Source organism: Ciconia boyciana, chromosome 9 (assembly GCF_034638445.1).
Source record: "Ciconia boyciana chromosome 9, ASM3463844v1, whole genome shotgun sequence".
Lineage (NCBI taxonomy): Eukaryota > Metazoa > Chordata > Aves > Ciconiiformes > Ciconiidae > Ciconia > Ciconia boyciana.
In genome coordinates this window covers 735,445-876,658 of record NC_132942.1, presented here as the reverse complement: position 1 = coordinate 876,658, position 141,214 = coordinate 735,445, and the positions used below count along the sequence as shown (strand labels likewise).

Genomic DNA, 141,214 nt, shown 5'->3' with positions numbered 1-141,214 from the left:
GTGGCACCGGGGCTTCTCACAAGGCAACATCTGGGGGAAAAAAGGAAAGGGTTAGCGCTAAGGATGGGAGCCTGAATTCTGCAAAATAGACAAAACAATCTCTTGGGAAGTGCTGCCATCCCTTGAGGAACTGAATTCCTCCCACTTTTCATAACACGGATGCAAATTAAAAACAACTAAATGTGGGGAAAGAATTTGATTTATCAAGGGCCTAGGAAGAGGGGAATAACAGTGGATCAGAGACACTGTAAGTCAGCTGTCGCAAACTTGGCTCAAACCATCTATGAGAAATTCAATTCCAGTTTGCTAATGCCGTTATTAAGTAGTTTGGCAACATGATGTTACAGGGATCGAAAACGCGTTGTGTAATTGATGATTTTACACCGACAATACATCAAAGCAGCAGGGATGGGGAATGCTTCGCAGCAGGGTTCGCCCCTTCACTTTGCAAATGCGCAGGGATCCACGCCAGCAACGAGCGCCAACGATAGCGCTGTGAGGCATCGTCTTAAAACTGTTGGATCAAAAGGAAGTAGTACAACTTTTATACAAATACAATTGCAGTGATAAGAAACCAAAAGCACATCCAACCTGACGGCTTCATTAAACTGAAAGGTCCTGTATCTATTCCCTACTGATACAGCTGCCCGTAAGAAAGTCTTAAATTTTACTGGTGTTTCATTGCATACATCCCATTACGGGCTACATTTTGTGTCTATTCAATTACACACCTAGCTGAAAGGAGAGGGCTTGGGATTTTCTAATTTTATTTCGGCAGAGGATCTAACTGTAGCGCTTTGTATCTCCATTTTGTGCTTTCTGTCACACACATGAATCATTTCCCAGGAATGCAATCTCTTTCAGCAATATCCATGGACAAAGTCACATCGAGATAACAATCCGGGATAGCGAATGCCTTTTGAGTGCTCCAGTGTTTTGTTTGAGCCACACAGGCTTTGCTATTCCAGCATAACCAGCAGAGCGGGTGATATCATTTCGATATCAAATGGTCTGTCAGCAAGGAAAGAAAGGTTGCTGGGTCTCTGTGAAAAATGCCTTGTATTCTCAGCATCTCTAAGCCCTGGCATAAGCAAAAGCTATCCTGTACCACGGGTGGGGACTAGGATATTTTTCCATTCTTTTCAAAATTTTTCCTCTTGTGTAGCGAGATTAGGACTCGCTAATTCAGTTCAGAAGGATTTTTCACGTGTGGGCAGAGGTCAGTTATTCCTTGAGGACGGACCCGTGCCTTGGACACACTTCTTAACCAGGGCCATCAAGCCAAGTACCAGTGATGAAACAGAACCGGCTTTCAATGCAATGAGGAAAACGTTGTTATTGACCAAGGCCTGGTCCGGGTCGCTCACACAGGACTTTCCCACGGCACGCGCTGCCAGCGCCTGCCCTCTCTGCAGGGACCCCAGGGCCTTTCTGCCCGGCCAGGGCACGATGGAAGCCTGCGCCCAGGAAAGCCCAGGTCCCTCTGAGCGTCACAGGGGACAAACTGGAGCAGCTCTGCTCATCATGGTGCCATTTGCCCTGGGCTTTCTGCAACAGTATATTTCCAGTTTAAAAGATTAAGAAGAATTGTGCTGTGAGGAGATCTGCCTAAAGGGCTTTTTTCTGGGACTCGCTCATTCCGTTTCCTGACAAGATCACTAAAGGCTGGGAGATGTCAAATCTGAAGAATTCAAAACACTATTGAAAATGGCTCAAAACTGGGGATAGTGGAAGTATGAGTATGGGCAGGAATTCTGCAATTTCAACATGTTGATATTTAACTAAAATTACTCACGGATAATTTTAGAAGCCAAAATGTTACCCTGGCACCGTGGTTCCACATTTTCATTCTCTCCCAAAGACACAGAGAGAAAGAGAAAATGCACATCATGGCGGGGAGTTTTGCAGCACAAACCACCCACTGGTGCTTTCGACAGTCCGTTAGGGGCGAGCCTTGCTGAACGGTGTCAGCAGCTCATGCACAATGTTAATAACTATATGAAAAACCACGCTGCCAGTTGTATGTTCTACACTCAAACTGTTGGCCCATATTAACAGTTTCGGAATCTGATTAAATGTCTACACATAGAAAATGAATACAGATTTAACGTCACATTGTAAAGTCACTTGCAATGTTTTCTGTTAAACAAGTGTGTGCTTTCAAAATCCTTATTTGGACTGTTTTCAAGCTTTAGTATATACTAAGTTCAAGAGACTTCTGTCATAAAATTCACTGCAACTAATTTGACATAATTTTCTGTATGCTGCAGTCCTTAAGAGATGCAACATCTTTCGTTTAGAAAACCATTAAATGCTATTGTGCATGATTACAGGCTAACACGCACGGTGACCAGTTGCCTATCAACATCTTGCAGTTATGTATAACATGTAAACAGGAATATGCTTAAATTAAACTCAAAATTATGATTACATTATTATGGCATAGAAGGAATGCAGATGATATCACGCTGCATTAAGCAGTTAAGGTCATACTAATGGCAACAGTTTCTTTCACAGGAGTCACGGAATACTTGACACGAAACAGAATGATCCAGCGAGAGAAGAAATTGTGCCTTATGGATGTGGGAAATTGCATGCTCCATCTATTTTTTTTCTTTATTTGTTCTCTTTTATGGGAGGATTTTGCAGACTACCGTTCACTTGACTGACAAGTATATATGCACAGTTAACCTCCTTATTAGTTAAACATCTCCTTGGGGAAGTCTAAAATCCTTCAGTAATGACCACTATGTATACTTTCTAATGCAGTTGATGGGTTTTGCCTTAAGAAAGGCTCAGGGCTAGAATGAGCTCTAGTAGTATATTACTCAGAAATCCTCCTTTGCTTTACAAGCACAGGTTTAAAAGAAGGTTTTAGTGAGCTCAGACTTAACCCTCTCATTGCTAACAATGGGCACATTCACAGTGATGTCCTCAATGGCAAACAGGTGACTATTGCATATTAAAAATACCCATACATAGGTATTTATGTAGGCGTCTAAATTTGTACTCTGAGCTAATTTGGCTTCCTAAGTCCCAAATGTACCATTAAGTGAAAGCTGTTTGATAACATATGTTTCAAATACATTCAGGATACAGTTTCCAGATCTCCTTTTTCAAACAAATGAAGAAAACACGAGGCGGTGAGGTTTGAAGACTTCACGCATCTTGAATTGCAATGGGGAATAAGGCCATTCTGCCAGAGAGCTGCAAGATGACTCGCGTGAAAACTTCAAAATACAGTTTATTTAGAAAATGGGCTCTAGCATACATCTTTTATATTTGGTTTTCATTGCTTTTCATTATAATTATTACTTTGACTGAAAACAGAGGAGCAGACTTGAGCCTTGGGATTTAGCATCAAGAAATAGGTGTATGATGTGTTATTTAACACATTTAAGTATCTGCGAGAGCCAAGTGAAGACAAAATATGTTTACGAAAGATATAGAAACTGGTCCTGGTTTAGATCTAAACTGGAAGGTTGTTACATGAGAGGTGAAGGTAGGTTTTAATTTTGGGTTTTTTTGGAAATCCGTTCACACTATTTCAGACAAAAAAGGATGAAATTTTTATCTGTGAAGTGAGAATCGCTGTAGTTAGTGGCTGTGGAAAGCAAAGTGATACCACAAGCAAAGGGACTGTTTCAGATAAGGAACCAGCACAAGACAGTTTCAGAAAAAAAAAAAGTCTACATTTGATAAATCACTGATACAAGGTCAAGACTTTATAGCACTTGCCCTCAGTATAAACAGGGAGTTGTTTTCCCTGGTTGGCACAAGCAGTAATTCCCTCGCTTGATCTTAAATTGTACATACTGAAATTTAAGGGTTCTGTTTAATCTGAGGATTGTTTACCTGCATCACATACAAAAGAATAAAAGCTAGTTATATCTAGAAGGAAACAGGAAGATGACAGATAGTTCAGGTGATTTCCAACTTTGCCATATAGCATTGGGAATAGAAGACAGACGAATCGGTGACAGATCTGTATACCATGGGAACAAAGGGTTTCTTCCAGTCTGACTACCTAAGATACATCGGGGGTTTGTGCATGTTGCAGAATATACGACAGAAGGAAAAAAATTGGAGGTTACACAATTAGGGTCAAGCACACAAGAAACTATTTTAATTTTGCTATCTCTTATGTAGATCAATTCAAGGTCCAAGATACGGTAGGAAGGTGACACTACCAAATATTGTGCCTAATATAATCAAAAGAACTCACCCTCCATCCTTTTAAGAGGCCATAAGAATTGGTTTCCTTCACAATTAATTGCACTGGGCTGTGCTTATATTTACAACCCAGTCGGGAGGAAAAATGTTGAGAATAATGAAGGCGTCTTTGACCTTCATCTTCGCAGAAGGACGGAGATGGCATAGCTGTCTATTTCCTGTTCCATCCTGATTTCCATGGCACTGCACTGCTCATTTGGGAAACATGAAAAATATGGTTGAGTCAGTCCCTCTGAGTTATTCTAGAGGAGTCAGGCTCCTGGTAAGATGGAAGGTGATTGAAATTCTATGGCTCCACTTTTTAAGTTCTTGAAAACAGAAACCTGTCAGCCACGTAGTATTGAAAACAGTACAGTATCTTGGCAGAATATATTAGACACCATTGTTTTGCTGCTATTATTTATTGCACATTTTTAACCCTTCATATTCATGCAGGAGATGGTTCCACAGTCGGAGCTTACGTGAGCACACACGCACAAACCCATCCCTGCAGAGCCATCCCACCCCTCCTACAGCACCGACCTCATGACATTTCACTTCACCCTGCTGTTCCTCAAAATCAAAACTACAGAGGGGAAACTAGGAAAGTTTGGGGCATTCAGGCCCTACAGATGTTATCGTACTTGCCAAGCTGCCTTGGCAACCCCTCACAGAAACAGTCCGACGTGATTTCAGATTATTTCACATCCTACACAGCTCATACCTAGGAGGAAAAGCCGGCAAGGGGAAGGGTTCAGAGCTCCATGTTTGGAAAAAGGTTTCAAAACACCCAAATCCTGGAGGGTGGTAACAAGAGAGAAGACAGCAGTCCAGGCTGAGATCAGAGGACTGGGATGGGTCCACCATGCAGGCTAGTCTCTGGGTGACATTATTACACCTGAACGTCACCTCACCCAAGGACACTCAGGTTCCTGCTTTCACACTCCCACTCCAGCTCACCATCCCTGCACGGGATGAGGCGTTCGGTGCCTCAGCTTGTTCAAGCCTGCCATGTCAGGGATCGAGGCTTTTGGCCATGAAACACACCAGAGGAAGCCAGCCCAGCTCCAGCGAAACCAAGCTCAGACCCGCGTGGGCACACATGCACGTATCCGGCCCCGTGGAGAGAGCACCAGCGCCCGGGACCTTTCCCTGCATTGCTGAGCAATTGCACCATGTCTGGTGCCGTGCCTCGTCCTCTTCGGTATTGATTCACTTTCGGGAATCAAAATAACACCCTGATTATTTCCAGAGCTCTGAGTCATCCGAGGTCGGCTTATTCATTATACACGAGGGCTATAAAATCCTGACAGGTACTGTCATCCATCTCCACTCACTGCCCCTCTTATTACCCTCAAAGCTCCACTCCCTGCCTGCTCCAAGCCATACATCATTAATAACTAAGAGCCAACACTATAAAACTTCAGTTACAGGATTTTGTTTTCCTATGAACTACTTCTGTTCTTACAGCCAGGATTGCAAACCTCAATTTGTAGTTTTGCATGTAGTTAAAAAGGCTCCATTGTTTATTAACTTCATTTTAATACACTTTCAGTACGAACCTTGCCTTGTTCCTGAGGACTAATCAGAGACCCTGAGCTGCTACAGCTGAAAGCATGTAAGCGAAATTAGTTTATTACAGCTGCAGCATGGATTTGTGTTCCTCCAACTAATTTCAATCAGGAAATTAGTAGTCATGATGTAGTGAAAAAAAAATTTTATAACACGAAGTCCAAAAGAGACTATGGTAAAACATCAACCCAGGGTCTGGGAAAGCTGTGGTCGAGTTTTAGCTCTCCCACAGTCTTTCATAAGCCTGTGCAAGTCACTTTGCCTCTCCATGCCTCAGGTTTCCATCCATAAGATGGAGATAACAGATCCACCCTCCTTGGGCATGTTGTGGGAGCCTCCAGGAAGGCCAAAGCAAGGAGCTACAGAAACAGCAAATTAAATTAAAAACAGCTAGAGCTTTCATTTGCTATGTTATTTAGATTAAAAGTGGTTTACAAGTTTTCATCTGAGAGATGAAAAGGAGTCGATCAGCAGCAATTTGACTACTATATTGAATTTCACCTCATGTTCCATTTCTGTGGCTCTTCTTTCTCTCCCTCCAAGACTGGCAGTACACTCAAAATATTAATCCATACTAGATGAAGTATTTACAGTTATCCAGTCAACTATAACAGAACAAAATTATCTGTCAGAAAGTAGAGGTGGCAGCAATATATTTTGTCAAGTTTCCAAGCTATCTGAAGTTCACAGAGATTTAAAACATGTGGTATTTGTTCTCCTTAAATGAATATGAACATGGAGACCTGATCCGGCCTCTGATCGCGACTCACGTTGAGTCATTTCAGGACTGGGGCCCCGCTGCTCCTGAAGGCAAAGAGCAGCTCTGGTGATGGGGACCCCACTTCATACGGGAAGATGTTTTGCAAGCTGCCCACACAGAGAAAGCAAGATTTCACTATTGGAAATAACTCAAGTTCCATCTATCACACTCTTCCTTTCGGGCTGACGGGTGGGAGACAGACTCCTCGTCGTCTTCCCTCAAGCTAGGCAGTCAATCAGCTTCCAGCGAGCTGGCCAAGTAGCCGAACAGCTGGAAAAATAAAATGATGTTGTCAGATATATGAACTCTCATACACCTTTTAAATACCCACTGCCAATTATGACTAATACGAAAAGCTCTTCCCCGGCGCCTGGGAAAGCCTCGATGCGCCGCAGCCTCAGAGCTCTGCGGGACGAGATCTCGCCCCGCGTTCACCACCAAGACCCCTCTGGTGCAGGAGGAGACCGGGAGAACCAAAGGTCCTGCTACAGCTATACGTACCAGCACGTTTTGAAATGATCAACTGTTTTTAGGGGTACATTCACTTACATTTGCAGTCTGGGTTGAGCTCAGTCTACCAGCCCAGCTTGTCCAAGCCAGCTTCCCGCTCTGTCCCAATTACTGAGCCAGGACCAAAACTGCCCATTTTGTGCTTCCCGTCTCTTAACTCCGGTACGGCATCCTGTGCTGTGATGGTTGGAACCCACCTAGAAACTGCTCTGAGTAACTTGGCCTTCTCTGGCTTTGACTTTGGTTTTGGGAAGACCCTGCGCAGGAGGGAAGGGACAGGACCACTAAGACAGGAATGAGAAACGTGGGGAATGGTGTTGGAGCTCTGGCGTCCAAAGCCTTCGGTGCCACAGCAACTTTAAAACACTGCAGGAATTAGCTGGAAAACAGGGACAGATTTGATCCATCCCCAAGTTCAGCAAAGTGTCACGCAGAACTCACAGAAGACGACTTGGTGCTGATAAATTCAAACCCACCCCAGATTTATAATTAAATGTTGTCAAGGCAAATCACCCACAACACAGGTTTCATTAATTTCCCTGTATTTAATGGAAGCTGATTGTCCTGTCCATGACGCCAGTGAGCAGATAAAACAGAGAGATGCATTTACATAAAAAAGCACACTGACCGAAAGAGACAAATCAATTAATTATATCTTGGAATTAAGACAAGCTTTTTAACATATTTTTCATAAGCAAAAAACCCAGCTCTGAAGTAATCCTCCCAAAACACACAGGCATACAACTACTGCAACCCATTTTAGCAACCAGCTTTGAGATATTCACATTATACCGTGCGCATTCTCTGTAGCTCTCCTATTCCCCACGCAGGCACTTACTGTTTGTTCAAGTAAAAACCTGAATCTGACCTTGAAAACTGCAGGCAAAAGTGAAACGTTATGTAACTAGTGACAGCTAAAATTAAACAAATATTACAGAAGAAGTAGTAAGACATGCATCACAGAAAGAAAGGAAAGGTCTTCCACTAAACACGAATTTGAAGCGGCAGCACTCCCCAGGTAAGGCCTACTGTTGACTGTACATATTTGCAATTACAAATACCAATGATATTAACAGTGACGGAATTAAAAAAACTATTTACTCAATTATTGGGCTACCCAAACCTCATTCAGACAAACACAAGTTAATGTTAAAACACCAGGAACCAAACTTAGGCAGACAGGATAATTAAAATTGCTAGATTGTGATGAGCACATTTGTTTGGATCCGATTTTGCAAGGCCTGAACTATGCCATGATTTATCATCCGTAACCGCATAAAGACAACAATGTGAAAATAAACGTATTAGCGATGCTTTTTTGGGGAGGTGGAGGTGTTGCATTTTGTAAGTCAGCAGTTTTCTCAGAGACTGTAAGATCCTGTTTACTACCACTCTGCTTCGACAGCACTCGCCTCACTGGTCTGACTCATAAATAATGATGAAGCCTTGGGAATACCAACTTTTGTTGCAGCCAGCTGGTTTTATTTATGAGCAATTCAGGCACCAGTCGCTGTGCGCACACTGAAACGAGCTTATCACTCCGAGGGGGCAGCGGGGTCCCTGGGAAAGCGGAGGGACGATGTGTTACACCACCCAGGCACTGGTCCTTACCAGCTCACCTGGCATATGTTTTACCCTTGCCACCAGAAAGGCTCACGGCACTCTGCATCCCCGTGGCATTTTGCGATGACATCTTTCAGTACGTCTGTTTGCAGACACGCGCGCACCCCGGGGGTGGTGGGGGAAGGAGGAAGCTCTCTGCAGGGGAGGCCAGCTGCACTGCTGGGCTGGCATCAAACAGCATCGCTCTCCGTCACGTCCCATGCCGTGAATCACAGCACGGATGAGTAAGAGGGGGAAAGGAGGGGAAAGCAACAGCGAAAAAAGCAGCTGCTGGTGAGGAGTAGCAGCCCCTGTGCAAAGCATCATGCTGCAAACGAGGCAGGCTTTCTGAAATTGCCGTAAGACAGGTTCGTAGATGAAGCAGAGCTTGTTAATAAAAGAAATGACTTTTTATCGTTTGGAAACATTCGCATGCAGTTTGGGTTTGGTTTTTTGTTGGTTGGTTCGTTTTTAAATACTTAAGGTTTCTGCTCTATGAGGAGAAGCAGACCTGGGTTGCACAGCCTCGTCCACCCACGTCCAAACGCCTCCAGACCAGGGCTGCGATCCAGTTCACGTACCTGCGCACACCTACATTAAGTCCTGAAAATGAAACCCCCATGTGGGTTTAAGTGACCCACACATCACATCCTGGGACTCATCTCCTGAAAAAGCATTTACAAGGTAGGAGAAAAAGCCACCCAGAGTAACCAGCTCTTTGTTTCCAGGCATGAAGCAGTCCACAGGCTGAGATCTCAAGACCATGGCCAGGGACGGTGACTGGGTGGTGCCGTCCAAGAGGGACTGGGAACCACGGGCCGGGCAACTGGGGCACGGGGAAGCTCTCAAACCAACGCTGCTCCAGCATTGATGCCACCCCCCCAGGGCCAGGGGCCTCGCACGAGCTTGGCGACGGAGAAATCTCTCCTGCCCCAGTCCACCTCTAAAACTCCCAGCTATGATAGCAACCATCTGAAGAATTAGTCACACGAATAAAAGATGCACACGATCTTTAACCAATCATTTGTCTTTTTTAAGGTTGTAACTCTCCTGAACCAATGCCTGCAAACCAGCCCGTTCACCCAGAAGAGAAATGCGCAGACGCTTACACGCTTAAGAGTAAGGTGCCAAAAACTGAGCATTGCAGCCAAAGTGGCCTGCTTTTCTGTTGCAAGGTCTCAAATTTGTCTGGGCTTTACCTTCCCTCTAATAACCAACATTTGATATTCACAGAGCTTTTGCTAGGTCTCTGAAGTGTGATTATATACCACAAAGTGCATTGAGATTCTTGTTTAACTTGGTTAATTTGCCATTTCAGACCTTACAGGGGAGGCTGCACGGAGACAGACAGTGAATAGCCAGCGATAAGGAACTAATTACACCAAAAAGAAAAACTGTACCCTAGGGAAGCTCTACCGACCATTAGGGGAAATAGCCATGCAGCTGAACGGGCTTCCTTTTCTCTTTTTTAAACCTGGAAGAGACACGCATACATCACACTGATAAATTTTCCACCTTTGCACACCCATCTCTGTTGAAATATGGATGGGCCCAAGGAAGGGCTTTCATTTTAATAGCTATATCTAGCTTTCCTGCTTTCAGAAGGCTGTATATAAAGAGAGATCATTGTACACTGAAGTACAAAATGAAGAGCCTGTTGCTGCAACAGAGAGGCCAGATTCATTTGTTCCCTCGCTGCCAAGCATGCAGAAGTGCGTAAGGGCACCGCGGCGCTCTGCAGTCTTGGCAGCACACGAAGCGCGTAATGGAACGTAACGGTGTGCAATTACCCAAACGGAAATACACCACAAGCAGCACAGGTGCAGAAGATGCGTGGGTTTTCTGCGGTTCTTTGACAAGCCAATACCATCATTGCAGTCTCTTGGGTGAGCACATCCCTTTCCAACGGCACTGGGTGGTAAGGGTTGCTGGCTTCACATTAATGTTGTTCCTAGAATCCTTCAAAAACACCATGCTATAAGGAGCTGTAGTACCTTAGGACTGCTTGTCTTCGCTTCCTAATGACTGGTTTGGGGCCTCTAGCACTATTCATTAATGGATTTAGGAGCTTTCAGCCTTCTGAGCACACAGTTTGATTCCCTTCAAAATCTTAGTCTTCAGTGGCTTCCAGTTTACAATTCCATTAGCGTCCAAGGGAAGAAACCTTCCAGCTCGTCCATACACGGCCTGATAGTCCACTTCCAACACGTGCTGAGCACATGCGGCCCTGAATGGATGCTAGCCATCTCCAGCAGCGGAGGATGCAGCACTCACAGCCAAGGGCTGGGTCCTGCGGTCCTGGACAGGGGGGTACATCCAGTGGCGGACCACCTGGATTTCACCACGTGCATCTCACTTGTAGCTTACCTGTGTGACCGGGTCTACATTGCCACTTTCCAAAAAAGCCCAAAAGCGGTAAGGACGTGTATAAGAAAGCAGCCTTATTCCAGAGTCTGCAAACCCTGAGGTCCACACCACAGGGTTTTTTTTCCTCTGGAAGTCACTACATTGCCCGTCCCTATACAGCCACAGCACAATGTTCTGCCTAGGAAAGTTACATTATCCTCAGCAAAACTTTGGGCAGTTCTCTTTCTCACAGCCCGTGCACTGCTGCCTCTAGAACGGCTCTCTTCCCTCCTAGTGACGCTGTACGGCTTTCTGCTGCGCACATCGCAGCCACCGCTGTCACCTCGTTCCGTTCTGACCTGCTTTGTGGACAAAGCTAGATGGGAATGAATCTTCCTGTCCTACACCTGAGGGCTTCAACCTGCATCCACAATATCCCAGCTGATTCCCATTAATGCCACGCTATTTACGCCCAGAGTTTCCAGGCTGCTTTTTGCATCTGTCCTCTTGCTGAGGCCAGCAAGTAGCCTACCTTACCTTGCCAGAGAAAAGCTAGTACTAAAGGGCAATCATACCGCAAAGCAGAAAACATGCTCTTGAATGAAGTTATGATCACTCTTTCAGTTTAACTGCTTTGTCTGAAGGCAGAGCATTATCCTGATATTTCAAAACGACAAAAAAAATGTCCAGACATTCACAAACCCAGACAAATTCATCCAAAATGAAAGAACAGAAACTGCAGCTCTTAAGTCAAAAGGGGTATTTTTCAGAATACTCTGAAGAGTGGCATACATTTATGGTAGATGAAATAACAGACTCCAACAGAAGTTGTTTTATACCTCTGGTTTGTGGATGATGGCATAAATATTCATGAAGCATTCAACGAACTGTACAATGTACCATGAACATCAGCAGAACTAATTGTGTCAGTAATTAAAGGTGTTTTATTGCACCTGCATCAGAGAAACTTCACTGCCGCCGATCATGCTGTGATGGACACCGCTGCCCACAGAAGATGCAGCAACCACACTGCAGCAAGAAGCACCACAGAGTTTTATATTCATCATCGTGGCTGCACATTAAAGTTGTCAGGCCCAATACTATTAAAATTAGTAAAGCTCTAAAAGATACTCTGGAAATGTCCGTGCTGCCACATTCATTTGAAAATCACCTAAATTGGATATTGCATTTCAGAACATAAAATAGACCTGAAATCCTTCAAGCACATTACTAGGTATCCACGTTTTCTGTCCAGCAAGAAAGGCCATCCACGGGGAAGCATTATTTTACACCTACTCAGACATGTAATTTACTTCAAGCCAGGCAACTGGGTGATCGGTAAGCCTTATACCAGGAGCTGCCTTAATAATATTAGTGTTCAAATTCCCAGGGAAGAGAAATGCTTCCAAGAAAAATGCTAGTAGGATCTTGTGACCCACCAGCTACTCAAAAATTAAAGAGATTTTACAAGTGCAGCTACTTGAAAAATAATTTTTAGAAAGAATCAGTTCTCTTAAGTCCTTTGCATTCTTTCACTCAAGAACAAAAAGCCCAAAACTGTCCCTGGGTCATGACACTTGCAGAAGACCACCAAGCAGAGCAAACCCACAAGTTTAAACCTTACTTGATGCACGCAGTTCTGATTTCAGATGCAACTGACTGTTGCTCAGCTTCAGCTGCTGCAAGCAAACCAGCAGCTTGCAGAAAGACCAGGGAAGTCAGTTCAGAAATATCTCGGGTCACCCAACCAAACTGAACAGCCCCTTCTGGAACGGAGTAGCTGATCCAAGGGGCCACCAGGAGCTCACGAGCACGGTGTCAGGGCTCTATCCTATTAAAAGAGCTCAGTTCACAACAGAATAATCAACTGATAGCCACAAAGCATAACCAGCTTTATACATAAGAAAAGAAAAAAGTGCGTATGTAGCAGAAGCAATTTAAAGAAACTCAGATAAGCAATAGTTTTTAGGGCCTTTCCTACAGGCTAAGATATTCTCTCAATGCTTGTTTAAATATTGCGAGTACTCTTGTACTATAACTGCGCTGGTTCGTGTTTAGCAATAACTGGTTCATACTCAAAACGCAACGCTTACTCAATGAATGCAGCCCCCATGACTTCCAGTTTGTTGCACCCAGGAGATCTGAGGAAACCCATATCTGTACCAGGTTCTGAAGACGGGAAGAAACGCACATCTAAAACAGTAAACAGCAGCAAAAGGAACCAAGATTGGCTTCCAGGGAGGAAATGAGCCTGATTTCTACGGGGAAAACGGTAACGTGCAGGCTGCTTAATTGAAATGAAGAGATACCCTCCTGATTTTCTCCATCTAAACCACCGGCATTTTGCCTCAAAAGCACATATTCTGGAAAGCTGCTGACATATTCTTAGAGGCATATCAATTTGTGCAGTGCGGATGGCATTCAGAGATGAGGCTTTTCTGTAAGCAACATACCAAAGACACCAACAGAGCAAAGCTCACATGAAAACTATTTGGAAAACACAGCTTGTACTACACATTGCAAGGGGAACGATGATAACGCCGAAGTCTGTGGCAGTGGTGTACGCCATATACACAACGGCTGCGCTGTACACCATATAGGAAAATGTAACCTCCGGTTTCTTGATTTCAGTGAAAAGCAAAAGAATGCCCACACAGATATGGCAGGTTTCCACATTATAATTCAAGAGACATTGTTTACTTGTCTCCACCAGGTCCCATCGCGTGAAAAACGGGAGCAAGAATAAAGCAGAGCGCAGGAAGGTGGGAGCAGAGCCAGCATCGGAGCCGGTCCCGCTGCCCAGCCTCGTGCTCCAGGAGGCTCTGCTGCCTCTTCACCAGCACATCGTTCGCTCGTAGAGACCGAGTCAAACTAAACCCACTGTCATGTGCTGTTGCTTTTAAAAGACACACACAAGCCTGGACGTACGCTGCCAAGAGACGAGGTGATGGGCTCTGAGGCGGGATAAAAGTCCCACCCTGCAAAGAGTTTTGTTTCTAAATCTACATTATAAGGAAGCTCCATTAAAAAAAATCACAGAATGCACGAGGCCAAAAGTAGCATCTTGACCACCTGCAGCTCCCCAGTGATTATGACTATTTGCAAACAAAGATCCCTCCTCTCTCACCATATGGATCCCGGGCACGGCTCCTTCCCCCGCGTTCCCAAACCGTAGCCCCACGCCTTGGCAAGAGACGCGGTGCCAGAGAGACGCTGCACGCCAGCAGTGCTGTTGTGTTTGCAGCCCAGCGCCCGCCTGGCACCAACGGGCAGGAGGTCAGCACTCGACAAACACCAACTCGGCGGCGGGATGGAGTTTGTACTGAGCTGCCCACCAAGGAAACGCCTGGCTTGCCTGAGCAGTCTTCCCTCCCTGCTCAGAGGAGCTACGTACCACGGCACACCAAGAGACTATGAACTCAGCTAAAGCCTGTGCGTGCCCTAATCTGTGCATAAGAAAGTCAAAATCATGCTACTCCCATTTGCATACTACAGGATAAAACAACCAGCCCGTGCCCCACTTCTAAAGTGCCTGGTATGGACCACAGGGAAAAATAAACAAAAAATAAAATTTAAAAAAAGCCCCACACCACAACAACCATGTTCCTGTATGTGTTCCTGTGTGAACACTAGTACTTAAAAAAAAAAAGGATGAATTCATACTGTCAACAGCTGGGCTTGGTGGTTTGGGTTTTTTTGGCTGCTGTTTCTGAATAAAGTTCTAGAGGGATCTGAAGAGACGCAGACAGGGATGACAAGCACGAGCGCAGCAGCAGCAGAGATTCAGCGAGAGCTTAATGAAGCCCAGGGTCCCCTGGCTTAACGGGAACTGCAGACGGACAGGAATGATGCAGCTACATCAAATCACGAGTGTCAGAGGAAGTAAACAGGGAATTCATTGATTGCTGTTTCTTATTATACAATAAGGAGGCATGAAATGAAGTGATATGTAGGAAGTTAAACTAGCAGATGGAGATCCTTTTAACACTGCGCGTAGATAAACTGCACAGAAGTGATAAAATACATTTATGGAAACAATGGCCGTCAAAGGCTAATCAACACAACAACTCAGACGGAAGTTCCAGCTCAGGAGCTCCCGAAGCCGCAGATTTCCCACCCCAGAAGGCGATAGTGAAAGCGTCACTCTGCCCCCGCCTTGCCCAGCCATCCCTGAGACATCGCCTGCGGCACGGCAGGACGGCGGCTCCAGCGCCATGGACCAGCCGGCGAGAGCCCTCCGCGGCTGGCGCAGAAGCCCCCGCTCCGCCTCGTCCGCTCCGCCCTGGTCCACCCCAAGGGCCGGGAGCGAGACTTCATGTCAGCGGCGTGGCACTTGCGGTATGCCACAAATATTAGGATCAGAGCAGAAAACCAAGATTTTAAAAATCAAGTTATTCTTGAATTCCTTATTCTTGCATTATAAGAAAGAGCAATCAATGAATTCCCTATTTGCTGACCCCGTGGCAGGAGATACGGATGGAGGTTTATTCATTTCTAGAAGGGCAGGAGACAGTCTGGAGACAGGACCGAAGCAGGAAGAAGCTGCCCAAGGACAGGAGAGTCCCTCGGAAATAGGGGCGGGAGGAGCAAAGGGACAGACCAGATCGCAGAAGCAGACAGCCAAAGAAGAAAACCTGATTTCACTTTATAGATGTATTCTAATTAGCACTGTGTGTTCACTTCATGGGCTTAAAAGAAGTCACCGACTGGTTTTGTTTCATCTCCACAGGAAACAAACGTTCCCTCTTTTCCCAGGCAGGGCTGATGCGGACACGGCTGCCGGGATCCCCGGCACCCCCAGCATCCCCGGGATCCCCAGCATCCCCGCGCCCGTGCGGGAAAAGACACTCCCTGCCCACGTGCCAGCCTGGCTCGGGAAAACATTTACAGGAAGTTTACACCAAACCTGTTTTCCACTGGAAAACGTTACTGTATTAAAACCACGTTTAACTAACCAATTGACAACATTTCATTAAACACTGTCAAGAGTGTCAAAACAAGGCATTTTAGTATTAGTTTTCAATTTCCCCGTTTGTTGTTATTTTTAATGCATGACACAGATTCAGCACAGAAAGAAAACATTTTGATTGATCTTAGATTTTCAAAATTTCACTTAAATTCAGCATTTAAATTTAATGCCAAAACAGCAGGTTTCCGACTGTGCTTGAGACCCTTTTTGGAAGCGCACATGAGCTACAAGTAGCCCGAAACAGGACTTGCAACAGCACCGTCCCCCCTTCCCTGCCCGGTACCACCTGTCCCTGCCGCGACCTGCCCCACGCAGCAAGGCCTTGCCTCATGCAGCGTCCAGACTGCCTTTAGACTGCCTAGAGACCATTTTACAGCAGCTGAGACGTGAAGGCAGGCATTATTCCCATTTTTAAAACAAACCTGGACCTGTAAGGTTGGATTTTGAACAGCCATAAAACCAAGAATATAAAAAAAAACCCACCCCACGCTATACTGCCAACAGCTATCCTGATCCTGCTCCCTGAGCTACGCAGGTAGACCACTTTGGTCACAGGGAGCCCATGCAGATTTAATTCAAGCTTATTCTGTAATGAAGATTAATGGCTTCTTTAGTTATAGCTCAGCATTTAAAGAAAAAAAAAAATCAAAGTCTCACTTTGAGAATGACCTCAAGAATTGTGCTCTTCCAGCCTGCTCTAAATTAAAGGGTCTTTTTCAAGAGACTACTTGCACGAATTAAAAGATCATGTGAAATATAAACCTTTCTTCCACATCACAAAAGCAAGGCAAAAAAAATCATATTCTGTTCTTTCCCGGTAATTGCACAAGGGCTCAATATTAACCTGGTCAATGAAATTCAATCAGCTGATCGTCACAGGTATCGCTGAACAGACCCGGCCGTTCTTTCTCGGGGACATTCTCCTGCAAGTGAAACAAAGGAGCATTTATCCCGTACGCATTCCTTGCTCCCGCACTTCGCGCTCTCTCTGAAATCACATGCTTAATGGGATTTTGAACGATCACCCGCTACTGCTGGAAATAACCCCCAGCTCACAGCCTTGCTTTTACAAAGCCTGTTCTTATAGGGTAAGCTGTGATCACCGGTCATTAACGAGGGATTTTATGGAGGGAAAATGGAAAACTGAAGAGAGAAGAATTGCTATTTAATTCATGATCTTCCGGGCCCTCAGTTACAGTGATATGAAGAAGCAGAATAATCTTCCAATAAAGAAAAAAGTAATAATTTCAAAGTGATGGGAATTCTTCCTAAAAGAACAAAATAAAGAGTTCATTACAGTCTAAAGCAGCAACAAGTGCAGAAGAATCATAAGATGAAATAGCAAAAAAAAAGTCCTACTCGGAATGGCAGAATTTTCTCCCACCTCTGAGATAAAAGTTTGTGAATCACAGAAGACGCGCCCTGCGTGGCACGGCTCGCCGCCGGCACGGCACCCTCCCCGCAGAGCGGGCATCGCCCGGAACCGGCTCCGCTCGACGTGCGGGAGCAAGCAGGGGTGCCGGCGTGGTGCAAAGGTGCTTCTCCAAGCAAGAGCGCAGGATGACCGCACCGGGGGAAATCCTCTAATTGTAACCTGCCTTCAGCCGTAATGTCCTGTCACCTGTCTCCGTTACCTCCGTTTGTCTCCTGTACTTGTATCTGCCTGCATCCAGGAGAAAAGGGGAAGGACCTGCTCTCGGTGACAACGTCTGTTTAAGCGGAGGCCTGCCGCCTTCTCAATACAGCTCACGCTGCAGGCAGCATCGTACCAACAGGTACCAACGAAGTAGACGATCCCCACCGCAGGGACCAAAAATAACTATTCCAATTATACAGCTGAGGAACCAAGTGCAAAGGAGGTGGTTTTCACTGGGGTCTCAATTTGTCTGTCATCGTTCACATACACAAAGAGCAGAAAAGCTGCTCTGGTCTGCAAATCCTGCACCGTGGCACGGCGACACGTTGGGATGCTCTGCGCAAAGCTGGAGGCAGAGCATGGAGGGGGTTGGGGGGAGAACCCAAAAAAAGAAGTCAACATGAAGCTCATTGACCCAGGCCATGCAACGATAGGACTAGAAGTGAAAAGATGATTCAGAAGCGACAATTACTCCCATTACAGTCAACAACAAGAAAAACCAACAGAGGTGCTTTGCGTTAGCTCCAGTTTGTGGGGTCTTACGATTACGTGAGATTCACAGACACTGGGTTGCTTCCTCTTGCAGAATAAGGCTTGAAAACACGTGCTAGACGTAACCCTTCGGCTCACACAATTCAGAGGCTCCCACGCTATTGATACCCGCACACAAAACGGGGTTTAAGGAGGCAGATTCATGGCATTTGAGCAGGCAGTGCTAGCGGCGCATCTTCTCTGGTGCAGGAGGCCCCGCGAGGAGCGGGGCTGCCGGCCGGGAGCTCGGCAGCATCGCCTGGACGGCAAAAGGCAGACCGAGCTGGTCCTCACCGCACGGCACGCAGGCACCGCTCGTGTCTTCCAGTGCTGTTTTGACTTTTATTCTGATCAGAAAACACAGCAGTCCCCAATAGCTTTTTAAGAAATCTGCATATTTTATTTTTTTAACCAAAGGAAAGTATCCACTTGCTAAGGAAACAGCTGCATTTTCCTTCTTCTCACTAGCGGTACGAAATACCAACAATTTGTGTTTATGTGAGCGCCGTACAAAAAATGAATGGATTTACTCACACTGCATGAGAGGTTTGTTGTTGTTTTCGGGTTGGGGGGCAGGTTTAAGAATAAGCTATTTTGTCCTGGCTTGCTTTTAAGGTGCAGTTCACCACCAACTTAACAGCTTAGAGACTTGCTCTCGGAAAGATAATTATGGCTGTAGGTTTCATATTTACCGGTTCGCCAGCTGGGTGTTAGATGCCGTGCTGGGAGGCAACAAAAGGTAAAGCTGGGTTTGGCCTTTTTCAAATCCTTCCTTTGTTCACCCTTCGTTTATCTACAGTTCCAGCAAAACTGAAATCCCAACCACCACCACAAAAGTGATGTTTTGGTGACATCTGAAAAAGGCATTTCAAATCATCCAGCAAATCCCGCAGCCTTCTCCAGCTAACGAAGGCGATAGCCCCCACGCAGCCGGGGAGCTGCCATCAATAACATCGGAGACCTTGCCCTGCTCACGCTCTTGATTTCTCGAGTGAAAAACATGATGCACAAGTGCTCTCCATTGCCATCAAATCAAGACTTAGCCCTATCTCCAAGCAACTAATGTCGTTGGGTTTGGCCTCATTTCATTAAGCAAGAAGTGCTCCTTCTTCCTAGCAATGTGATCGGAAGAGGAAGTTCTCAAACCTCTTCTCTGAAGAAAAAAAAAAAGGCACTAAACAGCAACTGCTGTATTTATAGCACTGTCACAGTGTTAACTCATTATTTCTCACAGCAAACTGAGAAGGGGGTAAATAATCATCTGTTGTACAACTGGAAGAAACCGATGCTAAGAGACTCACCCCACACCAAACCGGTTGTACCAAGTGGTACAGCCAAGCCCAGCACGGGCTCGCCTTTACCCACAACCCTTGTTTCTGCTCGTTTTTCCAGACTACAGCCCCCATCGCTGAGTCCTCAGCCCAGGACGGCTATCCCCCTTCCCGAGGTCAATCCAGCATTTGCCCATCCTTGCTCAAGAAGAAAGAGGGTGGCTTTAAGCAACCTTTTTTCCTCCTTCTTCTTTCCCTGACCACTCCTGTAACTTGCTTTGCTTCTGCGTTGGGTCGGACGGATCCCCCAGCTCAGCATCCCACAGCGGAGGCAGCCCCTGCCCCAGCGCCGAGCAGCCAGCAGATACAAATGCTTGCTCCACCAAGACGTCTGGATCGTCTCCCATTAAAAATCACCAACAAGACTCCCACATCTCAGTATCAGCAGTATCAGACTACTCTGAGATTGAATTTAAAGCTCTTCAGTGCTCGACATCACGCACGGCTTTTCTGTGAAGTCATTTTTGACCCAGAAGGCGCTGCTTTATTTTGCACAGCTTAGAGGGTACGATCCACACACAGTCCTGCAAGAGCCAGTTTGGAAGCAAGGTGTCAGCACCTCGGGGATCAGCCGTGAGCCACCTGCCCGAGTTAGCGACAGTTCCTTCTGCCTTAGCGTTAAATTTCATAAAACAAAACGTGGGTCGCCATCTTACTGATATTTATATACTGAAAATATCAACCACACAACTTTATATCCCCACGGGTATCTGTCAGAATGGAATATCAGTTTAGCATCCGATGCGTTACCCCCGAGCTGCAGATTTACATCCTTCCCGCGGGGTGAACCGGACACCGCTCTCCGCTGCTTGTTGAGACCTTGCCCTGCTTTCTGCAGCCGGAGAGCTGCAGCCCCGCGGCACATGAAGGGATCCCTCCGCTTCAACCACCACCATAAGTGAAGCACAATTTCATTACCAGGCAACTACATTCTACTTTTTTGTTTGGGGCGTTTTAAACTCCAAGAGGAGAATCTCACTGCAGTAATACAATAAAAATGATAAACCCTCTTTTGATCTTTCAGGACATCACCATATCACTGCTGCACTGGCGCCAGCACGAGCTATATGACCATAGCTTTCTCCAGGGTCAGAAGGCACCAGGACACATGAAATACTACTGCTTTAATTAACGTGATATTTTCCTTATGCTTTTTATAGTTAGGAAGTTAATGAACCTTGGATGATGAATGAAACACTGATGAGAATCGGGAGGTGCAACAGCCTGCAGTTACAGTAGATACCTGCCTGGCAAAGCCTTTACCTGACCCGTACTTCCTTCACCATATGTAACATATGTGACCAATACATAACATATAACAGCGATCTTGCAGGCGAGACCTAGGGCTTTGCTTTTTCCTTCTTGCAGTCTTAGCTTAGAAGGGCATACAGCCCCGGCTTCCACAGTGCCAGCCAGCAACGTGCAGCTGAAGCGTCGGTCCCGCACAGGAGCGAGCCGAGCCGACCCCGAGTGCTCGCGAGAGCGGCACCCCCCGAGCTCTGCAGCCCCTCGCCCAGAGACCCCCGGCAGTTCTGACTCGGGTAAGACGGTGAAACCCACTTCAGGAGATGGAAGAGCGTTCCTTCTTACAGTCCGCAAGGCAAAAGCCTCACCCAGGAGGTTAACTCCCAAGAAAGCACCGGTAGGACAGACCCTGCAAGACGAACCAGGCGGGGGTCCCGGGAGGGTGCCGGTGCCGGGGGGGGTGTCCCCTGCAGAGCCGGTGCTGCAAGCATGCGCTGAATGGGTGGGGGGTTGTTCCAGCTCCAGCAGCAAAGCACGCCTACGGTTTTACCGCTACGTCAATCTGGTACAACCATCAGCATGCTCTCTGTGGCAACCAGCTGTCAGCCCATACATAAAACCAGAAGTGAACCACCAAATTCTTTTCCTTCAGCCACTTAGGTGGTGTCAGATGAAGCTTGCGGGGATGGGCCGTGCGTGCTCTCTTGTGAGGAGAGGGAGACACGGCAGCAAGCCAAAGCCACCAACACCCGTAATCTCTCCACAAGGGATGGCTCAAACTCCAGATTTAATGTTGGAACAGAAAGGAGGCAGCCAGCCGCTGCGCTTGCAAGAAGCATTTCTCCCACGCGCGTGGGATTACGAGGGCTTTTAGGTCACGCCCAGCCCCAGGTACCCCCTCCACCGACGGCCGAACTGCCGTCCCGGCTGCGGAACAGCACAAGGGCTCCGGGCACTCTCAAAGCAGCTGCAGGAAGCGAGCGGTGCCTCACCCCCTCCCCGGCTGCGGACATCGCCCGCGCCCTGCACGTCCGTCCCGAGACGGAGACTGCGGCTCTTGCGCCCGTGCCAGGCAGTGCGTTACCTGGATCCGTAACCTGAAAGCGGCAAAGCCGTAGAAGCTGCATCCACTGATGCTATCGAGGGGGTAGAGCTACTGAACCTCATGGAAATACATTATTGATTTTTTCTTCCTCCAGATGGTGCAATTCAGAAAAATTGTTTTTAAATTATGCCTTGCAGAAACACTGAGAAGTGCAGCTAATAACAGGCGTATTTCAGGTGAACGCTGACCTCCTTTTCTTCCCCATCAAGCTAAAGCATCCAAAGCACTGCAAGCACTTTGTATAAATTACCGGCAGCCTGTGAACTTGAACAGAAGGCACTCTAATTGGAACTGCAGCACCGCAACCTCTTGCCTACCGCTCCTGTAGGTTTCCAGCAGGATTCAAAGATGGCTACAGAAAACAACTCAGATTAATTGCAATGTTCAGTATAATTCTTTTCCTTCCTTTTAAAGCCAAATAACAAAGTGCACCTAGGAAAAATTAATTTGACTGATGAGCCCAACTTATTTCTACTCTAAAACGGACAGAGAGACTTCAGCAAACAATGGGGGAAACCAGCCAGGGGCCGAAGCCGGCTCCGGACGCTGCCCTCCGGGGCGGGCAGCCAGCGCACAGCGGAACCCCGGGGCCCTGCTGCAGCGTCCTTCCAGCACCGAGGTGCCAAACGATGATTTTAATGAGCCATTAATTACGAGTTCGGACTTTTGTTACCAGAAGTTGGTTTAAAACCAACAGGTGGAAAACCTGGTAAGGCTCCATGGAGCCCGGGCTGCTGTGGTCTGTGGGGTGCAGGGGAGGGTCGGTCTCTGCCAGAATTGGAAATTTAAGGAAAAAAAAAACTGTATCAGCGTTTCCTGTGAAGCACTGGAGCATCTCCTCTGGCCGTTCCCACCAAAACCAATGGAAAGATCCCAACTCCTCCAGCAGAAGCTGGAATACGATTTTCCACCGCAAAACGAAGACAGCAGTGAAAATGCACAAACTTCTTTCCCCTGGCCGTCTGTTGCCCGCTTGTGAATTAACATCAGACCAAGCGGCGTAACCAGGCCCGTGTTTCGCTACTAAAAGCCACTGGCAGGACACCTGACTCCCTGAGGATAGTGAAGCAGATCCTAACAGAGTTGGTGCTCAGTTTGCTTCTAATGTTTTATGTACCAGGAAGAAATCTTCATTTTTAGGCAACTGAAATTTTTCTGAAGTGCATCACTTCTATCAAAAATGTTGACCTTCAGCCAGAAAATAAAGACTCAAACCCTCCTTTTTTATCTTTATAACTGAAGTTTTCCCAGAAGAAAAGTGCTGCCGGGGATACAGAAAACCTCAGCATCCCAGCGAGTCTGAGAAAGTTACAAGCAGACAGTGGCAGCTGGGCACAGAGAGGGGAAAAAATAAATACATTTTATTTAAAAAAAAGTATATATATATATATATATATATATAAAGGAGACCTCATCTTCATTAAAGTAGGTCCCACGTTTCAAGAGTGCCCATCTGAGATCACAGAGAAGTCCATCTCTGTTCAGGCTCACACTCTCATGACCTCCACAGTCGAGGCCATTGCAGGTAAAACAGGTCTGAGCTTTTCCCCGAAAAGTTTTGCTTGTGAGAAGCCGGAGGTGCCCGCGCTGCCTTTTCCCCAGCGCTCTCTGCCAGACCTACCCATAATCACGCAACAGACTCTGCAGCTGCAGCGACGGTCCGCTACGCAAACGTATTCCTTCCAGCGGTGCCCAGAGCCGATCTTACAGAGGGAAGCAAGTGGGTGTCGTGTGTGCGCCGGGGTATTTGTCAGCCAATTTCAAACCCAGGATTCTTGACGTATGAAAGTCTGTCCCTGTAAACCCACCTCCTCTCAGAAAAACTGACCAAATATTCTTGTATCCAGCTCTCAGTAAGTCTGGGCTGGACCAGTTCAGGAAGGAGGGATGAATTTTAAAATTGCAGCTCCTTACCCAAAACATCCTCCCCAAGCGTCTCCGCTGCACCACGCCACCACGAGCCAGCACGGGGCTGAATGCACCTGGGGAAGCAACGCTTCGCCCGCAAACTCACCACCCGCTTTTCTTGTCAAGGCAGACAGAAGCTAACGGGGCAGCCTCGGGAAAATTAAGACTTAACTTTTTGGCAGTTTTCCCAGTACTTTAAAAAAAATGCTGTAAAGTAGGTCACTGTACAATATGGAATTTCCCAGGTATTTGCACCCTCTAGTAGAAAGCTAAACACTGGAAGGGATGAATTTACGCTGTAGGTGGAAAGCGGGCTCAGGGCTGTCCTAAAACATGAAATGCAGCTTCTGGCTGCCGGCGTGCTCGGGGATCCCTTCCCGGTCCCGGGGCATCCCACCGCAGCCCACACACCACGTCCGGGGAGGCTTAACCCCCCATAACGCTCCCGGACATAACCTCCCCTTTCCATCTGACAAGAGGCAGCACTTGTCGATCGTTTGGCCGACGAGCTGGTACCTCACTGTCCCAGCAGAGCCGGCGGGCGCGCGGCTCGCCCCAGCAAACCAAGGGGCAGGAACCCGCTATCGGCCCCGGGCTGCTGCTCTGCACGGCTCTTCCGCAGCAGCGCGCGCCCGGGAACCCCTGCGCGGGACGAAGGGGCCGCGCTCACGGCTGTACGCCCACCCGCCCAGCCAGGGCTGCGGTCTGCGGGTGTACCGACGGTGGGCACTGCCCGCAGCACCCAGAGACGTTAAAACCACGTAAAGACAGCTTGATCCTTCCCACAACGGGCTGACCCCTCCAGCCGCACGGCAGGACACCGCGTGCCAGCAAAACGACCGAGCTGGTGCCCAGCAAGCCAGTTGCCTGGCTTCGGTATCGGCAGCTTTCCTCTGGTGTTGGGGCACGTCTGCCGGGAAGGAGGGTGGCAACGCAGGGAATCAACGCAAGCCATTGAACGACGACTCTCACGTCCGGCTCTGCCCCGGTGAGCGCCCTCACCCTGAGCCACCCTGCCCTCCCCGGCCCCTCGGAGAAGACTCCCTGCCCCGATCCGAGCGCAGAGGCGAGAGGTGGCAACGCCAGCCCTGCTGCTAAAGGAACGGTCACGCGCTGGGTGCCACCACCCCGGGGCGCAGGAGGGGGCTGCCCGCCCTGGCAGCCCGAGAGCCCAGGCAGGGACACGGGGAAGGTCTTTGGGCAGCAGAGGACGGGGCTGGAGGGCCAAGCGCTGCTCCGGGGACTTGGTGCGGTGCGGGCACCAGCAGCAGGTGGTGGTTATCGCCTTGAATAATCCCCCACCAAACATCCCCAACCTTCTTTCCAGAGAGCTCGTAATGGCTGTATTTATGACCCTGCTGCCTTTGCTTTATAAAATAAGAGAAACTGCTAGCAGGGGTTTTTTGTAACATAATAAAGACAAAAATACTACATTAAATCAAAGACTAAAGGAAAAAATTAAATAAAATCCACAATTTTTTTTTTAAATAGCAATTGTTAGTAATTTGCTGCTGTGCTTCTGAATACAATTGCGGTACTCTCTCCCGGTGGTTCAAACTCCATTGATGTAGTAGGAAGAACTCAGCTGTATTTAAACGCACTTTTCTGCCTGGCAGAAGAGGTTTAGTCATGCTGGGTTATTATTAGTTACTACTCTGGTTTACTTTACATTTCCTCATAGCAAAGGGCAACTTGTGAGCCTCTGCATTGCCTGCAGAGAAAAGTGGCTGTAGCCTCACTCTCGACAGGTAGAGGGGAATTTATGGGGCTTTCAGGTTAAAATACATTATGTTTACTTGTTAACGACACTTATTCTAGTATCTTGTTTTATTTATAGTGTACTGACTCAGAGCCTTGACAGCCTTTATGCAACAGTTTTTATCTGACCAGTTTTAAATATTTAAAAAGTCTTTTCAAAAGTGTTAGGAAGACAAAAACTAAATGGGGAGAAAGAAAGCAAAGTTTGCTTATAAACCTCATATAGAAAGTTGGTTTAAATCAATGTTATTTTAAAGAGGAATTAGGCTATTCCGGTTTTCCCTCATCTCCAGAGTAACACTTTCCTTTACAATATGTATTAGTGAGTACATGATGGGGGCACACATATATTTTTGCTGAAGTCAGTCATGATATGATTCATAATAGCTATAAATTGCCCCCCTGAGTAAAGGGCAATTTGGGTTTGAGTCCAACTCAATAAAGTTTGAGTCCAGCTCACTCCTGGTTTGGAGAGCTGGCAGCTGTCCTCGCAGGCCGGTGGGGAATACAATCCTTCTCTCAGGACTGTAACAGCATTTACCAGGGTCAGAGCCGTAACGCCACTTCTTCCTTCCACCCCTTTCCCCTTCCCCAGGACAGGGAGGGGGCACAGCCCTGCGGTGACGTGCGAGCAGGGGGGCTGCACGGGGGGGGACAGCACGGGCAAGACCACGGGAAGCCCCCGCACGAGTACATGACCACCACGTCCATAATGCCCTCACACTCTGGTGAAGACCTGTCCCAAGCACAGCCCACCACCAAATTTGGCCACCCCCTTCACTACGAAAAGCCTGAAAGCAGAGACTCCTACCTGGGATGGCAACGGGAGCCCCGGAGAGGATGGGCAAGCAGAGCCCCACCAACAGCAGCCTCCTGCCAGGGCAGGATCGGGCCCCAGGAGGGGCACAGGGCAGCCACTCCCCATTAGCCAGCAGCAGCCCACCCCTTAATTAGAGGATTAAATAAAATCGGGGGCGGGCACAGGGCTGATGCTCCCAGGTGCCTCCATTGCAGCCATCAGCATCACCCCAAGCACCCCCAGCACCAAGCGCTTCCCCGGGAGCCCGCGGGCTGCGTACGGGGGAATGGCCCAACAACCTCTCCCCGCACCTCTGGGCAAGCGTGCCGGTGGTAACCAACCCCGAAATCAACTCTGTCTGTGATAAACAGCTGCCCCTTCTTGAACCAGCTGCAGGAGCTACCACCACACAAATACATATAATTCTTTTGTAAATGAGATTCATTACTGTTTGATCGATTTTCTGTGCATAAATATTTGCAGAATCTCTATCTTCTTTCTCAGAGCTGCATCTTTCTCCCCAAATGCTCAGACAGCCTGCTTTTTTTTTCGTATTAAGCATGAAGAAAATGCTGTAGGCTTAAAAAATAAAAAACAACGAAGTGTAACAAGGTGAGCAGCGTTATTAGCACAGCACGCGCACCTGGCAATGCCTCATTACGGGCACTCTGTGCTCTACCAGGCTAGGAAGGAAAAGTGTCGCATGAGGTACCACGTAACAGCTCCATTTGGCCCAAGGAAATAAGCAGTCGGGTCATTAAACCATTCATTTGTGTCAGGGCTTGGGCTCACAGCAAACATAAGACTTCAAAGCCGGACACACAGCCCCATTGCTGGGAATTACCTTGGGAATAGGCAGGATTTCTGGAGGAGTGCCATTTTCGAGGGCAGAAAACCAAGGAATATGTAGGCTTTTCCCCTCCAGCTGCTCTGATACTCTGCTGGCCTAAGGACGAAGCGGAGCTGTTACCGAAAAGCTGCACCAGCACCACCCACGCGTTAGAGGTGTTCGGGGTGTCCGAGGCTGGAGCAGGGCTGGCCGCCGAGCTCCCGACTGCCTGTCCCCAACCTCAAAACCCTTTTCTGTTGGCAAACAGCAAGAAAAGAGTTAGCTTTTGGTCAGACCATCAAGATTGGCTTTTTGCCCTGTGCCGTACAAGGATAGCAGGGAGTTGATTGCGTGCTGTAGAGTAATATAAGGATAATGTCACTTTTAGCCATGAAAGAGCTTAATGCCATGCGTCTGCAAGGGACGCTCCTGGCCGCAGCCGAAGCAGCCCCAGGGCAGGACCCCGGCGGCGCAGCTGGAGCCCCGCGCCCCGGCACAGCAGCACCCGCAGGCATCCTGCCCGTCACACTCGGGACAGATAGCGGAAGGAGCCCAAATAAAAAAAAAACAATGTTACATAAAGATACAAATCAGGAGGAGTATTTGTTCAGCTTTTAAAGAGAAATAACAATGTGGAAAAAAACCTTTTCTATAAAAGTACATTTTGTTCAACGCTCTGTTTTTGTAAGACTATGCCACAATAGAACTGAGTCATCTCATGGCATTATACCACCATTTGATCTAATTTTCCTAATATTCCCCCCATCTGTTCCGTTCCTGCAGGTCAATTTTCCACCCTGAGAGTGAAGGACAGGAAGAAACGCAATAGGTACAGATTATTATAATTTAAACTTAAAGTTCATCTTGTTACTTAAATGCAGCAGCCAGCAAGAGGACGCAATCGTACGATGGCTGAGCTCGGGGAGGAATCGGCAGCAGTTCTGCAGCCGTGGAAGCCCGGTTGGTGAGGAACCCGCAGGGCAGCCCCGGGCAGGGCCAGCAGACGCGCGGGGAGCTCGGCCGTCCCCAGCGTGGGGGTCCTGCCACGGGACCCGGCTCCACCGCAGCCGCGGCCGCTCCGGTTCAGTCCTGTCCCTGGAGAAAACCGGGCAGCGGGATTGCTCCGGGGCACTTTTGCAGCTGGAGGTGACCCGCTGCTGCGTTACTGACTGTTGACGTGCTGGTTCGGCGCCGAGGGGGGACGTGGGCTGGGTGGCTGCGGTCCCTGCGGGGACGCGTCCCCAGGCAGGCTGCTGTCGGCACGCCGGGGAGGGCTGCAGCCCGGGGAGAGCTCGGGGCAGGCTGGCAGGGGTCGGTTCGGAAAGAGTTGGAAAAGACTGCCTGTACTCAAGGCCATCGACCTGTTTAACTATCGGAACAGGCTAAAAAAATGCCTTGGCCATAATCTGTAAGCGCCGACAGACCACATCTGACGACGAGGAGCCCTCCAGGCCGTGTACGAAGGTCTGACAGGCACAGAGATCTGAAAGTGAAGGTGAAATGCTTGCAGCAGTGAGGGGACTCGGTGCCGGAGCAGCTGGGTGAGCGGGGTGCTTTCCTCATCTCCAGACGCTTTAAATCACACGTTTTTTTCCAAACCATACTCTGCAGCCCAGCCTGACCTTGCAGCAGGAACTCGCCCAGGGAGGTGCCCAGCCCGCGGTACCAGGGCATCCGACCCGATGCCCCGCACGCTCTGCGCCCTCGGTCGTGGCGGCTGCAAAGCCCAGAGCTGGGGACAAGTGAAATGCACTTTTCAGGACTTTGAAAATGAGATCTTTGGCTCCCCCCCCGCCGATATATATCTCTCTCTCTCTCAGGGGCCTGGCAACCGTCACGCCTTTGCACTCGCACTGCTCTGGCTACTCTACCTTCAACACACCGGTTTGGTTTTTCTCCTGCTAAGGAAGCCGGGGCTCCCCGGATCCCCAGGTCCCTCCTCAGCCCCTGCCATCGGTGACGCTGCGGCCGTGCGGTGCAGGGAGCTGCCGAGGCGGACGGACGGATGGACGGATGGACGGACGGTGTGACGCTGCGCTGGGGGTACCAGCCCGGATCGATTCACTTTGCTCACGCCTACGGTGATATTTACTCCTGTGTCCCTGGGAATCTGTTTGTTTTTCACCTTGTCGTGGAGCACAACCAGCACCATCCTTCCAGCTGCCCGCGCTCCTGGAAACCCATTGATGAAGCCAGGACACGTGGGTTAAGCATCCCTGCCGCTGAAGCAGGGGAATAGATTTGTCCTTTCTATTCTCTTTAATTTCTGAAGCAAACAATTTGTCCCCGCTGCCGTGCCAGTCACCTCGGGCTGTCTATTAAATTTCCCAGTAACCTGAGGGAAGGCTGCGAAGGCGGCAGCAGGGTTTTCTGCAGCCCACGGCATTAGTCAGCTCCACATGTCACACGCTCAGCCGAACGGACAAGGATTACCCTCCGCCTCGGGAGGTTAAAAGCTTTTCCATTAGCAACTTCGTTGGATGCATTTTGTAAAAAGATAAAGCACTATGAGAAAATAAAGCCTTGTCATTTACCTCTGCAAATAATTCAGGGCTGATAATGAGAACGAATCAATCAAGGCAGAGCAATTGGATTGCAAGGTCTTCCCGAGCGGTAGCAATGGGAAAGGCATATAAAACCCTGGCACTTTAACGGCCTCTGCATCGTTTGCAAAAGACCAAGACTGCCAAAGCGAGTCCGGTCTCCTCCTCTGGCTGGAGACTCGCCGATGTTTAAAACAAATGAGAACTGAAGCAAAAGTAAGTGCAAAATAGGTGTGAGGGAATTCTACAGAGAAATCGGAGAATACGCCACCGAAATAGAAAGTTGGTGCTCGGGGACCGAGTCCGTGGGTGACAGGCACACGGCCTCCTAACGAGCGCGAGAACTGCTGCCCGCTCCGACCCGAGCGAGAGGGACGCGGGCAGAAACTGTCAACAAGGGCTAACCCAGAAGCTGAGCAAGCTTTTGTGGGGATGGGAGCCTGAAAGCCGGAGGGCAGCTTCGCTGCGTCGCGTGGGTGGCGAGGGGCGAGGGCTGCCGCGGCTGCGCGTCCTCCAGCCCCGGCAGCGGGTAAAGCGCCGGGCCCGGCCCCGGAGCCGGCAAGAGCACGGGCCAGGGGTGGCCAGTTCGCCTGCCGGGGCGACGGGGAGTGACGCCGAGCCCTCCCGTCCCGGGCTTGGTTGGTGACGGAACCCCAAACGTAACCCCACGTGCCGCCCTCCCGCGCTGAGCGCCAGCCCACGGTCCTAGAAATCCCGCCGTAGCCTTCGGGTCCGTAAACACTCGTTCAAACCTGTCTCCAAACCACGCAGCAGCAGCACATGGGCAGATACCGAAGCCCGGGGAAGGCGACTCCTCCTGCCTCCCGGCGCAGGTCACCCCGCAGCACCCCGGCTCGAGGCAGCGGGCGTGCGGGGCCGACCCTCGGTGCCAGCCGGCAGCTCCGTGCCTGGAAACGTGCCTGTGCCTTTGGAGAACAAAGCATTTGATTCCTGCACAAAGCAGAGCAGGTTCCTGACATTTGGAACAATTTATATTTCACACGACTGGCGTCTGGCAGTTAACAAAAAAAATCAGTGGAAATGTACTGTCTCTTCCCCCAAAGACAGTGTTAGTGACCTAAGATTACAGTGATGTCCCCTCAAATGTCAGAAATATTTACACCACTTTCTGTTTACAAGGCAACAGCAAATGTGACAGTTTTTTCAATGCTCTGCTCTGAACCGCGTCCTGCCTCCCAACAGCAACGTCCCTTTTCACAAGCCTTTCCTAATTGATCGTGGGAGCAAATGAAATTATTTTCCCTTTGAAAGGATCCAATCATGGGTATTCTTTATTTCCTTTGAAAATAAAATGGGACTTTTTTTTCAGAAGGAAAATACTGTCCACCACGTATTCAGCACTTTTAAAACTTGATTTCTAAAGAGTACAAAAGATCAGTGCGAGTCCGCCAAGCCCGTTTATCTGGGCACTTTGTTTCTTCAGCTAATGCAAAACTGAAGCGTAATGGCATCAGATGGATTTCGAGTGTTCTGCGTTCAGTTGGCCTCTTGTCTGCACTGGCTCTTCGCCTGCCAGCGTCGGCTGGTTTAGGCTCTCGGCCAAACCAGGTTTCCAGCCGGTAGCTAAGGTGAGGGGTTTACTCACTGAAAAAAAAACGACAAAGCTTCAGTCAAACTCAGCGAAAAGATTTTGACTGCATAAATGACGACGAGGCAAGATACTGAGAAACAGCAAATGAGCATAAAGGGCTTTTTAAAAAAACCCAGGAGCGTGCCCGCAGGTGACCGCCCGCCCGCCCGCGCAGCTGCCCCGGAGCAGATGGACGGAGCGGAGCGGCCGGGAGACGCACCGGGCGCCCGCGGCCCCGTGCTCAGGGCACGGGAGGGTCTGACCCAAACCAGCAGCTCCGGGGCGTCCCGCTGCCCTCCTGAGCACCTTCTGCTTCGTGCAGAACGTGGACGGCGGCACCGCGGGCGAGCGCACCATGCCACGCCGTGCCGTGCCTCCTCCTCTGCCCCTTCCCTGCCGCCCCGCTCCTGGGCGACACCGCCGCCGCCGCAGCCCGGCTCCTCCACCCCCGCGCCACGCTCCCCTTACCAAATTCGCCTTTTGGTTTTCTCACACATTTTGCCTCTTCTCCTAGGCAGGATTCCCAGAAGAGCTTTACTGACCTGCTGCCTCCAGCACCGTTCCGTGGTTTACGGCGCCGTTCAGCTGCAGAGCAGGAGAGCGGTCCATCTTCAGCTCGCCCCGAGAGCTTGCCCAAGAAGACATCCCTCGCGCGCAGACCTCCCGCTGCGCCGTCCCCGGCGTGAGCAGAGCAGGGCCTGCAGCAGACATCAGGGCTCCTCCATCTCTGCCCTGAAGGGACGGCGAGCGGTGCCGAAAGGGCGAACGCACGCTGCCGGCCTGGGCTCTGCCCGTCCCCGCGCCCGGGGACGCCCACCGCCAGCGTCCCAACGGGGTGCGCAAAGCGCGGCGGGGGAGGCTGCCGGCTTACGCTGGGCTCCTTTCCCCGGAGGGCGAGCGCGCTTCCAGCTGCAAAGGTAACCAGAAATGCGGTTTTCCCCGCGGCCCCGTTATCACTCCAAATAAGGCAACTGATTAATATTAAAGCAGATAAGTGCTCTAAATCTTGCCACTCTTACTGAAATGTTGGTCCCATTAGTGAGACAAACATGAAGCAGCATCCACAAAACAAGAAATAAACAAAGCAAAAAATAATGCAGGCCTGAAAGCTGGGAACAAAGGGGTTTAAAACAACGGGTTTGGATGACAGCAGAACTATCATGAATTTAATCAATTTGTGTACTCCGAGCTGTCAGCTCGTCAGGATGGGAAGGAGCGACAGGTCTGGGGAGGGCAGGCGTCCAGACGCGTGGTAAGCAGAACCGCTCAGCGCTGGCGCGGCAGGGCCCCAGCCGCACACCCAGCCCACAGACACCACGTTTCGTTACCACCGCGTCGAACAGCGCCGCGGCCACACCGATTCCTTATCCCCGTGCTGGTTCCTCCCTCCTGGTCCAGGTTAACTCCCCACTCCTCTGCTACTCGGTCCGACGCGTGATCCCACCTCATTTTGTGTAAAGCTTCGCTTTCGCCCCTTCAGACCCTCTCTGCTCCCGGTTGCGGAGCCCCCCCCCCGCTGCCGCCGCCGGGCTCGGCCTCGGGCGGTGGGAAGCTGCGGGGTGACCAGCCCCACGGCATCACTGCACGCAACTCCCTTCAGCGCACATCTGCGACGCGCACGCTGGGCTCCAGTTTTAAGAACAAACCAAAGCGGCCCACTAAGTTCTGACACTGGTTTTGCTGCAGTTAAGTATCTACAGCAGAAACCTGCTCCTAGTGAAATTATTTTCCTCAGAGCCAACTGTTCCAGTTCCTGCTGTACTAAAACACGTGCCACGGTTCCGGGTGAGCAGAGCTGTGCGTACGTCACAGCAAGAGGGGTCTGGAAACTCCCAGGCTTTTTTGCATTTATGCCGATTCTCCCGAACCTCAGCCAGGAGCCGGGGTGGGATGTTTAAGACACCTGTGTGTATTTACAGCAAATAGACGAGAATCAACAACCCATCCGCCACCGCAGAAGGGAAGCAGGCAGCCGACAGAAAACGCAGCACGGCGCGAAGAGCAGCTTTGGACGCGGGACAGGCAGCCCCGAGAACGCGCCCCGGCGCCTCGAGCAGAGGGGACTCGAAGGGGACTTCGAGGTTGCTCGCGTGCCGCTGCGTCCGGAGCGCGGGCACCGTCTCAGCTCAGCCCCGCCGCTCCTGGGAGCTTGTTCCTTCCACGTTATCTCCTCAGACGCCCTCCTGCCTTCTAAACCAGCGCCAGGGCCTCGGTCCCCCTCCTCGCCCTCCCGCTCCCGCTCGCTGGCCTTCGGGGCTTTGCCGGTGGCTGTGGCGGGTGCAGCCGTGCCCAGCGCCCCAGGGTGGCCAAGCCCCCGCGCCCCCTCTCAGCACCTCCCCAGCCGCGGAGGCTGGCCCCAGGCGCCCGGGACTCGGCCGTCCAGGCACGGGCAGCCTCTCTCCAGGGGGCCGAGGCTTGGGGAAAGGCAGCCGGGTTCAGGCTCCCAGGCACTCGAGAGGCTTCCAAAACTCTGCTCCATCCGACTGACCGCAGCGGGCAAAACCTGAAAAGGCAACTGTCAATAAATGCAGCACATGAAGATGAATTAACTTCCTGCGTATAACAAAGCGTTTTCATAAGCTTTTTCTAACAGAGCCACAGCAGTTCAGCACCGGGGCAGAACGAAACCCAGCAAGATGACGAACGGCTCGAGACCAAGGGGATGGGCACGCTGACTGTTTTTATACGTATCCTATAAACAGGGAAATTAATTCTGGCTGACACCTGGCAGACAACATTCTTCTATCGAGATAAGTTAGACACTAGACACAGAAGATGACCCTTTAATGGAAACGTCCATAGATGAGCTTTAATGGGACACTACAATACAACAATTAAAAGAATGAAATACTGATTTTCTTCATTTTTAAATTTAACTTTTCTACAATTAACCAAGTGAGTGTTAACTAGTTTCATAAAACAATCTGAAAAACAGTATCTCCTTTTCGTTCACCACCCTGTGATTTAGAAACAGAGGCTGGCAGGACTGCTGGGAACACTGATTTCTGAAGGCCAACGCTGTCAAAGCCCCCGCTGTCCAGGTCCCAGGAAGAATACCATGAGGAAGTCAAATCATCATTTAAACCACGATTGCAGTCGGTGAAAGTTTTAAACATTTGAACAATTATGTAAAACTTATAAGCAGGGAGCTTTCTCATTTTTTTGAGCAATTAGGGGATTTTCTTTGTGCCTAGAGATCAGTCTAAGAAGACACACTGTCTTACAGATGGTCCGAGAGGGGACATCAGATCTGGTCGGTTTATTTTCTGTATCTGAAGATGTTTATCTTCACCTTGGTATGACAATATGCATCGGGAAGAAACAGACAGACACGCAGAGAAGAAAAAAAAAAAGGCAAGTTATTTCTGAAAAAAATTAGATGGGTGGAGTTAATTGCCCACTGGGATGGACCTGTATGTTCGATACCGTGACACTGCACACGCTGCCCGGGGAACGTGCCCATCACATCCCCGTGTCCCAGCGACTCGCTTCCCGGCGTCCTGAGGGACTCCCTCCGCCCAGACCTCCCTGTGGCCCGCGACTGCTCCCAGGGGAAACGCAGGGACACCTTTTAGCAGCGGGATGACCTAAGCTCCAAGAGGGGACACAGCACTTGAAGATCTCCAAAACAAAAGCTCCTTGCAGCTGCTGTTTGCAGTTGGGAGCAGGGTCGCTCCCCTGCCCCGCGGGGCTGTTTGCAGCAGGCCAGGGGCAGACCGGAGCCCCGGGGGATGAGCAGAGACGGTCCGGCCACCTCCGGCGAGGTCCAGGCGATTCCACCGCCCTGCAATGTGGGGCCTTTTAGGCCTCACAAAAAGCACCTTGCTCCCAGGAGAAGTCTTACCCTTCTGTTTCTGGCACCTAGCAGTAAGCAGATGGGCAACTCGGCCTTTGAAGAAGAGACTGGATTTTACTGGACTTTCATTATTCAAAGACTACTTCTACTTTGGGGTGGGGGAGGACGCAAATGTTTCCCATCCTAATTCCGAAATCCAGAGTGATGCAAAAAGGAAAATGTTCGTCCTAAAATTGTACACAGCAGTTCAAATAGAAGTAATTTGATAATTTCCTCAGGCACACAAAGCAGCAACTCAATAAAAATAAACATGCTAATGAATGTATTTAGTCGTGGCCATTACATTTCATAAATATTTACTGTTCAGTATTCAGAGTCCAAATTCACAAGAATCAGTTAACAACCAAAATAAGAAAGATGAAGGAAAGGATTTTGTTCCGCTGCACCAATACAAAATACGGTCATTTCCTAAGGACCGTGTCATGGCTCTTTCATCACGAAGTATGGGCGAGCATTTCCCACAGCGTAAACCTATAGCACCAGCCACGGAAGCAAAGGTTCGTGGATTTACACTACTGGGGAGCTGGCGCGTGGCCACAGCCTGGGGCTGGGCTGTTTAGTAGTACGCTCATTTAGCTTCAGAATAGGATAGCTGAGACCATTAAATGCTGAAATAAGCAGGACCACAGCACTCAGGCATAGCATAAGGAAGAGTCCACCGAGAGTTTACATCACATTTGAGAAAATAAAACACAACCCACCCTGAAAAATGCAAAGCCAATCATTTTGCTTTAGGGAAATCAAATAACTGGTTCAAATCTCACAAACACAGACTTTACATGGGGCTATTTGTAAAGTGTGGTATTACCCTAACTCAGTACAGGGTATCAAAGACCCTTTGTGCTTATCTGAATTTTAAATGAAAAGTTTAAAATAAAACTATCCTGATGCGGTGTGTGGAACAAAAGGAGGAGAAGCATATGAGACACTCTGTCAGGAACTATACTTGCTCTTGATCAATTCCCCTCCAGGTTTCTTCCTCTTCTATTCAGAAGCAATATGAGAGATATACTTCCTGAAAGAATTCAAATATATGCAAAAATTGTATTGAGGCATGTCTTTACAGCTGAAAATAATCATGCTGGCAGGGGTATAATAACCAAGTATTTCCAACGCAGCAATCAGAACTGAAGTAATGAGTGACTCAAGCAGGGAACAGTAACCCTACTCAGCTGCTACAGCTGAGCTTTATTTCTGTAGAATGAAGCCTCCACCCCACAGAATTAAGCTGTGAAATAAACAGCGCACGGGGTGTGCTCGCACCTCCCTTGATAAGACACAAAGCAACTGGCTGACTAGGCAAGGGTGTCTTCATAGCAACAAGGGCTATTTTTGTTTGGTTGCTCTGTGTTCCCTTACTGAATTCTCAGTCTCTAGAGATTATAGTGCTAATTCACAGGAAGATGCTGTTTCCAAGCTTACACTTGTTCCTCTGTGATTTTCATGATCAACATTCCCTTAAGTAGTACAATTCCTTAATCTTTTGTAAATGATTTGCAGTTTGTGGTCGTCTTTTCTTCCAGCTGTGCTTATTAAACACTCTTTCCTCAGTAAAATGGTGCCAGTAAAGTTCAGACAACAGCCATGGAATTCTGATGGCAATGAAGATATGCGGTTCCAAGGAAACTACGCAAATACATTTTCTCCTGCAAAAGCAGAGAAAATAGGTTTTAGAAGAAATTTGTTAGGAGGTAATCAATAGCCATTTGCTCTTGTTCTGAAGCTAATTTAAGAGTTGACCAAATCTTCCCTCCACAGATAACCCCTGAAGCTACTACTTTTCAGTAAAAATCCTTAGATAGAACCAACATCTTATTTTACTAGGACTATTGCACTCGTGATGTATTAACAGAGAGGAGAGGATGAAATACAGGACACAGAAGTCATCTTCATCAACATGCTATCCAGAAACTCTAGAATAGTATTGAGCCTAACGTTGCAGTAGATCATGATTTTTCTTCAAAATTCCTCAAAAGTTGCATGCTATTTATAATGGACAAAACCCCCCACATTTATTTGTAGAACTACAAGGAGCAAAATGTGCAATAGGTATCACAAACTCTGAACAATTTTTCTTATCTGTAGATGGATGTTGCACTTACAGCCGCTCATTAAGAGCACGATCACCCACACTGCTCCTGAAGAAGTGTCTCCATTATTTTAATACCCTGGGAAGAAAAGCACAAATAAATGCCAGTATTACACACAACTTAAGTATTTCATACATTAAAGAGCACCCCACAACATAAAGCCTTAAAAAAAAAAAAAAAATAGCATTTTATGGTCCCACACTAACTCAGTGCAGTTCTCCCCGCTGCCCGGGAGGCACAAGGAGCGCTTACGGCCCAGGCTGCTCAGCGGGAACCTGGAGAGGACAAAGGACCCTTCGCAGCTTGCAAGCTCTTCCAAATCAAGGCTGCATGAAGCCAGGGCCCTTGATCAGGTCACGCATTTTATTCCAGTTCTGCCACTGCTTTGCTTGGACCGAGCCACTTCTCATCCCTGCACCTTGGTATACCCCTCTTTAAAATGGAAATACCATCACTCGTGTTCTTCGCAAGCAACTGGGTGTGCAAGGATGAAAACTCCCCATAAAAGCCCCTATGATTATTTCTATAATGAAGGAAAGTAATACTGAAATGAAGTAAAAAATGCCATCAGAGGGCCACGAGGGTGAATGTTTCTTCTCCGGGACTGCCCTGTGAAGGAAGGAGGAACTACCAAACAATGAACTATTAATTAAAGCGACATGTAGGTTGAATCTAGGGGGTTGGTTTGCCTGGGGGGGTTCACTGCGGATGAGCCCACTGAACTACCCACCACAGGGCAGCCCTCTGGAAAATGGGGGGAAGCTTTCGACCAAGTGCTCTTCCCACAGCAGGGCTACAGACTGCTCCACAGCCAGATGCTTCGCTGTTTTGAAATTAATTTAAGTTCAAGGTTCAGTACAAAGTGAGAGAGAAGAAGCTTCCTATTTGATGAAAAGCAAAACCCACTCACTTTAGGTAAGAAAATCCACAACATCCCTCCCTCTCCCACTTTTTGGCTCTGTGTACTGAAACTGTAGTATTTGCCAACCCCGCCTCTAGTGTTTGGCCAGATCTTGTGACTGAAGCAAGCTTAGAGCTTAGGTATAACCTGTGTGGGGCTAAGGCTTACCCTAGTACGCTCTCTGTTTGTCAAGATAAAAGAAAAAGGATTTCTGAGTTTGAGTCACTGTGAGAGGAGGTAAAAAGACAATTAACTTTAACAAATAGGTCAAGAGAACTTCTTTTCACATCTCTACAAAAAAATTGGACAAGGTATTTTATATCTACGAAAAACAGTTCATCTTCCATGCCTATTCTTTGTAGAAGGCAATAAGCTGACTACCTTAGTCTATCAGTCTAAATTGGACATGCCACTGTTTACAGAATGAAGCACTAATTGACATAAGTGAAGACTCAGAGGTTTGCCTAGGGAATTTAAAAATGTTACTTATTGAATCAATTATGTTCACAGCGTGACAACTGCTTTTTCTTTTATTTCTCCTCATGGCACTGCAGACTTTTAGGCAAAAAGGTGTTGAGGAAGAAAAGGGGAATGAGAGGGACTCCATTAAATGAATAAAATACAAAAGGGCAGGTACAAGTCATTACCCACTATCTTTTCAGCAAGGAACGACTAAATCAAAGCCTAATCAATACATTCCTTTCAACTAAAGTTCAAACACTTAAATCTCAGCCCCAGGAGATCAGGCTTAAAGGAGCTAAATTTACACTGCTTAGAGTGCAATGATGCACTTGAAATGCAGAACAAACATTGCCTACCCATTAAACTCTGCACCTCTACAGCTGCAGCTTAAAAGCTTCTCTGATGGACAAGCCATAGAATAGTTTTATTTTTCAAAGGTGGAGGTACTCTGCTACTGTAAGAAGCTATCCTGCCGTAAGTGTCTACATACAGCCCTTATCGGCGTAATACCCCAAAGCACTCCAAGGGACGGGAGCCCAGAAGATTCCCAGTTCAGGAACGGCTACAGGTGACTCCTCCAGCAAGTGCCACTTTGTCACCGCAGCCGGTAGACTGAAACCACAGAGGGCACGCTGACCCAGCAGCGGGGCGGCAGGATAAGGAGGGAAACACCGAACGGCAGTCTAAGGAGTTTCCAGCACCACAGACTTGTTGAGCAGCCTATGTTTGTATCTGGAATGTCTGCCAGACCGGACTCCCAGCTGATAGGGACAGGCAGAATATATCACGTCTGTACTGTCTTCCACATCTTTACCGAACAGTCCAAGTTTTAAATAAGAGGTCAAGTGACGTACAGGAAAAGTATAAATGGCCTGTCTGAACGTGATGAAGGCAATGCATATTACAGTGCATACCTCATTTCCATTGCCAGTACAAAAGCACGGTAACATTTTAACAGACTAGCAGAAAATTTTATGCGGTCTCTGAAAAGAGCACTTAATACAGCTTTCATTCTTTTTGTAGCCTTGACAAAACATTTTTCAGTTAAATATTTGTTACTTGAGCTCAGCTCCATCATTTAACAAACACTACATCATGACCTTTAATTTCCGTCTCCTTATATATTCAAGTCAAGCAAAAGGAATCTAAAAAAGAAACCAAGAAGTGAAAATGACAGAAATGTTGCAACATTTCAGAGGCAACGGTTAAAACATCTACCAACATTACAAAAGTTTCTTGCTACAAACGCTCCTTTATTGTGCGGCCTTAAAATTGCTCATAACTTTGTCATCTGTACTGCTTCACACTGGCAGGGATGATCTAACTTAGACACGTACAAACTAATTGGGCCACTTTTTAAACGCATTTTAAAAACTCACAAACAAAGGCTGACTTAGGAGCCACCACTACCCCTCCTGGGCTGGAGACCTCTCCCAGACTTCGCTTGCACACTACGGAGCATCCTTTCCCCTCTCCGAAGGAAGCCAGGCTCTCAGCAACAGACCCAAAATGGGCTGTGCTGGTAGTGGGGATTTACTGGCATATCTGCTCAGACTTTTGAATTATTCAGGGGGAAAGCTTTATTGGCAATAATGTGGGTGCACATCATTCATTAATACCTTTTCTGAACAGGTAAGAAAAAAAAATCATAAATGCTGTAATTTCCACCCAAATGCACTATGACTTCTACAAAAGCAGGGCAGGAGAACTTTCTCCCCTATGTTTTTATTCAGAGTTGGGATAAAATAAGAGAAATGTGACAAATATGAGGAGCCATAAAATGTCACTGTTGTTCTGTTAGGCATTAAAAAAAACCCCTACTCACAGAATAGGGTCATATCTCAGTTACAAAAATAATGATTAAAAAGATCAGTGCCTTTGGCGTCCATGAATAGTTTCATGAATAGTAACTTCTCCCTCTCTTTCTATAAAATAGAGATATTTAATGTTGACTGTGTGAATACATGAGCTTCATTGTAGTCATTCACAAAATTTAATATTCATACAGTATTTTCTCCTGCTCTTCACGTAGCTCATCCCCTGCTCCATTTCCTCTGACCCCTCACATTGCTGCCTCCCACTGCTTCCTTACTCCCTTATCTCATCTGAGCCTCTCCAAACAGATGGATGGAGAAGTGCACTGCTGTCAGGACCGAGAAGATAAAGCAGGAATCATGGGTTGGCTTTGAAAGTAACATCCTCACGTATTCCAACCAATTATACCAGGTGCAAGAAAAGCAATGCCCTTTTGGTCAGGCCATTAGGAAGGATGCAGATCAGGTACTGGAAGATAAGAAGTAAATGGAAGCTTGGAGGACATTTATCAAGCGTTGTCATTCATTCAACATGTATTTTAAAACTTTAAATATCATCTTTGTATTGCCATTTATTACATTTGGGTAAAATGTGCCTCAAAACTACTCTATGGCCAAGCCACAAAAGGAACCCTATCTTACAGCTGAGAAGAAATGAAATGCATAGATACAGCTGCTGCCTTAGGGAGACGGATGTTTCGGAGGCGGGGGGAAAAACCAGGCAAGACTGTACATTTATACCAGATCTGGTGCGCTTGTATTTTTCTTTTTCACAGATCTGCAGACGTAGCCAAAATTGCTAAAGGATTTCTAATGCAGCATTGTAGAGATACTGTGAGCTAGTTTGTTTTATCCGCTAGCTCTGCGCTGTCATAAGCAGTCAAGACGTGTTTCATTGCTCACGGTCATTGCTTACACTAGCATAGCTGTCTACTTCTTTCTTCCCCTCTTAAAGCCACAACAAAAAGATCTTATAGTTATCAAGAACAAGCAAATGAATAAATGGCCGTGCCATTTGAAATACATTTCCGTCTACAGCTCTTGGGGCACAGATTCCAAAATCAGCTTCTGAAGCACCAAGGAGAGGTTGCGGCTGTCGGCCCCTGTGGCACCGGAGAGGAGAGGAGAGTGTCCGAAGGGACTGTGGGTGCTGCCCAGGCTCCACGCTCCAAGACCCACTGACTTCAGTGGGAAAAAAGACAGGACATTGCTAAGGCCATTTAAAAACAAAACCAAACCAAAACAAGAAAACCCAAAACAAAAAAACCCTTCAACAGTATTAACCACTTGTTCCCCATGAATAATTAAAGAATGGCATAAGGCATGGTCTGAACTGTGGACATCTAAGTTCATCTGAAAAACAAATTCCTCCGTTAGATAACTAAAAAATTATAAATAATGGTAAATATAGGTTCATTAGTCTTGCAGTACATAAGATTCATGAGCCCAGCCATGAAAATGCCATGTTTTCAGGCACATATGTATGCTTTCATTCATCTGAAACAAGATACAAACTGGAGGGGGGAAAAAGGCAAAGGGGGGGGGGGGGCAGGACGGGGACGATGACAAAAAAACCCTCTTACTTTCTCATTAAAAAGGTTTAATTAAACATTCCTTCCTTCTCGTTCTTGCTCCTTTTTCAGCAGGTGTAAAGTTTAAACAGTCTGCACAGCACAGCCTGAACCCCCAAGTCTCTTCAAGGCACAAACTTCCAGAGAACAGGACTTCCACGAAACTTCATTTCCCAATGAACGCTTCAGGAGACATTGCTGTTAAGCCTAGTTTATCAATATGACATGACTCCCAGAAACGAAAGGCCTTTGAACACTAACTCCCTCGGGATGCTCTGCTGGATAGCCGGATAGCTTTTATCCTCTTTCATAATTCTTACTGAAAGACAGAACTATTGAAGTATACAGAACTGCTACAGGGAGATTGACTGTGGCTATTGTAAATACATCAAGCTGCCAAAAAAAATCTAACATTACTGGAGAAAAATGCGTGACGTGATATAAATTCATGTTGACTACTTTTGACTATTTCAGTGGAAAGGTGCTATAGAACTGCAAATTACTATTACAGTATTAGCTAGTACAATAAGCATTAGGAAGAAGAACTGTTTCAATGCCTGGGGGAAATCAGGAATAAGAATGAATTACAGAAACTGATACAGTCATACATGCCATGTTTTAAAATGTATTTGAAATAAAACTATTACCATAATAAAACTAAATCCATTTTTGTTCTGCTTATTCTCTGTAGACAAAAGAAAAGGTCAAATATTTTTTCAACAATTAAAAGATGTAAAGAATCCAGACTTAAAACATCAATTCAATTTTGAGCCCAGATGACTTGATGATTTGAAAAAAATTAGAATATAATTTGGGGAAGAAATTCAAGCAATAAATAACTTACCTTCTTCACACCTTGTTTTAAAAACGATTGAGCAAAAGCTTCCAACACATAGTTGAGCAAACCTGCCCCCGTAACTGATATTCTGCCTTTTTGTGTGAAGTCTGTCCTAAGAAACAAGAACATAACACCCTTTTATTTTTCTGTCTGCTTAGTAAACAGTAAGCGTAAACTCTACTCAGAAAGTTAGTGTTTGATACCGAGTAAGAGATTCACCGCTTACACTCACACGCTTGTATGACAATCTCAAAGGCCAACGTAACAAGATACAGGAACATCAGCGTAACGAGAGGTTTGTAACGACCATGTCCTGTGGTCAGCGCTGCGGAAGGCCCTGCTGGACTCTGCTTCAGGAAAGACATGCGCTTACTGGAGAAGCCCGAAGGGCAGCAACACAGATAGAGGTCTGGAGAGGACACAACAGCCATCTCCGGAATCACGAAAGCCAACTGCAGACCCAGTGAAATACGCTTGCACGATTTTATAGAGTCCTCAGGACATCATCCCACCCAAGCTAGACAGAGGCAGCGGCAACAGTGAGGAGCGGAGCCCCCACTCCTATCCCCGCAGCACACACGCAAACCCAGCACCACCGACACCCTTGCCGGGCCACGACCATTTATTATTTCCGTCAATGCAAATCGGTAAGACGACAAATGCGTGAAGTTCAAGCGAAGGAGCTGGAGAACGTGAGAAGCTCCCTCCAACCCCAGGATGGATGTCAGCAGTAAAAATCCACCATTGAACTCAGCTGCTCTGGTTGGGATTTATTTATTCATTTTGCAGTTTCACCATTGTAGGGGACAAAAAAGGGAGGCTCAAGGAAAATATTGATCTCTGATTGATTTCCGTAGCAGGCAGCTGGCAATGCCGCATCCTTACAACAGAGTCAGAGGGAGAAGTCTATTAATGAGATCCAACTACTAAATTATTGACTAGTTAAGTACGGCAAATTTGGTCTAATTGTTTTCATGATGGGAGCTTAATTAAAGTGTCTTTACTATAAAAAGTCTAGCAATATTCTTGTTCAGATAGTGTCAGGGAGAGTTTCCAAAGCCTGCATGGCTTTCAAAACTAAATTAAAAGTTAGATCCAGTGCGAGGCTCTTCAAAAGAGGGAGCTTTTGTACGGGAGATCTTTTTAATTCCCATCTCCAGCTGACAAGCACTGCTCGTGCATCACGTGCATCTCTCCACATCAGGGAGACATCTTCTCACCCTGTGCCCACCGGGCTGCGAGAGACTTCAGCTCCCTCGAGCTGAATGAGGGAAAGGGCTGGGTAATAAAAGGAATCTGATGGCAATTGAGGGACACTAAATGAAAAAGCAAAGAAATGCTCCTGGCGGGGAGGGGGAAAGCAGTCAAACCAAAACACAGAGGGACAGCAAATGACACCAGAGACAAAATTCAAGCTACATAGGGATTCTCCACTGCGGAAAGACAGGTGTAACCTGCTCAGACACATGGAAATTTGCCAGTACACAACTTCAACATAAATCCAGGCAGTTACAGGGGAGTTTTGCCACCGACTTTCCCCTTCGGTTTGGCACTGTGCACAGACAACTCTTCCCAGAGCCCTCCCCACCAACACGGACGCTGCGCACCTCAGCTGGGTGGAAAGCAAGCTCAAACCTCATGTACATAACGCACACTTCCAGGGTAAGAGCCAGTGAATCACTCTAGAAATTGTCACTAACCCAAACACGTACACATGCAAGTGGAGGAGAGTGGCTGACAAGATTCACACTGGTTTGATATACCAGCAGTGAAAGCTCCAAGCACCAGAGCCCTCCAGAGCCGCATCCCGCGGCAGTGCCAGTGAACACCAGGGCAGTGCCAGCAAGCCGCCCCAGACCTTCTGCAGGCAAACGCCGCTCGGGTCCAGACCCACCCTGCCTGCAGCTCTGCCTGCAGCCAGGCCTTGCCTGCGGGGACTAACTGGCTTTCTTTGGACTTTAGACATCGTGATGAGATGCTTGTCTATAACAGCAATTAAATCATGGAAACCACATAAAAACTGTCATGAAGGAGTTCAGCCAAGAGGATAACACGGTGCTTTCTGGCCTCTGAATATACAGATACGCCTCATCATGCCTTTTTCAATGGTTTAGAATTTATTTATGGTAATGTTTGTTTGCTACTAGATCTTTTCAGACATTTATATGCTCTGCTTGGAAGCACCCACAATAATTCACTTTGCAAGAATATGCAGCAGTTGGCATCTCTGCATTCACATTTATTTAGGACAAAATAACCACCTGACATTAAGAGGAAGAACTACGCTGTGGTTAAATTGACTGTTTGGGAGTAAGCAAGCACCACTTCAATTGCCCCAGTTCCATTAGGGACATCAGGAAGGTCGCAGTCTCCCTTCCCTGACTTGCGGTTCTCTAGCTGAAAATAATAAAGGGTGTAACTGCCAATCTCAAACTGGGTAAACTAGTCCATATCCTACGGATGAGGTTCTGCTAAACGTCTAAGCCTGGCAACCAGTCCCTGCAGGGACTGGATTCGTGGTTTGATTTTCTACAGCACACTGGTCTACAGAGTAGCTGGGCTGAAGTCAGCACAGACAGTTATAACTTCATCTGACAGGGTTAGAAATATTCTGGATTCCCATCAGCATCATCCCACCACGCATACCTGGGACCAGGCTGCAGCTCTCCAAAGCAGCAGCTCTGTCACTAACCCCACCGGCAAGAGATCTCCTTGCAGGGGCACAGAGCAGGGCTGCGGGTGCCACGGCTGTAACGCACCCCGGGGAATGCCTGCAGGGCCGCCTGCAGCCACCACCCCAACACCTCCCCGGCCTGCAGCTCCCTGCTGGGCTGGGAGCGAGCAGTGCCTGGCGCAGAGCCCACCACACACCTGGGAGGTGCGAGGAGAGGCGAAGGCAGTCGACCTGCTCGGGCAGCTGATCAAGATGCAAGCCAGCAAAGCTGCGCTCTGCTTTCATTTATCAGCATCCTTAACAATGTCATGTTAAAGCTGATTAAACAAACAAACAGCCTGCTACAACACGTGGATGGTGCCTGACTGAGGTGCAGAATTTTCTCATTCTCTTGATGCTTTTAGTGCCCTGAAGAGTTTCAGGAAGTTGCTATTGAAATCTGCCCAGCAGTGCTTAGTAGGGGAGAAAGACAAGTTTCTCTCTGTACTCAGGTTACCATCACTCTCGTAAAGTTGTTCTCTCTTTAGGGGCATAATGTACAATTTTCCCACTAATCACGATCACTTGAGTCTCCTCATTGTGTGTTTTCTTATTTCTCTCCAGTGCAATAGTATGCTGCTAATGTTACGCCCTTTGCATAATTCCTTCATCTATTCAAATGCAGATGTCACCGTACATATACTACATGCAGCTGAAATTTCACACCTGTTTTGCCAGCCAGCATTTGTTAGATCCGATTACCTCCATAAGACTCCCAAAGAGGTGACAGTGGTGTGCACAGGCACACCCAGGTATCCTTGAACCTACCTGGCCAGGGCAGCACGGCTGAGGTCCACGGGCTCCTGCAGCTCCGTATTGCAGTTGCTGACCTGCATCAGCACCCGTGGTACCTCCAGAGGCACCGCTGCGCCGGCAGGCATTGAAAGCCTGTGTAAGTGAACCTGCTGAGGCTGCAATCACACTCTGGCAGCCCAGCTACGTCTCTGCCTTCCCGATTGCCACAGTATGCTTTAAGGTAAGAGTGAGCAGTAGTGACACCGAGCTCAGACAACTCTCCTGCACAAGCCTGCAGGAGCAGAAGCAGCATGCTGAGGACAGTGTCTTTCCTAAACTGGAACCGAAAAGCCTTGAAAACAGGGCGTGAGTGAGTGACCAGTTGCAGTCATTAGCATTTCTGCACCAACAGGACCGACATCTACAGTTGCAATGCAACTCTGATGCGGAGGAAGCCTCAGTAAGGACAAAGGGTCCCAGCAAACTTGTGAAAGAAAATAGTTTAAAAAGCCAGAGGAACATGTCCTCAAACAGCAACATCCCAGCATAGGGCTTTCAAAAACACCTGAGCCACAAGGAATTTAATTTCATCTGAAGTTCGTGGGTTTTTTCTTAAACATGCTTAGAGCTTTCCAAAGTCACATGGACCTCGCTGGACAACCCTGCCACGCTTCCCAAGGAACATCACAAGGCAAAAGTAACAACTAATTACAAGAGACACCAGAACAAAGTAAGAATTAATGGGGTTGACATCAGCTGGAAATAAATCTTTTTGTTAAAGATAGTCACATGTATCACATACCTGCTCATTTCAATGCTACAGGAATTAGGAATTCCACTCTGATCCTGCCGTAAATGTGCCTAAAGACATTTCTAGGCTCCACTCTGCACAAACACAAGTGCGTGTTCTCCCAAAGTCCCACAGCAGCTTACATCTTTGGGGCACAGAGGGCCAGACACCAGAGAAAGAAAATTGTTTGGGAACAAGTATGCTCCATGCCAATGGCTGGCAAGCAGGAGGGAGCTGGTAATTTTTAAACTGCTGTCCAAGCATCTGTTGGTAGACACAAGAGCAAAATGAACACTCTGGCTACACTGCTGTGCAGGAACAGTGGGGCAGCCTTCTATGACTGCAGAGCAGCGCACAGAAAATTGATTTCCAGCAATTATTTGTGCTCTGGCCAGAGAACCTAATCTCGCGTCTGAACAAACCAGAAGAAAGCTACAGGACATCTACAGCTGCTGCTTCAAATGCATCCAAGACATACCAACAAGATTATTATTCAGACCCCTCTCATTCCAAGCATTCAAATGGCAACAGAAAATCCTTGTTCAGGGCCATGGGCCCTGCAGTAGCAGCCCTGAGCCAGCACAGGGATGCTGCTACACCCAGAGGCCAGCACCCACCAGTTTGGATTCTCCAAGCTCTCTCTGAAGACAGACTCCTCACTCAGAGACGCATACTGTGTCCAGGTAAGACAATGAGTTTTCATAGCCATGTTTCTTTTCTGCATATTAAGCCAAGATTCCTCTTCCAAGTAGATGTTGGGCACTTTTAAGACACTGACCTGGGAAACAGAAGAATTATAGCTTTAAAAAAAAAAGGGGGGGGGGGGGGAGAATCACTTCTCAGTATTTTGAAAGTATTACTAGCCTCAGAGGATAAGACTGAGGATTCAGGAGGACAGCACATCAGCTGTGGTTAGCCCTGATGAGAACAATCAACTTCCTCAGCAGCTACCGAAGGCCATGCAAACACTCCAAGATTTAGGGAAGCTGCTCGGTCCCCAGCCGGACTTCCAAGACCACTACAGGCCAACTTACCTGCATCACCTCACGCTTTCTCACTTGCTGCTGACAGCTAATTTACAACAACGAAGGATAACAGAAGCCACTTCCAAACAGTTACATGCAAGGCAGCCAAACCCACCAGCTAAACCACGAGAGCAGGAGAAAGGCTGCACCTCTGCAGGCTCCTGCTGCCAGGCGCAGCGGCTGACGCCCTGCTCCAGCTCCTCTCTCCCAGGAGGCCTCCTCCTCTGCGAGCCCACTTGTCAACCTGAGTGACCTTGATCTAGCAAGCGTGGGCCAAAGAAGGGATGAAAATCTCACCATCGGTTTATTTACATTCTGCATGTACAGGGCAATGATATGTTCTCCTTGGCAGGTAAGGCTTGGGAGAGACAAACACATGTTTAGAGGCAAAAACACAGAGAGTCATCAGCACCAGGAAAAGAGTACATGCATACTTTTAAGCATGCAGGCTGTGAAATAGTACAGTTATTTAACCATGCATGAATGTAAAGTACTTTTCTGTATACAGACTATCTGCTGCAAGATACTCTGCAAAAAAACAAATAATAAATTAAGGCTAATTCTTCTCCCACAGCAAACTGTGAAGAAAGGACTGTCACTAGAAGAGACACAAGAGAGAGACACTAAGGAATTGCACAACCCAGGCCCTTACGTTTACTACAGCCTTTAAGGAATCACGTTTTACCTTCTTTATAGGGACCCTAGATGTCATATTTAACTTGCAACATGCTATAGGCACATTAAGTATTATTTTAATTCCCTCTGAGTTCACTTACAGAATGGTTTTGTGAGTGATTACAACCCAATGTGTTCAGGAGCCATGGATCAGACATCCAAAATACATGAGCTCAGCTTAGAAATAATTACCCAGTGTTTATTACTAGCTGTTGCCTTCTTGCTGAGTTCCACAAGGCTGGGCTTTTATAAAAATACCATCTACCACACAAAAATTGTGAGCATTGACAGCAATAAGTTTATTATATTGGGGTAGGGGGAATGGCTGTACTTTCACTGTGGCCCAGATAACATTTTAAAACAGCTTTACTTTTTCCAGGTACAAAAGTTAAAAGCCCATCACTGCCTGTAAAAGAACCACCACCACCAGTTACATCTTAGCGTGCTCAAGGCTACGATTTTGTCCATTCAAGTTAAATATAAAATCAGTTCCTAGAGAATTTTCTTCTCTTAACTTCTCTTTAAAAGTAACTTTTCTAATTTAAAAAAAAATCATTAGGAAATGTGATCCTTTTAAACAAGATAAACCACCGTGAAGCATTAAGGTTTTACAAGTTGACTAAATTTCTCTAAAAGTAGTTACCTTTCTTAAAATTTCAGGAATAACATTCTGGCATGTTGCAATTCTCCTCCGGTAAATAATCCCCGTAGACAAATCTGATGATAAAAGAAAATGAGAAGGGAAGAGTTACGGCAGCAAATATTACCATTCTTTTAATAAAAACAAAGTAGTTGGAAGACTTCACAGCACAGCAAATATGCAAGGAGAAATGCTGACAAATTAACAGAGCATTGGGGGGGGGCGGTTTTGGTTTGTTTTTTTTGTTTTTTGGGTTTTTTTTTAAGTATAACCCAGTATTTCTGCTGCTTTGCCAGACAGAAGGCTGTAAACAAGACTGCTACGGGCATTTTGTGCTCTGCCTCTGGAGGAGGGCATCTGCACCCACCACTGTGATCCAGACCCCCCCTTATCCAGCATGTGGTACAAGCATTTTACTGGCATTTATAGTGGTGCTCCTGGGTAGCAAAGCACTGCAGGCAGTGCCGGTGCCAGTGCCGGGCTGCATGGGTGCACCCAGAACTCCATCCCACAGCCCACGCAGGGTCTGGCAGGACCCACTAGAGAACCCTGCTCCTGGTGGCACCGGATGGACGACGATCGGGGCGAGAGAAAAGCTCGGTCGACTGAGCTACCAGATCAACATACAGACCTAAGTTTTCATTTACTTCTATGCCCACCCCAATTTATATTCTCAGGCTCATTCTCTGGGCAAACACACTACGTACAGATTTACAGAACAGTCCTGTCTCATCACACATTTATTTTTGTATTGAGTTGGACCCAGTGACAAGGACAAAACTATCTATTAGGAAACAAATTACAGTTATTTAGTATCTCCAAAAAACGGTTGGCTTTTAGAATCACTTTGCCTTTTAATATTTAATGACCCAGATCAAGAACAGAATGCTACCGAACGAGAAGCCAGCTGGCAGGCAGCCCAGGTTAAAGACTTCTCCGCGATAAAAGAGTACCTTCTCGAACAGTTGCATTTGGTGGGATTCGTGCAATGAAAACTTCATGGGGTTCCGTTTCCAGAACTCTAACAAACACATCACATTAATAATATGGAGCATCTATCTCTGTGCAACATAGAGGGGAAAAGCATTCTGCAGGAAGAGTGATTTACTGCATTTGATGAGAACGGCAATGGCAGCGCTAATGCTCAGCTTTCTTGAATCTCAGGGCAACCTCACTAACCTTGCTTAGAAAGAGAGCATAAACCTGGAATTAAGAGCCACCATTAAACCTGAGCTGCAAGAGAGAAGACACCTCCAAATGCATGATAAAGAGCATCCACAAGCATTTGGGAATAAAACTTTAAAGTCACAAGTTCTTATCTCATCCCAAATGAGTAGTTGATCACAGTTCCCATATTGGGAAGAAAGGTGGTTATTTCCACGCAAAGTCCTATGGTACTTGTTTCATATCTGGTGTCATAACTGTTCAATAGATCCTCTGCACAGGCATGTTACCTTAAGTGCCTAATTGCAAACATTTCCTGCGAACTCTGCAACTGGAAAACAAATATCCACATGTATCAGCGGACCTCATTGACAACTGCGCTCTGACCCAACCAGATTTATTTTCCCATCAATATGGCTGGGGAATGGTAATATCTGATTTTTGGTATTTCAGGAATTCTGACTGATATAGCAAGACACTGAGGATCTGTGATCGCTTTCTGACTGTCAGCTTCCTACAAGGCCATCGCGCAAGTCTCCGATTCCTGGAACTACCTCCTCATCTGGGAAGTGAAACAGCAAGGGATCCCTCCGCAGGCAGGGATCATGACAGCCAAGCAGCACGATGCCTGTGGAGCGCCCGAGGCTCGATCCACACAGCTCACTGTGCTTCCTTCCAGGGGCCTTACATCTGATCTGTAGAGCACTGCATATGGAAATCATCACAGAAACGCCACAGAATCGTACAACAAAAGAACATACTATAGAGAAACCAGGCATAATGTGTCTAATGGCCTCAGAATAAGCTGAAGATTCAAATACTTAATGCAGTTAAAACACATGGGGGGGAGGGGGGTGTGGTAATATTTTCGTGGTCTGGCTTACACAATGTCCAGCACGCAGGAATCCCAGGCATGTCTGCAGTGCCCAGTTTCTATTGAAATACAACTATTACATAATTAATTTTAAAGGTTATGAAAAATTTTAATTAGCTCTGTAAGAAAAGTCAGGCAGCTTACCTGTTTTCTCTTCCACTGTTTCTACAGCCGTGACATGTTTCTCCATGGGACTGGGATACTGGGATAAAAATGCATAGGGTAAAGATTACCACTTCTCACATGGGTAAAAGAAAATTGCTAGCTGTCACTCGTCAAGTCAAAAGCAGTTTCATAGCTTCTCTCAACAGGTATGAGCTGCCTGATATTAACAACCTGCAGTCTCCATTCAAGTTAGCAGAAAGGAAGAATTTAGTATGATTAGCTTAGTAAGAAAGATTAGAAAACAAACAGAAAGCCCACAATACTGCTATGAGAAAAATCGCTTGAAGGGGAGATGCTATCTTCCACACACCCTCCATACCACAGAAAGGAAGATGCGAGCTCTTGACTCACATCACGTTTTTCAAATGAGGGCTAAGCAGACCTTTCAGCAGCATGGCAGCTCCAGGGGCCAAAGCCCCCCACGCTGCACTCTGCAGAGAACAACAGCGTCCCCAGTTTCTGCAGCACGCAAGCTCCTTGTCACTGCCACTAAGCATGTTCAGCCACACAACCTATTTCCTCAAGCAAAAAGCTGGAAAGGTACAGTGCAGCGTCACCTGAACACAGACTCTGGTACGTAACATTTCACTGTCCTGCAAAAGCTGCTAGCAGAGTGTGACAGCGGGACGTCACTTTGGATTGCAGTGTGGGTCCACCCTGGCAAGAGGGCATGCTCTTCTGCTCAGGGGCTGGCGGGCAGCAAGGATAAGGGATTGCTACTGCCCGTTCCTGCTCAAGATAACCTCATTTTCCTTAGGCTGTACAGACGAGTTGTTTCAAGGCTGGAAGAAAGAGATTCTCGCTCCAAGACCTCCACTGCACAGGAATTATGCCAAAATTGTACAGGTTGCCTGTAGGGCAATATCCTACATAAGAAATGTATGCACAAGAACAGGACTTCTAAGGATGCATAGTCTATTTTGGAACTTAAAAAACTCCTCTGGCTAGAAATGAGACAAAGAAGGCTACAAGGACCTTACTCTCCATTGCAAAAAGCAATCAACATTCATGTGAATACTGAATTCTAAAATTTAAAGTGCAAGATAATTTACTGAACTCAAATAATACCCAAAAGTTACCGTAACCTCCATGCTATTACAAATGCCAGACTGAAGAAATACTGACCACCAGACAAAGATTAGCATTAAAAAAGATACAAAGCTTTAGGAAAGGTGTGGAAATGGCATTTTAAGGCTAACTCACTTTATGTAATGCGATTACGATGTGCAATAATAGGTGCTCCAAAATTCTGATATATATCTTGGGTTCTAAGCAAAAAAGGTCGACAGCTCCAGAACAGGCTGTTCCATAATCCAGCTCTACTATTTTTTATTGCTGCACAATAAAAGTTGATTTAAAAAGTGCAAGGTTTTCAAGTCCTGTTCTACACAGAAATTGGAGGCTTCTCCACAACATGCTGCTTTGCAATGGCAATAGTGGCATAATTACATTATCGATGTAACTTACACTCTGTAAGGCCCAATCGTGTGAAACAAAGAGCCGTTTACATATATCTTTCACTAAATAGCAGGCCCTATTACCCCAGTATTTAAACAGAAATAGACTCAATTTCCTACACAGCACAGTAAAAGAAAGAACGTTACAAGTCTACAAGCAGATGTAATGGCTAGGATTGTCTAACAGCCACAAAAACAGTGTTTCCAGTCAGCCACAGCCTCCATGCAAGGTTTCCATTCCCTGGGGACACCAAAGCTAACAGCAGCAGAGAACAAAGAGATCTCGGCCTGGCTGTTATTTCAGCCCTGCAGTAACTCAACCCCTGAACCCTCCTCCCCAGCACCGGAGGCACAGGAGTCCCGTCCCCATCTGAAGGGCTCCCACTAGCCCAAGGGCTTCAGCCCTGCCCTGCGGTCTCCTTGCCCGGGAGCGCAAACGCAAACTGCCCTGGGTCACCTCCCCTGCTCAGCAAGGGCACGGGGCCGGCACTGCCACCCCTTCCAGAAGTCACACAAGGCACTGGCTCCAGCGTCCGCATCCCCAACTGCTTGTGTTGGGCCACATGACAGAGCAAGGACTTCCAAACTTCGGGACTGCCTGAAGAGAGGCGGCTGCCACGGTGCTGCTAACCCACGGTCGCCCCAAACGCCACAGCTCCCGCCACGCGCTGTTCCACGAGAGCACCGCTGCCGGCCACGCCGCCGAGGGCACCCCTGCGCCAGGAGGGGACCCGGGGTGCTGAGGCAGGGACGGGCTGCCGGCCCGCTCGCCATACGTCCCTGGGAGCTCCCAAGGCACAGCCACCGTCCCCTCGGCCTGCACCTGCACACCAGCACCGGAGAGGGTGCCGGGGCTGGCCAGGAGCACCAGGCTGCAAGCTGAGAGGATGGGCAGCAACCGCTGGGCAGAATCCGGCCGGGCTGTCGAGGGGCAGCTTTCCTGCCTGCTGTTCGGGCAGCAGGACAGGCAGGCCAACGAGCCGAAATCTCAGAGCTGCCGGGGCAGAAGCGGCACCCCGCGGCACCCCGGGCCGTTCCGGCAGCCGGCGGCACCGGGCGAGGAGGGACCGCCATCTTGTGGCCCGGCCGGCAAACGCGCGAAACCCGCCTCGGCGGGCAGCGGGGCGGGCAGCGCCTGTCCCCCGGCCCAGGCGGAGCAGGGCAGGGGCCCCGCTCCTCGGCCACGGCCACGGCCTGGCGTGTGCCAGGCTGCCGAAGGGCCCCACCGGGAGGGGACCGGCGCGACCCCCTCGTTGTTCCGGCAAGGCGGAGCAGAGGAGAGCCCCGGGGCCTGCCCGCTTACCGGAGCCGGGAGCAAACCCGGCCCCTCTCGCTGCTCAGGCCCGACCTCCAGGCCTCGCCTGTCAGACCCTGCCCAGCCCGCAGCCCGCTACACCTCAGGCTGCACCTGGGGAGGTACGACTCCAAACACTGCAACTCAAAATGCTGTACCGTTATGAAAAAGAAGCAGTTATCCAGACAAAGCGTGCATACTTTTTTATAAAAATTAAATAGTTCCAGTGAGTTCCTGCAGTAAATTTCTTTCCAGAGCGATTTTCTTATTTTAAAGACATTTCGCCTCCATCACACTAAGAGGACCCCAAACAAATCGGCGACAGCAGAAGCCACGAAGCTGACTTTGCCTCTAAGCTATCCATAGCTTTGAAATGACTTTTTTCTACCCTGGCTGCCGGTCGTGAGCGTTTCCTGGAGACGTCAGAGCCCATTTCACAGATGCGGAGCTGCAAGCGCCGTTCGGAAGCACCGAGACTCCCACACCCAGAAACCCCTCGGCACCCCAGCACAGGGGGTACCCGAGCGGTTATGGGGTTACCTCTCATTCCAACGCCTACCAGAACTGAAGCACTCCATTCTCCGCCTGCAAAAACCTGACAATTAAAATTAGATAAAGACTTCCTGTGCTCTCATTCGGTCTTCCTGCAAATGTATCAATCGTTTTCTACAAATAACAGCAAGCAGAATTGATTGCATTAGCCATTATTCTGAATCCAGGGAATTAAGACCCCACATACCTTTCCTAACTGCAATGTGTAAGATCGTTTATCAAAAGCAGCAGTTTCTAACCACAGCGATGTTTCTTAGAAGTTATTTGTGGGAAATGGCAGGCCTCTAAGAGCGGCACTGTGTTTAGCAGCAGAGAGAAATCACTGCAGGTTACACGTAATGAGTTGTATAAAAATGAAATATTTCAAAGCAATGAAGGGCTGGTTTTACATGCAAGATCAAATGGAGCCCACATAAATCAAAATGACAGCTTCAAAGACTTGCAAAAAATAATAATATTTAAATTCATAAATATTCGGATTCTTTCTTTTGTAACTGCAAGGAAACGAAGCAGTGACACTGCAAAATCAGCTGAACCTTTCCAGATTCCTCCACTTTGTTATTGGTTTGGAAAGGTGGTGGTTGTGAATAAACGTAAATTTAAAAAAAAAAAGTCTAGCAAACCCCCTGCACAGATTACTTGCTGTGATAAAGACCGATAAATACAAAAGCCCTTCACATACAGATACACTTATTTCAAATACAAATCAATTTGTCACACCTGAACTAAACGTTTGATTTACAGTTCGCAGGCTCACTTTAAACGACACCTGTGCTAACCTGACGGCCACCCAGCAGCTCTGCGGTCCGCTCCAGCAGGCTCAGGCCCCCGGGCACGGGGCAGGGCTCCCCTCGGCCCCGCACCCCACAAAGGCGTAGCCAGCACGGCTTTCCTACAGCCTCAGCAACGCAGCGGCTCTGCCTGGGGACCGGCCACGCGAGCCCAGGCGCTTCGGACGGGTATGACAGAAGTTAATGCCCCTACTTCCAGCAGGATTCTTCCTTGCCTACGCCGCAGCTCTGCGAAAGGTGTACTCGGCAGAAAGAAAGCGGCCCTTGCAGACCACCATCCACCTGACCCACCCAGGACATCCCTCGAGATGGTGCTCTGCCAGTGCCCATCCTCCCACACCGACCATGGAGAGGCCGTTTTCTCTAGAAACGCATGGCGAAGGCAGAATATTTTCTAGCATATTTCTGAACCGACATACAAGAATATATACCCCAATATCTGATGTAGCAGGCTGTCCATCTGATTACCACCTGTACCTTACTGATTCTACGTAATGAAAGCAGAGGACACATCTCTGCAGTAAGAGCATGTTTCTAGAGAAGCTGGGTGTAATTCTGCTGCAGAGTGCAGCGATGTTTTAAACCTAACCTGAGAGATGCACAGGAGGAGGGGGGTCAAGGAAAAAAAAAAAAAGCCCACACTGATGCTTTCCACAGTCCGAGCGACTGCCGTGCTCCGTCCTCAGAAACCATAAATTGCAGCCAATACACAAATGCCCCAGTCAAGGCAATATGGGGGATTTCTGTGAGCCAGGAGATGTCTTGGCGCAAACATGCCCTTGAAGAACCCTGACTGCTTTGCCTTTGGTCTCCTCTGAGAACACCTTTGCTTGCACCTTCCCACCCTATTTTGCAACATAACAACATTCAAAGGTTCAACTTGCAGAGTCGCAACAGAAAGAACAAGAGCACGAGCCCTGAAGTCAACTTTAACTATGGCATTTATGAGTAACTATGGCAATTATTTTTCCAATCATATCAAATTCCTGGTTAAAAGCATGCAATGCACTTTGCTGCCACATACAAATGAGGATTATTTTAACCTTTCTGCTCTGTGCTTCTGGCTGTCATAATTAGCCTCACTATTCACCTCCAACTGCCCTTCTCAAGTCATATGGAAGTATACCACAGAATACAATTGCCATTTGCATTTCTACTCTGGTTCAAATCTTTCACAATGAAAAGCACTAACTCTGCGTCTCCTCTCACCTCTAATTGCCAAACACTCAAGAAAATCAGCAAAAAGTGGCCCTGCCTTCTCTTCTCCAAGTTTATTCAGTGTTTTCAAATTAGTATTTCGGAGCACATCCATCGCTTAGCCATAGTGTGGCAGTCTAAACTATATGGTTAGCAACTCCGACTGCCCAAGCTTGCCAGAGCTACAGCTCAGGATTTCTGCAGCAGGGAGAGAGGAAAAAAAGTTTGCTTTCTTGCCTTTTTTTTTTTTTAAAGAAAACCTTAAATGCATCTTTGCACAGTCCTATTCTAGGGCAAAAAAAGGAACAGCTGTAGATGATTAACAGAAACAAGAGAAATAGAAAGACTCCAGACTAAGCATCTTTGCCTGTATTTGCTGTTCAAAGCTCTGGTGCTTCGGCTTGTGAGGAAATTTTGGGTTTTTCCTTTGTAAAAGAATTTCACATACATGACAGTTTGGTTTTCAGTACAGGCATGACACCACTACAGGGATCCAATTCCATTTTGTACTGAGCCATCGAACACCAGAAAAAAAATAGGCAGTCAATTAAAACAAAAACACACCAACACATCTTTTAGAGATTCGTGCACCTCATCAGTCATTTCCTCACGAGATGGACACTGAAGACGAGAAGCTGACCCCACCAAGATCGCGTGCTTCTGCCTGGTGACTTCAGCAAGCCCAATGTCGTTTTTACAGGCTTTCAGCAAACCGGAAAAACTTGTTATTTCTTGGTAGAAGTGCAACATATTGTCTTCCACTCCTACCCTCACCCATAAAACCAATCCAGTTCTTAAGGATCTGACCATTTTTAATAAAAGGTTACTCAGCAAGAGGCATTCTCTGCCTCCCAGCGCCCAGGTGGGCAGCAGCAGGAGCAAGGCTGCACACCGCGGGGCAGGTCGTCATGCCACCGCTGATGAACTGGAGTCATTGGGGCTGCCTCGGCTGCAAGCAAGCGCGCGGGGCTCTGCTCCACTGCCGCGCTGGCCAGGGCTGCCCTGGGCATCCGCACCGCAGCAGAACGCCGGGCAGGTTCAGCCACAGGACGCAGCCCCGCGCATTCAGCCCAGTTCTGCTGTCATCATTTGCACAGCCGCCCGGGTGCCGGAGCTGTGCGTCTCGCAAGCGGGGACGCTCCGGGTTCCTCTTGGCACTGCCGTTGTGTGTCTGCCATTGCCAGGCCTCTGCTAACAGGAGACGGAGAACTGGCAGCTGGCTGAGACAAAAAAATCCTTCCTTGTGTTTTAAGTTGGTTGCATCAAGGATGAATTTAGCCCAAAGTCAGCATTTGTTTAAACATCTTGTCCTGCTGAGAACATTCACAAACCCATGGGGTTTTGTGCCAAGGAAATGCCCTGCGCTATACAGCTGCTCACTTCTATCGTTAATGTTTAAACACATGCGGCCAAAACAAATGTAATGGAACCTGCTCTGTTCTTCACCTTGGTGTTCACAAAAACCAGTCACAGCTAGAGGGCAAAAGCCCGGCATCAGCTTGTAATAAAGATTAGAATTCAACCCTATTTCTGTGCTACTGTTCAAAGGAAAACACCAACAAAAAGCACAGTTTTGATGCACAGCTTGGAGCTTGGGTCTGAGAGACAACAGTGCTCAGAAGGAAAATTTAGCGGGATGCTGTTTTGCTAGGAGCAGATGCAACATGGAAACGCTGTTTACCTGTCATTAACACAGCCTTCTGCCACTGCAAAACGTTTTCATTTTAAAGCCTACTTAAAAGTCTAATGATTGTTGCACTACTAGGCCAAAAGCCATACTGCACCAAGCAGTGACGCAGGGGTTAGCGTTCTGCAAGGACAGAAAACCAGAATTCATTTCTACTGCTCCAATCTTTCTTTCAAAGAGATCCCAGCCACCACGGCAGAGCCCCTGGAAGGGCAGGTATTGCCGTCCCGGTTGTGCACGTCCCTTGTGCCACAGGGCAGCCATGCCGTACCCCCATGAGTCCACCACGGCTCACAGACCGGCACGCCACGCCTGTGGAGCGGAGCCTGTGGCAGCAGGTGGCTTTGTTTACTGCACCAAAGTCCCTCTCGCACGTTTTGACCACACCACACTCTGCAAGCGGGCTGTTTCTGGCCAAGAAGAACGGCCACCCGCTTTCCACCGCAGCCACGGCACTGCCCACCCCGTCCTCCGCACCGGGGCCAGCACCGTCCCTGCTGGAAGTGACCATGGGCGAGGCTCCCAGACCCAGCCCGGGCACCCTGGGGTGCGAGACAGCGTGAGGGAGACCGCTCTGCTCCGCAGACTCCTACTCAACCCACACGCAACCAGCACCTCGGGCACAGAAAGGCAAGTTTTCATCTAAGCATGAAGGACGCTCCGATGACGAGGAAAACCAAGCTTTCAGCTGCAGGAAGGGCCCGCAGGCCCACAAGGCCCCAGAGCGGGACCCGCGCAGCAGGGCCTCGGCCGGCCCCGCTCCTCCTGCACGCCCTGCGTGTGCCGGGCTGCGGCGCGGCCGGGGCCGGAGGCAGCAGGGCGGCTCTCTGCTCCCTGCCCCAGCTCCGGCGCGTTCCCCACGCCGGTTTCCTCTCCCACAGGCAACACCTAGGGTTTTGCAGGCAGTCACCGCGCAAGCAGGAACAAAGGAAGGCTGCTGGAGAGACAAAGGGGGCAGAGCCGGCGGCTAGCGCAGGAACTAGAGCTCAGCAGAGCGGCTCCGGAGCGGGCACACCCCGCGGCCGGGCCCCGCCGCCGCCGTGAGGCGCTCCTGCCCCAGCCGGCAGCGCCCCGGGAGGGCGGGGGGGGGGGGGGGCGCGGGCCGGCCCGGTTACCTTGCGGAGGTAGCTGGCCACCACCTGCTCGAAGGGGTACCGGTACACGCGGTGCACCTCCACCGTCACCCCCATGGCGGGCTCCGGCCCGGGGCCCGGCCCGGCCCCGCTTCCCGCCCGCCCCGCCCCGCGGACCCGCCGCGGGGCCGCCCCGCCCCGCCACCATCTTGTGTGCGGCCGCCGCCCCACCGCCCCGGCGCGCCCCGGGGAGCCGGGCCGGGCGCGGCCCGTCCCGCTGGAGGAGGCCGCCCGGCTGCGGGGGGTGCCGCGGGCCGGCCGCGGGCAGCGGGCCGGGCCCCTGGGCAGGCATCGGGGCGCGGGGCAGAGGCTGCGGGTGGGCCCCGGGAGCGTTGGGCTCGAGGGGGCGTCCCGGTGCGCACCGGCACGGATCGGACGCGGAGGAAGGGAGCGCGTCAGCTGCCGTCCGCGGCCCTCGGCCCCGGTCCTGCGGCGCCGGTGCCTCACAGCAGGCCTGGGCCCGGCCACAAGCGCCGGGCGATGGCCCCGGGCAGGTCCGATCCCCTTTACGCTGGTGACAGAACCGGACCGGACAAGGGCAGCGCTGACGGCGACGGCCAGCAAGGGCTGCGGCTGCGGGCTCGCACGCCTCGCGCCTTCGCGCCCCGCCACGAAGGCCGGCCCGGGCCCGCGGGGACGGGCGGGAGCCTCTGGCTGCAGCAGAAGTGAAAACAGCAACGTCTTAAAAGTAACCCATTGCCTCAACGGTAGCCTCAGCGTGATGCGTTAGGAAAGCTAAACGTCGTCGTCGTGTGAAATCAGAGAGCGTTTATTGGGTAAATCAAGTCAGTGTATTACCAAAAATAAAGTGAGTGCGCTTAAAGCGGGGGGGAGCGAATCCACCCAGCTCTGACCGCGTCGCTCGCAGCCCGGCCCTAACGCTGCGCACAGACGGGTCCTGCGCTCCCCGCTCCGCTGGTGCCGGGCGCCCGCCGGGGCCTGCGGGCCTGCGGACGAAATGCGGGAAGAGCACGGCTCCTCGCTGCGAGCATCGCCCCGCGACGTGTCGGGATGAATGGGAACAGCTGACGCAGCCAGGAGGAGTAACAGTGGTTGAGAAACGTCGTAATTACCGAAGAACAATAAATATTGATTTTATAAATGCCTGCTTGCATCTAGTTTTATTGTAAACATTAAACTATCAGGCAACAATTTTGCCTGGTTGCTTTTTTCATATCTTAAGCCGGCGAACTTTTAAACAAGCCCAACAAACCACGAGATCAGACAGGTCAAATTTGAGGGAAGAGATCTGCTTGACAACAATTTCTGATTTGTAGAGGCCCATCAATGAATACCCCAAGGACTACATTTTTTCGTATTGCAGATCCTGATATGATAAATGAAGCCAGTCAAGTATCTGCTGTAGATTTATGCACTTTTTTAGAAAAATAAACCCTCGGTACCCACTGAACAATTTCAGCAGGAGACGTATGGAAGTCTAAGAGCTAAAATGGCATTATTTCTAATCATTTAAGTATTGCAGAGAAATCTTATAACCTACCATAGGAAAATAGAAACTTGGCCATAAATTACTCTGCCTAGGCTTGCAACCTCAGCATGAAGTACATGTGAGCAGTCTCTTAACTCATCAGAGTCTCAGCAGTAATATGCGAGTTAAGGCTGCATTAACGTTACTCGTGAATGCAAACTGTATAAAGTTAATGCTTTGGGGAAAAAATACCGTTTCCCTGTTTGCCTCAACCTGTGGAAGCCCCTGTGTTCTGTGCCGCCAGTGGCAGCCTGCAAAGTGTCCCACATCATTGCTTCACCTCAACTAATTAGAGTTTACCTTCTGCAGATTACAACATGGGATTAATGTTAAGCAACAGAAGTCCTGCTCGCCACCAGCCTGATCCTGAAAAGTGCTGAGCATTGTACAGGGGAATTTTAGTTCAGCACTTCCTCATAAGGAGGCTAAAAACTTAATAACTTCTATTTATAATAATAAATTATTGTAAATTTTTTATAGCTCCAGGTTTGGGAAGGGTTTTCAATTTCTTCCCATGAATCAGACCCCAAAGGAATCATTGTGTCCGCTAAAGCAGATGTAAGAATTGGCTAAATCTTCAGGAAATGCTTGTGACACTGCAGGGCACGTACAGAGTTCACTACAAAAGACAGAGTAATTTTAAAACGTTCAGCACGTTAAAACCTGGGCCAGGCACTGCTCTGCTGTTGTCGTACAAACAGACTTCACACCCTGACACGTTACCGACCTGCCCAAACTGCACCTACTGCTGCTGCTGTAGTGACGTTACTGGAGTGCCTGGTGGGTCGGGGCCGGGCTGTGCCGGGCACCGCATTCCCAACTGAGGGACGGTGCCAGCAAATTCAGGCTGAGCTCCAGTGGCCAGAGACCTTTACGCAGGTGCTGAACTCCTGATAATTTCCTCTAGCGTGGGGGGATATGTTCCCCCCTGCAGACCCGGGCCTGGGCCGATTCAAGAGTTAGACGGGTGTACGTAGCAGACAAGGGAGACAGTCGGTAGCAGAGGTGTGGTGTTCACATTGACAGTGAGATAAGTATAACGTGCCTTTCCCATCTTTTAAAAACTGGTCATTATAGCGAGGCTGCTTGAAGGTTAAATAATTCCAAGTTCTCAACACAATATTGCCGTGGTGCTTGCAGCCTGCTGCAGGGATGGTGGTCCTGATCAGGCAGCACAGATCTGGCAGGGCTGCAGCCCGCTTTCATTGCAAGCCGGACATCGGAGAGCCCGGTAGGACTCTCTGAATCTGTTCGCCAGCATTGAAAACTTGCTTCCATGGCACAGCGAGCAAGGAGCAGAGCCTGACCCTTTACACTGGGAACAACCACGTTCAGCACCTCCTTCCTGAAAGAGACAGATCATGAAAAGAAGTCTGTTACTGGATATCAGACACCAGAGTCAGTAACATACTTGAAAGAGGGAAATTCTGTCTTCTGGTCTTTTAAGTAATTGTTGCTCCTGACGTGCCACTCTGCCAACAATACTCAGCTCTCTACAGCAAGATCTTCAAGAAAAAGACTCCCATGTATCTGGGGACAATTTGTGGATACTTCTAGAAAATGACTAGTTAATGTGACTGGGCTTATAACAATACTTTCAAATTCATCTTTCTCCTCCTGCAAGGGTCTGCATAGCTCCACCTGTCGTCCTGTCATTTCTTAATACATCCACCTTCTCAGCTCTGTATCCTCAGTTTTGAGCCATGCTTCATTTCTTCAAGCATTTCTCCTCGCCCTCTCCCCCCCGAATCCCTCAGCACCGACATGCACAGCTTCTTTCAAGCTGCCCCTTGTGCCTGCAACTCTCTCCCAGGGTGCCAGACAATCAAATCCCATCTTAAAATTCAGTGCTTCCGCAGAGCCCAGAAATGATTAAATATCTGCATCAGGAAGAAAGTAGCACGGCGTAGGTTCGTTCTTTTGATGTCAGGTTCAGAGTCCTGCATCATTCCTGTGCAGCAGTTCTACTTTACATGGCACTATAGAACGAGGGTTTAACTAAGATACGGGCAGTAGGTGCCAGATTCGCTTCATATTGGTGCCTGCTTATGAATTTGGTAGTCCAAATTAATTGACTTCTCAGAAGAATAACCTTCCTGTGGTTTGGTCATCTTTAAATGAATGTTCACAATACCAGCATATAGGAAGTCCAAAATTATTCTAAAAAAAGTCATGGTTTTAGGACCTTCAAGTTTTACTTTTTGTTCCCAAACATCAAGGAGAACAGAAGTACTTTGCTGAGTTCCTCCAAGGTTAACACATTTCTCTGGAACAACGCCTTACAGGAGCTCTTGTCCTGCTCCAAAGCGCGCTCCTCCAGGGAGGCGACCGGAGGAAGGCAGTCAATTACTTTACGGAGCTCCTTTTCGACTTGCGTTCCCCCAAAGGCCAGAAGTGATTTTTTGATGACTTAGATAGCTGTCTGCCGGTAGATGGGGTGAATCTTGGCTTTTATGTTAAAGTCCTCTTTCTGAAAATCAAGTTTATTTCAAAACTGACAAAGGCTAAAATTCCTACTTAGTTTCTCAGGGCTGTTTTCAGTTTTCACGGGGTCTTTGTGCAAGCGAGCCGTAAGCAAGGCTCGTGGTGGCAGAAGGACCACGGGAACCTGCACTCAGCACAGGTCGGTCTCAGCTCTGCAAAACTGTAATGCTTCGTATTTGCCCTGCGCGACAACATTATGTTTTGTGGGATCAAATTATGGTCAGACTAATTGGGATTCTGACCAACAAAGACTAACCCATGAGAAAACAAGTGGAAGGCACAATCTTATTTCAGCCGATATTAAAATTTTAGCCTCCGGCAGTCTCAACCACGGAGCAGCTGTGTTTAGCCCTGTCAGGCTGGAGAAACTCCGGCCTGCTCTTACTCCACTGGGAGACGGTGACGAAGGCTGGACCTAAGCCAAGCTACATAACCGTCAGTGATCTCCAGGGGAAGAATCAAGTGGGAGACACGAGCACCTGGAAGCAGAACAGCTGTCCCCAGAGCGCAAACTGCAGCGCAGCGTTGATCGGTTACGTCCCGACTGGGAAGAGGAATAAAGCAATGCTTTTAATCCAAATTTAGTTAAGTGCCAGCTGCAGACATAGATGGGGCTTGGGTGGGAATGCTCAGTGGCGTGACCGGGGCTGTAAGACCCAAAAGCCTTAGGGGGAAAAAAAGCACTGTCCATTTTCTCTTACCTGCACATACTGGTTGCAGGCAACCTTTTTTTCCACATCTTTTTTATGTCCACCACCCAATCTTTCTTTCCTTTCCCGGTATACGAAGGCCCAGTCATTTATTCCCTCAGTCTGGATGATCCTTCTCATGAGCTCTTTCTGGTCCATTGGTGCACGGATGATTTTCAGGTTATTAGTGTAGATGATGATCTTGCCAAAATCTAGAATTGGGGAAGCCTGTAGAAGGATCTCATCAGTGTCTCGCCTGTATAAACACGCTCTCCAAGCACCGATGATCCCTGGGCTTCCCGAAGAACATCCCCCCTGCCCAGCCATCTACTGGGCTGGCTCTGCGGCACAAGCCAGCTCCCCACCAGCACCCACGGCACCGAGCAGAACGGCGGTGGAGAGACCGCCCTAACGGGCTGTGGGATCGGACCACGACTTTGGGTCGGATCTTCAGAGCCTCGCTTTAATGTCATGTTCTGGATGGGGAAAGCTTTCGGGGAGGTAAATTCTCATTCCAACCCATACGCAAGAAAAAAAGCAGGCACAATTCTAAGAGCAGCGGTGTTGGCATATATGGAAAAGCAACCTCTGCACTGGGGATTGACCTACGTTTCTTTCAAGGTTGAGTAGTTGGGGGGTGGAGAGGGGTTTTCACGTTTTTGGCCAGAAGTGGAAATTCCTCGTGATGGTGACCTCTTCTGCAGCCTTTGATGGGGTTTTTTCAGATTTAAAAGAAAGCTTTTCTTTGTAATTTATTAATGCTCGCAAAAGGGTCAGATGATAAAAAATTCTCATCCTGTAATGCTAAATCGTGTTCCTAACAGTGAGGAGCCAGACTAAATAACCGTCTGTGGGGACACTGGAATTTGCATTCTTTTCTAACGGTTTTAAAGCCAAACTTGGCATGGTCAAACATTTCTCTGAAAGCAGCGTTTTGCTTACCTGGTCCCTTTTTCCCTTTGCACTAGGTATCATATGGCAGTTACCAGAGCCTGTTGTTTTACACGCTCTTCATATTTCGCTCTGTTTAAGTATCTGCATCAAGAAGCGGTGCAAAAGGAGATGTTCTCCTAAGAAAATCCCTGCCAGGGTCGCATCAGCTGACGTGAGGTGGCTGATGGCTGTCCTGGCACTGGGGCACTCGCTCCTCTGCGGGGAGAAGCGTGGAGGGGCAGGCAGGTGAGCACAAACCCTGACCCTTTGCAGAAGGCTTTAGAAGCCTCGTATCGGTTACACAGACACGGTGTCTCCAAATACCAAACGCATGTTGACACAAAACAGAACTGGTACTGGATAGCGTGATTACTCAAGGTATTTATGGTATTTTTGGTTAGGGAAACTAGGACTAGAGATGAGCGTTACCCAAGAATGCAGAACAAATTAATGGTATGGATAACATCACATTAGTGCCGTGTCTTTAGGCAGGAGAGATTCATCGTGGTTGGATATTTTCAGTTAAACTAGATGCCCAGCATATCAACTAAACGTAGTTCAAATATCAGCCATCTGGGTTTCCTGCATGCAACTTTGATTAGCACCAAGAATTAACAGACTTCCAATGTATTCAAACCAAGGCCAGAAAAAGCTTTTTATACTTTTTAAAGCACTTCAGTCTCTTTCGTTGCATAAGTGCCAGAGCGGCATTCCTTTTTTATCCAAAGACCACGAGGGATGGCAACACAACTTTCTTTCTATCGCAGGGGCTGGTGTACCTGAGTGACCTCACGTTTCTCGCTGGATACGCGCTCAGTCCGGGGCCGTGCCGCGAGCAGCTGGGGCACCACCGCCAAGCAGGCGCTGCGGGGCTGGGCGGGCGTGCGGGGGGACCGGACAACGGGCCGGCTTGTTTGCCGACACGAACTGCTCGTTGTTCAGCCTGACCTGGAGCTGAATGAGCCGTCTCGCAGGGAAAGGCCTGGTAGCGATTCAGCTAGCCGGCTTACCTCACGCCGTCTTCCTTTTTATCATCTTTTCTCTGAGCAGACTCACCTCGAGTTTTACAAGTCTGCCGATTATATCAATATAACGCGCTCCGTTTAGAGTTTGCATATCAGTGTGACATGGCTGTGTTATCCATAGCACCGATATGCCATCACTGTTGTATGAATCGCTTAGGTGGTACATCTAGATTTGATCAAACAGCAGTAAAAGATACATAAATCTAATTCGACAGGGTAAGAAAATGAACATAATCCCTGTGTATTAATCAATCTACCATATATGACACACGTACTGGCTTTTTATTAGGACTAAAGAGACACTTCTATATCAATGGCATTAATTATATGTTAACAAAATATCCAGTGAAACTAAGCTGGGATTTTCAGAGTAGCCGAAGGGTAATTCTGCCTTGCCAGAGGATGCGGATGCCTCGCTCGGAGGCTCACTGGTACGCTGCCGGTGGCACTAGCCTTCTTGCCAGCTCAAGTCATGCAACTTTAATGTTTTAAATATAACTAATTAAGATAATATCCACCTTACATTTGACTGCTTTAGATGCATTAGGATTATATGTATAGATACTGATATATATGGAAATGTTATATCTTATTCTACAAAATGGACAGATGCAAATCAACCCAGTGCGAAGATGGAGCACAGCTCGCAGGTGCTGTTCGCTTGCTGACTGTGCTGCTGCAACACCTGCGGCTCCTGCCATTTGCAGAGTAAGCAGAATCCGGAATTTGTGGGATAAAGGCTGAAGATTTACAATCACCCTTTTAAAATCCTGGACTGACAAAACTGAGTTTTACCTGAACGTGGTTCCAGTTTGAGACTCCTGTTACCCTATTACTCCAAAAATGGTTTAGTCTGAAGTTGGTTTCCAAACCGTTTGACAGCCCTAGGCTGGACATCGCTTACCCTGCAACGACTGTCGCTTGGCTGGGAGTCACCGAGGAGAGGCGAGTTACTGGTGAGACTGTATCTCCTGTCCTCTTTGAATATGCTGATCCGCTGGGCAGTCAGCTTGGCTGGCGAGTAAAACCTGTTTTCTGGTGTTTCCCCAGCCCCACAGAAACGGTCCCCTGGCTCGAAGCTGTGGCGGAGAAAACGCCGAGAGTGCTCTTTGGCTGGGGGCTCGAGTTCCTGCCCATCTTCATAGACTTGTTTTAGCACTCGGCCACTGTAAGCTGACGATATTTTGAACCTCACTTTGCGGGGCCTTCCCTCGTGCCGCTGATTGAGTTTCTTCTGGTGCTCATCCATTGTTGGGATTTCAAGCTGCAGGTCCTGGAGATCAACTCCAAGAGCTCTGGGTCCAAAAGAAAACTCTCCCCAGCTTCCCCCAGCCACACAATGTATAATTCAAGGTTTCTAGTAGTTCCTCTCATCTTACAGCAAAACTGACACCACTGTATTAAATATTGATAGATATTCACAAAGAGAAAATATCGATGGTACTGAAATACAAGGCGGGTTGGTGAACGGTGGACAGGCTGGCTTACCACAAGAGGAAAGGAGTTAACTTGGAGAGGACAGGATTAAATAGGAAGCTCTGCCCATGTTGTGAAACCATGGAAATGTTTACGCTATGTGCTGTGATAAGAACTACCCCAAATACACCATCCCCGCAGCTTTTCACAATTTTCTGACAAGGTGAGAAGTTAAAAAGACAAGTTCACAGAAGCAGCAATCCAGCTTCACAAATAGCAAATGGGAATAATTCCTCTTCCATTCTTGCTCTGAAACCCTGAGAGTACAAAGCTCCATTTCATTTTTAATCCAAATGTGTTCCTCTACAGGTTGGTGGAGATCTAATTAAGATTTTCTCTCTCTTTAGCTTTCAATCCCTATTTGTAATTCTTGCTGGTTTTCAGGGCCTTTTGACCATTCTGGGTTTGCTTTTCATTTTTCAGAGACAGTCACCTCCCGAGAGCCACCAGAGGCCCCGTCCTCTGCTCAGCTGCAGTCCCTTGCACGTGCTCAAGGAGCACAGACGGTGCAGCTATTGGGATTTGGCCGTTTTCCTTCCCGGTAGGCAAAGCAGAGGTTTGCAGAGGTGCAGAGCAGAAGGGGATGGGGCCGCGGGTTACCCTGGAAGAGAGGAGAGGTCGGCCTTAGGCAGGTCGGTGCGTTGCGCAGCAGCAGCTCTGCAAGGCGCGGGTTGCAGCCAGCCCGGCTCAGCGCCTACCTGAGGGACTTCAATTCCTCGACGCCTGGGCAGCCCTGCACCCCGGCGGCAGCGAGCAACGGCCCAAGTTACCTTCCCGTGACAGCCCGTCGTTAGAGATCCCCGCCGGTTACCCTGACACCGATACCTTACTGGAGCGCGCGTCGTTACTCTGTTAAGGTCGGGGTTTGTTCACGGTGCCCATCCCAGCCGTGCGCTTCGGGCTTGTCTGTCCTTTCAAGGGAAAAAATGAAGAGTATGTTTAGTACAAAAACGCATCGATAGAGTAACTGCTGTCTGGGTTTTAAACATCTCCTAATACCTACTTATATCAAGTACCCACAACAGGAGTTAAAATCTCTCTTCTTTCAAGTTCCAAGATTTCAGTAAATTTCCACTATTAAATGCAGTTTCATTGAGTGGGACCTAAACTAAGCTTTCTGCCTACATCCTGCCAAGGCTATCTTCTTTTAATTCAAAACCAGTGCTTTTAAAGCTTAGTATTCTCAATAGATTTATTTATTACGTTTGTTAAAAGTTTGTTCATGAAATACTAGGACGACAGTTTAGAAGGCTGTATACTAATAATACACAATGCAGACCTTCCAACCAACCAACCAACCAGTCTTCATGCGTAGACGGTGGTTTCTGTCGTGACAGGCATTGCTCTCGCTGGTTCCTTGGAAGCCGGCTTCCTTGCTGGAAGCCTCGTCATAAGTACACATAAAAGATGTATATTCCACTGAGAGAACATGCACGAACACGCCGGGGTAAACATACAGCCACGGATACGCCCTTTGCATTTCCAAAACACTACCGTAACGCCATGTCAGTCTCCCACCCTATCTCAAACAGGAGAATCTGACATTATATGAAAACTTTCATTTGCATTAATCAAACTCGGCTCTTACTGCATTTACTTGAGAAGCTTGATCCACCCCTTTCTCTTGTCAGTCCTGTGTGAACCAGGCCTCAGTATTACTGCTTTTTCAAAGGTACACCAGCAGTCTTAATTTGACGCAAATCATACTTTGTAAGATACCTTAATTGGAGTTCATTTTCTTTTGATTAAGGGAACAATCAAACAGGAAACGAAGTTCAAAGCAGCAATGAGAGAGCACAGCGCGAGCACCACTGCCACGATCTGCGCTTGCAAGACGAGCAAAGCGACTTCCCATCCTTACAGTTACTTACAGGTGCTGTCGAAACACAACAAATCTGCCCCGGCCCTGTAATTTGCACGTTAGAACCATCCCGTCCTCTGCAGCACTGTCGGCTGGAGCTGCTGTCTATGCGAACAGCCCGCGGCTGCCAGCCCGGGGCTGCAGCCAGGGTGAAACTCAGCCTTCTGCCGAGGCGCAAACGAGGTCCTACGGCCGCACGTTCCCCCTGCAAACCCAGGGTCGGCACAGAGCGGCCGTACGCGGGCTCGCTGCAGAGGGACTCCTCGCTCAGATACACACGCGCTTCTTTCTATGTCCCTGTACAGATACATCTTGCAAAGAAAAGATTTCCGAACAGCCTTTCTGCATTTCTTAGCTGTTCTGAACAGCTGGGGCCAACCTTTCCACGTTAAATATCCCAAACGGGGACTTCCCAGGTGGCGTTTCACGAGGCCGCCTCCAAAGCCGGACCGATCTCGCTCCAGCCGAGGAGCGTCACGGCGCGCTGGGGCGGGCGGCACCGCTGTGCGCGGGAGCTGGGGAGCAGCGGCGAAGGATGGGTGGGCTGCAAGGGGCTCGCGGCCGCCTGCTACAGCCCTGCCCGCGCAGCGGCATTCACGCTGCTCTCATGTGTCAGCGTGGGCTTGTTTCCCACAGCTAGCACAAGTCTTACTAAAAATACAATCATCATTCTGCATACGACAGTGAAATCATTAAGATTCACGCTCTAGATCGTCACTGCACTATGGTTTACTTCAGACTGTTTTCCACTGTGTTGTAAAGACATCTGTCTTTCAAGCACGGGGCCTCTCTTCACCCTCCTCCCATGTCAGGAAACGTGAAGTAATTATTGGAAGTGTGCTGGAGGCTCTGCAGAACAAAGAGACAGTCCTTGCCCTAAGGAGCGTAGCATGTTGGTTTAGATCTATTGCAACAAAGTAGGGTACGTACAAAGCAGGACAGAAAGAAGAGCTGTAGCGAACTGGACTGTAACGCTTTGAAGGCAAGTTTCCGCCTGCAAGTTTTGCTGAAAAATGTTTTGTTTTGCTTCCTTCGAGCAAGCACTACAATCCTCCTTCCCCTGAAAGCACAGGGCAGGCAATGAATCCGAGGGGGAAGAGCGTTACGGTTTCAGCTGCAGCAATGCCCACGCGCTTCAGTCCTGCCCCACTGCTCACGCTATCCTGAGCGCACGCAGTGTTTTAAAGGAAAGTCTGCAGGTGACTGCTGGAGAAGGGACAGCAAAGGGGCCTGAGCCAGCATTAGGGGCCACAAAGCAGCACTGGAGGTCACGGGTAAGAGGGCAGGGCAGATATGAAGGAAGCAAAGGAGCAAGGCAGAGGCTTGAAAGCAAGGACACAAGCATCAAACTAGCTTCAGTGTGGGAGTAGCAAGCAGAAGGGTTCAGAGCAGCAGGTCAAGAAGATAATTTTAGCTGATAATTTAAAGGAGTTGGAGCGGGCTCTGCGTGCACCGAAGAGGCCAGCAAGTAAAAGCAGGAAAGAAAAGATTCTGCATGGAGACACAAACGGAGCTGCTAACCTGAGGAAGAGGTTACCTCTTGGATATGCACCAGGAAAAGCTCACCAGCATTTAGACACCTCTTAGATGCACGGAGAGAACGAAGGGAAGGAGCCGCTTACTAGCTGCAAGACTTAATGGTGGGGAGGATAGCAGCATTACCACGGCAGATGTGGTGGCACGTACGAGGAACTGTCGGGCCTGCCACGTTAACTGTAATTGACTGTTCACAAAAGAAGGAAGCTTTCCTCTTTTTGCTGTTCTTCTGGGTTTCCCTGCAGCAGGGGACAGCCTGTCACTTGTGAGAGAGGAGCGCGGTCGGAGCTCCCCCCGGCACGGGCAGGGCTTGCACCAGCCGTCTCTTCTGGGGCGAGTTACTGAACCCCCCAAGGACTGGAGTCTGCGCCGCACCGGGCTCCCGGCTCGTGGCCTGCGTGCTGCCACGATACTGCATCACCCCTTCCATAAGCTAATGCGGCAGTCGGGGACATCCTGACGTTTTGGCCCTTGCTGCTTTATCTGAAAGGCTGTTACAGATGCTAGTTCGTTGCATAGTTAGAAATATTCTAGCTTCCAGCCTAAATCTGTTTGCAGCCAACTGGTACTCATTTGTGCTTGCGCCAATACTGTCCTTTAGTTTAATACCTCTTCTCTGTTGGTAGTTTTTACCTCCTGATGTATTTGGAGAGAGCAGTTGCATCCCCTCTCAGCCTTTAGCCTGCTGGGTTTAGCGAGCCCGTTCGCTAATGGCTGAGGCGTTGAGACAAGTCACTGCGAAAGCAGAAAAACAAACAACGTGAGGAGTGTCAGAGTCAGAGCCCCAGCACAGGAACAGGGGGGCTGTCCAAGCCAGAGCCGGTTTTTGACTCTTTGGAAGTTATTCACACATTTGCTCTTCGGTCCAATTTTCAGGCTCCCTTCCACCACTTTCGTCCGAGCTGCAGAATCGCCATCGGGAGGTTTCAGACGCGTTTCTGTGCCCTGGGAACAGGCCCCGCAGCTGCCAGCCCTCCTCCTCCGCCGGCCGGGGGTCCGTGCCATCCCTGCCTCGGAGGGACCCGCTCCTCTCCCGCCGCCCCGGCCCACCGGCAGCACAGCGGCGCTGGAGGTGCTGCCCGTCACAGCCCCGCTGCCCACGGGCAGCCGGGGAGGCTCGTGCCGCTGCCGGCCGGAGGGCTGTTCGCAGCACGGCGCCGGCAAACCGGGCAGGTTTCCCAACGCGCTACGTGACAATCAAAAAGAGCGGGGCCTGGGATTCCCAGAAGGGCGTTTGCAGGCAGCGCGGTCACCGCTCCACCTGGCCTGACAGCCTGAGCTTGGGTTTCATCGTTCATCACAAAATGAGGGGGTTCCATATATTGTTGAACAGATTCAGCGCAGCTTCCTGGTAATAGCATCTGCTCTATAGGACTCGCTCCCTTTAACCTGCCAGCCACGAGGATTTGCCGCCCAGCAGGCAGAATGGCTACAACAGCTCCTTGCCGTGCAAGCAGACTTGCCAGAAGCCGATCTTGACCTCTCTTTGCCCAGGGGGGAAATCCTCATATTTCTGATCTCATAAAATAAAGAAGAAAAAAGTGACTTCCCTTTTAAACATACTTGCTGCCAGCACAGGCTGACGTTCATACACCAGCCGCACTCCCTCGCCGGTGGGGCCGGCCTGCGGCGGACCTGATGTGACAGGGTGGGTGACCAAGCCGACAGCGGCTGGACCTGACACAGGGAGAGGTGCCTTGATCTGCACATGGGACAAGACGTTTTACCCACTGATGTCAAAGCACCTAGGAAGTTATGCTGGCTACAGGAATCTTGTACCGTATATAGTGCCACAGCAGACGCTTGATGCAGGGAGTGACTGAGACCAGACTACCCCACCCACCAGCCTGAGGAAGACATCGATGAGGCTGTTGCCTGAATGCAGCACTTGTTTCTTTATCTGCAGAGAAAGCCTCCCAGTACGGGGTGTGGGATTAGACTGGGACCTGAACGAGCACATACTGCATTGGTCTGGTGCGCGGTCTCAAAGCTCTCAAGCTAGGGGCCTTCGCTGTTGCTGGCTCACCTTATCTCCCTTGAGCCTGGCAAACACCCTTCTGTATTTTTAGCTGAAGAAGTGGTGAAACCCAGGCCTGCTCCAGCCAGGCTTCCTTTCCAGTATAAGGGGAGCATGGCATTGATTTAAAGAATCATATTTCACCACTCCTCTCGCTGTTGAGTACTACCATGGCACATGTATTTGTATTGCAGAAAGTTACAGTAATAGCAAAGTACAGCAGTTCTGAGGAAAGGTGACAAAAAGGACAGGACCAGACCAGTCCTTTTGTACGTGGCAGAAAAGAATTCTCCCTTTCGGCATACCTTCCATGTGTTTCGGAGACAAAGTCCTATGTTCCCGTGTAGGAGAAAAAACACAATGCACTGCCTGCTGAGCAGAGAGATCGCCATCTTCTCAGTTCAAGTGCTGAACTTTTTTCCAGTGCTTGGGCTGGATCACCACCTTGACCAGGCAAGGTCTGCACTTGAAACAGTTGCCGAAACACTCCTTAGACCCAGGTTTTTGCCACCAGATCAGTTGATAGAAGACTTGCCATCACTGCAAACGGCGGCACAGCGCACCAGGCTGCATCGTTTCGTCCTCACGTGGTCCCCAGGCAGCAGAGCGTAGCAGTTCATTGTGGCCACCCCTGCACTGGGGAGGTGACAGTGACACAGTGCAAATACGCTGCGGAAGAATGCAGGCAGAGATGCGGGGCATGGACGTGAGGTCTGCAAGACTATAGCCTTACGCCTCTGCTTACCCACAGTAGCAGGAGACACTGGTATCTGCAGCTAGATGTATACTTTAGTAAACAAAAGTGTTCTGTGAATTACTGCTCTGTATTTTCCTATTCTGCGGCATCAAGAAAGTCTCAGCTGAGATTGTTTTACACTGGGGCCTTACAAACCAGTCTACATGAGAAAAGACAGGCGGAGATCTGCTTCTAGCTGTCTCCCATTTATCTCTGCAAGCAGCTCATAACATTTGTAATCTTTTATCTGACATTAAGCATCACATCATTTTTAAATGAACGATTTTAAAAGTCTGAAGAATTTTCTAAATATGAGTTGCCCCAACCAGATCTGGCTGAACACGCGGGTCGCATGGTGCTCAGTGCTAGCTATAACGTTCATTATTTGATTTAGGATCACCACATAATCCAGGGTGGAAGTGACCTCAAGAGGTACCCAGTCCAGCCTCCTGCTCAAAGCAGGCTGTTCAGCATTCTCTCTTCCTACAGATATTCACAGCAGTTAATTTGTTTAATATCATTAGCAGAAAATAGGCACAAGAGAGCAACACACATGAACTGAAACGGGCGGTACCAGTGCAAGCAGCACTGAAACTAATTACCCTAACAACGCGATTTCAAAATCATGGAAAACAGTGCAAGATTTGCTCAGCCATAAGCTCTGACGTTCAGATCAGGAGGCACTAAGCTTTGTCTCCGTTTGGTGATGGTAAGCAGTCTGACCTGCACCGAGCATCGCTGAAGTCCACGGCCGTCTTCATCCTCTGCCAGAGATTTATGTAAAAATCTTTGAAGCATTGGGCAGGCAACTTGTTCCGGCTGCAAAATACGGGTGCAAGCACGGATCCTGCTGGAATTCCAAGGAGCTGAAGCGGGCATTTCCCTCCCAGCCAGAGCACACCCCCGGCTCCCGCAGCCGAGGGACCCGCGCTGCTCCTGCGGAGGGTTGGTGGGCGCAGCCCCAGCGCTCCCGCGCTCCTCTGGGCTGGGGTTGCTCAGTGCTAGCTGCTGAGGAGAGCTGGTCTGCTCCCCCAAAGGTGTCCGTTCGCTCGCTAACAAGCGCGTGCATCAGTCAGCAATCAGCTGCTGACCATTCAGTCAGCAATCAGCTGCTGACCATTCACCACCCCCCCACCATGGGGTTTCTGAAGCATCTCATCCTGCATCCAAACTTCTCCTTACACAGAGGGCTGAAACCTGTTGGCAGTGCACCCCATAGGGGCTAGGGGACTGGGACACAGCAGAAACAAAGCCGTTGGTATTGTGGTAAAAACTAGTAGATTTATGCATATAGCAACAAAAGAAAGCCTGATTTCATACGGATTTAGCTCATGGTTGGATTCTCTGAGGTCTGTTAAGATGCAAACATCCTCTCTTGTTTGGAGCACATTTAACATCTCTGTCCTGTGAGGAGTTGTGAGCATCTAATTAGATTTGAAATGAGGTGCGAAGTCATGTTGCATGTCTCCCTTCATGAAGGGGCTAACAGGGTTTCCTTCTTTTGTGCTCAGCCATCTGTTTTCACAAAGGTCACAGGATATTTAAAGTTCTGGATGCTTTTACTCTCCGCTGAACTGGATTCACAAGTTATGAGGGTGCACAGAGCTACACATACACACCTTCACATACACCGCGAGTTCATAAAACTCCATTTTTCTAGGAAACCAAGCTAAGAACGTCTCCTTTTGCTGTCTCACCTCACGCACAAGGCAGGGCCCGCCGTGCATTCCTGGAGGCTGAAGTCAGCGGGAGTGGAGGACGCCCAGCACCTCCAGGAGCAGCGTGCAGGCTCCCTGATGAAAGCCGGCTTACTTAGCACCCACCTTAGCCCTAGAGACTCTTACATGGGCAGGTGAGAGTCCTAAGTAAGCATAAAAATCTTGAAGTCACAAAGAAACAAAAACCAGGAAAAAGCGCTTCAAAGAGGGAAATTCCCAAGGGTTGAGTTTTACCTACGGAGGCAAACCTCCCTCAGCTCCTCCCAAGAGCAGCAGCACAGCCCGAAACTGGAGTTCAGAAGAACACGTGTGCTCTGGGTAGAGAGCAGAGCAGCGAGAACAGCCACGGCTCGAGGGCCGCACTGCCCAGCGAGCACGGCCAGAAACGCGCGGCGGCTGGGGAGAGGAGCCCTGGCAGGGGAACGGGCAGCTCTGGGATAAGCACCGCCTCGCGTCAGAGGGCAGCGCGCGAGGAACGCTGGTCTATACCGTGGCTGAGGTACAGCTCCCACGTGCCTGCAGACGCGGAAAATGGTCTGCCAGCGTGGAGTACCACGAGGACTCCAACCCCGCTGTGCCTTTCCACTGTGCTCTTCGTCACTGGGCTCAGGAGCAGCCTGGATCCCGCTCTCCAGACCTCCTTCCATGAGGAGCACTGCTCTGCAAGCAGGAGCTGTTAGAGAAGCAGACTCAACCTGCCAGCCCCCAAATCACTACGTGAGCAAACAAAGCAGCAGCAAATAGCTGAACCGATTGCTCCTTAATGCCGTAAAGCAGAGGTACATTTGCAGCGGTCTGTTAAAGACTTACCCGCTCCACGCTCCCCCTCCTGTACCACAGCCTGGAGCTGGGGCTTTCGGAGCAGCGGTATTTATCACCTGGCTCGCTTCACCGGCTGAGCTACGGGCCCTGCTCTGGGCTGCGGCACTCGCTGTTGGCCAGAGCACCTGGGAACGCTAAAAGGTGATATATCATTGCAAGCAGTGTTGTTATTTGCATCTGTGTTTAATTAGGTAACTGAAGCCTGACATTTTCTGTGGTCAGACCCGTGTGAAGAACAGCTGAGAAGTGCTCAGAGCAACTTTCCAAGGCCTGTTCGGCTGGTGCTCGGGTCTGTTGCTGCTTGGACACCCTTCCCTCTTCCCGTCTTAAAAAATGAAAATTGCATTCCTGCAGATTCAGCCCTTATCGGGCAAATCCCAGTAAAGTGGGATTTAGTGCTTGGTGTTCTGTGGTTCTTCACCGCACTGTAGGGAAACAAGGATGAATGTACCAGAAATTAGAGACAAAGCCGCGGCAGGAGCGTGGAGCGGATGCTGGCAGCAGCGGCCTCTTCAGCCCGGCCGGGCTGCGGTGCCGGGGCGCCCGGGGCACTGTCTGCTGGAGGGGCCACGGTCTCACAGGCGGCTTAACGCCCAAACGGCGGTTTCTCGAGCAGGGGCTGCCCAGCGCGCTTCCCTCCCCAGGAGGAAACTCCAGCGCCAGGCCGTGCAGCAACCTGCCGAATGGCTGTGTCCTCCTGCACCCATGCAGACGGTGTTCAGGGCATCTGTCCTCGGGAGGGACGGCAGTGTCACCCCGTCGCCTGGCAGCTACACCCGCTCGGGACCCGGTGCCCGAGCTCAGACCTCGCAGCTGCTAACTCGGAGGTGCCAAAGCCTGTTCTGGGTCTGGCCCAAAAACTCACAAGCCTGCTGTCAGCTTTAATCACCTCCATTTCCCTCTTGGGCTGCCGCCGCAGCCCTCGGCGCAGAGAGCAGGCAGCAGCAGGAAGAGGAGGAGGAGGAGATGGTCGGGGTGGCCTCCCCGGGCACAGCGAGGACGGTGCCAGTCCGCTCGCTGCCGCTCGGCCCGGCTCCACCGCCAGCTACTTCTGGTGATACATCAACAAACACATAACGATCTGTCTTAAGGAAAATCAGTGAATAAATTTCATTTAAAAATACTTCTCTATTTCTGGATAGGCACCTCTCTGCTCCAGCTACTTCAGAATCGGCTGAAGCCTTCACGTTACCCAAGAGCAAGACCGTACAAGGCTGTTATGGGCAAAATACAGCATTTGACTCTCTGTAAGATTAATAAACAGCTCTCTAAGCCACTGTTCTTACATAAGTGTAGATGGCTTCTCAAGCATTTGGCTTTTATCCGCCAGCTGATGCCTACCTCACGAAAGGGAAAAAGGTGAAAGAAAGACTTAATATCCAGCTGCCAGTGGCTTTGTCCCCGCTGTGTGCCCCTCCAGAGGGTGAGGAGCAGGGCGGCAGGGGCAGGGAGCAGCGGCCACTGGCTGCCTGCCCGACCGGGACGTAGCGGAGGGGACAAGGGGTTGGTTTGAGAGATGGAAAATTTTAGGGAGGCTTTTGCTCTGCTGGCTGCAGGTCCTCGTGCTGTGCACATCCCCGCAGATTCACGCTGGCCTAATTATGTCTCCAAGCAAACGCAATGTATTTACTAAATGTGCAGGCTCCTCCAAATTAGCATTAGACCATGTGTACAAAACCCGCCGCTGCAGCTGCGCGTGGCCGCTTGCCACGGCCGATGGCGTGCTGTCCGCAGGGCAGCTGAGCCGCAGAGCGAGCAGCCCCGAGCTGTGGGGGGGCACCGCTCCCCGTCCTGGCCCTGGGGTCCAGAGGCACAGGCAGGACCTGCCACTCGCCCTCCTTCAGCAGCAGCACCGGGCGTTGTGTTTGTGGGTGGGTAGGAGGACAAGCTGTTAGCTTCAGATCTATAATTTGTAGCAGCTGGTAAGTGGCACCCCCTCTCCCTGCCCTCCAGGAGCTAAAAACAGCCTGAAAGGTCCCTCTTCCCCGGAGGAGGAGGCGTGTGGCATCCACTCGCGAGATGCAGAGTAGCAGAGGCGTTTTATAGCCCCCCGGGAAGCGCTGCCGTGCCCATGCCCTCTCTCCACGTCCACAACAGTGCCATAGTGTTCGTTTAACTGCAGCCCAGTGCCCCTGCAGCGCTCGCAGGGGGCACGGGGTCCCTGATGTCCACAGGTCGGCCATCCGGGCACTGGGTTGCGTGGTGGGATGAAGGATGGGGCGAGGAGGACGGCTCCAGAGCACACGAGGCGAGGGGTAATGGAGAGAAGCTCCTCTCACATGCTCACGCTATTCCCTGTTGTTATTTCGAGCGGAGAGCCCAGGGGGACCCAGGCACAAGAGCCGCCCACCACCGCTGCCAAAGGGCACGTCTCGGGAGCCCATCACCAGACCCGCACGGGATGTCGGTCCTGCTGGAGAGCCGTCTGGCGCAGGCTGCGCGAGGGCAGCCAGCCTGGAGGACGCGGTCTCCTGGAGGTGCAACGGTCCCTCCAGCGTGACTCCCTAGAAGGAGCGGAGACACAGCAGCTCCAACATCTCCACGGTTTCAGCCAGAAGACTGAAGGTTGCAGAGCTCCTTGAGAGTCATCCTTATGGTGGGCCAAAGAAAACCTGTTTGGTTTGACAGAGCAGACGCTTACAAGTGACTGGCTGCATGGACCAAGTGTTTGTTTGCTTTGCAGCAGCAGGGTTTTCACGAGCAGTTTCCCATGTTTCATTGCCCTTCAATGTAGCAACTGTATGATATGTGTGAAACGAGTTTGCCGTTTCAGTGCCCTATCTTCTGGTAACTCTGCCCGGGCAGCCATAGGAAGAACGAGGAAATTAGTTTTCATATTGTAAGGATGCATCCCAATGTGTCAGGCCACGAGTAAGGCAGAGCTGATCGCAGAGGTTATTTGATGCAGGCTCCCTTCCGCGCTCTGCCACTGATTGCTTCTATGGCCTTGAAGAGTCACCCCGCCTCTGTTTGTCCCCCTCTTTAAACGGGAGTAATTACATCCAACTTCATGGAGTTCTTTGTGATCTAAAGGTATCAAATGCAAAGCTTGTTTATATGTTAGTGTCTCATAACCACCAGAACTGGCAATAGCCAACAATGTTAAAATATGTGAAATTCAAAGCTGGTAAAAGGCAATACTTTTTTCACCGGTGTCTTTATGCGTTGGAAACTCCCAGCCACGAGCTGGTGGTCAAAGCGGGAGGAGGAGCTGCAGGCACTCAGCTGAACACAGAAGTCTGTCCGATTTTCTTCCAGAGAAACCAAGCGGAGAAAGGGTTGGAGCGAGGTGGTGGGAGAGACTGAGGCTCTCACAAGGCACTTGCCGTGGCAGCCTGGAGAAAACAAACCTCACGCCTCTCACCATGGCACATCTCACCAACCCTCGAGAGTCGGCAGCAAGAAACACCGCCATAAACCCCCGTGCTCTCAGGAGTGACAGGGTTCGTGTCCGATCGTGCGTTGTGTGCTGATAACAGCAAGCCTTCTCCTTGGAGCACGTGGACGAGTTCCTGCAAGGCTGGGCACGCTCAGCCTGTCCCTGGCGTTGACATTGTCTGGGTGCACAGAAGCGCTCGCTGGACAGCACAGCTCCTGAGGGACAGTGGGGACAAAGTGCATTTGCTGTTGGTTTGGGATCCATTTGAGCTCTTCTCTGAGTCAGCTTTGGAGGAGGGGAAAGCCAAACCACGCAGGGAGACACACATGTGTGCAGCCGCTCAGCACCGAAAGCGAGGACGGGCACATCAGAGCAGAACAGCTATTTCTGCTCTCAATGTTGTTTCCCAATTTCCAGCTTCATGATAAAACACTGATTAAAAGACTCTAGCAATACGTATTTCAGCAGTTTCATCCCTTCAGTACAAGGCACCCCTCCACTGGTAAGCCAAAGAGGGCTGCTGCAGACAAGCAGGACTGGGACGGCAGCAGGCGACGCGTGGCCGTGGCCGTGCCCGGGCAGGAGCCCTCGGCAGCGACGGTGCTGCCTGCTGCCCGAGGAGCAGCGTCCTCCAGACCAGGCACCCCACTGCATCCAGCCTGGAGTTAATTACAACATCAGCATCAAACAGAGACTTTACATGAAAGCAGCTTTCTAGCTCCGCCTTTATTTTTTTACCCCAATTAGGAGACGCATTGCAAGGGAGAGGCGGTGGCAGATAATAAAGTTCAATGGGATGGTCTGAGTGTTAAGTGGAGAACCAGGAAAGCCTCACACCCTGATCCCAAATTGGGCATTGATATGCTGTGTGGCCTCGTCTCCTGGTTTTCTCCATGTAAAGTGGGGGTGATGCTTAGCCTGAGGGGTGTTCCACAGATGAATTAGCATTTGGAAAGTGCTTTGAAGATTTAAAGTGTTATATAAATGCTAAGTGTTAGCATCATCAGCTTTTATATTGCAGCAGAACCTAGAGACTGCAATCGAGATCAGAGCCTCGCTTTGCTGTACCAGGCAATTTAGAAACTCCCGGTTGGAAAAAGCCCCTGTCCCTGCGACCCACAGCCTGCGTGCCCCAGGCAGGCAGGAGAGGGGCTGGGATCGCTGTCAGCTTCAGGGGGGAGGCTGCCCAGAGCTTTAGCACCTGGTGCCATTCTCGAGATGGACAGCACGGCACGCTTCCCACAGCCACACGTTTCCCCGAAGAGAGGTAAGACCCAGCCCCTCGGGGAGCCCAGAGAGTCACCGCTGCCGTGGACCGGCCACCCTGCCGGCGCAGTGCTCTCCGGCCCCCCGGCCCCCCCGACTGCGCTCAGCACCGCTGGATCCCCCGGCCAGGGCCCTCCCGAGGTGCCCCACGGGCAGCAGCTGCCCATTTCCCTTGGGAATTCGCCGGGAACCGTGCGCTGCAAAATGCACGCGCTTCTCCCCGGCAGTTTCAGTCCCGCCCATTGGTTTTATAGTACAATTATCAGACTGGCCTTAAAGTTTAGGAAAAATTGAAGAAGTACTCACAAAACAGATTTGATCGGAGATTAGCATTAACTGGCGTGCACAAAACCAGCCGGTCAACTTTGTTTCCACCACTTGCCCACTGCAAGATATTTCATAATTCTGTTTCCTTTCTAATCAGATGAAAATACAACATGAGTGTTAATCACAGAGCACAAATAGGGAAGAATATGTAAAAAAGAAAAACAACCTTCAAAACCTTTGTTTTCAATATAGTTTATGGCACACACTGCATTTAAAAACGCCAGTAGATGAGATGATGTTATTTGCAACATCATTCATTAAAAAGTGAGCACTCAGTCAGCCAAGCACAAATCAACATATGACAGACTACAAAGAAATACCAAAGTAAAAGGAAACTTGAGATGAAACAGAGTGAGGTCATTGGTTTCTTGCATTATCCTGAAGATGTTTGTCAACACTTTAATTTAGCCAAATGGCCACCATTAAAAAAAAAAAAAAAGAAAAAGAAAAATCTTTGTTTTGACAAAATCATGATCTGGGGGGAAGAACTTTTGAAAAAACACGTGAACCATTTCCACTCCGTACTTCTGAACAAGCAAAGGGAGAAGAGGGAAGGGACGTATGTGCAGTCTGGTGGCATTATCTGTGAGAGGACCAAGTAGAAATCGTTCCTTCAGATTTACAGTCTTCTCCTCTAATATTTGTACTGCTTGTAGGTTGTAAGCACACGACTGAGATATGGCAGGGGTTATAAGGAAAAATATCTTGGCTCTTCGCTACATCTACTGCTCTCGTTAGGCAGCACATCAGTATGTGCGAGCAAGGCAGACCTTGAGATAGGAATTCAGCTGATAAAGTGAATGCAAATTACAGATACCATGAAAAGCCCCCTGGCCTTGCGGTGCCACGTCCGGTGCCTCACTGGGGTGAGAAGGTGCCCGTGTCAAACCATGCGCTGCTCTTGTTGGGCTTGGGTCACGCTGCAGCGCGTGGGCCCGCTTCCCATGGGGAGCAGTGGCGGGAGCTGGACGCACTCGGCACCCAGTTGTGGCCATCTCACCCCAGCACAGAACCCACTGCCCCACCAGCCCAGGAGCGGGAACAGCCGGGAGCTGCTGGAGCCCCTGGTGACGGCGCTGAAAGTCACACGGGGAGTCAGCCCCGGCCCTGCTAACAAACACATCCTTTTCATTTTTTCCCGCTTGTCCCGTGGAGCGGTTGCTGTTGAGTCGAGCATCCGTAGGAATGAGCGGCTGGAGCAGTCGCTCCCCGTTTTGAGCGCCGGGTGCAGAAAGCTGAGGCCGGCTCGGGTCTGGTGCACGCCGCCCGCCCCAGCAGCCACCGCGCCGGCTCCCCGCGCCAAGGCTCCCCTTCGGCCCCTCCGGCACGCGGCGGGCGCAGGGCGTCCCGTCTGCGCTGCGGGGCCACACGGCTGCCGCAAGTCCGGACTTGAATCCCGATGTGGTGTGCGCTTCAGTCTCAACCAGCGTGCAGCACCGGGGGAGCTGAACAGGTTGAGTGACTTCAGGCTGTGGGAGGAATAATCGTCTTGGGTTGCTTCAGAGAGCTGAGGCAGCCAAACCAGGCGAGGATGGCACTGCGCAGCGCCTCGCGTCTCTGCCAGGTACCTCCGGAGAGTGTTTGTGTTTGAAGCACTTTTTATAGAACTGCTGTCAAAACGGGTAGAGAGCGAGCTTAATTGGGACCGATCTGAAAAACGAGGCGGCGTGTAGGTGTGCAAGGGATGTGTGCAGCAAGCGGCTGCTTTCAGCCAGAGCCGAGCGTAAACAGGTCCAGTCTGATGTTTATCAGGGACTCTTATCTCCTGAGCTGGTAAATTTTTCACTGTCGTGTCAGTTATGGTCTGCAGACCGGGGAGCATTAAAGACAACTCTGTGTACAGCGTGAGTAAGGCTGAGCACGCCTGTGCTGCTGCAGCCAGCGCTGCCCCGGCCGGCGTTCGAGCTACGGGATCTGTCTGCCCAGCGAGCAGGACCTGGGGCTCCTGCCTCTGGCGTCAGCCCGAACGCCGTCCCCTTGCTCGTACTGAGTCACAAGTGACTCACTTCAAACTTGGATGTGAGCGCAAAGTATACATTTGCAAATTGGCTGGTGAGGCACTGCTTTGCAATGTAGGTGGGATGTATTACATACTCCAGCAGTCAAGTTCTGCTCTTTTTCCCTCCTCCCTCTCCCTCCGTGCAGGATAGCTGTCTGAGCCCAGGATTTTGGTGCGGTTCTCGCGGGCGCAGGAAGGTGTCTCAGCCCACTCCAGTGGATGTAGCATGTGGATGGCTCCAGCTCCGCTCGTGACGGAGCTCTGCACTGAAGATGGATGATTTAGCTCTCCTTGACCTGTTGGAGTGTCCTGTGTGCTTTGAAAAGCTCGACGCCACAGCGAAGGTGCTACCTTGCCAGCACACTTTCTGCAAGCCCTGCCTGCAGAGGATCCTGAAATCCCAGAAGGAGCTCAGGTGCCCCGAGTGCAGGACCCTCGTCCTCTGCAGCATCGAGCAGCTGCCCTCCAACCTGCTCCTCATTCGCCTCCTGGATGGAGTCAGGTGTGGACCGAACGTTACCAGGTTTGGCTCGATCCAGAGGTCGGGGGTCCTGTCCTCCCCTGCCTCCATCAGGAGAGTCCCCAGGGGCTTGCAACTTCATCAGCACCGGCTGGCGACAAATCCCAGGATCCACATGGAAGGGGTAAGGAGGGTCCACGTTCTTTACTCTGTCCGTCAGCATAGAAAGCTTTATTCTTGTGTGCCAAGAGCTATGAAACTTTCCTGTTAGCAGCATTGCAGAAATGTCTGAAGTAAGAGAGAGCGTTTTGTTTGCAAATCTGGCTGCTATTTCCTTGTGATATTTGACTATTTCGAGTTCATCACAACAGTAAGTGCATTGACTCTCAGGCTGAGACAAAACCAGCTTGCCCTTCTCCTTACAAAAACTTCACAGCAGCTGTTTTCCCCAGGAGTTTTCAGATGCTTCCTGACTGGGGGGGGGACACACATTTCAGGCACTTCAACTTTTGGGCAACATACTGCTTTTTAACTGATAGCAATTAAATCAGTAATTGCAAAGCTGTAACTGTTAGAGGTAGAGAAAGGTATTTCCTGTCGCCACACCTCAGTTTCCCCAGCCGTTGAAAAGGAAGGAGAGTGCATACTGATGCTTATGTCCCTGGCAAAATACTTTGAGGTTCACTAATGAAAAATATTAAACTCAACTTACTTACTAACTTTATCGAGGGATGATTTGCTAGGCTAATTTTAAAATTCTAAGTTGTTTCTGTCATTTTCTTTAACAGTACAAAAGCTTTTCTTAAATAATGAGGACATGATATTAGACCTGTTAGAGGAGCTTGGCTCAGACTGAATTTGGGGCAGAGACTGAGGTGTGGCTTCACCTTTCCTGCGTTATATGCCTGGATTTCCATTTCTCCCACCTGAACTATTCTTCTTTACAATGTCTCTACACCTTTTCACAACATTCAAAAGCTTGACTCGAATGGCTGTTTAATCTCGGAGCACTTTTCAGAATTGCAGAGCTATAAACTTCCAGGCAGACACAGGGCAGGTTTTCTCGCCTGCATGCTGTAGAGGTACCTACGTGCGGGTATTGCTGCGGAGCTGTAGAGGACCTCCTGTGTCCTGTGGGTACAAGCTGGTGCGCGTATCCCAGGGAATCTCTGTGGCGTCGATAAGTCACCGTGGACGGGTCACACGTAAAACCAGATCTCTCTCAGGAGCTCCTGTCTCAGGTTTTCCCACTGGGAAGTGTGGCAGTGTGGCCCTGGGAGTGAGTCCCTTTCCTGGGAGCCCTGCCTGGCCCACAGCTTACCAGGCAGGCAGGCAGGCAGGCACGCCTGCCCGTGCACGGAGGCAGCGCCTGGGCCAGGTGGGCAACAGGAGAAAGCCGGCCTGGAAGAGGCCATCCACTTCTCCTGCATGCATCTCTGTGGCCAGAAATTACGCTTTAGCTTAGACGAAATGTAGCTCGGTCCCCAAGGGCGCTGAGCGATGCTGTTCCGGTGGTGCTGGGGGAGTAGGGGCGGGTGGGCGACGCAGCACAGCCCGGGACCGGTCTCCCGTCTGCAGCACCCATTGGGTGAGCGGTGGCCAGGTGGGACAGCAGAGCGGGGCGGGGGCGAGCGCGGTCCTCAGGCTGCAGACGGCCCCTCCGCAGCGACCCGTGCGGCTCGGCAGCCTCTGCCGCGGGTGGCCCTGCTCCGCAGCGGGGCTGCCAGTGCCTGGCAGCAGCAGAGCCGCGGCCGGCGAGGCCCCTCGCTGTGCACCAGCTCTCCCGGGGAGCTGCCGGGAGTTGCTGGTGCCGTTCGTGCGAGGTACGAACCATCAGACCACGACAGTTTTCAGCCACTGTCACTATGGGCGGGATTTCAGCGGGAAATTAGGTGGTTTGTAGTTTCTCCAAGTGGACTCCCTCAGCCCCAGATAAAAAGGCACAAATACGCTCGTCTGTTTTTCTTCTCTCTCACCCGTTTCACATTTCTTTTACTAGTTCTCAGGACAGGTAGGAACTTGTTGTTGATATTATAGAATGGCAACATCCATCAGTTTGCAGCTCCCAAAAGCGTTGTAAGACCAAACTCCTGGGAATCGGCAGAAGTAGTGAGCGAGAGGGCTGTGGCTGCGGACCGGCTCCCCGCAGCACTGGGGCGCAGCCCTGAGATAGTTCTCTGGCTTCCTCTGCCTCTCTGGTGAAGGGGTATAGAACACGTTACACTGAAATGCTCTTAGACTTAATTAGTTAATTAGTTATAAAACACTTTGGAGTCCTCGGCTGCAACGTGAAGAATGCAACGTATTAGTCACGTTTTGGTTTTGGTGGCTGTAAGTACACGCAGACGGGACCACGCGTTACGTGAGCTGCTCTAGTGGGATGTTAATGCATCCGGACCCTCCCCTGCACGGGCAGGGGCCATAGCGGCTCTTGACCTGGCAGTAGCAAGGACTCACGTGCAAGTGCCCGTGCGGTGCAGAGAAACAAGGCAGTAATCAGGATGACTTGTTGTCTCCCTACACCACGGAGTGCTTGAGTTTCAGGGTATTCATCTGAAGTAATCTCGGTGAGCAGAGGCCTCCAAACGATTTGAACCTCAGAGCAGATGCTTTTTGTCAAGAATCACAGTGAGAACAGCTATCGTGCAATCCTGCTCCACCACAGTTAATCCCACCGCAGTTGCGCTCCTGGGTACTCTTAAACGCAGTATTCATTTGCAACTGCCGTGGAAGGTTGTGTGCTCTCCAAAGAAAGACTGCCCCAATCTGCACAGACTGCTAATTACCACTAATACTCTACACCACTTCACGCTACAAAGCAAATAAAATTAACATGCACCATGCTGCACTGCAGCCAGATACGCCATCAAAAGCAGGATACAGGACGTGTTTTGTTTTTACCAAAAAAGACGTTCTATAAATAAATTTCCTTTACTCCATGGAGCTGAGAAAAATCACAAGTTTGATCAAAGTTTCTCTTCTCAGCAGAGATGTTTCCTTGCCAGCTTCTTGCTCTTCATCCTCATGAGCATCCATGAAGCCAAAAAAGTAAAATAAATCCCCTCATCAGCAAGCGAGCCAAGAACTCCTATCATTCCGAGCGGGAAGCGCGAGCAGGCCCCAGCAGAGCTGCTGAATTAGCAGTAATACAATACTCAGTTTGCAGTCAGGAATTTCACAGAGCCAGTCCTTAAAAAACAGGGAATGTTCTAGTTACAGCCCATCCCAAACTATTTCTTATTTGTTAGCATTTAAATCACTTTTGAATCCACTTCCTACGTGCTATCACGGGCCAGGCACGTTCTGGGTTTGCGCGCACGGGCGCGTGGGCGCGTACGCGCGTATCTATACCCAGGCTGTGCCCGCGCAGGGGCCAGGCGGGCCCTGAGCAGCCACCGTGGGAGCAGCCACTGGGGCAGTGCTGCACCGAGGCCACTGGCTCTGCCCGGCACCTGCTCCCAGGACGTCTGGCCAGGTTTTAAGATCTTTAACATCTATGCAGAGAGGACAAGACTTTGGATTTTCAGGATCTCCACATAATAAACTGTCTGGAATTTAAGAATAAAAGGATTTGCTAGGAGGTGAATGCGTAAATAATCTACGCTGAAGCCTTTGAACTCTTAGGAACCGCCCCTGGCATGTGCCAGATGTGGTTACGTCCTGTGCTGAAGCATCCTTCTCATCTGGCTTCAGCCCCAATGTAAGCTAAGCACGGCTCTGCCGCTGGTGAGAGAACAGAATGATCGCGTGTGCTGAGGTATACACAAAACTCCCGTACTTCTCTGCTGAGTAGCAGACCTAAACTGTACCCTGCACACGGCACAAATCTGTCCAGAGCACTAACCAGCTACTTGGATGGTGAACTTTGTCATGCAACAAATACAGGGCAGCGAGCCAGAGGAGAAAAATTCCAAGTATGACAGTTTGCCTTTGGAAAACACAGACCACTGTGACTTCGGCTATTTTCTCTTTGCATGAACTGAGTGCTGTAACACCCCCCTCCAGCATTTCATGGGAGATAGACAGATAACACCTCTATTGGGATAAAAATATACTGCACTCCAACGTCGCCACCTTCACAGGGACGTCTATATATAGTGCCTGTGTCTTGGTATTTTCTTCTCCTCCAGAAACATCTCCAACTCCTTTCTCAATTTGACAGACAGGACTTGGATTGCTGGATCTTTTTGAAACCTTATTCGAAGCAACCTTCATGTTTGCACCCAGCAGAAGCAAACACGTTTTCTGACCCACTCACTGTGCAAATCACCCTCCCCACCCCCCAAAAACCCCCAACAGTTCCTGTGCAGTCACAGTAATGACCTCATGACGCAAGTCATACCAGCCTTGGGCTGGACCAGTGCGGAACAGACGTTACGAGCCCGGGGACTCTGCACAGGCACAGGGGCTCTGCCTCAGGAGGTGGCACCGGCTCCTTTTCTGCCAGAGAGGGGGAGCATCCTCTCACCCAGCTGCTGCGGTGGTGGTGGCCACTTGTGCCATGGGGTCCCTCGGCTGGAAATGGAGCCGCTTTATTTGGCTAAAAATTCTGTGGCCTCATGACCTTCTGGGAGAAAGGGCTTGCCCCAGTTCTCCTCCACAGCCACATCCCATCAGGGTTTGTCTCATTCTAAAAAAACACTTGGTGTGACCCAAGGAACTGGTTCCGCAGCGCTGGCTTGCACCGTGTACAGGATACCGTCGTATGCCTTTTTTCCCCTTTGCATGTAGTTTTAGTTCTTTTATCTACTACAAAGAGAGAGTGAAGTCACCTCCATACAGATTGCCTGACAATACACACCCCAAAAGCTGCGTGTGCAACAACAGATTGAAGAGTGCAGAAGTAGGAAGCTTTGCAGTAGCTGTAAGCATTGCTGCAGCCATGAGGAAGAGTTGGTGTTACACACAGCAGGAGACTGAGCCATTCATCCGGTTCTGTTAGAGGGGCATAAGGCAGAACCACAGCCTCGGAGTCAGGGAAGGAGGGTTATGGCAGGTTCCCCATGGAAAGCTTAAAAAGAAAATACCGTTTTGATGGGACGAAGGATGAAACACCCAGTTGCACTGTAGATGCAAGGCAGCACTGTTGTACTCCAGCCAGGACAGGATGGCGTGACGGGCGGCTTTGCGGAGGGCTAGGATGGGTGTGTGATCGTCTTAGGACTGTTCAAGTCTGTTTCAGTTACTGGCAAACTCCCCTCTGCGCTTCCAAAGGGTGAGCAAGGCTCCTTGCTAGGGCACCCGGCAAACGGCAACAGGCATGGCGATTCCCGGCTGACCCCGTTACTGGTGCCTGGAAAACACATGGCGATACTTAATGGTCTTTTGCCACAGAGGGGCTCCCAGCTGTCTGCCTGCGGGTCGCACCGATGCTGGCTCCTGTCGCGCGCCGCTGCCTGAAGCACCCGTGCGAACCGCGCTGCTGAGCGCGGGCGGCTCTGCCACGGCTCGAGACGGGGCACGGGGCTGCTCCCAGGCGATACCGCGGGGCGGGGGAAAGCCAAAGGGCCTCCGTGGCCAACATCAGGAGCCAGTTTCCCTAGTTTTACAAAATAAGGTACCAAGCTACAAACACATAAAAGTGTTTTAATTTGTTACCAAGGCAATGAGTCAGGCTCAGATGGCAAGTCAGGAATAGAACAGCAGGGTTTCTCAGCGTGCGTGTTCACCCGTTAAGTATTGTGGTCAGCGAGGAGGCTGAAAGTCTGAGAGTCTTCCTCTTCTTGCAGTTTCCCCGCTGGTGGCTGGCCACCCTCCCCGGGTCCACAAAGTTGGTCATTGGCCTGAGTTTGTCATTTTCCCCTCCGGAGGGAAGGGAGAGGAGGAGGCATGTTCACATGCAGCTCTGCCGGTGCGCCAGGGCTGGAGCTAAAAAACATCCTGAGAGAGGTGAGGCTGGATCTTGGCAGGGAGAAGACCCAGTCACTGCTGCCGTCTAAACCTTGTCTTGCTTCTCCTCTGCCCGTCTCACAAGGAAAACTGCGGTGCTTGCTCTTAAATGCTGGACTTTGTTCCGCTGTTATCATTTTCAGGCATTCAAACTCCATTTAGCATCAGGACTCCATTGTGCAAGGCATTGTGCAAATGAATAAAGAACTGTGACTTTTTTTTTAAGAAAAACTTTTCCTTATGAGTTTGTAAGTGGATATTTGAGTTCACCCTGATGTGGGGAACCTCCATTTCATTTTGATGCCAGGACAGGGGACACAATTTAGAAGGCAGTCTTTAAGAGACAAACATGTGTCCCTTGGCAATCCGACCCCTTTAAAAGGGTTTCCTTTGGGCCCTGAACAACTGATGGGCCCAGAATTTCTCACTGGCTTTGCAGGGAGGAAGGAGCAAGCCTCACCTGCTGGGAAACTGCAGCAGCCTGCGCCTTGCGTAACCGGGCTGCAGTCGGTCGATCTCCCCTGGGAAATGAAAATACAGAAAGGGGAGAGCGGCTCCTTCCTCCAGCCCCAGGTCTGGGCAAGGTGAGGACACCCGAGGCCGGGCAGACAGTGGCATCCCAGTCTTGGCCTACAGCTGAGGCTAGGCCCCGCTGGTGGCCATCACTTCATGACAGCCATTAATTTACCATCAAAATGGCTGCTAAGCGGAGGTGGCAGGCTAATGGAGAGACGTACCGGCACTAATTAAGCACTTCCCTGAAATAACGTGAAAACTAAATCCTGGCTGGTTGGGCAATTGGAAGGCGCAGGGCCCTGGCAGCGCCGGACGGCGGCAGGGGCAGAGCACAGGCCCTGCGGCCCGTGGGGGTGGCCGGCACCATCCCTCGCCTCAGCCGGACCCCGGCTTGCGGAGCCCCCGGGCCCCCACGCCTGCAGGCAGCGGCGGCCCTGCTGCCCCGGCCTGGCAGCGCCAGGCGAGGGCCGGCGTCGGCACGCTCCCTTTCCCGGCACAGGAGAGCGCTGGATCAGCAGGGAGAGGGCTGGGGAGCAGCAGGAGGAGGGAGCGGGACGCAGGTTTCCTCCCTGCATGGTAAACAGCCACTTCTGAGAACTGCAGGGCTGAGGCAGAGCATCATGACCGGGCACGCTGAGGGCTGACACAGTTTGTTTTCCATGCGGCTTAAAACCATGACACACAACTTAACCGCTGCCTGAGATTGCTGACTGCAGCAGAGACAAAAACATCTGATAGCAGCAACCACGAGTGGAAGAGGCGTGAAAAGGTTTCGTGCAGACACCGCAGCTCACACACGCCGGTCCCTGGTCCCCGGCATCACTCCGCTGTGCCCCGCACCAGCCGCTGCCAGCCTCCCCTCTTGCCTCACAGAACGGCTTTTCAGGCCTGTCCTGGCCCTGCCTGCGCCCGTGCAGCTCTGCCTGCACCAAGGAGCGGGCGACTACGAAGCAAAGCCATGCTCAGGTCCAACTCCTGCCTTGGATGCACCTTGGCGCTCCTCCTGCCCACCTAAATCTCTCTTGTGGTTTCACACAGGCAAAGCAAAGCCTGATCCGGCACTGTCCTGCTCCGGAGCCGTGGGGACATTACCGACATGCAGCCGGGTGCTCCCCTCGGGGCTGGGCGCCTCAGCCGTCCCTGGTGTAGCACCCGCTCACCTCTCCGTGATAAAAGCTGCTTTGTATTTTATTTAATCATTTTCCCCGTTTTCCATTTCACCTCTGCATTACAAAGGCAGAGTGACAACAGGCAAAGTTCAGCAGTGACGTGAGCCTCGATGCGGTGGCGTATCAAAGGGGTGTTAGTTAGCAGATGGTGCAAGTGCTCCCGCTCGCCGCTGCCGCTGCCCCGCCAGCAGCCACTGCGCTGCTACGTGGAGGCACAGACATAGCAGCGCAGAAACCAGCCCCAGCGGTCTCAGCAACAGGCTCTAATACCTGCTTCTGCGGCCTCCTTCGGTTGCTTTTCATCTCTTCAGTCTGTAAATCAAACCCACTGACACCTGCGACTTAAGACGATGTTTTCCATACCCAGCTAAACCCGTACAAGTTACACCTCCGGCCTCCCCCGAGAAGGGCTGCTGGCACGCCCCGCAGGGCGGCCACCAGCTTTAGCTGTGACCAGTGCTGGCCTTGCGCCCCAGCAAACCCAAGAGGGAACTGGGCAGATCTGGTGAGCTGCAGTACCGACGTGAGCAGGAGGGGACTGACTTTGTTCTCTCCGGTGCATACAGTCTGCTTGTGCTTGGAAGATGGGAGCAATCCTCCTCAGGGGAGAAATAATGCAGAAACCACCCAACTGTCTGAATCCTCAGAATATAATTATATGAAGAGATTGAAATGACAAGTTCACTTTTGATGGTTTTGTTCTCTGTGACAAGGCTGAAGTTATCTCCTCTGCCGAAAAGCAGAAAAACAGAATTGTAATGGCAATTAATTTACATTCAAATAGCTCTTTTCATCCAACTGGATCCTAAAGAGCCCTGAAACTGCGCTAGCTGAGCACACAAAGGAGGCGATGTGGGGCTCATTCATCCCATTGAAATGAGGACAGTCAGTGGCAGGATGCTGAAGGCGGCTTGCAGAAAGTTAGTAATCAAAATGGACAGCAGTTGTTATTGATTATCTCTCTTTATGAAAAGCCAGCGCGTCCCTTGGCGGCAGTATGTAGATAATAACCAGCTTTCCGTTCACGGTCTGTAAATCATTGCTCATCAGGAGCGTGGCCTGGGTTGTGCTCTCAGTTCTGTCCTGGAGTCACTGTCTGCCTCTGGGAGAGGCATTCACAACCCCCCCGGTACTATCCCCACCGCTAAAGCAGGGACAGTATTTCCATCACCCCACCCTTCATCTGCACAGTCTCTTTAGATCGCCCGCTCTCCAGGGCAGGAACTGCTGCTGCGTTCGTGCGGCGCCCGGCACAGCGGCAGCCTCCGGTAACATATACCGACCCTGAGAGCGGGGACCCCTGGCCACCTCGCCCTCGCCACCCTCCCCGCCTGCGTGGTGGGGTCGGGACAGAAGCTTTCCATTTCCTACAGACATCGGATAGCCTGGGTATTTCCACGCGTGCTGTGGAACAGCCTGTCCCTGTGCTGTGGGCGTCCCTGCACTGAAGATGCAGGCATCTCTGTGCAGAGATGGACAGGTCACCCTGGGCCACAGTCGAGAGCAACGATACACTAACATTTCTTCAGCCACCCTGGTACTCCTCTGGAGCTCACGTGTGGATCTTGGGCAATGACACGTGCCCTCACCTATTGCGTACCACCTCTTCACACCGTGCAGTTCTGTAATGAGAAGGAGATGGGGTTGGTAGGAAGAGCTTCCTCCGCCCTTTGGTATTGACCCTTCCTTGCTCCGCAGTGGCAGCTTTCTGGGTGGTCGGTTCTTTCGAGCACCTCAGTATAGTTTCATATTTAGGCTGTACTTGGACTCCTGCTACCCAGGCGTAGAGCCAGCACAATGGAGTTAGAGGCTTGCAGGATCCAATCTGACATGTTTCCATGAAGAGCAAGCCCTGGCAAATCCTGGCTCTGGCACCCTTGATGCCGCCCGGTGCAGCACACCCATGTGCCAGTCCCCTCCGACCGATGCCAGTCCTGCTCCAAACGGCTCCAAAATAAAAAATAATGAAAAAACACTGGCAAACTGACCCCACAGTACCTAGTGGGAGAAAAATCAAACTGGACGACATCCAGGACTGGATTTCTCCTCTTCCTGGCACTATCCTAGAAATAAATTGTTCCTCTCAAGGAGGCTGTTATGTGTTACAGAAATCATGTATCTACAGGAATATCGCTGCCTCTGCACAGCACAGATATTTAGCTCTTCTGCACAAATAACGCAGTGCCAGGAGGCAGGAGAGGAAGGCAGAGCTCACGCGGAGCAGGGGCTGCACTGCCTCCCCCGTGGGCCCTGCCGACCGTGCAACAAGGATGACCACGTCTCCCCTCGGCACCATCTCTGTCCCCTCAGCCTTTCCAGGCGACACAGCTGGGGCTGGCCTGGCTCATCACGGCTCCTTTGCAGTGTCCGAGCTTTGTTTCTGGTCAGCTGGCTTCTTCCAGGGTGGGACAGCCCTGGCAGTGCCGCCGCCGCTCCAGCTCAGGGGGCCGGGGCTCCCCAGACATTCCACCCCTGAGCCAGTTCTCCTGCACAGGGTCCCGGAGAGCGACTGTCTCCCTGCACGTGGGGCGACACCCATGAAACCCAGATCAGGATCAGGCCCTTGGTATTTACTGCAAAGACATTCAGCCGGTGCGGGAGAAGACCGCATGCTTGGGGTGGCTGTCTGCCTTCGAGGGACGAGGCGCAGCAAACAGCGACTCCGGGGCATTCCCTGTGCGGAGTTATGAAAATCAGAGCTGGGAAACCACCTGGGTGCAGGTCCAAACCCATCTGAGGCCGTTCCTGATCCATCTGCCAGCAGCCTCCTCAGCCCCACGGTCTGCCTCCGCCACTGGAGCAGCAGGGCGCCCGCCGAGCTTTCGGGGCCCAGGACCAATGCCGCTGTCGGGCAGCTGTGCGGGGACGGGGACGTCCACAGCAGGCAGCGCTCCTGGGGCTCGCTCCTGCTGAAACAGCTCCTGCCGTCCTCCCTTTGGCACACAGTAAACCAGAAGGAAGCACCCCTGGACATCAACAGCAATCAGCTATGCCACGGATTAATTTGTCACTCATCCCATGTGTTCATCTACGCAGTCACGGACGTTGGTGAAGTCAGAGCATCTGGGAAACGGGAGGAGCCTAGCTGACAGCGGTAGCTGTGTCTCGCTGAAGTCGTTTGCAGTGAACCTTGCTTGGAAATAGGTGAAGGAGTAAATGAGTCCCAAGTGCAGGGACGTTTACGGGCTCATCCCGGGGTATCGCAGGCAGCGGCTCCGTCTGCTCATGCAGAGACAGTGGCACTGCGGGGCCGTGCTGCTCCTCAGGGTGGTTTCAAGTGGAGTCGCCTGGGACGAGGTTTAGAGGTGTTCACAGCCTCCATCAGCAATCCCTCCTCTTCGCTGCGCTCCCTGGCGTGGCTTTCCTCCTTTCTTGACAATTTCTAATGTCTCTCCCTGGTGACCCTCCACCCCAGCCGGCCTCGCACACTTTTTCTTGGCTTTTTTTTTTTTTTTTTTAATACCAGTGCTATGAGTGTGTGGTCTTACGTTAATCCACTTGCAATAACGAGGAAGTTATAACTAGCTCATTTAAATAATTATAGTGCGCATTTCTCCCAGCTATGAAGACATGCTTTGAATTGCTTCCTCACACATGTACATATTTTTAATTTGCTTCTTTGTTTTGTACGGAGGGAGACTCAGATGTATTGGATGGCTGCCCTAGCACAGCTGATGCCAAATGCCAAAAATAGGGGTTTTTTTTAAAAAAAAAAGTCTTTTCTCCCCTGTCAGTCTCCTCTCCACTAAGAATGGGGACAAGGCGTTGAGGTGCATCTGCCACGACCATCCCTCCTGGCCAAGGAGAGGAAAGTACCTCACCCAGAGACCGCGCGCCATATTGCACTGGGGCGAGAGGGAGGTGCTGGCTCCACGCCCCGGCCTTTACCCGCGGTGTTTTCTCACCCGGGCTCTCCCGGCAGCTCTGCAGGCAGCCCCGCGGCAAGGGGGGCACCTTGGCTCTCCAGCCGCTCGGCGAGCCGGACACACCTCCTGGGGGCACGGCAATAACGGGGTCGTGCCTCGCTCGGGCGTGACGGAGAAGAAAACAGAGCGGGGGGAAATCAGAAAAAATGAGACAGCACTGGAAAAAGTTACAGCCACCCACAGAGCAGAGAGAGGGAAAGGCTCCTCTGGGAGAGGCAGCACGCTCGGCAGCAGCCAAAGGCACCGCAGGCAGAAAAGGAGCGTTTCCTGGGCACCGAAACCCACACGGGCTTGGGCTCACGGGCTCGGACTGCCCTTGGCCCAAAGGTCTTGGCAAAGCATCCCCGTGGTCTCTGTCTGTTTGATGGCCTGAGAAGCGTCAGCAGGCAACGCAATGTACTACAGTACTGCCGCCTTCTACGCAGCTTCCCACTGATTTTAGAGGCTTTCACATAAGAGAACATGAAAGACACACCTCTCTCTATTTATTTAATTTAGCACTACTACTGTAGCTGCAGTACTGCGTGGCATCACGGAAAAAAGTTTCTTCCGTTCACCAGTGCTGTTTCTTCTTTGTAGTTGCTGCCTCTCTGCTACCGGGCAGCAAGTATTTTACACAAATTTTCAACAACCTTTAGCTGAGTTTTTCACAGAGCTTCTCCTAGCGTTTTCCCAACTAAATTTAAAGACAGACGCTGAACCCTGCAGCTAGGGAGCGTGCCAATGTTTGCAATATTTGGCTGAACATTTTGCTGCCACTACCTCCCCACTAAAATAAAATCCTGCCTTGGATTAACAAAAAGCGACTGGACATAGTATGGGGAGAAAAATCCCTCAAAACAAACAAAATAGCAAGAGACGGGCTCGGGAGCTCTGCGCACCACCAGGCGATGCCAGCGGGGAAACTTCATCTCGCCATTCCTGCTGCCCTTCCCGGACCCCGGTCCCTGCTCAGCCCGGGACCGCATCCTCACCTGGGAAAAGCCGCTCCCTCTGCCCTCGGCTCGGAGCGAGCTACCTCCAGGCACACCTTGTCTTTATCCCAGGGTTTAATTAGCACCCCAGTTTCTGCCGTTGCAATTAACCTACTTTAAATAAAGCAAAACAGATGCCTTGCAGAGGATCTAGTACATCCAAGAGCGGACAGAAACCAGCCAAAGCCTGAGAAAGAAATCAGATCTGAGCTACGCCCGCAGCTGCCTGTTTCGCACCAGGAGGACCGATGAGCGAAGCCATCAGCTGCCCGTGGAGGGTTTCTGCCAGCTTCCCCCAGCCTCGGCAGGGTGGTTTTCTGCAGGGTGGTTTAGTTGCTTTTCTCTGTCTTTCCTACATCTTATGAACACGTTAAAAAACAGTGACCCTGATGTACGTCTTTCTGAAAAGTTCAGCTTGAAGATTCATTTTGTGAAAGGCCGGCGGAGCAGGAAAGCGCCCTGTACAGTAAAAACCACATTGGTTGCTCCGTGTGGGTAGATAAAGGCTTGGTTTATGTCCTAAATAGAGCTGGGAAATCAATGGGATATTTTTGGCTCAGTATCTGAACAAACAAAACTTTTTAAAAAAAGCAACAAGACAGACCATGGAAAAAACTGACTTGGGCCTTAAAAAACTATTTGAATTGAATGATGGTTTTTTAATGAAGATCTAGAAAGACTTAATTTCAAGTTAGTTTCAGTTGGTTCCAAAACAAAATGCTTTGTATTACTATGGCTTTTTTAAATCCTTCTCCTTTTTTAAGTTACATTGATTTTTGCTGTTACAGAGCATTAAAATATTAGAAAAAATATTTTGGCAGTTGCAAAGAACACGTGATTTTGAAAACGTCAGTCATCAAGTGCATAAACAGTCCAGCACGATTACAGTTTTCCTTGTTATACAACCAGAAACGCCATCCAGTCCGACGTCTCTTCGTAACACCTCCCATCCCTTTGAAGCACTTAATTCCGAGGTGGTTTTAATTGAGGCTTGTGGAAAACAAGGACCGCTCTCCTTGCCCTCGTCCCTTCCCGGGGCAGGCGGGAGGCGTGGGGTCCTGCGCCCCGTGCTGACCCCGAGCACGTGCCCGGGCTGGAGGCTCCTGGCTTCCCCCGTTCCCCAGCCCGAGTACCGGGAGCCACAGAGCCCTTCCCGGGACTACAGGGAGCTTTAGCGGGGGTAAGTGGTACGGATCAAAGGACAACCAACATTATAATAATGCCTTGACAAAACGGCCGTGAAGGAATACACCACTGTTACCTTGTGAGTGTTCCAAATTACTAGCAAGCCCCAAAAGACCAAAATTCGGAGTATTCTTTGGATGCTAAAGAAGCATGTAAGCACTAATATTAACTGTTATTCACTTAGATCCACAAAAGTTTTGCCACAAACTTCAACGAGTGAATACAAGTGCTCTGCTCTATAAAGTGAGGGGTAGATTACGTCAATGGTCACTGCAAGCTCCGGGAAACAGCAATGGGAAAGAAAATCAGGCTGAGAGGGAAACCTGAAAACAGAACGGGCTGTGAGATTTGCAAGGGCATGGAAGTGGGAGGAAAGGGTTAAAGAGGAGCTGAAGAAGTGAAGGCTGTGGCCATGGTTAGAGGAAGAAACAGCCCATCCATCCAAGCACGGAGGGGTGAGTTTCAGCCAGCCCTAATGTCGCAAACAGGCCTATCCTGCCTAGTTTTGAGTTAGTTATTCCAGCCTGCCCTCCTGTCTCATCCTTTTTCTTGCTGAAGAAAGAATATTCCAGACTCTCAGCACCCCATTGCTTGTTCACTATTCCCAGTCAGTAACAGGCATGCATTTCATTTCAGAGTTTCTCTTATTTTTAATATATTTCCATAACTCGTTCTTGATGCCTTTTATGTTTTGCTTTATTTTGCTGTGCAACCATTCTCTCATCATCCCCGTACGTTTGTGCTCCTCCTTTACAAGCCCTGTTTTCGCAGTTTGCATGAGTCCTGTTTGTTTTCTGGTTGCTCCTGAGGCAATCAAAGTCTCTTTCTGTGCTCCTTGTCCTTGTTTAACACCAGAGAGTCTGTCACTGAGTCTTTCTGCAGGAGAACTGGCCCTCCCGTAATCTCTATTCCCACAGCCTGTTTTTCTGCGTCAGAAAGTGCGTACGTCCAGGCATGTCTTTGCAGTGCGAGTTTCTGTGGTCCTGGCACTGACACGGTCCCTGTTTCCCAAACGAGCTCGGGGGACTGAAGGAGAGCAAAGCTGGCCTGAGTCTCACTTTCATCGTTTTCTTTTTTTCCAGGAATGTATTTTCAGTGTCACTAAGCCAAGCACAAATTAACAGACAAAATGAGTTAATTAGAACTAAACATTAAACTAATTGCTTCCTGTTTCAAATGCTTTGAAGTAAACGCAGTACATAAAATTTTTCTCTTCTTGGTTCCTTTTTCCTACCAAGCATCAGTGTTTGGGAGTGCTGGAAGATGTTCTCTTCCCCAGCCTAAATCATTTCCATGGAAAATTTGATCTTTTCCACGCTTCAGGAAACTAACATCGAGTTTCTCTCTTCCACCTTCCTGGCCTCCCAAAATTGGCTGATGGGGGGTGAACTCTGCAGAAATCCTGCCTGAGCCCTGGGCACTGACACAGGTGGATGTGAGGAAATGGGTTTATCTCCTTCCACAGAAAAAGGCAGGAAAAGCCTGAATGGGTCACTGGTACAAACTGCCGACTCCCGCAAGGTCGGCGGGGATTTGGTGACTATGGCTTGGAAAAACTGCAATGCGGGGTCCAGCTCACAAGGCCACAGCACTTGGCAGCCGACAGACAAAAATCCACATTTTGTCCGCGGGAGATGCAGAGCCAGCAGCCCTAAATCCCTTTGCCCCGCCAGCATTGCTTCCCTTCGCACCTGCACAGCTGAGCTCTCGTGGGATGGGACCCTGCTCCCCATGCTGGTCCACGCCTCTCGGCCAGCGGACCAGAGCTGGAGACGTGCCGCGTTTGAAGCACTCGGCCATGGATGGAGCTCCTCTGCCCACCGTGGATGGAGTTCCTCTGCCTGCCGCAAAGGTTTTTCCTGCAGTTCCCACACATGACATTACAAATCCTATAACGTGGAGAAGGACAATCTCGATCTGCAGAGACTGGCACAGAAGAAGCTGAAAAGCCTCTTGTCCCTGGCTGTCCCAGGCACCGGCACTTCTGCTTAAAACTGGTCAAGGCTCTAGAGCTGAGGACAATCCTGGCTTCCCCTTTTCTCGACGTGTATCTCGTGCAGCTGTGCTACCAGCTAGGCGGCTAGCAATGGAGCTCAGCATTTGGTTTTTTCCTCTTAAAACTTAGGGCTGCATTGTGTCTGGGAGACATCCCTGCGGGTGAGGACAGGCAGCCCTACGGCGGAGCACAGACTCCCACGCTGCACCATCGGGGTTTTTATCTCATCTACCAGCACAGGAGGGACAGGCAGGGCCCTTAAACTGTTTTCCCATCCCAAATTCAAAGATTCCCCTCTTGGTACAAGGAATCCTTTGAAGGAGACACTGCCATGTCTTGCAAAGCAGACAGGAACCAGAAAATGGATCTGTTCCTTATTTCCAGATTCCTACCAATTGCAGTGAAGCTCCCACAGCCAGAAACAGCAGAACAGTTAATCAAAAGGGATTAAAGAAAATGAACCACAATGCAAAGTATTACTGAAGCTGAGAATCTGGTACGATTCAAGGAAAGAACAATATCTGCAGCTCTAACAGTTCAGATAATAGTTTAGAATATATACAGCTGTCTTACCTCATGCCAGAAACAGTCGCTCTGCCTCGAGCAAAGAAGTCGTCTCTCCCAGAGGCACGCTGTTGCAGCAGAGCCGAGCGCTTCGCGTTGGTCGCTGTTTCCAGCTGGACGCGAGACTGGATGGAGACTCATCCGGTAGGGATGGAAATGCTGTGTACTGACAAGAGTCTGGGCGAGAACGGCATCATTAAGTGATCGAGGCTTCACAAACACCCACGAGGATATTTGTTCTTACAACTTTTATTTCTAATTTGTCTGCAGAGATGATGGGACGAGGGGTCTGCTGGCAGCCCGTCCTGTGAGGGCAGCACACCTCCTCACAGCATTCAAACACACAGAACAGAGTAGAGGAGAGGAGAATATTCCAGTTGGAAGGGACCTACAATGATCATCTGGTTCAACTGCCTGACCACTCCAGGGCTGACCAGAAGCCAAAGCAGCAGCATTCATTTCCAGCCGAAGGGCCAGCAGGACAGAGCTTAAAACTCAGTGGTTTGCATTTTGTATACAACTGTGATGTTGCAGATGGCAATAACCATGAACAAACACAGGTTGCTTTTTCGTTCTAGGATGCACTTGCGTGGGACGCAGTACTCTGGTCCCACAAATGTGCTGAAAGCATCTCCATCGTGCCTTCAACACAAGCGTGTAAAGATTGAGCCTTTCAGTATTGCTGATTTCCAACGTACGGGGCCCCCCAAATGCATGTCTGGAACAGCTACACAGAGCACACAAAGCCTCGGCGTATCTGCACCCCCCACCCCAAGGAAAACACCCCTCAGGCTGCCCTCAAGCTGTACCGTGTGGGTTCACAGCACCGAGGCCAGGGACGGCTCTGGCTTTATTCAGCTGTGTAAATCATCTGTTGCATTGTGTATTAAACTGAGTTTTCTAGTATAGATAAGGGTCAGTAAAGCAGTTATTTTAAGTGAACTTTGTAGTTTCATTTTGATGAGAGTCAAGATGGTAAAGTTTCCTCATCTCTTCTGGTTTTGGTATCTCTTCTTTCTCATATTATACTGCAACAATAACGTTATGAAGCCTCTCCTCCTGTAACCCAGATTAAAGACTGAAATAAAATCACAGTCACACGGTGTTAAAGCACGGAGGTAACCACAGGAGAGCAGCAACCTGCGCTCACCTTGCTCTTGTTGCGTTCTCCTGGGCGTGCAGAGTTGGCCACTGCAGGTGACAGCTGCCAGCTCAGCTGGACGACGGCTGCGACCTCCTGAAACAGAAATATCTGGGTTCATTAATATAGACATTGTATTGGAGGAGACCTTATAGCAGGCAATAAGATCCCATGGGAAGACTAGTTTAAGGCATTAATTGTTTCTTAATATTCTTAAACACATTCAGCCTGCTTTTCATCTTGATACCAATTTAGCATAAGTATTTTGGAGCTTGTCTTCATTAGAAAAAGACATCAAGAAAGGATGTGGGTAGTTAATCCCAGTAAATGCATGCTTAAGCCTTGGACCTCTAAATTTTTCCCAGTAATTACGAATGCTTTTGGGGAATTCTGTCTATGTTAAGCATCGCTGTCACGGATGAACTGCAAGGGCTGTTTCTCGTCCCACAGGTCCCGCGAGCCAAGGCCCTGTACACCTACCGAGGGCACAACCCTGGGGAGCTGAGGTTCAACAAGGGGGACATCATCGTGCTGCTCCGACAGCTGGATGAGAATTGGTATTTGGGGGAGGTCAACGGGATCAGCGGCGTTTTCCCAGCCAGCTCCGTGCAAGTCATCAAGCACCTGCCCCTGCCGCCGCCCCTCGGCAGAGCACTCTACAGCTTTGACCTGAGGAGCAGGGATAAGACCGAGAACAAGGACTGCCTGCCGTTTCATAAGGTAACGCCGCCCCGCGGCAGCCAGGGCTGGGCGACACGGGCTGGGCTGTTTTCTTCTTTAGACAGTACGGTGTGCTGCTACTCCCCAGCCCCACAGGAGGCACCTTTTGGAAATCAGTAAGGTCCCCAAGCCCCCTCAGACGCTGCCGCCAGCGGTTCAGCCCCCACGACTGCCCCGCGGGCACACAGGGGCACGTGCAGGACGAGGGGCACCCAGAGAGGGATGCAAGTGCCCGCCACAAGCAGCGATTGCGGTCCCTCGGCTCGGCTTCTCGCCCGTGCTGCGGTCAATGAGGAGTGGCTGATGGGGGTAGTCTGCTCTCAGGACCAAAACACGCCAAGGAGATCTCTAAAAGACACCTACTGACATAGTAAAGAAAACTGCTTCCAGGTCTGGGGTTACATCATTTATGCAGGTTGAACGCACCCAGCCTGCGGGAGGCATGCATTTGCAGAGCAATACCTGAACTTTTGCTGCGTTTCCCTTTATTCCCCAAAGGCTACAGAGCTCGCATTTACTCTGGTAGAGGACACGCTCTTCTGCATAACTGCACCTCCCAGCAAAGTCAACTGTCCCTGTCGTGTCAAAGCGAGGTGAGGCATGGCAGAGCAGAACAGAAAGCGCTGCCCAGAGGCATCGGTGTCCTCGCAGAGAAGTCGCCTCCTTCTCCGTCCAGCTGGCAGCACAGAGGCGATGCTCTCCTCGCTTTCAGGGGCAGGGAGAGGCAGGAGAAGGAGGCTGTGGCCAGGGCAGGCGTCCCCAGGGAGTCAGAGCTGGATGTGGGGTGGCTGGCAGGGGGCAGGAGAAATCAAACAGCCAAGAGCCAGCTGTGGTTTCTGACTAAGGGGAGGAACTAAGCGAGAAAAATCAGTTCAGAGCAGCGTCGCACATCACCAGCAGCAGCTCTATAAAATGTGGGCTTTCAGCTTGCCAGTGCGGACGCAGCGAGGCTGGGCAGCCAGCCATCCTCCCTTTGTCATTAGGATTCACTTATTAGCAGGAGGCGCCTTCCTCAGCTTGCTGCCGCCTGCATTTGTTTTTTCTCTTTCGCTCTATTTGCCTTTGTTTCACAGCTTACTCATTCTGTTTATTTGCGTTAGGAGGCTGCGCTCATCTCCGCTCCCACAGCAAAGTTCACACGTGGGGAGTGAGCGCACATCTAAAACAAACAGAAGCTTCTGCAAAGAGGCGAGGGCATCCTCCTGCCCCCAGCCTCGTGACAGTGGTCAGTTCTTACCGTACGAAATGACAGAGATCGGAGCAGTCACCTCAGTACCTCCCTTCTGCAGTAACCTGGAGGCAGTGCCGGTGCCGGTGCCAGTGCCGTGTCCTCCTCCAGCCGGGCATAGCACAGGGCGACTGGTCAGCCAGGGCGGGTAACTGGGGAGTGCCATCTCTCTGCAAACCACCGTGAAGAGGGGATTTATTCCTCCAGGAGCCCCAGCAGGCAGGGGAACCTCAACACAGGGATGCTGGAGCCTCGGGTGGATGACACAGGAGTTGCGTTTGTCCAGCACAGCCTGGCTTTAGACCAAAGCTCTGCTGCAGGCAGCTTGATCTAATTTTTTCAAAAGTATGATCTGGCTGTAAAAAAACCCAACAAAACAACCAACCAACCCACCCCACAGCTGCCCGCTCTCGCCGGAGCGCTGCACGCTGCAGCCAGCTTCGCAAGCGGCTCCTCTCCCTCACCGGCTCTCACATCTGGACGGGATCCCCCCCCTTTCTGCTTCGCCTTCACCCCACCTCCACCTGCCCTTGCCCTCCCTCGGGAGCAGGTGATGGTAATTTGGCAACAAGCCCACCTGGAAATTTGTGCAGAGATTCAAGTGCAATACCATATAGCAGTCTCTTCTCATTCTTCAAGGCAGTAGCCAGCAGATAGCTTTCATTTGTGTGTCTGAACATTAAGAGTCACTTACTGCAAGACTAATACAAAATTCCCACCAATTCAGATGGAAACTTTCTGCACGTACCCTGCATGGGTGTAAATGTTTTGGCCAGCGGGAAACAGCCTTCTCTGACCCCTTCAGCCTTGGAGTCATTAACATTTTAGCCCCAAACTTTGTGCCTTAGCTCAGAAGAGAGAAAAACTTAAATTTATTCCTGTAAAATTCTCCTTACGTCCCCCCATACACATGGCAGATATCCTTAAAAAGTTGAAATCGAAACACCTTAAAAGTTAACAAGATTTAACTCTGCTGGGTTGCTCAGAAATGTAGCTCTTTCCAAAGAGAGGTAGCTATCAGTCAATATGAACTAGCTTTTTTCCTCCGGAGTATTTCAAATACCCGCACTCCAGCAACGTCAGGTTATTTCAGCTCCTGAAATAGCGATCTGAGCTTCTCGGCAGTGTGGCACCAATTACCTCGACACTTACATAGGGGTTTTTCACTTGGTTCGTAGCTAAAAATGCCATTTTTGTTATTAGTTGTGTGCATGGCAATTACAGATGCATTTCCACGCGATGGAAACCATCCAGCAAGTCAAAGGCTTTTCATGTCCTCGCCATCAGACTCATGTCCACGGTCCCGATTCAGCCACGCTCGCACCTTTAAATTAAAAACAAGTTTGAGCATTGTGCTGAGTAAGGCCAGACAAGCCGGCGTTTCAGAATACACTCGTGCCAAAGCTGTCCCAGAGGACCTGACGGGCCCGCGCCGCCGAGGCTGTTTAACGAGGCTGCTCTCTGAAATGGCAGGTGAGCCCATCCTCACCCCGGCGACCCACCTCTCCCGCAAGAGAGGGCTGGTGGCACCGTGCTCCTGCCCTTCAGGGTGACAGCATCGCCGTCCTCGGTGGAGCTGATGAGAACAGAGGACAAGTTAGGCGACGAAGCAGGGACCTTCCCCACCTTGGGTGTGCGGGGGGTACAGCCCCTGCTCCGCCATGCCCACCCAACACCACGCCGGGCAGCGGTGCGTGCCAGCACCCCGGGGCAGAGCCCTGCTCCCGGCCCGGCACGGCTCACCGCTGCCTCTCAGCCCCGCAGACAGCGAGCACACGGCTCTCCCTCTCCCTCACTGGAATGAAGCCTCCGCAACACAGAAAAAAACTGGGGGCAAAAATGCAAAATTCAGGCAAAATATCAAAATTGCATTTCTAACAGGTTCTGTTGCAATCGGCTCTCGTGTAGCTCTGTTTGCTGGGGGATCTGCCCCGTGAGCCCCGGCTGCTTTCCTGGGGCTGCCGGGGGGCTGGCTGCTCACGCTGGCCCCCAGCCTCCGCCAGCGCCAGCTCAGCGCGTCGCAGGCGGCGTTCCCAGCGCTCCGGCTCCGGAGGCCTTTAAGCCGCCCGCTCCCTGACAGTGTTTTGTTGGCACTGGTCTAGACATTAATTGTATTCCTGCAGTTTAGCTTGAGATGCAGGGTGTAAATGGCACCAACAAGAATTCCTAGAAATAAAATTAATACTTGCAATCATCATAATTACACCAAGCACCTCTTTATGGCTGTTTTATAAAAGGACACTAGTAATACATCTTATTTGAAGCTCTAACATATTTTGCAAAATGTCCTTTCATTTAATGAAATCATTTGAGCTTCAGTAATTACTTATTTAAGTCTGGCGTTAACAGAAATAAGTTAGTTAGGGCCACATAAAACCACCAAGGAATTAGAAATTAATTATGGAGAAGGCAAAGGTAGGTCTGCTTTGGGAGATGCAAGGCTTTTCTTGGCTTTGACACTTAGGTTTGTGCCCCATTTTATCACGTTCCCCAGTGTTTAGAGAAGGCAGAAAAATGTTTCCTGTTTAGGCTAAAGTTTCATTACATACAGAAATGACAATATTGCCATCTTATATGCGCACATATGCACACACTATGGTTTTTAAACCTTGCTTTAAGGAGTGAGGAGGAGGGAAATATGAAAACAATCCCTGCTTTAAAGTGAGAATGCTTGAGAGACACCTGCACCTCTCCTGCGTCAGAGCCATCCTTGTTCATCCCAGGAGGCAGGCACATTGCCTCACACGAGTGGGTGAGAATCTCAAAGTTTTGCAATTCGTTCATGTCAGCAGTAAATCATGATTAATTCCTCTGGCAGTGATCATGGTACAAAACATTGTCACCACATGCCCTTTGCTACTAATACTGTGTGATCAGCAGTTTCCAAGAAATACTGTTTGAACATTGCCCGTATGCAAACTCAGGGCCCGGCTCGTCCCTCATTAAACCCAATGGTTAAAAGGCCAGGCTTTTTTCAATGGAAGCAAGATCAAGCCATGAATGTTTTGGCCTACAGAGAGGTAATTGGGTGGATCTAATTCTGCTCGGAAAGCTACCATCAGCAAGGGCTTCTCCGAGCTCATGCCTTAAAGTTGGCTGCAGGGATTTGATGTCCTGCTGCAAGACGCACCCTAGCGTGCCAGCACGAAGTGAAAAAGGGAGATGTGCCCAAACGTCCCTTCTAATTTAGAGTTAAATTTATTATAACGCTGCTAAAGGGTCAGCCAGCTCTCCTTACACCTCTGCGAGCCAACAGCCTTGACAAGAAACAAAACTTTCTGTAAAGTATTAGGGGGGAGCACTCAGCCTCAGTAACGCGTTGTCTAAGCAACAAGTTTTTCAAACCAATTCTAATTTTGCTGTCAGCTTTGCATCACTAATTTTGCATCCGGAATTTGTCACTGAAAATGTATCAGGGAAATGCCTGAGCCACAAGTTTTAAAGATCGCCTGTAACGTCATCTGAAATCTGGCTGCAGCTCTGCTGCCAGCTCGGAAAAGAGAGGAAAAAGGGAAAACTGAGCGGTCACCAGGCTGTGCCAGGCACAACTTCTGAAACGTGCCATCACGTCTCCCTTTGTCTCTTCCAGCCAAACACCACTGCAAGGCAACTCCTGCAGACCAGCAAAAGCCACTGGTCCCCTCAGTTTAAGTGTGCATCCCTGCGAACGGCGTCTCCCAAAGCAAAGGGTGCGGATTCGCCGGCTTTCCCCAAGGTGCCCGACTCCAGGCGGAAGAGCCTGCGGCAGTTCTCCATCACCACCGCCCTGAACACCCTCAACCGCATGGTCCACGCGCCCGCCGAGCGGCAGGCGCTGGAGATCAGCTCCCCCGTGCTCATCAGCTCCAGCAACCCCACCGTGGCCACCCAGAGCAGCGAGAAAGCGGAGTTTGCCTACAGCACCCCTCTCCAGGTAAGGCAGCGGCGGTGTGGGTGCTGTCAGAGCAGCGCGAGCCCAAAACGCAAATCCTGGATAGAAACGCTTGATGCGCAGGCAGCACCAGCAGAAACGCTGAAGCACAAACGTGCAAAGACGAAGCGCCCGTGCGAATAGCGTCAGTAAGATATGTCACCCACATCAGGCTGCCTGGGATTTTTTCCCCTCCTTTTGAATGGGAAAGGGCTGTCTTCAGAGTTCAGGGACCCAAGGGAATTCATTAAAAGAGAAATTAAGTTATCAGAGTAACTGAACATGGATAAAGCACATTCCCATCCTGATTTCTGCCCTACTGCATTGAGCTCCAGGTGTAGAACAGAAAATAGAGAGCTTAACTTGCAAAATAAAATATTTTTCCTTTTAGAAAGTAGTATGGAACATGAATTCCCAAGGGAGCTAACTGAGCCTCAGCTCATTCACAGACACGTAGGTGTGTGCCTGAATTCGCACTGCAAGGAAACATCTGGCTTGCCATATAACAACGTAGATCAAAAACAGGCCGTTCTCAACACGGGCAAAACTAAAGCTAAAAGCAGCCATTGGCCACTCTCGCCTGCGTTACTGGTAGATGTACTGCCGTACTTTGACTGAGCCTTTCTGAGCTCCTCTCACAGAATTAAGTTGCACTGGCACGGCAGGACCTGCAGAATCAGGCCCTGAATTATGAGCAAATAAAAGCCCAGCGAGATCAGTGCGGAAGCTGCGTTGTACTGAGCAGGTCTGCACCGCCAGTGATTGCTGTACGGCCTTTTCATCTAACCCCCACGCTTAAAAGGAAAGTAGAAACCTGCTTTCTTTATTAATCGGTATTTCAATTTTTCTGGTCAGTCTCAAGCATACAAGGAGTCCCCAGCATCCCCAGTGCTTATCCTCAATGATAAGCATTGGGCTTAATCGAAAAACTTGATCAAGCCCAAAATCTCAGCGCAGGATATGTTTGGGTATCTCTAAACACAACCTTTACTCTGCCCGCCTTGGCACTCGCAGGCATTGCGGAAGCACGGAGCTCCATTACCGTACCCTAATCCCCAAAGTTTTCCCCAAAGGCAAACTGCTACAGGACAGGCTTCCTCACAACACAGCAGCTCAGCAGCGTCAGAACATCTACAGAAATAACGAAGCAGCCTCCTGCTGCTTTTAAGCAGGTCTGTCAGCCCTTCTGAAAAGCAATCGGGGTCTTTGCCCTCCCATAAATCAGTCTTCTGCCCCCATCTATCCCCGTCCAGATGAATGGTTTCTGCCAGGGGAGGGCAATTACCGGGAGTCCTTGTCGGTCTGCAATCTAAACCTGGGACTATGCTGAGAGAAGCTGAATTTGGGGCTGAGATAATAAACGTAGACTGACCTTTTGGACTATATCCGCTATTTATTTTAGGAGGCAAAAGAGTCTCATTCCTTCTTCACACTCCGACTAAAGATCTCAATACAGAATCTTCACAGATCATCTGAAATGGGAGAAGAAAGGTTTTGTTTAGATTTATGTGACATCTTTCATATTCAAGGTTGCTCTAACGTTTTATAAAGCAATAAGCCAGCCCCTGGTAGTTCGGTGTCTGCGCAATAAAACCCAGCAGGCATTTTGTACTTAGCAATAGCCTGCAAAGAGCCTTGGCTGTTAGATCCTGTTTTATGTGAGAGGAAATGAAGCCTTACAATAGAACTATAATTCAATTGAAATGGTATCATGTCTCGCAAACCCAATATAATTTTACCAAAAATGTCTCGGTGTGAACTATTGTCAACAGCAGAAGCCATAGAGTGAACACGTTAACGTTTTGCCTTAGAAGGGTTGGAATTTCCTTTCTTCTAAACAGCAGTTTTGCTCCCGGAGGTTTGCAGGAGGATCTGTGTTGTTCACGGGGCCACACAGGTTGCAGCTTTTCCTTTTTCCATCTCTGGGTTTGGGTTGCGACGACCGGCCTGCAAAGTTGAGATGCTTTTGCAGGCCCAGATACGCACTGCCAGGCTGGACCACGTTGTCCACGTCCCACTGAGGTCGCTCGTCCTTTTTCCTGGTATTAATCCGATGGAAAAGCTGCGGGGGTGAATCTGTTGATAAGGCAGCCCTCACGATCAGAACAAAGTTGCAGGATTGAGGAGTAATGGGAGAGATGAGAGCTGATGCGATCCCAAGGGTTGGTCTACCCTGCTCAGCAGCTTCTGGTGGAAGTTCAGCTTCACCAGTAAGCGCTGAGACTTTGGAAAAAAAGCAGCGCGTCTCTGAAAGGGTGGTTGTTCCATGGCAATTAACTTTATATACAGAGCATTACCTGGAAGGAAAAGATCTGTGTTTCTTGGGTTTAAACTATCCAGATAAAATAGAAGCTCGTAAGGAACGAACAGTTGCATGCCTACTGCCGGCCCTGAAAACTCAGCTCCAGAGTACAAGTATCAAGCTGGGGTCTTCCGTTATTAGCAGGATAGTAAAGAAAAGAGTGGGTTGATTCACATCCTTAATTGCTTCCATGCGTTTTCGCGCCCCCTGGTAAGTCTGCAGAGGTTGAGTAGCCTGGATCTTTGTGGGTGGTCACAAATATGGTGCAGCAGATGGAGCTGAGTCTACAGGTCAGCTCAGCCCTCCCGACTCCGGGCTGAAGCCCCCACCAGGGTTCACCCGGGTGCCGAGCCTGCGCTCGCACGCGGCCGTGCTGCGCGAGGAGCAGTGACGGCAGCTCTCGAACCGCCCGGGAGCCAGTCCCAAACAGCACAGCCTCTCAGGAGGAGTTTCTGGGACCTGGTGGGCAAGACTGAACTATTTTTGAGAATGAAGTAGGCGAGGATTTAACCGGTTGTTAAGCGGGACTTGTCCCAGCAGACAAAGCCCAGGGTTGGATAACCTTAGCTGGCAGGCAAGGGTGAGGCACGTGGGGCAGGCTGGGCACGGGGGAGGAAGGTGCCCCCTTGCCCAGCCCCTGGCCCCAGCGCTGACGCCCTCCTCCACCGAGCAGAGGGAAGGCACGGGAAGGGAGCGGGCATCTGCCTAAGATGGCGAGCGGCGGGCGAAGCCGCAGAGGCCGCGCAGGGCTGGCGGGTGAATCACTGGCAGGAGGAACGCGCGCCGCAGCAGCCGCCCTCCCCGGGAGCCAGGGAAAGTCCACCTCCCCGTTGCGGGGCTCCACGCGGAGCCCAAAGAGCTCCGAGAGCAGCCGCGGCCCCTGGGCTCCGCACCCAAACGCCGGAGCTTCTCCCCCTCCGTGACGGGCACTGCCCCGTCAGCAGCACCCGGCCCTTCGCTCGCCTCCGCGCGCTGGGCAGGTGCTCGCTCGCCGGGAGCACGCCCTGCACGGAGCGCCCGGCTCGGAGGTGCTTTTGTCCTTTCGGACAATGACCCAGTTTCACTCCCTGCCTGACATAAGGATGTAAGGCCCTGTGAGACCAGCTGGAAGGACAGGAGCTCGCTGCAGGCAGGTTTGGCACTAGCAAGGGTCGGGATCCCAGGAGGGGGGGGTCCTAGCATCAGCCGTCACTCGGGGATGGGGCAGCAGAGCAAGCTCAGCAATCAAACTGGAAACCAAGTGACCCTGTTACTATCCAAGCCTTTAGGTCCCTCTCCTCTGCAAGGACAGGCTTCCAGACAGATACTGAATACACATTTGGATCTAGTAATTTGAAGTAAAAATCCACACATTTTGAACAGATGCGTTCATTGCTTTCCTTGGGGTGGGGGTCAAAAAAAGCAGGAATTTTCCAGTAGCTTGTAGCGACACGGCACTTGCCCCAAGCTACGAGACTACGTATGTTTGAGGGAGACAAAGAGGAGCATCAGTTCCCCTGAAGCACCCTGTGCGGGACACGTCCCCCGGCAGAGCCACGTCTCCAGCGATGCTGGGGCTTGGCGGGGGAGAGGGAGCAGGAGGGGCTGCACCGTGGGTACACGCAGCAACAAAGCACGGCTTAAGAAGCAAAGCCGAAGAGGCCGTGCTGGGTGGCTGCAGCGCTTTCCAAAACACGAGGTGCCCGCCTGCCTGGCATTTCCGCCAACAAGGATGAGGTCGGACTCATTTTGGCCCATAAAAGGGAATAACCAGCAGCAGCCGGCACTGCCGCCAGCCCTCCTCCTGCTCTTCCTTCCCCTTCGTGGTGCCAAGCCGGGCGCAGGCGGGAGCCAGAACCAGTTTGCAGGGCTTGTGGCTCGCCGTGCCTGTGCCTGTTGTGCAAGCGGGCCGGCTGCGGGGCGAGGGCAGCGCCGAGCCGCGTCCGCCCTCTCCGCCTCCAGCAGAAAGCACCAGCCGCTGCAGGGATCTCTGCCCGTCGCAGCCGAGCTTGTTCCCCTGGGCCTGGCGGGACTTGGGTCAGGACACGGCTGGCTAAGAGCGGCTGCTGCCCTTTGCCGCTCGTTACGGCGAGCTTGGAAACCTGACATCTGCCGTCTAGTACATCTGGCTTGTCTAACAAACGGTCGGAAACGTGCAGGACCCCACTTTCAGTGGCACCGAGAGCACCAACTGCCCCGTGACGGAACGGGGAAAACCTCCCTCCCCACAGGGTCTCTCACGAAGGCTCTCGACGGGGCATTGCCTGTGTCAGCAGGGCACCGTAGAGAGGAGCCAAGCCAGAAGGCACGTTGGCGCCGAGCTAGATGGGGAGATGGAGTGAGAGAGGGATTTAAGGAGAGGCGGAAAATGAAACCCTTTGTACTTACAAGGGCTTGCAAGGTACTCACAGGAGATCAGCAAAAGTGAATGCTGAAATCACTTATACCTGGCTGGAAAATATTTCATTCAGTCTTTTTTCCTCTCTGTTGCAAATACAAAACCAGCTTTGATGCAGGCTCTGGAAGGATCACTGTTTCCATGCAGGGTGGGAACAGGGAGATGAAAAACATTAAGCTTTCCATCCAGAAGTGGACATTTCAACACAGTTCCATCAGGAGAGCCGGCAAAAGGTTGTCATTTTGCTCCAATGCAGGAAAAAGAAACTCCAAATCCCCAAATTTCAAAGGTTTTGATTATCAAAATCATTAAAACTGAATTATAATTCCCAATCAACTTCATTTATATGAGAGGCTGGTCTGACCTCACCTGGACTAGAAAACGAGGAAATCAAAGACGGTTTGAAGCTTACCTGCCACTCCAGGTCCAGAGACAGAAGCTACAGTTGCTGGAGTTTTTTAATTAACTTAATTTACTGGAGAGCAACAGGGCTGGTGAGTCACTTCTTTTTTTCCCCGAGGTCCTTGCTAAGCCAGTGCCCAGCACGGTGTTACAGACATGACCACTAGCAATTAGATTTGAAATGAATACGAGATTAAAGCCCTGACAACTCGCATCAGTACAGATCCTGTGGGCTTTGCTGGAGGGCGTGACTGCCAGCCACATCCCAGCCCGGTGACTTTCCGCCGGCCTGAGGTTCCCCAGGGACGCTGCTGCAGCCGCCCTGCCTTGCTGGGAACTCTGCTTGCTCCTCCGACAGCGGTCGCGCTCCCGCAGCGGCGCAACACGGCTGATGCCTTCCGGTGTGCGCAGCGCTGAACTTCAAATGGGGACGAACCGCTTGCTCACAGCGGTTCACCCTGGGATACCTTTTTGTGCTTTAGAAGAGACAGATCCACAGGAGAGAGCATCCCGAGGATGCCAGATTGAACGCCGCTGTCCTTCCCTCCAAACCCGTGGGCTCAGCCTGTGCAGACAGGCCAGTACGCCGCTGCGCGCACTCCCCCGTCACCGCCCGGCCCCGCGGTCTGCCGTGCTGCCAGCACAGCGACAAGCAAAGTTCACGGGTAGAAACCAAATGGACGAGGAGGAGCGTGCACGGTCGGCACAGACCAGCGGGTTCGGTAACTGGGACCCTCCTGGGCTGGGCTCGGCGGCACCGCTTGTTCTCACCATTTTCAGAAACAAACGCTGCCGGCGAAAGGAGGCAGATGGATCCCCCCGAGGAGACGGTCCCAGCCCCCGGAGCCGCGTGGTGCCAGGTGCGGCCGCGCTGCTCCCTCCGCCTCTGCGACAGACCTCGGCCCTCCCGCCTGGGAAGCGGAGATAACGAACCCTCCCTGCCTCCGCCGGGCCGGAGAGACCTCGCTAATCTCCTAATGCTTGCAAAGCCCTTGGAGAGCCTCCAAAGCAAGGCGATAGAGAAGCACAGGGTATTATTGCCATGGCTCCGGGCCCCCGCCACGAGGGACCACCTCTGGAGGAGAGAGAAGTTGTTGTCCTTGTTCCAGCTAATCCTCTGCCTCGCTGCTGGCATGTAAACAAGGCGGACAGCCCGGACCGGTCAAAAAAGCTCAGCTTAAATTGTTGTGGCTTTGCCATTTGAAAGATAGGTGAGCTTTCACGTGAAAGGGAAGGGTCTACCTTCCCTAGAAAATTCTCAGTTTTCATTGAAAGACCTTGCACCCTGGTTGCTGCATAAGTTTGCAACCAGCAGGGAAAATATTTCCTTTGAAAGCATGCTGTCATGCAGCTCCCAGCAGGATCTAGCCCCGTGCCTTCCTCTTCTGGAATGGCAGGAATTCCCGGATCAGGTAACGCTCCCGCACTGTGGGTCTCCTGGCCAGGGGGGAAGATGCCAATATGGTCCAGGGGATGTGGTCCCAGCAGAGGGGGAAAGAGCGGAGGAGGCACTTAGACCTACGCCTCCGCCAAGCACTTTGGTAGCATTTCTTAGTGGAAGTACTTTGTATAGTTGGCCAATATACTTTAGGGGGTTTCATCTGCATGTTCTTCAGATGGTTTTGGAAGAGGATTAATGTTTCCCATATCCAATAGCTCTAGTACCGATTTTTTACCACTCATTCAATCAGCCAGCTATGAAACACTAATCCACTTTGCACCAGCAACCAAGTGAAACATCTCCACGTCTTGTTCTTGGCACTGGAAGCTCCCTCCAGCCTGCAGAGTACGCTGGAGATGGAGGTGCAGAGTTTATCAGCCTCAGAGAGGACATCCTATTTACTCCTCCATCTGCAGGGCACACGAGCAGGACTGCTCTTGCTCGAGAAGCTGGCATTTGTAGAAATTTCCTCTATTCTTTCTACTGGATGGCCTTCACCCTTGGAACAAAAGCCCCGTCTCCTCGCAGTCCCCTCGCGGAGGTGAAGCCCCTGCAGAGATCAGTGCCGTGCGAGCGAGGGGGGACAGCTGCCCGTGGTGGCACCACGCTGGAGCCCAGCAGGCACAAAGGACAAGTAACCGAAACCAAGCTCAGAACAAGAACAGAAACACCCCGCAGGCAGGTTCTGGGGTCGGGGGTAACGGCCAGACCCTCAGCGGGACACTGGGCAGAGGACGCTCGCCCCTGGAACCCCCTAAGCGGGTGGACGTCACTCAACCTGCGAGACGTGGAGGGACAGGGGAAGGGGAACAGCCCAGTACGCTGCCCGTGTCCTCAGCGGGACGACAGGGAGGTCCAAGGAGTCATCTTCTCGCCTTTGGCGGGTGGCAGCAGGGACGGGCGCTCGCCCACTGCAGCAGCAGCTCTGGCACGGCGTCATCAAGGGACGCGATTACCCTGACAGCAGAAACGGGGCTGAGGTTCCTCCCTGGAACACGAAAGACCCCTACAAGGGGACAGAGGGGGCATTTTGGTGGCTGGTACTTCTCTGTAGATGCAAAATGACGGTGGGGAAAGGGCCACCCCAAACCAAATGCAAACCTGAGCGCGGCACCTCTGCCCGTGCTCTCGCGCCGCCCCGGTGCGGCTGCTCCCCTTATGCGGCACGGTCTGCACTGGGCGTACACACGGGTCTGTGGAGCTCCTCGGGACACCACGGACGTGGTAAATAGCTTTAATAACAGTTATTAAAAGATCACTGGGGCAAGGACTGTATTATTTAGTGTTTAGACAATGCCAATACTCCCAGCTGGAGCTAAATAAATAGCAAGTGAAACAGCAATGATTACACCAGTCCTCACCTGGCAGGCGTGATGGTCTCCTCCTGGTTAGCAAAGTCTGGGCTTGAAATGCTGCTTTCCCAAACTCTTTCCTTCCTGAAGCAGGCACCAGAGACAGTGAGCGAATCAAAGGTACTCGCCTTGTCCAGAGCCAAGCGAAAAGGGGGAGAAAACACTGAGCGCAAGGAGAGAGGCACAGGAGCATTTCCCCACTCGAGTGGATCTCGTATATAGGAGATTAGCAACAATTACAGGTTGAGGGCTCAAACTTAACACTTTGACGTCGTGGCTGTTAGTTTATGTTTATCCCGTTTCATCATTGTTCTGACAGCCTCCTCGCACGCCAGCTTACCCGTCCCAACAAGTTCCTTGTGTACAGGACAGGATAGGCACCATGGGTCCAACCAAGCCGTACCCTGGCGAGCGTCTCGGTGTTGAAGCAGAAGGACCATGAGTCTTCCTCCTAATGCCTGGTCTTATTTTTTTGTCAAACACTCCAAACTCTTCTTTCTCCTGAAACGTCTTTAGGGTTTTTTTGAAGGGTGGGTGAAGCCTGTCAAATGTTTTTAGCTGCTCTTCCAGTGGCTAAAATAAGTCCACATTCAGATTAATTTATTGTTTTCTTTCTCCCTGTAGGTCAGTGCATCTTACTATCCCGCGCCAGGATCACTGGGGCACTCGGCAGCCATTGTCACTCTTCCCCATCTGCAGCACCACGTTTCAGCTTATATGTACGTAAGGAAACTGAAATACGCTGGGGGGGTTGTGTCATTTCTGAAACTTCACCTGAGGCTTCTCCAGCCAACGGTTCTTGCGAGCCGGGAGGTCAAGGCAGACCAGAGCGCAGCTCCCGTGTTCGCATCCAAATGCAGATCCACGTAGGAGTGTACTTGGCTGGTCTCAGCAGGGGGTCACAGAGACTTACCACAGTTGAACTCAAAGATTAAATTTAGGAAAATCAGGATACAGAAGAATGTGGGTACACTACTGGAAACATTTGAGATAGATTCTGATCGCTCCCTCGTCCAAATTATTGTGCTCATCTTTTCTAATTATGTTCCCAGTAGGTGAACCACCCTTGCACCTTATCACCTCACTTAACTATTTATAGATAAGCTATAGTTCTGCCCATTTGTCAACAGCACATTTTAAATTTTCAAATAGAAAGAAACTAATTACTCCTTAAGTGCCTGTAGTTATTTATTTTAAGTAAGACAGTGACAGTCACTGGTGTTTTGAGTGATCCAAGCTTTGAAAACTTTCCCAGAGTTAAAATTTGCGGATAATATACTGTGATGATTTGTTTTCCTCTCGATGGGAGTCACCAGCCTGGCACTGTAGTAAGCTCCCCAATAACAACAAACAGCAACAGGCTGTCTGCGTGGCAATTCGCACCTCCACGGTTCCCAGCCAGGCCTGTGGAAACACGAGCACACAGGGGCAATTTCTATAAACCTGTGCTACGCTCATGACGTTTGCTACTGTCACGCATTAGCATAGGTCATCCAAGAGTACTGCACACGCTTAATCCTAAGCACAAGAAAACTCCTAAGACCTTAGAATAATTTGCAGAATGAGGACTGTACGAAAGCGTTCAATCAGCTGGCTACTTTGCACAGCTCCTTTTTCAACCCTACAGTATCGAACCAGTGTCTCCATGTCCTGCCCTTCAAGATGAATCCTGTATAAGGAGAGAGAAACATTTTTTAAAGTTATGGGATAGTCCTTGACTGCCGAGACAACTAGTCTGTTGTTGCTATTTTTTAAATAATATCTGATAATTGCTGTATCGGTCTGTAACATTAATATTTGGGAGCAGATCACGTTCCCCTTGAAAAAACCAACAACAATGCAATTAAATTGTGTTACAATGGAGACAAATTAAAGTTCTTTAAAGAACAAATAGGGAAAAGTTTTGAAAAATACGCCATTTTCTTTTGCTCCTGTTCTGCTGTGTGGTGACACGTGGCTCACTGTGGAGAACAAAGCTTCACCACCTAGCCGTAGTCCCAGAATCACAACAGAGGGGTCTAGGGGGCATCTCCAATTAATTTCTAGTCCGGTTTCCTCACTAGCCCAGGGCAGAGCCATATGCCTCCTCCTTTGTCCACTTCATTCTCAAAGGCCCCCAGTGGCAGCAACTGAAGCCCCAGTTTAGTCTCTGCAGGGGACGGTCGCAGGAGGATGAGGGAAGGGAGGAAGGGGGGGTTAACACGCACCTCGCTGCACGAGCAGCGCTCCTCCCCGCACCCCTCCCCGCACCCCCGATGATGCTCAAGGCAAGCAGATGCAAGGCCTCCAGCTCACCACGCACTTCAAAGGCAGAATGCATTCTCGATGCTATCGCTCGGACGGAGCATCGTACCTGCGCTCTTTCATGCTGCTTTGCCTCAGGACAGGTACGCGCGAGCCCTCAATCAGTTATTTCAACGGAGCACTCGCTGCGTGCAGCTTTCTCCTCCCTGCCCGCTCGTCGCCCTTGGCTGGCTTGGCTGGCGCTTCTGGGACAGAAGCCGTTGACGGGATCTGCTTTGTTCTCCATTCCTGTTGGCTCTTCTTTTATTCATATCCCCTTTGGCCTGAAGTTATGAGCAGTTTCTTCCCTGCGAGTTCTTTCCGCAATAACGACAGCACCCAAATATCTGATGTGAGCTGGTTGAAGAGGCTTCAGGTAAACAGCCACCGCTCGCCCAAAGCCAGCAGCATCAGTTCTTCAGCACAGTTAAACCCAGGAGCTTCGGGATGCACGCCAGCTGTCCCGCACGGGGGCCGCCGCCGCTCCGCGGGCTGCCTTCCCTCCCCGTCACCCCCCTTTCTCCCCAGGTGCGTGGCCCTGCATTCCTACGTGGCTCATGGACCGGACGAGCTGGAGCTGCAGAAGGGAGAAGGGGTCCGCGTCTTTGGGAAGGACCACGACGGCTGGCTGCGGGGCATGTCCCTCGTCACGGGGAGAGTGGGGATCTTCCCCAGCAACTACGTCGCTCCCCTCTTCAGGTCTGTTTTTTCTTACGTGAAACAAAAACATGCGGAGAGGGGAACGGGTAGCACGTAGGATCTGGGGTCTTCTCGTTCCCGCAGAGAAATCGCTGCGAGGGAGGGACTCCTGCGGTACTAACACGGGCCAGGGGTTCCTCGCCTGGGCAGGACGACACCTGGCAGCTCTCACTCCTTTTACTTCTCTGCATACCAACCCGGCTGCACGCACCGCGTGGGAACCGCATCTCCCTCCGACCGCCGAGTGCTGTGGCAGGGAGAAGTCAGGGAGCGGAGGGGGCCGGCAGCCTTCCCCTCGGAGGGGACACGCGGTCCAGATGAGCGAACAGCGCAACATCAGCCTTCGTCCACTTGTTTTAAACCTGGGATGTCCACAGAGACATCAGCAGCTTCTCCCGCGACTGTTTAATTCAGTCCAGGAGCTCTGGCAGAGACCTGTAGGTGACACAACCGGCACATTTTGATGAGCTAGCCTGGGAGCCAGGACGATCGGCAGCGTGCCTGCGCTCGGACTCACCTTATTCCTTTTGGATGACTCCGGTCTTTTTTTTTTTTTTTTTCTGCCAGAAGGGAAACCACAAGCTGAAGGCTCTTTTAGAGTCAGAATACTGTCTTTAGAGCAGGCATTTAAGCAGTGGATGCCATTGATCTAACTAAACAAACATGCATTAGAAAGAGCAATTATTAAAATATACAATTCAGGGGAGAAGAGAAAAAAAAAATTGCCTGTGCCCTTAGTTCCCCTGAGATACGCTCAGGTTAGGCAGGGAAACGACAACCGGCTTCAAAATGTAGCGCTCTGCTTCTGCAAATAGAAAGTGGGGATAAGTCAGGACACCTCTCCCAGGACCGTGATTTCGTTATTTGGAGCAGGGTTTCCATGGCTGGAAACTCGCTGCGATGGTCCAGCCCCGTCTGCGGGAGGGGGACGGGGACGGACGGGTGCAGGGAGCTCTGCAGGCGATCGCCTCCACGCACGGCCCTGCCCGTGCCTCCGCGCGGGGTTAGAGGACGGCACCGAGGGGAGATCAGGGGCATCGCAGCCTCCGCCTGCCTGAAAGCCTTCTAGCGACACATCAGAAATTCACCTTACGCTCCCAGATACTCCCGCCACCATCTGGTTTCTCCCCCGCCTCGCTTCTCTTTCCCTGCTTATACTTTATTCTGCCAAATCGCTCGGTTCAGACCGCAGGTCCCAGTGCTGCTTTAACGCCAGCATTGCCCCCCTGCACCCTCCCCGCAGTCAAGAGCGCTGGTGATTAGTCTTCATCTCTCCAGCTCATTTCTTCACCACATAGCCGCCGATAACACCGCGGCCCCACCTCACCAATAAACAGAGCAAACAAATAACCGAGAGCACAGCCCAGTCACCCTAAATAGCCTCATAAAGCGCTTCAACCATAAGCACTGGTTTTGGAGCTGCTATTCTATCCTCCTTAGGAAATTTCTTCATAATAAATTGATGCCTGAGTTATTTGATGAATCACTGCTCAGTTATTAAACCATAAATCATTCCTCCGCTCCCCCCAAAAAGGTAAAGAAGAATCAGAGGAATGGCTTTTCCTGCCTTTAAGGAGTTAGCAAGAGGACTTCATCGTGGCCCACTCTCTCGGGGAATTTGGAGCGATATTTGGCCAGTGCGCTGCTGGGGAAGGTTGGCAGGGTTTTGGCAATTTAGTGGCGTCAGGTGGAAGCACGAAGTTGACCTCTCCAGGGAAGGCAGGGGAGGAGGAGAACCCCGAGAAGCTGCCGCGCACCGGAGAGCTGCCCGGCCGGCGGAGGGGCAGCTAGAGCCGCGGACAGGAGCACAGCCACGGCCTCTGCCCCGTCCCTAGGGACCTGCCCGCCCCCAGAGGTGCCTCCCGCCGAAGGTGCCACCCCGCACGCTCCCGCGCGGGGAAAGGGTAGGGCAGGGGTGGGAGGGAGCGGGTTTGGGGAAACGATGGAGGGAGGGCTGGTGTCTGGAGGTCCCTGGTGAAATGCCATGGGGTTACTGTAACGAATCCTAACCCTATTCGGGAATAATTTCTTATAAATCAGGTGCAGAAAGATGAAAGCCTTCATTGTAATGGGATCAGAAACCTGAACTAACTGTATCGTCCACAGTGTTTCCCACCAAAGCCCTGACTTGGGAGCAGTGAGGCGCATTAAAACCATTGAGTTCCCATCGGGCAAACTCCTGCTTTCCTTACAAAACCCCAAGTCTACTCTGAGCTTATTTTCTTTTCTTTTTCAAACAGGAAATCTAATCTCTCCGACTCGAAGATGCCTTCCCTGTACGCCTCGTGGACGCTATCAACCTCCTCGCTCTCCTCTCAAGGGAGCATCTCAGAAAACGGCCCAAGACAAAGCAGACCTTTGAAGCCGGCGCTGCTGCCCGTGCCCGTCACTTCGCCCGGGAGGAGCGCGGCCGCGGCGGCCTCGGGACAGGCGTCGCTGCGGCGCGGACGCGGCAGCACGCGAAAGAGTAAGAGCTTAGGGGAGGGCCTGGGAGGGAGAAGCCAGACGCGTCCCCCCCGGACCATACTGGCTGCCTGCAATTAGCACCGGAGCCATGAAAAAAAGACACGCACGTTGCCAGCACGGCAGCTCTCCCGAGTGGTCCTCGCCAGGGCTGGGCTCCCGCGTCAGGCTGAGCACGGCGCGAGCAGAGCGCAGCCGTGCCCCCATCTCCGCTCACCCACGGGCGAGCTGCGGGGGGCCAGGCGTCCCCGGCTGACACGCCGGGTTTGCAGACGTGGAGTGACCGCGCTGTCGCCCAGCTGCATCCCCCCTGTGAAACCGGCTCTCGAGAAGGGTCTTTGCAAGGGGTCCCGTTACAGCCGGGCTGCAGTGCCGAGGACAGGCAGCGTTACCCTGCCGCTGGGCAAGGGGCTGCACGCAGAGGAAAACGCGATTTACCAGGGTGAGCGTAGCAAAGCCTGCCCCTGCCTCTGTGGATCAACCCTCCAGGCTGGCAGGGGAGGGGGGTGAAGCGCCCAGGGGGGTTAATCCCCTGCAAAGGCGGAACGCAGGGCTGGGGCGATGCCGGCTGGCTCACCCGAACCGGCCGGCGCCGCAGCTGGTGACCGGGTCCTCAGCAGGCACGGGAATGTGGCTCAAAATGCACTGGTTAACCAAAACCGTTTAAATAATAGAGTAAGGGAGGCCATTAGACGGAAAAGTACCCTTATGTGGCAAACAAAGAAAATGAAATACCAACTCCAGCAAGGTAACTGTGAACTGTGCCAAGACAATACTATCAGTCTCTAAAAGGGACTTCTGCAGCGACCTTGGAAAGCGTAAATCAGCAAATCCAGCCTTTGAAATCCACAACACCCAGCAACAGGGCACTAAAACAGTAGCTGAAACATCAATACACAGATACGGGGAGAAATAATCCCTAATTATGCACACACAGCCTTGGGCCCTAAATTAGCTTTTGTCACTCTGGAGAGAGGCTTTGGAATTGTCACAGATGGCTGTGAGAGCTCCAACTGCACGCTCAGAAGCGGTTTAAAAAAAGGTTAATTTAGAGTATTATTAGGAATTATTAAGAAAGGAACTCAGAACAAGAGAGTAAAACTCAGCTGTGCCATTGGGGGACTTCTGGCGAACTCATATCCCGAACACTTCACGTATTTTGGTAACTCAAAAAGAATATAGTAAACTCAGGAAAAGTATGCAGGAGGAGGATCAAGAGAATAGAATAACTTCTATTTCAGGAGAAAAAAATTTCAGCTTGGAAATATCCGAGATGCATAAAATCATGAATAGCCTGAAGGTGAGAAAGGATACTTCACAAAAAAAAAGAAAGCAGCAGGAGTTACCCAGTGAGACTGTGAAGTCAAAAGCCTTGATGTAGCAGGGAGCTAGAGGGAAAAAACCGCCGTATATCAGCTCTGTTTTTCTTCTCCTCCTCCACAAAGATCCCGTACGTGCTTCTCACTTGCACGTGCCCGGGGCTGTGGGAAGCACCCTCCCACGGACGGAGGGCAGGGAGAGGGAGCCGGCCCCAACACCTCCCGCGGGGCTGGCAGAGCACCCGGCGTCCCACACCACTGGCTTTCCCCAGCTGTGGTTATCTTGGTAATTTTAGGGTTTTTGACTCAGCACAGAACTCTTCGCGAAGGCTGATGCAGAGCTCCGTTGGTTATATTCTTTCCAACGAGGCTGGCAAGGTGTATCTTCAGCCCATACACGCTGCTCTGGAGTACATTTCCAAGTGTATTTGGGCAACTACGCGGCGTGTTCTGCCATGCTTGCAGGCAGAGCTGCTGCTGGAGACAGGCCGTGCCCGGGCAGGGGGGAGGCCTGTTTGCAAAGGCCATTGTCCGTGGTTTTAGACTCAAAATTGGATTTAAGGGTTGTTTTATGTAAAGGACTCATTCCCCTGTGGTGGCTTTGTGGGGGAAAAAAAAAAAAAAAAAAAATCAATCTTGCGAACAGCAAGAAACTGCAGAAGAAATAAAGCGTGCGACTTCCCGTGCCGCAGACGGGAAAGCAGCCGTGGGATGGAGCAGCCAAGGAGGAACAGCAAAGAGCACAGGAGGGCAGGAGCAGGGCTCTGCTGGCCCTTCGTACCTTCGGCAAAGGAACCCTGGGGAGGGCGCGGGGAGCGGCCCGGGGCCCCGCGGGGACCCCGTCCCGGGAGGCGTTCCCCGGGGGCTCCCCGGAGGTCTCTGCTCAGGGGGGTGCTGGCAACAGATGTCCTGTGTCACCTAACGAGGTCACCCCCCTCGCCCCTTCCCGGCGGGGCTGCGCCTGGTCCGAGCAGCCCACGGCAGCGCTTCGCCCGGGCAGCCCAGGGAGCAGCGCTGCCGCGACCGCACGCCCCGGGAGCCGGGCAGGAGAATCCAGCCGCGTCGTGCGGAGGCTGCGCAACCTGGTGTTCGGGGTTAACGCGCCAAGCGTTTGCACCAAGAGTATCTGCAGGCCGGGAGAAGGCAGGGCAAGCTCTCAGAAACCAGACCGGTCCTATCCGAGACAGAAGAATTTCTGTGGCATGAGTTGTGCAAATACAGGGGGGTTGAGGGTTCTGGTTTGTTGGCCCCACCGGCGTCCAGCAGAGCGGCTGCCTGCTGAGGCGAGGCTACGGAGGCACGCAGCGTTACCGCACACCAGTCCCGGTGCATCAGGGCAGGCGCGTGGCGATCCCTGGGAGCTACGACCCCAGAGCTCCCCGGTGAACGGGGCTGTTAGTGCAGGGCTGTCGCCACTGCTCACTTCTGACTCTCTTGCTTTGTCTGTACCACTGTGGATTCCTGCTGACTTACCTCCCTCCAACGGTTCTTGCTCCCCAGATGGATCCCTGCAGAGGCCGGGGCAGGCAGGGACCCCCGTGCCGGTTGCCGGCTCCCTCAGGCGTCCTCCCACGGCCACGGTGCGACCTCAGCAGTTTCAGCTTTATCAGCACGTCAGCCCCCAGCCGCACAGCATCCCTCCGGGAGCTGGCACGGCCGAGGCAGGAACGAGGCCGAACTTCTCCCACGATGCTTCCCCGGCGCTTGTGGTCAGAGGAGGGGAAAGCAGAACTCCCTCCGTGTGCAGCTCGGTGATCCTGGATGCCAAAGACCCTCCAGCAAAGAGCGAGGCAGCTCCAAAGCCACCCGCGTCAGCCCCGCCGTCCATCCTGGTGAAACCAGACACCTCCCGCAACAGCGCCGAAAAGGTACGGCCAGCGGGTACCGGCTGCTGCAGAGCGTCCCCCGGTCCTCGTGGGACCGGCATTCAGTGTCAGCCCAGTACTGACCGGGGCAAATCCCTCGAGGGCTTCACTCCATTCCCGCCAGGTTTTCTTCTGGTAGAAATCACTGGGATTGGTACCTGCATGAAGAAATCAGATATTTGTGTTGCTGACCCTGCTGTTCAGATTAAGCCCTTTAGAAAGGCAAGATGCTGCAGGGACCCTTTCCGTGTAAACCAATGTTCAGTCATGATCAAATCTTGAGAGGTTTCTGAAGTCTTGAATCAGGCAAGAATCCCACCGAGGTCCCTGAGAGTTTGGGAGTAAATGGGCAAACGCCACAGAGCTGGGTGTTAGGCTGTATGTCAGGCTGGTCTCTACAGAGCTGCCCCCATCTCCCCCGCGTTGCTTTGGCCGAGCCATTTGGAAAGGAAATTTCTTTCCCCTCTGGCAGCCAAAGGGAAACTTCATAAAGATAAAATCATTCTGCAAATTGGCCTAGCGATGACTTTCCCCTCCCGTGGCACCCAAAGCGTAATTCGCTCCACGAGTCCCTGAAAGCCCAACGGACCTTGGAGCTCCCAGGAGGAACATCGTCAGCTGGAGAGAAGCCGCAGGCTCTCCGTGGGGGGCACGGCAGGACAGGCCACCCTCCCCTCCTCGTGTCCTGCTGCCGCCTGCTCTTCCCCTCCACTCTCTCCCGCTAACTCGGGCGATGGCTCTCTGGACCGACACTCCCAGGTCTCTGATAGCCGGTGGCACTGCTGCACACGCGGTGCCGCTCCCCGGTGCCCTCCTCCACCTGCTAGGAGCTGCACATCACACTGGGCTTCTCCACAGGCACCCTCTGCCCCCGGGAAGGAGCCAGCCGCCCTGGGATCCAGGGCGGACCCCAGCAAGGAGGGCGGGTGGCTGCTTTTCCCACCGTGACTCTGGTCCCCTTCTCGTTGCAGCAAGTGAAGACGGTGAGGTTCCAGAACCACAGCCCCCCGCCGCCCAAGCGGCACAGCCTGCAGCCCTCCCCGAGCCTGCCGCGCGGCAGGACGGAGCCAGCGGCCGCGGCGGAGGCTCTCCTGCCAGAAGCCAGCCTGCCGGGCCCCGAGCTGGCGGTGCTCTACTCGCCCAGGGCCAGCTCCAGCCCCCTGCACCAGCGACGGGCGCTGCACCCGAAGGCGCTGTCGCTGGACCTCTCCGGGCAGCTGACCTTCCCTGTCAAGAAGAACTACAGCAGCATTTCTGCAAACTGACAGGGTAACTCCTCCGCTTGCTTTCCTTCGCGCGCCTGCTCCTCTCCTCCCTCCTGCGAGGGGCGAGCACCCCGGACCCCGCACCAGCCTGTCGCCTCTACCGCTCCCCCTCCCGTGGCGAGGGACAGGTATTCCCCATGTCCCCACGGCTCCAGCACCCTTGGGATCTGCAAGTCTGAGGCTCGCAGAGAACTGGGGGAGATCCCAAGGGACCGGGAGGGGACGGGACAGCATCCATCCCTGCACGGGAGAGTCCTGTCCCGGCCCCTGCTGCGCTGAGCGCGGCTGGAGGAGCCCCGCAGCCCCGGGGCTGCTGCGAGAGACGTGAACGGTGTTTGTGGCATCCACAAAACTGATGCTCTTTGGTGTCGTGTAAGGCTGCCTGCAAGGTACCGGAGAAGGAGCGGGAGGGGGAAGAAAGCATGCAGGTATCAGAAATAGTTAAGCTTGTTTTGATCTCCTCACTGCTGCAGGAAAGCCCACAGAGATCAAAACAGCGGTTCACTACGTTCCTGCTTCTGCAGGACAAAGAAACCATAAATCAAAATCAGTCAGTTCCTAGCTGACTGTTCGTGTTGCCTTTTGAGGGGGGTTCACTCAGATTTTTTGTTAGGTTGGTTGCTTGCTTGCTTGCTTTTCTGTTTGGTTTTAGTCCAGGAGTTTTAACACAGAATACAGTTTAAAAGGTGATTTGGAGAGGAAAGAGACAATGGAAAGGGACGTGCCGTTACTGCAGTCACTTAGACTCTGCAGAGGGGGTACTGAATCTTGCTTCTCCTCACTGCTTGGTTTCCTCTAATTACCTGTCAGCTACCTCCTAGCAGTCCATGAGCTCACTCCAACTCCTTCCCACCGCCCACCCATTCAGGTGTTGCTTTTGTAAATATCCTAAGTGGAATTCATGGGTTTAAGTCTACATTGAGGTGCATGAAACATTGTCTACGTAACAGCGAGCAGAATTCAGCGTTCACTGTGCCACTGACCACCCCTCCGCCACAGCAGCGCCCGCGCCAGTTTTCAGCTGACCCCCTTTCAAGCATCCTCCTGCGAATCCTCGGAGCGCAGGCAGGCAGAGAGCTCTGCCCGCTCGCCAGCTGGGACCGCTCTCCAGCAAACCCGTGCGCAACAGCTTCTGTTTTTCATACTTTGTTTTTATTGCTGGTTTGTAGACCAGCAATTCCCATCCTAGCCACAACCACCAACCGCTAGATCTCCTAACAGCAGTAGCTGTGCTTCGTCCAAAACTGCTGTAAAATCACATCCTTGGTTAAGTGCATACAAAACCCATGAAATTAACTCCACTGGTCAATGGAAACTCTCCGAGGCACTGGCACAGCCTCAGAGAAGGACATTTTCTTCTGGAACTAAGAAAAGGGAATGGATAAAATCATTTACTTGTCTACAGCCCCTGTTCTTTTACTCTTTCAGACTTTTTCTGTTTGTGGAGCTGGAAGCTGGCGTCTGCCTGCAGGGATTTTCAGTAGCGCCAAAGCCACCAATGGCACAGAGAAGTTCTTCACCTCGTGCTCTCTGTCACTATTTAAGCTCCCGCAGAAAAATCTGACAAACCGAAAATGCGCAGTTTGCCCAGGTATAAAAGGTGGTGCAAGCTGCAAATAAGAGGGAGAAGATGACTCTCAGCAATGCCACCTCAAAGGCCGTTGAACATCTCAGAGAAGACATGCTGGTTCTTTGCTGAAGACTCCTCTCATCCCTTTAAAACTCAACCAGGAAACCTCATAAGCTGGCTCTATAACCAAGAACACCTCCACTTCTTCCAAGCACATTCAGAAATAAATAGAATTGCATTAGGTATGTCCAGGACCAGCTCAGGTAGTAATTTATAGTGTTGGTTTGGAGGGGAAGCAGGGGCTGCCTGCTCACGCCTGGCTCCAGATGTGATCACTTACTGCATGCTAACGAGAGGACAGGCGGCTTGGTATGACCGGATCTGAAACCCGCTGACAAAGCATCGAATGCATTTCAACAGCCGACCTCCCGTGAGACTCACGGAAGACGGTGGCATGGGCAGTTGGAGCTACACGAGAATTAATTATGCAGATGGAAATGCTGGCAAAGAAGGAGCAGTAGGAAACGTGAAGCCCAGTTGAACACTTGGCAGGGACGGCGTGTGTAGGGAAGGAAGGGGAACCTGCGCGTTTTACTAAAAACCAGCGTCCTCATCTCATGCCCGGATATCAGAGCCAAGGTCTAACGGGACTGCCGTGGTCGTCCTGTTTGCTGAGCAGGGTGACGCGGCTGGGAGCGGACTGGGCTGTGCCCTGGGGAGGGGGACAGGCCGATCGATCCCTGCGCACGCACCGCAGCTGATGCCGATCCCGAGCTTTTACGCTCTACAGCGAGAGGCAGCCGCGAGCGCCCCGGCTCCAGCAGAGCTCGGTGTCCCCAGAGAGCTGGGAAGGAGACGATGAGCCAGGGACTCTGCGGCGGCCCCAAAGATCTTCCCTTGTTATCGGGGTTTAACCCTGCCCTGCAAGACCCCGGTGCCTGTTTCATCAGTGCCCAGAAGGAGCGTTCCTCGAGAGCAGGGAGCACACCAATAACTGCTGACCCGCAGGAGGGAGCTCAGTGCCGTCTGCATGCAGAGAGGCATTTGAAGATGAGGGGCAAAAAGAAAACAACGAACCATCACTCACCGGGGGCTTCAGGCAGACGTACGTTGAAGTAAGTCACCTTGTAAATTTAACCCACGAGTGGGGCAGGTTTTCCCACGAGAGGCGGCGTGCAAGGCCAGGCAGCAAGGAAGAATTTGAAGTTCAGTTTGGGGCTGCAAAATGAAAAGCTCAGAGAGCAGCAGACAGCAGTGACTGCAGCTCCGTTTCTCACCCCTCGGTCCTGCCACCGAAGCCCAGGTACGAGGAAAGACAGCACCTCCTTTGGCCCGACTTGTCACATGCGCTAAGCTTCGGGGAACACCGAGAGCACCAGGAAAAGCCAAAGGTGCTCAGCATGCCTTAAGACTAAACAAGCCATAAAGTCTTTCCGCACATCTGGGCTCACAGCTGCTGGGTACCGCTCACATTATCAGTTCAGAATATTGCCTTTCGTGGAACAAAACCACCCTCGTATCCTCTCATATCAAGACAAACAGCAATAAGGTCTCACAGCACCCATGCGCACAGGGAAGCCTGCAAAACCGTTCGGCCCATTAAACGATACTGAAGTCTTAAGCCAAATAGACCGAAAAGCACCACAAATCTCTCCCAGACTTGGCCCTTAACCCACCGCGTTATGACAACAAGTGACAGCGTCGGGCTGATGGACAGAGAAGGCTCTGACACTCGCGCACACACGCGCAGTCACGGGCCAGGGCAGGGAAAGGAAGCACCGACGGCGAAATTGGTGCTTTGGTAAAAGAGCAGGCAGCTATTTTGGGACAGATCTCAGTTTCTTGCACAGGATATTTCAGTGCTTTGATGCTATGGTGATAAGTGCCCTAAATATATTCAAAATATGTAGGGAGAGAGAACTCAAAACAAGACATATTTTAAAGCAACAGCTCTAATAAGCATCTTGTTCCCATAGACATACCTGCCCACGGGTTTCATACTGCAGCCCACGGAGCAAAATCGCTAAGTCCTCCTCACCTTCCCCGCTGCTCCCCCGGCGACACGCAGGAGGAAGCATCTGGACTGCGTTATTTCACCAAGGGACGCCCCAAGGAAGAGGGACTAGAACTCGGACCTTTTTCTTCCAAGAGCCATGCTAAAGCAGAACCTCCTGGAGCTAACCAGGAGCTAACCGGGAGCTAACTGGGAGCTAACCTGGGGCTAACCGGGAGCTTTGTCACGAGCCCTGAGCGAGGCAGCGCCCAACAAGCGGCCCTTGTCGACACAGAGAAGCTGCTCATGCTGGGGAAGATATCGACTGGTCTGTCGGGGAGCAATTCTCTAAGTGCACCGGACTCAAACCATCTGTTCTGGAACAGTTACTGCAAGCACCTTTACTCTGCAAGCAGAATCACCACAGTGGGTTCTTGGAGCATGAGCAAACTTCGCATCTTTTGTTTCAGCTTTGGGCTGCTGAGCTGAAGCACGCTGCATCTTCAATGAGGATCTGCTCCACAGCCCTGTCCCTCTCGGGCTGCTGTCATCCAATTTTTATTTTTTTTAATTGGGTAGGAATGAAAAGGGAGGCATCACATGTTGGCAGGAGGGTGGTAGCTTTACATGGAGGTGGGCGAGCTCTTCAAGGGTTTCTGTTCTTTATATATATCTATATATATATATATTTAACATCCCTCCTGTCTTCCCACCCTCCAGACTCTCTTCAGCCCATCTCCCCAGTGAAGAGAGGTTAGACATCAGCACTGGGACCCTGTTTTGTCATTCCCGAGTTGGCCAGGAGGGCCCACGGGGGAAGGCCACCCCTTTGCCCCCAGGCATGGCTCCCCTCCGCAGCACTCTCGATGCTACGAGAGGCTGCTCCGAGCCCTGGCCCTGCTGAACCACCACGTCTGCAGCCCTCTGTTTTACCACAAACCATCACGTGAAGCACAGAGTGCAGAGAAAACAACATTAGGAAAAGCAAAACACAACTGCAGGTGTACTGCAGCGTAATGTAGTTCTGTAATGAAAACATATTGTTCTCTGCCGACCCGGCTGCAGGCACAGGCAGGCTGATCCGGGCTCTGACCGCCCGGAGCGTTGCGTTTGTCAGCAGAGCGCAGGAAGGGAGCTCTGGAGAAGTGCATGAAGCAGCACCCGGGGACGGAGGGACCGTTAACGTACCTCCTGCAAGTTCTTGAATTTAGCTTATTTTCTACCTGCTCGTTTCTTATGATTAGTTAATGAATGGGAGCCCAAATCAGATCATTCATCAGCCCAGCTTTAATTGCCTGCCCAGCCTGGCAGAAGCCTTGGAGCGCTTCAGTAAGTAACCTACCCCCTGAGTTTGAGCTGCAGTCATGTTTCCTGATAAATTACGAGCGGAGGCAACAGAGGTAAGAAAACATATCATTAACTAATTCTCTCCACATCCTTCATGCGGAGGATGCCTCCCTGCCCCAGCCAGAGGCGACTCGTCTCAGACACGGGGGGGTGCAGAGGAGCCTCCCAGCCCAGCCCAGCCGGGAGCTGGAGCGCTGGGCCCGCAGCGGACTCTCCCACCGCTTGCCACGAGGAAGGTCGGAGTCACGATGTTCGGTCTCGGGAGGGAATTCTGCAAGGCTGTTTCAGATGGACTCTGGCTGCTGCATCGCTGGCAGACCGCTCTCCTAGGAGCCTGAGAACCGTAGCCAGGCTGGGGTCCATAGCAAGTCCCCCAGGCTCAGCCCCTGCTCTGTGATAAAGAGGATCTAATGATCCCTTGGGCGCAGGACACGAGCCGTACGAGAGGATGCCGCGGTCACGCAAAGCATTTAGGACCGCGGCTGGTCGGGTGCCACCAGAAACTGCATTGCCCACAGCAGGGGATGGCCAGGCTGGCGGCTTGGCGGGCTGGACTGGGGCACGGGCAGCTCCCGACACCCACAAAGACGAGGAGTGCCAGGGGAGCTCAGTACCATGGGAGAGACCCTGCCTGGCTGTGATTTCGATTCGTCTTCCAGTCACTGAGCCTGTGACAGTCATCCTCAAGAGTTTTTTCCTACAGCCACAAGGGCTCCTCTTTTTACATGGACATCAAGGGGATTTTTTTTTTTTTTTTTTCCCAACGTGACCACGATTCCAAGAACCTGGGGCTTTGCCGGGGGGGGGGGAAGTATCCCAATACTGGTAAGCTAGCGAAAGACCCCAGTGTGCAGGACACCAGCTATTTACTGGTTTCACTCTCCCAACAACCCTGTTGCCCCTCCGGTAATGGTCCATTTTCTAAACTATCATTAGAAAAACACCTTTAAGGTTGTAGTGCATTCAGACTTCTAATCCAGGATCTATTCTCAGTCACCAGGTGTTGCAATGAACGCTTATTTCCAAGCAGTTTATTTCCTGACTTCATCCTGTTTGATTTTTCATAAGCCACCAAAGCAAAACAAGAACTGTCAAAACACCAAGCATCTCCTCTAGATTCAGAAAATCCAAGAAATTAGCTTGAGGGGAAAAAAAAATCTGAGAGAATAAGCAGCCTGTACTGACGAGCCCTGCCGCAGCCCTCCCAGCCCGCAGCCAGCCAGCTCTGCCGCGCGGAGCCCCCGAGCCCTCCCTCGGCCGCAGCAGAGCCCGGGAGCGGCCGGAGGGGTGGCCCGCGGCCCATCACCCATCCCTGCTCCGCGCCTAGCGCTGGGAAAGAGGAATGCAAACATGGGCCCCAAAACAGTTAAGGTGGACACACTGAGCAGCCCGGGAATGTGTAAGTTCACGCGTACATTTACCCTTATTTTAGCAGGTTTATTCATCGCCCAATAGTTACTGCAGTTCATTTGTGCAACTACAAGTTTTAAGTGTAGTAATAGCTATAGACTTTAAGTTTTCCAGTTTTTTTGCCTTAAGTCTCAGTATCTCCCCCATTTAAAAAGTAACATTTCAAAGTACTCATAAAATCAGTGTTTAGAACCCAAAACCGTCCAGGTGAGGCGACGGGGACTTACCAGCGAGGCCAGTGGGAGCTTGCGCAAGCTGCTCGCGTTGTACCCGCTCCACAGGGAAAGTTGTGAAGGGATCGGAAACCACGCTGTGGGCTGGCACCCGAGATACCCCACGGTGGTCAGGCTGGTGAAGACTGTACGTGTAATAAAAGCAAAGAAAGATCTATTTATACCAAAGTTCCAACCGAAACAAATTGTAAAGGCAGTCGGGATCAACGAAAGGTAATTTACCTTGATCCCCTGCATAACAGACCAGGGAATTTTGTCGTCTTCTTTCTGCACTGAGCCCAGGAAACATTATAATGAAATGTTACAGCCATGCTACTATAAATGAGAAAACAGAAATTACTATTTTTACATGTATATGTTTAGAAACAGTAGGGTATATAATCTTCTCTTATTTGGTGATGGGTAGGAGGAATAAATAAAATACATACATTTAGTTTATTGTTCAGAGACACTTGTACAAATTCAGTGATGCTTAATATTTTTTCCATGATGTGAAGTTCATTTTTTAAAAAGGTTTTTTTCAATTTAACATACTATTAGGGAGAAGAAAGAAGTCAATAAACAAAAAAGATATTCACTTTCTGTTTTGTATTAATCCTCAAGATATTTATTTTGTATTGCTGTAACTGAAAAACAATGGTTTAAAAACATTTTAAGTTTTCAGAAGTTTATTTGTCTAAGTTTATAGCACTAATGTTTAGATCTGTAGCCTGTAGATTAATTAAATTAATTGGAGCCGAATGGATTATGGCACCTTATACCCCGGCAGCGGCAGCACTGAGCTGCAGCGCGCGTGCAGGGCCAGCGTAGCTGGCTGGCCTGCTGGGGGTCACCGAGGGAAGCTCAGGCCTCGGTCAAGCTTTCGGCGCCCGACGCGGGCGGCATTCCATCCATGGAAGCTACTGTGTTACCATTAAAACTTTTTGCATGAAAAAAAAACGGAACGTTTATTTTCACTTTCTTATTTCGAGTTGCTGTTTTGCCGGTTGGGAACGAATGGGTGACCTGGCGCCGAGGTTGGGAACAGGAGCTTTGCTCTCCCTCTCACCAGGAGGTTCCAGCTTGGGCTCAGTTGCCGCCGGTCTGAGCTCGAGCTCCTGCTTTCTGTTTTTGATGCTCTTTGCCCCCAGCCGGAACCTACAAGCAAATATAACGATAATATTTAGCATTGCTTGACTTTTTTTTTTTCTTCCTTTTTAAAGTGCTTTGAAACCTCTGGCCAAGAGGAGAGCACAGTGCTTTACTCCACTTTACGTGGTTAGAAGCGAGTCCCAGGAGGCAGGGACAGTCAGGGCGCGGGGACGGGACCCCGGTCCTGCTGCCAGCCGCACCCCTTGCCGACGCACCGTGGCACTACCCCTTTGCTACAAGCTCTTCAGCTGCAGAACGAGTGGGTCACTGCTGCTCTCCCACGAACAGCAAATAAACCTGCACTGTTTTCAGACCACAAGTCCCAGCTGAAGACGGCAATTTAGGTTCACACTCTCAAAGCCACTGCTGGATCAGGAAACTGCTGGGATATGAGGATCTGGCAGAAGCAGCGGGTTATTGGGTGTTATATCCAGGTTTAACATACCGGGGTTATTGGGCGCTATATCCAGGTTTAACATACCGGGAGTTATTGGGCGCTATATCCAGGTTTAACATACCGGGGTTATTGGGCGCTATATCCAGGTTTAACATACCGGGGTTATTGGGCGCTATATCCACGTTTAACATATGGAAGGGGACAAGAAGCAGCAGAGAGAGACGCTGCTGTAAAATACTCACGCACTTTATTTTTAAAAACAAGGCATTTTGCATGGTGGGTGGTGAGGGAGAAGGACTGGGTGGATAGAGCGAGCCGTGACTCAGGCTCCCTCGCTGGGAGGCTTTTTAAGGAGGACGCCCTCAGCGAAGCAGCAGCGTCCGTCCCTGCGGGGTGCGGCCGGCGGCAGCTCGCCGCGCCAGCTCTCGGCCCGCTTGACCGGCAGCGGGCAGGCAGCAGCCGGGAGTGCCGCCCCCTCTCCACCGAGGGTCCCCTGGAAGGAGCGGGCAGGGTTTACGCGTCGACCAAGGACCAGCTTCTCCACCGCATCCTGCACGTCCTACCGAGATCACTCCACAGCAAGAGTGAACCCATGGGCCAGATCCAGACCCGCTCCAGTGAATTACCCTGCGCTTGGGTGCTGGGGTAGCTCATTTCAGCCCGTGACCTGCAATCCTCCGCCCGGTACACCTTCAACACAGGGAAAACAGATTTTGAGGGGTGCTGGACACCCACAAGTTTCACTAAAAGCAGGACGTGAGGATGCTCGGTGGGTGCAAGCCCTTGGCTGCGTCTCCCCCTTGGCCTGAAAGGGCTCCCTGTTCCCCGCCGCCCTGGTTGCACGGCAATGTACACTGCATGGCATCACCTCTGGGCTATGCAATCGTACAGCAGCTGCCGAGACACACGATCCTGCTCTTACAAAGCACTTGAAAAACATGAGTAGTTGCTTGGAGTTGCCATTCCATTATAAAATAAATGCTGCTTTTGCCTCCGCGCAGGAGACAAGGCAATTCCTTAGATTTAATGCATTAGTTCTGCTTTAAAAATGCATCAAGGTAACAGAACAGATTTTCAGATCAAAAAGGAATTTGGCGGCAGGATCCTGCACAGGCCAGGGCAAACGGGGGGGGGAGGCGGTGGCTGGGATCCATCTTCTCCAGGACTGAGCCCCAAATGTACTTTCCACGTTTGCGTCAATCTAACGAGATCAGTATTAAGCGCTGTGCTCGGGGACGTCGCTTCTGGCCGCGGCAGCGCCTCGGGGGAAGGGGGCGCGGGCGGGCAAGGGGGGCCCCGAGCGAACCCCCTGCGAGGGAAGAGCTCTCCCCCGGCAGAGACTGACCCGTGTTTGGAACCTCTCCCCGGCTCAGCCCGCGGGGCAGCAGGGCGGGCACCGGCACCGCCGGTAGCACCGGGCCGGGCTGCAGCCCAGGCACCGACCTCCCAGGGCACGGCCAGCACCCACAGCCGAGGGGCGGCCGAGCAGCGCAGCCCAGCTCCAACGGCGGGGCAAGCGCGTGTGGGCAATAAATCTGCACGGCCGCATGCCCCAACACTTTTAAGGCTGCTAGACAGGAAAAATCTCAGCTGAAGTTCTCAGACCCCCAACAGATTTACACCAGAGGAAAACAGGGATGTTTTCTACCTGCTAAACCTTGCTTCAGCTCCAACAAACTCCCCGGATTTAGGGCAAATGCTGTCTCCAGCACTGGACTGAGTCCCACCACACGTGGGGTCCAGGCGTCACCATCTCTGCCAGGTGAACTGGTGCTTGAACTGGAGGAGCGAAACCCTTTGCTAGCTGTATCCCCAGCAGCAGTGAAGACGGACTTCAAAGCCTGGGAAACGGTGGTCCAGCAGAAACAAAGGAGAAACAAGCACGAACTGCATCATCCTCGCAGCACCCAGGAGGGCAGCGCCAACTCCCATTCCGGCGTTTAGCTTTCTCTCTCACTGCTATAGCCTGAAGGAAATTCAATAGCGCTTTGCTATCGCAGTCTCTTGCGAGTTGTTTGCATTGCCTTTCGTTTGCAGTTCAGGAGCAAACACATCCAGCACAACACACCATCTCCAGCAGAACCGAAGCCCTGCGACCTTTGCTATGGAACCACATGGTTTAAATCTGTTTTATAACAACACTAACAGTACTCTGAACAATGCACTATTATAGCAGTATAATGCTTCCTGTCCTGTTAACATATCGGTAAGTCCCTGTCTACAAAACCCCTGCAGTATTTAAGTGAGTTCTTTAAAAGTGCCAAAAGCTGGGAAATAAGAGGGCCTCAGCCCTCCCACCGCTCCGAGGAGGAGACTGCCTGGATTCGTGCTGTGAGAGCAGCTGGCAGGGCAAGAGGATCAAAACCCACTGAAGGAGGATACTTTGGGTTGTACAAGAAGGATATTTTAGGTTGTAGAGAGCAGAGGTTTGGAGGTCAGAGCTGTACCCCCAGTTTTAAGTAATTAGCATGTGTAGCACATTCTCGTGACCCAATTGATCCAGCCAAGAATGGAAACCACAAAAGCATCAACTGAAAAAGTGATCAAAAGCCTGGTTTTGCCTTCTCTACCCGAGATCCTGGAGCAGGGGAAGGTGCGAGGCAGGAACTGCTGCCCGGAGCAGGGCCCCAGGTCCCCAGCACCGCTGGGCTCCCCGCGGACGCTCCAGCCCCGGCGCTGCCACCGCCCCAGCCTGGGCTGCTTCGCCCCCTCGGTCGTTTCGGGTCCAGCAGACGTCTGCAAACCCCAGCTCCCATGGATTCAGCCAAGGAGCATTATAAACCTCCCTCCATCAAGTAAGCAGCCCAGCTTTTCGAGTGGTGTCAGAACAAAACCCGAAAAACTATTTTCAGAAAGCACCGCTGAAGCGCTCCGTGCCTTTGAATCTAACTCACATCCTTGATGCAATTAGCGGTGACGATTTTCTCCTCCTCACACATTATGAAAGACATAAAAGAAACCTGGAGGAAAGTAACGTGACCCCCGCCCAAATAAAGAGAAAAAAGGATGCAAAAACCCAATCTGCTACTAAAGAAATAAAACATCAAAAGAAATAAAAATTTTTCCTATTAGACACATATCTCTGCTTAATGGATCAGAAATTACTCTAACAGCCACTGCTTAAAGATCAGAGCAGCAACGACTGAACGCCCTTTACGCCACAGATAAAACACGGGTTTGCCTCCCTGCGTTTTTCCGCGGTGCTCGGGCACCCGGCCGGGGCGCCCGTGTTGCAGCGGCCGTGCTTCGCTGCCAGAGCCCTGCCCACAGGCGGGGGCATCGCAGGCCCCGAAACACCCGGGGCCACGCCGGTGGTTTGCAGGGAGGCTGCGGCGGTCCCGGCCCAGCAACCCCCCGGGTCACCCGGTGCCGCAGCTGGTGCCCGGGCACCACGCGTGGGACAGGCGGCAGGAACGGGTCCGAGCTTGCTGCTATCGCGGCGTTTCTCTGCTGCGGGAACTACAGAGGCATTCAGGGAGTAACAAGAAGCCACGCAAACTCCTTCAAATTGCCTGGTCGCAGCAGACGTTGACGAGGCCGGTGGTCCAGTCCCCACCGCGGCGGTGGCCACGCTAGCCGGCTGCTCACGGACTCCCCCGGTGCTCCGCTATGCACTGGAGAAAGGAACAAGAACACACAAAATTAAAAGATAGTGTCTATTTTTAATCATGCACACTACATATTTGGAGTGACCCTGTGGGGGAGGAAAGAAGATTCAGGGGATTAGCGCTACCATTTTGGTTTATTTTATACCAGCTCCCTTTCAAGGATTAGCTTGCTCCTGCATCCCCTTGCCGCTGAGCTCCCCACCGATCTCCACCACCCTCCAACACCTATGGCGAGGCACGAGTGCTTCCAGAGCGAATTACGATGCCCATAAGGGCTTCAGCACCTCACAGCCGTATCGCCACAAATTACCTCTTGGATGCTAAAAGCCGTGCTGCGAACAGATCTCCAGCTCCCCAGCCCTGGTAACGTAACAAACCAGCCACGATTTCACTGGAAGGGGCTTCAAGGGCCCACACCGATTTTTCCAGGGCGGAAGGTTTTGGTCGGGTGCTGGCGGTGCCGCTCTCTCACCGGGCTCCCGAGCCCCAGCAGCCCAGCGCACCGCCTGCAGGGGCAAGGCAGTTCAAGAACCGATCAATACGAATGGTGATCCTCAAAAGTAGGGTACAAATATTGAAAAAGACCATTCTAAAGCAACCTCACCAGTAGCTGCTCCCGGGCAGCTCTCCCGGCTCGGCAGCTGATGTGCATCTCCAGCTCTTGCACGGCGATTTCTGCCGCTCCCCACTTCAGCAGAAAATAATTCACCAAAGGTCACGCAACCCTTCTGACACCATATGGCACCGTGGAAGAATAACTGTTTCTGCTTTAAACAAAATATAGATTCTGGATACTTTGCTGGTGCCACAGAGTCAGTAATTATCCCTCCTGCCAGCAGAGCCTGGAGGGATTAATAAACTGCTTTGAACTGAATTCCCGAGCAAGAGGAGCCCTACCCAAGTCTCACTGCAGAGAGGTATTATACAGCATAATATGCAGCAGTCAGCTTTTGTTTCTCATCAGCTACATGGTTTCTATATATATTTTTTAATGTATATATACCAGATGATTTACGTTAATGAAGGATGGGGCTCCTAACTTTACTCCTTACTTGAGACCAGAAAGAAAAGAAGTCCCATCCTCAGGCGTTACCCAGGAAAGAATAAATGGCGACGGGACCTCAGGGACATTCATCCTGTCAGCGGAGCAACGACTTCCAGCCAGGCGCGGAAACAGATGCCTCGGCACTGCACGGAACAGATGACATCACCACACTCCGCGCCCTGATGTCACACCAGGTCCCACGTGCTGGGACCGCTCCTCGCTCCCCTCTTCCCCACCACCCCGGCAGCAGGAGGCTCTCAAATTAAAGCGTTCAACTGAACTGGGTTTGCAGGACGGAGCCAAATCCAGCGGACAAGAAGGTAAGCGCAGCTTCAGCGCGTCTGCAAGGCGGCCAAGAGCACGCTCCTCCCGTAGAGCGTGCCTTGCTAAAACATACCCAACCCAAACCCCGCCAGCGGGTGAAAAGCAGGGCCAGCACTTTGCTAGTGCCAGGGGAGATTTAACTCACCAGGCGTTGTGCGTTTTGCTTTTAAAATGAGACAAATTTATCAAGTACCTGCAGAACAGGCACATGGAAGGAACAGGTTTCACGGTGCCTTGGTCGCCCATTGCTTCCTTCATGATGGGAACGACTCCTGGCTGGACGCATAAAGGAGACGACTTGATCTAAACCTGCCGCTTCTCTCGGACGTGCCGAGATGGGCAGCAGAGCAGGAGATGTATTCCTTCCACTCTGGAAAACATCTGCAGAGAGGAAAAGTCCGCTTTGTGTCTTGAGCCGATCTCCCACTGCTGACTTCGCTGTGCAGCCCGGCTGAATAGCGGAAAACTCCTGAATAGCGGAAAACTGAAGGGCTCCAAGCCAAGGAAATATCCTATGATGCTACAGCAGGGAACTGGAAGAGCCGGGAAATAACAGCAGCACCCTGTTCTTCACGGCCGCACATTTATCTATGTCAAAAACTGGCTCAGTTACACAGAAAAAAGGTTCCCTTCCCAGATTTCTCTAACCAAAATCGTAACATGAAAGCCGCTTAGTAAGGCCAGAATTTTGTTAATAATGTCGGAAATCTAATACCAAGAAAGCCTCTTTATCCTGTTACTAGCTTTTTTTGGGGAAAAAATGCACAAGAACCAGCATAGCAGTGACACCTCCTGGAAGCCAACGAACCATCCTAGAAAACAAATCCAGCTTTTTAGCTCTATCTTGCTCATTAACCATCAGTTTGGCTGATTCACTTGAACACTGTGACTGTAAGAAACACCATCATTGTTTAACTTGCCCCTCAGGGCGGGGGGGGACCAACCAACCAACCACACACCAAAAAACAAACCACACAAACAAACCCCACCAACGAACCACGCACACACCCCCACTTTACAAACCAGCTCTCCCAAACACCTGTGGGAAAGCCTTTGCTCTCTGGATAGTTGCTGAAGCAAAAAACCCGATAGAATATGAAAGAGTAAGGAAGCAATATTGTTCTAAAACTCTGAACTAATTTTTATCTGCTCAGATTATCTGGCTGCTGCTTTGTCAATATATTAGATTTTTATCGCCATAATCCCTGCTTCCTGGAACTAATAAAGCTGCTTTTGTACAAGGAACTTAAGGAAGCCTTTCTGATCAGCTCGCTTCACCCGATCCTCAGCCGCTCTTTGTGCTGATCAAGATGCACGGACGCGGGAAGAGCAGCCACCGACAAGTTACAAGGGGCAGTACAAGGGTTCCAGTTCCACAACGCATTGCCTGTGCTAGCACGTATCCAGTGCCAGCCTTCTTATCCGGAGACAACAGAGCACATCTTGCATCCGCCTCAGCCTGTTTGGAAACCCCAAATCCTTTTTCTTGTCTTCTCTAAGAGACTTCTGCTTGCAGCCTTCGAGCCAAATTTGCTCAAAGGGAGCCAGCCAAACAAGAGCCATGTTCAAGACCCCTGTTTTTGTGAGCACATCGACCCCTCGCCACTTGGAATCTTTGCCAGACCTTTTAAGCCCCCTCCCCACGCTGACCGGAGGCACCGTCTCATGCTGTCACAGAGCTCACCCGCTTACCCACAAGAGAGCTGGGTATGAAGTCTCCCAGCACAGCGGGTATTTACACTTTCCGCCCTGGTGGCTGCAATTCCTCCTCCAGCGAGTGCAGAGTTCAGATCAGGTTCCTGTTCCTGCCACGACAGACGCTCAGGAGGCTCCGCAATCGCAACGCGATGAAAGACCTCGTTTTCCTACCGCCACGCTGCTGTTGGGGAGATGCTGGGGCAGCCTGGCTGGCTGGAGGGAAAGGGGTCCCAGCACTGGAGGAACGAGGGGACCTCTCCGCTTTCAACCCTTTGCACTGGAAAGCCACTGTTACAGAGCAAGAAACCCAGAGATGATATCTGGGTGAGAAACAGCCACATACCAAACAGAAAAATGGAGTTCTCGAAGGCATGTACCAGAGCAGCACTAGCACAGGCATCTCGCCATCACGCTCCGAAAACGAGCTCCAAACACCTAACAAAAACAGCCACATATGAGAAGTGGCACTGGATACGTGCTGGGGTTTATTTTTCCAGTTTGGAAGGGAATTCACTCAGACTACACAAAAGTAAACCTTTAGCAAAGAACCAAGTCCCGGCTGCAGCGGTGAAGGGATGTGACTGGCACACCGCTGCAGCCAGGTCCCCGCAGCTCCGGGTCCCCGCGGCCGTGCTGCGGCCCGGGCTCTTCTCTCCCAGAGGCTGCACTGCGAAGGCACCGCCAGCTGCCCACCAGCCCGGTGCACCGAGGGACAGGCTCACCTGAACCAGCAAGCAGACACCTCTGCCCACCGCAGACATTCCTCTTGCCCACTGGTATTGCAGCAACCTAAAAGGCCCATCAGGTTAGGGCTGGCGACGTTTTTCTCCTGAGACCCTGCGGCAGCAGCAGGAGTATTTAGCCTCGGCCCTTCCACCTGCCGATCCCCCGCACCCAGGGACTGCCTTAGACTATGGAATCACCTTTTTTCTCTTGACAAGCAAACCTTTTTAGAGAACCGCATGAGTATTTGCTTAGCGGGACCGGGGAGAAGCAACAGCAAAGGAAAGCTCGTATTGCATCTGTATAACCACAAACAAAACCTGCCTTTTCAAAGGGCTAATAAAGGGAGGGGCAGAAAACAGCACACTCAGCAGTGCTTGGCGCTCTCAGCACAGCAGTCTTGGGCTCTTGCGCTGCTCTGTCCTCCCACACCGTAACATATTATTAGAGGAAGTTCAAACGTTAAGCCATGTGGAGCATCAGGAATTGTGAAACTGCCAAAGAGCAATGGTGCAGAACAAAGTATGCTGTTTCTCACCAGCCACCTTCATGAATTTGCAGACAGAAGTCCTGAAGCTGTGTGTGATGATTCATAACTCAAAAAAGGGAAAAAGCAGCCTGCAATAGCCCTGAAATTACCAAAAACCATCACCATTTCAAATCTATGAAAAGAACACTTAACCTTTCTACTTAAAATAGATTTATGAATAGTTTTATGAAAGAATAAGAAAGGAGAAGTTAGCCTAAGTCAGTCTTTAACAGTGTTTGCTACAGCTCATTTTAAGAGCTGAGAAGCATGGAAACTTTCCTATTTAACTCTTGCTTAAGAGTTCTTCAGCATCAAATTCCTTCTGAACTGCT

The 141,214-nt window shown here is 50.7% G+C and overlaps 3 protein-coding genes and 2 long non-coding RNA genes across 16 annotated transcripts; 1 reads left to right on the top strand and 4 right to left on the bottom strand.

Moving 5' to 3' along the window:
* Positions 1-34,023: 34,023 nt before the first annotated feature.
* On the bottom strand, positions 34,024-59,803 carry PRELID2 (PRELI domain containing 2). Of its 4 annotated transcripts, none has more exons than XR_012044053.1 (8): positions 59,654-59,803; positions 51,540-51,597; positions 49,361-49,434; positions 47,635-47,795; positions 42,786-42,891; positions 37,206-37,271; positions 35,092-36,749; positions 34,024-34,539 (listed from the first exon to the last, which is right to left on the bottom strand). XR_012044053.1 is itself a non-coding variant. In XM_072871843.1 (7 exons), the coding sequence occupies exons 1-6, from the start codon at positions 59,726-59,728 to the stop codon at positions 37,227-37,229; spliced, it is 519 nt and encodes a 172-aa protein (XP_072727944.1). In that variant the 5' UTR covers positions 59,729-59,803; the 3' UTR covers positions 34,024-36,749; positions 37,206-37,226. The 4 variants fall into 4 exon arrangements, 1 of the variants encoding a protein (XP_072727944.1); XR_012044054.1 differs by having other exon boundaries at positions 34,024-36,118; positions 36,526-36,749; XR_012044055.1 differs by having other exon boundaries at positions 36,526-36,749.
* Positions 59,804-62,325: 2,522 nt separating this feature from the next.
* GRXCR2 (glutaredoxin and cysteine rich domain containing 2) lies at positions 62,326-67,652 on the bottom strand. Its single transcript, XM_072873387.1, has 3 exons — positions 67,196-67,652; positions 64,346-64,561; positions 62,326-62,505 (listed from the first exon to the last, which is right to left on the bottom strand). The coding sequence occupies exons 1-3, from the start codon at positions 67,538-67,540 to the stop codon at positions 62,326-62,328; spliced, it is 741 nt and encodes a 246-aa protein (XP_072729488.1). The 5' UTR covers positions 67,541-67,652.
* A 15,784-nt stretch (positions 67,653-83,436) lies between these two features.
* Positions 83,437-132,352, top strand: SH3RF2 (SH3 domain containing ring finger 2). Of its 3 annotated transcripts, none has more exons than XM_072872243.1 (9): positions 83,437-84,072; positions 101,699-101,968; positions 106,786-107,109; positions 115,605-115,699; positions 117,792-117,962; positions 120,203-120,429; positions 123,245-123,612; positions 124,581-124,878; positions 128,421-132,352. In XM_072872243.1, exons 1-8 carry the CDS (start codon positions 83,701-83,703, stop codon positions 124,872-124,874), a joined length of 2,121 nt encoding a protein of 706 aa, XP_072728344.1. In that variant the 5' UTR covers positions 83,437-83,700; the 3' UTR covers positions 124,875-124,878; positions 128,421-132,352. The 3 variants fall into 3 exon arrangements, with proteins under 3 accessions (XP_072728344.1, XP_072728342.1, XP_072728341.1); XM_072872241.1 differs by having other exon boundaries at positions 126,303-132,352; XM_072872240.1 differs by having other exon boundaries at positions 124,581-132,352.
* Positions 85,765-101,865, bottom strand: LOC140656482 (uncharacterized). 3 transcript variants are annotated; one of them, XR_012044104.1, is made up of 5 exons: positions 101,729-101,865; positions 101,258-101,344; positions 100,117-100,284; positions 88,916-89,181; positions 85,765-87,077 (listed from the first exon to the last, which is right to left on the bottom strand). It is a non-coding gene; the product is annotated as an uncharacterized lncRNA (long non-coding RNA). The 3 variants fall into 3 exon arrangements; XR_012044102.1 differs by lacking the exons at positions 85,765-87,077; positions 88,916-89,181 and adding exons at positions 97,059-98,648; positions 99,239-99,436; XR_012044103.1 differs by lacking the exons at positions 85,765-87,077; positions 88,916-89,181 and adding an exon at positions 97,059-98,648.
* Positions 102,020-113,089, bottom strand: LOC140656481 (uncharacterized). 5 transcript variants are annotated; one of them, XR_012044099.1, is made up of 5 exons: positions 112,198-113,052; positions 108,846-109,053; positions 108,479-108,578; positions 104,349-104,520; positions 102,020-103,366 (listed from the first exon to the last, which is right to left on the bottom strand). It is a non-coding gene; the product is annotated as an uncharacterized lncRNA (long non-coding RNA). The 5 variants fall into 5 exon arrangements; XR_012044098.1 differs by lacking the exon at positions 108,846-109,053 and having other exon boundaries at positions 102,020-102,330; positions 102,431-103,366; XR_012044100.1 differs by lacking the exon at positions 108,846-109,053 and having other exon boundaries at positions 102,020-102,327; positions 102,431-103,366.
* Positions 132,353-141,214: the final 8,862 nt, after the last annotated feature.

What these genes read in the sequence shown, in the direction of transcription:
- PRELID2 (XM_072871843.1), bottom strand. Translation starts at nt 59,728, where the DNA reads ATGGGGGTGACGGTGGAGGTGCACCGCGTGTACCGGTACCCCTTCGAG. An exon ending in TTCCTGAAATTTTAAGAAAG is followed by an intron (nt 47,796 to 49,360) that starts GTAACTACTTTT and finishes TCTGTTTCCCAG; the next exon opens with GTCAGTGTCTTAAAAGTGCC. An exon ending in AGCTTGGAGAATCCAAACTG is followed by an intron (nt 42,892 to 47,634) that starts GTGGGTGCTGGC and finishes CTTGTTTCTTAG; the next exon opens with GACAGACTTCACACAAAAAG.
- GRXCR2 (XM_072873387.1), bottom strand. Translation starts at nt 67,540, where the DNA reads ATGGATGAGCACCAGAAGAAACTCAATCAGCGGCACGAGGGAAGGCCC. An exon ending in CAAGCGACAGTCGTTGCAGG is followed by an intron (nt 64,562 to 67,195) that starts GTAAGCGATGTC and finishes ATCCTTCTACAG; the next exon opens with GCTTCCCCAATTCTAGATTT. An exon ending in CCTGCAACCAGTATGTGCAG is followed by an intron (nt 62,506 to 64,345) that starts GTAAGAGAAAAT and finishes TGTCTCTTTCAG; the next exon opens with GAAGGAGGTGCTGAACGTGG.
- SH3RF2 (XM_072872243.1), top strand. Translation starts at nt 83,701, where the DNA reads ATGGATGATTTAGCTCTCCTTGACCTGTTGGAGTGTCCTGTGTGCTTT. An exon ending in CCAGGATCCACATGGAAGGG is followed by an intron (nt 84,073 to 101,698) that starts GTAAGGAGGGTC and finishes CTCGTCCCACAG; the next exon opens with GTCCCGCGAGCCAAGGCCCT. An exon ending in CCTACAGCACCCCTCTCCAG is followed by an intron (nt 107,110 to 115,604) that starts GTAAGGCAGCGG and finishes TTCTCCCTGTAG; the next exon opens with GTCAGTGCATCTTACTATCC.